At 41.5% G+C, this 144179-nt stretch overlaps 2 protein-coding genes across 4 annotated transcripts; both read left to right on the top strand.

Moving 5' to 3' along the window:
* Positions 1–26295: 26295 nt before the first annotated feature.
* On the top strand, positions 26296–73999 carry poc1a (POC1 centriolar protein A). 3 transcript variants are annotated; one of them, XM_067431939.1, is made up of 12 exons: positions 26296–26989; positions 27053–27103; positions 28070–28154; positions 31602–31773; positions 34190–34369; positions 35542–35649; positions 37237–37352; positions 39601–39734; positions 44323–44391; positions 44532–44624; positions 55922–56056; positions 73776–73999. In XM_067431939.1, exons 2-12 carry the CDS (start codon positions 27089–27091, stop codon positions 73881–73883), a joined length of 1215 nt encoding a protein of 404 aa, XP_067288040.1. In that variant the 5' UTR covers positions 26296–26989; positions 27053–27088; the 3' UTR covers positions 73884–73999. The 3 variants fall into 3 exon arrangements, with proteins under 3 accessions (XP_067288040.1, XP_067288041.1, XP_067288039.1); XM_067431938.1 differs by having other exon boundaries at positions 26304–26443; positions 26790–27103; XM_067431940.1 differs by having other exon boundaries at positions 26296–27103; positions 28074–28154.
* Positions 74000–78989: 4990 nt separating this feature from the next.
* On the top strand, positions 78990–99471 carry dusp7 (dual specificity phosphatase 7). Its single transcript, XM_067431244.1, has 3 exons — positions 78990–79523; positions 83431–83859; positions 97746–99471. Exons 1-3 carry the CDS (start codon positions 79127–79129, stop codon positions 98051–98053), a joined length of 1134 nt encoding a protein of 377 aa, XP_067287345.1. The 5' UTR covers positions 78990–79126; the 3' UTR covers positions 98054–99471.
* Positions 99472–144179: the final 44708 nt, after the last annotated feature.

Here is a 144179-nt window from a genome sequence, read left to right as displayed (position 1 = left end):
TCTTGAAGTCTGTTTCTGATTGTTTGGTCAGAGACAGTCACACCAGTGGCCTGATGGAGGTCATTTTGTAGGTCTGTTGAAGTTTGTTTCTGATTGTTTGGTCAGAGACAGTCACACCAGTGGCCCGCTGGAGGTCATTTTGTAGGGCTCTTGAAGTCTGTTTCTGATTGTTTGGTCAGAGACAGTCACACCAGTGGCCTGATGGAGGTCATTTTGTAGGGCTCTTGAAGTCTGTTTCTGATTGTTTGGTCAGAGACAGTCACACCAGTGGCCTGATGGAGGTCATTTTGTAGGTCTGTTGAAGTTTGTTTCTGATTGTTTGGTCAGAGACAGTCACACCAGTGGCCTGATGGAGGTCATTTTGTAGGTCTGTTGAAGTTTGTTTCTGATTGTTTGGTCAGAGACAGTTACACCAGTGGCCCACTGGAGGTCATTTTGTAGGTCTGTTGAAGTTTGTTTCTGATTGTTTGGTCAGAGACAGTCACACCAGTGGCCCACTGGAGGTCATTTTGTAGGGGCTCTTGAAGTCTGTTTCTGATTGTTTGGTCAGAGACAGTCACACCAGTGGCCTGATGGAGGTCATTTTGTAGGCCTCTTGAAGTTTGTTTCTGTTTGTTTGGTCAGTGACAGTCACACCAGTGGCCCACTGGAGGTCATTTTGTAGGGTTTTTGAAGTCTGTTTCTGATTGTTTGGTCAGAGACAGTCACACCAGTGGCCCACTGGAGGTCATTTTGTAGGGCTCTTGAAGTCTGTTTCTGATTGTTTGGTCAGAGACAGTCACACCAGTGGCCCACTGGAGGTCATTTTGTAGGGCTCTTGAAGTCTGTTTCTGATTGTTTGGTCAGAGACAGTCACACCAGTGGCCCGCTTGAGGTCATTTTGTAGGGCTCATGAAGTCTGTTTCTGATTGTTTGGTCAGAGACAGTCACACCAGTGGCCTGATGGAGGTCATTTTGTAGGTCTGTTGAAGTTTGTTTCTGATTGTTTGGTCAGAGACAGTCACACCAGTGGCCCACTGGAGGTCATTTTGTAGGGCTCTTGAAGTCTGTTTCTGATTGTTTGGTCAGAGACAGTCACACCAGTGGCCTGATGGAGGTCATTTTGTAGGTCTGTTGAAGTTTGTTTCTGATTGTTTGGTCAGAGACAGTCACACCAGTGGCCCGCTGGAGGTCATTTTGTAGGGCTCTTGAAGTCTGTTTCTGATTGTTTGGTCAGAGACAGTCACACCAGTGGCCTGATGGAGGTCATTTTGTAGGGCTCTTGAAGTCTGTTTCTGATTGTTTGGTCAGAGACAGTCACACCAGTGGCCTGATGGAGGTCATTTTGTAGGTCTGTTGAAGTTTGTTTCTGATTGTTTGGTCAGAGACAGTTACACCAGTGGCCCACTGGAGGTCATTTTGTAGGTCTGTTGAAGTTTGTTTCTGATTGTTTGGTCAGAGACAGTCACACCAGTGGCCCACTGGAGGTCATTTTGTAGGGGCTCTTGAAGTCTGTTTCTGATTGTTTGGTCAGAGACAGTCACACCAGTGGCCTGATGGAGGTCATTTTGTAGGCCTCTTGAAGTTTGTTTCTGTTTGTTTGGTCAGTGACAGTCACACCAGTGGCCCACTGGAGGTCATTTTGTAGGGTTTTTGAAGTCTGTTTCTGATTGTTTGGTCAGAGACAGTCACACCAGTGGCCCACTGGAGGTCATTTTGTAGGGCTCTTGAAGTCTGTTTCTGATTGTTTGGTCAGAGACAGTCACACCAGTGGCCCACTGGAGGTCATTTTGTAGGGCTCTTGAAGTCTGTTTCTGATTGTTTGGTCAGAGACAGTCACACCAGTGGCCGCTTGAGGTCATTTTGTAGGGCTCATGAAGTCTGTTTCTGATTGTTTGGTCAGAGACAGTCACACCAGTGGCCGGCTGGAGGTCATTTTGTAGGGCTCTTGAAGTCTGTTTCTGATTGTTTGGTCAGAGACAGTCACACCAGTGGCCCACTGGAGGTCATTTTGTAGAGCTCTTGAAGTCTGTTTCTGATTGTTTGGTCAGAGACAGTCACACCAGTGGCCCACTGGAGGTCATTTTGTAGGGGCTCTTGAAGTCTGTTTCTGATTGTTTGGTCAGAGACAGTCACACCAGTGGCCTGATGGAGGTCATTTTGTAGGCCTCTTGAAGTTTGTTTCTGTTTGTTTGGTCAGTGACAGTCACACCAGTGGCCTGATGGAGGTCATTTTGTAGGCCTCTTGAAGTCTGTTTCTGATTGTTTGGTCAGAGACAGTAACACCAGTGGCCCACTGGAGGTCATTTTGTAGGCCTCTTGAAGTTTGTTTCTGTTTGTTTGGTCAGTGACAGTCACACCAGTGGCCCACTGGAGGTCATTTTGTAGGGTTTTTGAAGTCTGTTTCTGATTGTTTGGTCAGAGACAGTAACACCAGTGGCCCACTGGAGGTCATTTTGTAGGGCTCTTGAAGTCTGTTTCTGATTGTTTGGTCAGAGACAGTCACACCAGTGGCCCACTGGAGGTCATTTTGTAGGGCTCTTGAAGTCTGTTTCTGATTGTTTGGTCAGAGACAGTCACACCAGTGGCCCACTGGAGGTCATTTTGTAGGGCTCTTGAAGTCTGTTTCTGATTGTTTGGTCAGAGACAGTCACACCAGTGGCCCACTGGAGGTCATTTTGTAGGTCTGTTGAAGTTTGTTTCTGATTGTTTGGTCAGAGACAGTCACACCAGTGGCCCGCTTGAGGTCATTTTGTAGGGCTCTTGAAGTCTGTTTCTGATTGTTTGGTCAGAGACAGTCACACCAGTGGCCCGCTTGAGGTCATTTTGTAGGGCTCTTGAAGTCTGTTTCTGATTGTTTGGTCAGAGACAGTCACACCAGTGGCCCACTGGAGGTCATTTTGTAGGTCTGTTGAAGTCTGTTTCTGATTGTTTGGTCAGAGACAGTCACACCAGTGGCCGGCTGGAGGTCATTTTGTAGGGGCTCTTGAAGTCTGTTTCTGATTGTTTGGTCAGAGACAGTCACACCAGTGGCCCACTGGAGGTCATTTTGTAGAGCTCTTGAAGTCTGTTTCTGATTGTTTGGTCAGAGACAGTCACACCAGTGGCCCACCGGAGGTCATTTTGTAGCAGGGCTGGACTGGGGCTAAAATTCGTCTCTGGCATACCCAGCACATCCGGCCCATGAGTTTCCCGTGAATGTTTTTGCTGGGGTTGGGGCCTTAAATTGGCGTATATAAATAAAACTAGGACAAATAATGATAGATATTATCGAATTTGCTGCAAATGCAGATAAACTTAATATTGCTTTTTTGGTCAGACAGAAATGCCCTTAGCAGTAAAGCACTGATGATTTTGAGCTAGAATGCAGTAAAGTACATTTACTGCTTTTAAATGCTGTCATCGTTTACTGACTCTCGTGTCATTTAAAACCTGTATGACTTCTGTGAAACACAAAATGAGATGTTTTGAAGAATGTTGGCAACCAAGCCATTTTGGTTAGGCTACCATTTGAATATTGTATGAAAAAAAAACACACTCAAATTATTTTATTTTATGCTACACAGAAATAAATTCATTTAGGTTTGGAGTGACATTAGGGTGAGTAAATGATCACATTTTGGGGTTGAACAATCATATTTTTCAAGAGTTAACACATCATTTAAGTAAGACACTGATATCTATCTTTCATGAGGCTATTACATTTCATTAAATCTATTAAAAAAAGTTATTAAAACTTTTAAAGAGGAAAAAAAAGCTTTGTCCTTTATTTATGGGATCTAGACTTAAAGCTGTTTTATAGACTAGTTTAACTATAGACCAGTTTCATTAAAATGTAAGATCATGTTAGTCACAGGGTAAAAAACAGACTGTACAAACCTTGCTCCTCATTATATGGCTGTATTGTTTCCAAAACTATATAAGAAAAAATAAATAAACTTATTTGTAAGTAAAAAAAATGTAAACACCTGTAGAAAATACGAAAACAGCCTCTATAAAAGTGATTTATATTCTGCAATATTAATTTATGTAATATAGCAACATTTTTAATAAATGTTTCTTCTAAAACACCATATTTCTTCGCTGTTAGTAGCTGCAGAGTAAGTTGTGGTTGTGCTAAAGTGAAACGTTTGTGTGTATCGCCGTTTTCCACTTTACCTCATCATGAATAGGCTACGTATGCTCGCGGCTGTTTTCAGCTGATTCACCACAGAACTGTAATGTTTCCATATCACACGATTATATAAAACTAAATAAGTCAAAGTGCCGTTCATAGAGCAGTATTTAAACGCAGCGTACGTTCGTCAGCGGCTGTGCTGTGCGGATATTCGCCTTTTGCAGTTCCATGCGCTCAAATAATAAATAAATAAATAGAAAAAAGCGCCTAATATGGAGGGGAGGTCTCTCTCGCTTCGGCTTGTCGATTCAGAAGACAAACCAATGGGCCGCTGATGTTGTCAGTGGTAAAAAAAAATTTTTTTTTATTTTTTTTATTTTTTATTTTTTTTATTTTAAACACTATACCGGCCCCAAAAGTGCGTCGGCCCACCGGGCAAATGCCCGGTATGCCAGATTACCAGTCCAGCCCTGTTTTGTAGGGTTTTTGAAGTCTGTTTCTGATTGTTTGGTCAGAGACAGTCACACCAGTGGCCCACTGGAGGTCATTTTGTAGAGCTCTTGAAGTCTGTTTCTGATTGTTTGGTCAGAGACAGTTACACCAGTGGCCCACTGGAGGTCATTTTGTAGGTCTGTTGAAGTTTGTTTCTGATTGTTTGGTCAGAGACAGTCACACCAGTGGCCGGCTGGAGGTCATTTTGTAGGGGCTCTTGAAGTCTGTTTCTGATTGTTTGGTCAGAGACAGTTACACCAGTGGCCCACTGGAGGTCATTTTGTAGAGCTCTTGAAGTCTGTTTCTGATTGTTTGGTCAGAGACAGTTACACCAGTGGCCCACTGGAGGTCATTTTGTAGGTCTGTTGAAGTTTGTTTCTGATTGTTTGGTCAGAGACAGTCACACCAGTGGCCGGCTGGAGGTCATTTTGTAGGGGCTCTTGAAGTCTGTTTCTGATTGTTTGGTCAGAGACAGTCACACCAGTGGCCCACTGGAGGTCATTTTGTAGAGCTCTTGAAGTCTGTTTCTGATTGTTTGGTCAGAGACAGTTACACCAGTGGCCCACTGGAGGTCATTTTGTAGGTCTGTTGAAGTTTGTTTCTGATTGTTTGGTCAGAGACAGTCACACCAGTGGCCGGCTGGAGGTCATTTTGTAGGGGCTCTTGAAGTCTGTTTCTGATTGTTTGGTCAGAGACAGTTACACCAGTGGCCCACTGGAGGTCATTTTGTAGGGGCTCTTGAAGTCTGTTTCTGATTGTTTGGTCAGAGACAGTTACACCAGTGGCCCACTGGAGGTCATTTTGTAGGTCTGTTGAAGTTTGTTTCTGATTGTTTGGTCAGAGACAGTTACGCCAGTGGCCCACTGGAGGTCATTTTGTAGGTCTGTTGAAGTTTGTTTCTGATTGTTTGGTCAGAGACAGTCACACCAGTGGCCCACTGGAGGTCATTTTGAGGGGCTCTTGAAGTCTGTTTCTGATTGTTTGGTCAGAGACAGTCACACCAGTGGCCTGCTGGAGGTCATTTTGTAGGGCTCATGAAGTCTGTTTCTGATTGTTTGGTCAGAGGCAGTCACACCAGTGGCCTGCTGGAGGTCATTTTGTAGGGCTCATGAAGTTTGTTTCTGATTGTTTGGTCAGAGACAGTCACACCAGTGGCCTGCTGGAGGTCATTTTGTAGGGCTCATGAAGTCTGTTTCTGATTGTTTGGTCAGAGACAGTCACACCAGTGGCCCGCTGGAGGTCATTTTGTAGGTCTGTTGAAGTTTGTTTCTGATTGTTTGGTCAGAGACAGTCACACCAGTGGCCTGCTGGAGGTCATTTTGTAGGGCTCATGAAGTCTGTTTCTGATTGTTTGGTCAGAGACAGTCACACCAGTGGCCTGCTGGAGGTCATTTTGTAGGGCTCATGAATTCTGTTTCTGATTGTTTGGTCAGAGACAGTTACACCAGTGGCCTGCTGGAGGTCATTTTGTAAGGCTCATGAAGTCTGTTTCTGATTGTTTGGTCAGAGACAGTTACACCAGTGGCCCACTGGAGGTCATTTTGTAGGTCTGTTGAAGTCTGTTTCTGATTGTTTGGTCAGAGACAGTTACACCAGTGGCCCACTGGAGGTCATTTTGTAGGTCTGTTGAAGTTTGTTTCTGATTGTTTGGTCAGTGACAGTCACACCAGTGGCCTGCTGGAGGTCATTTTGTAGGGCTCATGAAGTTTGTTTCTGATTGTTTGGTCAGAGACAGTCACACCAGTGGCCCACTGGAGGTCATTTTGTAGAGCTCTTGAAGTCTGTTTCTGATTGTTTGGTCAGAGACAGTTACACCAGTGGCCCACTGGAGGTCATTTTGTAGGTCTGTTGAAGTTTGTTTCTGATTGTTTGGTCAGAGACAGTCACACCAGTGGCCCGCTGGAGGTCATTTTGTAGGGCTCATGAAGTCTGTTTCTGATTGTTTGGTCAGAGACAGTCACACCAGTGGCCCACTGGAGGTCATTTTGTAGGTCTGTTGAAGTTTGTTTCTGATTGTTTGGTCAGTGACAGTCACACCAGTGGCCTGCTGGAGGTCATTTTGTAGGGCTCATGAAGTTTGTTTCTGATTGTTTGGTCAGAGACAGTCACACCAGTGGCCCACTGGAGGTCATTTTGTAGGGCTCTTGAAGTCTGTTTCTGATTGTTTGGTCAGAGACAGTCACACCAGTGGCCTGATGGAGGTCATTTTGTAGGGCTCATGAAGTCTGTTTCTGATTGTTTGGTCAGAGACAGTCACACCAGTGGCCTGCTGGAGGTCATTTTGTAGGGCTCATGAAGTCTGTTTCTGATTGTTTGGTCAGAGACAGTCACACCAGTGGCCCACTGGAGGTCATTTTGTAGGGCTCATGAAGTCTGTTTCTGATTGTTTGGTCAGAGACAGTTACACCAGTGGCCCACTGGAGGTCATTTTGTAGGTCTGTTGAAGTCTGTTTCTGATTGTTTGGTCAGAGACAGTTACACCAGTGGCCCGCTTGAGGTCATTTTGTAGGGCTCTTGGAGTCTGTTTCTGATTGTTTGGTCAGAGACAGTCACACCAGTGGCCTGCTGGAGGTCATTTTGTAGGGCTCATGAAGTCTGTTTCTGATTGTTTGGTCAGAGACAGTCACACCAGTGGCCCACTGGAGGTCATTTTGTAGAGCTCTTGAAGTCTGTTTCTGATTGTTTGGTCAGAGACAGTCACACCAGTGGCCCGCTGGAGGTCATTTTGTAGGGCTCTGGCAGAGCTCCTCCTGTTCCTTCTTGCACAAGGGGGCAGATTCCAGTCCTGCTGATGGGCTAAGGACCTTCTATGGCCCTCTCCAGCTTTCCCAGAGTAACTGTCTGTCTCCTGGAATCTCCTCCATGCTCTTGAGACTGTGCTGGGAGACACAGCAAACCTTCTGCAATGGCACATATTGATGTGCCATTCTGGAGGAGTTGGACTGCCTGTGCAACCTCTGTAGAGTCCAGGTATCGCCTCATGTTACCAGTAGTGACACTGACCCTAGCCAAATGCAAAACTGGTGAAAAACAGTCAGAAAAGATGAGCTGGGAACGAAATGTTGGCCTCCACCTGTAAAATCATTCCTGTTTTGGGGGTCGTCTCACTGTTGTCCAGCTAGTGAACCTGTTGTTAGTTTCATTGACACCAAAGCAGCTGAAACTGATTAACAACCCTCTGCTACTTAACTGACCAGATTAATATCCCAAGAGTTTAACTGACTTGATGCTATTCTCTGATTAAAATGTGTTCCTTTAATTGTTTTGAGCAGTGTATAGTGTCACTAAAGATTCTATTTTAAATAAATGCTGTTCCTATGAACTTTCTGTTCACCAAAGAAGAGGAACAATGGCAGTTTCTGGACTGATGTATGTAATGCTCCAGAGCTCGAGTGTGTTTCAGTGATGAGATTATTCTGGCTGTGGAGCCGCAGGTGTTCTGGACACACTCTCGCTCCTTCAGCAGAACTCAATGACAGGACACACTCGGCTTCATTCATCTGCAGCTGAAACCCCTCCACATCAGCCACACACACACGCACGCACGCACACACACACGCACACACACACAGTCCCTAAACCTACCCATCACAGGAAACATTCTGCATTTTTACTTTCTCATAAAAACTCCTCCTGTGTGATTTATAAGCCTTTTGTAAAGTGGGGCCATGGGTAATGTCCTCATATTTCACCCTCTCCTGTAATACCTGTGTCATACCCATGGCATTATACACATCTGTGTCCTCATATGTCACAAAAACATGCCCCCACACACACACACACACACACACACACACACACACACACACACACACACACACACACACACACACCTGAACGGTCATCCACATCAGTCACTCAGTGCTGTAATCTCACACACACACCTGAGCGGGGACACAATCAGGCTTTTCACACAGACTTCATATAAACTGGAATTCTGTGAAAGGAGCCGCAGATTATTAAAGCGTCAGGAATGTGCCCATGTGACTCAAAACCAGTTTGAAACTCTTATCGTTTGCATCTTTTGGAGGGTTTTTCAGTGGAACAAACGTCATTAGCCGGCTCAAACGTGTGGTCAGACACGAGTCCGGCTCGTAGGAGAGGATGATGAGGAGAAATGTCAAGCACATCAGTCGAGTTATTCTGAAATAATCACTTCATCTACAAATAAAGCAGAAGTACAGGCTGTGAGAACGAAAGTTACAGTAATGGAAACTGAGGAGCAGTGTTTTCCAGCTGAAAGAATGTGAGATCCGTGCCGGTTCTCGTGGAGTTACGAAAGCCTGGAGTGTTGCTGGGATTTAACTGATACGAGTTTAACCACATTTGCTTTAGTCGTGAGTCACTGATCTCAGACCAGCTCCAGGACAAACACTGAGAAACATACTTGCTCTTCTTACTCAGTATTTTTGTCTTGTTTCTAGTAAAATATTCTAAAAATTCTTACATTAAGAAACATTTACTAGACAAGCAAAAGTAATTGTCTTGTTTTGGGGGAAAATAACTCAAAATGAAGAGAGTTTTTGCTTAAAATAAGATAAATAATCTGCCAATGGGGTGAGAAAAATAATCTTGTTTTCTGTTTGAATTAAGATTATTTTTCTCACCCCATTGGCAGATTATTTATCTTATTTTAAGCAAAAACTCTCTTCATTTGGAGTTATTTTTACCAAAACAAGACGATTACTTTTGTTCATCTAGTAAATACTTCTTGTTTTAAGAATTTTTAGATGTTTGACGAGAAAAAAGACAGAAATACTGAGTAAGAAGAGCATTTTTTGCAGTGAACAGAGTAAAAATGACGAGATTCTGATCTCATCCATCAGTGCATTAACACACAACGAGTTTTCTGAAATGTTTAAATATAAAAAGGAGAAAGTCCTATGATGTACCTAAATATATGCTCATTTGCAGAACAGAGACCTGAACATCTGACAACACCAGATTCATAATTCCCTTTATTTTGTTTCACTTTGTTGACGTATTCGAGTTAAAGGTTTTCTGACGACTGAAACAAATGCATGTATAAATCACTGATATATTATCGACCCATGGATATTAATAAATGTGTAAGAGATTCACTGTCTTTAAAGACTAAAATCTGTAGATGCCAATAAAGTGCAAACAAAAAAAAGTGTGTTTTGGATGTTAGTAATGGGAACAAAATCTCACGGTCAAAACAGCGGCCTTGCCTGTGTCGGGTCCTGCTTCACGCACTTATTGTGTAGTTCCTCGCTTTTACTTTGTACTTATATTTCAATAATATCTGCATAAAATCACAGCTGTAGGAGCGCTGCAGAACATGCTCTTCTTATTTAGTTTTTTTTTTCTTGTTACCAATCCAAATATCTAAATATTCTTAAATCAAGATGCATTTACTAGATCAGTAAAATGACATAAGACATTTTTTCTTGTTTTGTTGAAAATAAAATCTAACTGAAGTGAGTTTTTGCTTAAAACAGGCAAAATGATCTGCCAATGGGGAGAGGCTTGTTTCCGTCCCGATCAGAAATAAGATTATTTTTCTCACCCCATTGGCAGATCATTTTGCCTGTTTTAAGCAAAAACTCATTTCGGTTTTCTTTTCAACAAAACAAGAAAAAATGTATTGCACTTATCTAGTAGCCTAAATGCATCTTGATTTAAGAATTTTTAGATATTTGGACTGGAAACAATAAAAAAATACTAAATAAGAAGAGCATGTTTTGCAGTGTGGGGAAACAGGACGTTTGGTCACCCTATAGTGTACCCCTACAGGTTTATTCGCAATGAAATAAATAAGTCTCAGCTTGACCTCATTTATGCTCAACACAGACACGGAAAGCTCTGGAGAACAAATCAGATCACAAACACAACACAGCTTTTCCTCAGAGCTTCACACCAACTCCACATTCAGCCAATCAGACCCGAGCAGGTCATCCGAGACTCTGAGTTCACACACACTGCTTCTGTCACGTACTCTCTTCACACACTACAGCCTGCACACTGCAAAAAATACTTTAATTACTCAGTATTTTTGTCTTGTTTCTAGTCAAAACATCTATATATTCTTACATTAAGAAACATTTACTAGACAAGTAAAGATTATTGTCTTGTTTTGGGAAAATAACTCAAAATGAAGAGAGTTTGTGCTTAAAATAAGATAAATAATCTGCCAATGGGGTGAGAAAAATAATCTTAATTCAAACAGAAAACAAGATTATTTATCTCACTCTCTTTTTTAAAACGAGTTATTTTTTTTCGAAAACAAGACAATAATTTTTGCTTGTCTAGTAATGTTTCTTAATGTAGGATTTTTTTGATATTTTAACTAGAAAGAAGACAGAAATACAAAGTAAGTAAAGCATTTGTTGCAGTGTACGGAGGGAAGAATGCTGGTGAAGGTGAAGTGGGATCGAGCTCTCAGATCTCCTCACTCAAAGACTTTGTCACGCGAACATAGGAAACCCTTTTCCTTTCTTTAAGCGGTGAACAAAAGAAGGCAGTGTTCAGAGCCTGAGCTCATTCTGCCACGCTTATATAACTGTGAAGTTTAAGAGCAACAGGTCCTGTTCTCATGAAGAGTGACTGTACCTCTTCACAATCAGAGACATTCAATAAAGCTTGACTGGTACATTTAATGAATTATTGGTAGGATTAATGTTTCATAATGTGATTAACCTTCAGCAGGAACTGGTTTATTTTGACTTTAGTGTTTGTTTTGCTACTGGAGAGCAACGTTCATGTAAATAAAACTATATTGTGCCATATATCGAGTTAAACACTTCTCAAATAACAGCTAATGTAGGCGGGGCTTGATTGTGGAGCTTGATAAAATCATAGTTACTCCACTTTTACTATGATAATACCATGGTTACTCCACTTTTACTATGATAATACCATGGTTACTACACTTTTACTATGATAAAACCATGGTTACTCCACTTTTACTATGATAATACCATGGTTACTCCACTTTTACTATGATAATACCATGGTTACTACACTTTTACTATGATAAAATCATGGTTACTCCACTTTTACTATGATAATACCATGGTTACTCCACTTTTACTATGATAATACCATGGTTACTCCACTTTTACTATGATAAAACCATGGTTACTACACTTTTACTATGATAAAATCATGGTTACTCCACTTTTACTATGATAGAACCATGGTTACTACACTTTTACTATGATAAAATCCTGGTTACTCCACTTTTACTATGATAGAACCATGGTTACTACACTTTTACTATGATAAAATCATGGTTACTACACTTTTACTATGATAAAACCATGGTTACTACACTTTTACTATCATAAAATCCTGGTTACTCCACTTTTACTATGATAAAACCATGGTTACTACAATTTTACTATGATAAATACATGGTTACTCCACTTTTACTATGATAGAACCATGGTTACTCCACTTTTACTATGATAATACCATGGTTACTACAATTTTACTATGATAAATACATGGTTACTCCACTTTTACTATGATAGAACCATGGTTACTCCACTTTTACTATGATAATACCATAGTTACTACACTTTTACTATGATAATACCATGGTTACTACACTTTTACTATGATAAAACCATGGTTACTCCACTTTTACTATGATAAAACCATGGTTACTACACTTTTACTATGATAAAATCATGGTTACTCCACTTTTACTATGATAGAACCATGGTTACTACACTTTTACTATGATAGAACCATGGTTACTCCACTTTTACTATGATAATACCATGGTTACTACACTTTTACTATGATAAAACCATGGTTACTCCACTTTTACTATGATAAAACCATGGTTACTACACTTTTACTATGATAAAATCATGGTTACTCCACTTTTACTATGATAGAACCATGGTTACTACACTTTTACTATGATAAAATCCTGGTTACTCCACTTTTACTATGATAGAACCATGGTTACTACACTTTTACTATGATAAAATCATGGTTACTACACTTTTACTATGATAAAATCATGGTTACTCCACTTTTACTATGATAGAACCATGGTTACTACACTTTTACTATGATAAAACCATGGTTAATACACTTTTACTATGATAAAACCATGGTTACTACACTTTTACTATCATAAAATCCTGGTTACTCCACTTTTACTATGATAAAACCATGGTTACTACAATTTTACTATGATAAATACATGGTTACTCCACTTTTACTATGATAGAACCATGGTTACTCCACTTTTACTATGATAATACCATGGTTACTACACTTTTACTATGATAAAACCATGGTTACTACACTTTTACTATGATAATACCATGGTTACTACACTTTTACTATGATAAAATCCTGGTTACTCCACTTTTACTATGATAGAACCATGGTTACTACACTTTTACTATGATAAAATCCTGGTTACTCCACTTTTACTATGATAGAACCATGGTTACTACACTTTTACTATGATTAAATCGTGGTTACTCCACTTTTACTATGATAAAATCCTGGTTACTACACTTTTACTATGATTAAATCGTGGTTACTCCACTTTTACTATGATAATACCATGGTTACTACACTTTTACTATGATAGAACCATGGTTACTACACTTTTACTATGATAAAATCCTGGTTACTCCACTTTTACTATGATTAAATCGTGGTTACTCCACTTTTACTATGATAATACCATGGTTACTACACTTTTACTATGATAGAACCATGGTTACTACACTTTTACTATGATAAAATCCTGGTTACTACACTTTTACTATGATTAAATCGTGGTTACTCCACTTTTACTATGATAATACCATGGTTACTACACTTTTACTATGATAGAACCATGGTTACTACACTTTTACTATGATAAAATCATGGTTACTCCACTTTTACTATGATAGAACCATGGTTACTACACTTTTACTATGATAAAATCCTGGTTACTCCACTTTTACTATGATAGAACCATGGTTACTACACTTTTACTATGATAAAATCATGGTTACTACACTTTTACTATGATAAAATCATGGTTACTCCACTTTTACTATGATAGAACCATGGTTACTACACTTTTACTATGATAAAACCATGGTTAATACACTTTTACTATGATAAAACCATGGTTACTACACTTTTACTATCATAAAATCCTGGTTACTCCACTTTTACTATGATAAAACCATGGTTACTACAATTTTACTATGATAAATACATGGTTACTCCACTTTTACTATGATAGAACCATGGTTACTCCACTTTTACTATGATAATACCATGGTTACTACACTTTTACTATGATAAAACCATGGTTACTACACTTTTACTATGATAATACCATGGTTACTACACTTTTACTATGATAAAATCCTGGTTACTCCACTTTTACTATGATAGAACCATGGTTACTACACTTTTACTATGATAAAATCCTGGTTACTCCACTTTTACTATGATAGAACCATGGTTACTACACTTTTACTATGATTAAATCGTGGTTACTCCACTTTTACTATGATAAAATCCTGGTTACTACACTTTTACTATGATTAAATCGTGGTTACTCCACTTTTACTATGATAATACCATGGTTACTCCACTTTTACTATGATAGAACCATGGTTACTACACTTTTACAATGATAAAATCGTAGTTACTCCACTTTTACTATGATTAAATCGTGGTTACTCCACTTTTACTATGATAATACCATGGTTACTACACTTTTACAATGATAAAATCCTGGTTACTACACTTTTACTATGATTAAATCGTGGTTACTCCACTTTTACTATGATAATACCATGGTTACTCCACTTTTACTATGATAGAACCATGGTTACTACACTTTTACAATGATAAAATCGTAGTTACTCCACTTTTACTATGATAATACCATGGTTACTACACTTTTACTATGATAAAATCCTGGTTACTACACTTTTACTATGATAAAATCATAGTTACTCCACTTTTACTATGATAATACCATGGTTACTCCACTTTTACTATGATAAAACCATGGTTACTACACTTTTACTATGATAAAATCATGGTTACTCCACTTTTACTATGATAGAACCATGGTTACTACACTTTTACTATGATAATACCATGGTTACTACACTTCTACTATGATAAAATACTGGTTACTCCACTTTTACTATGATAGAACCATGGTTACTCCACTTTTACTATGATAAAATCATGGTTACTACACTTTTACTATGATAAAATCATGGTTACTCCACTTTTACTATGATAGAACCATGGTTACTACATGTTTACTATGATAATACCATGGTTACTACACTTTTACTATGATAAAATACTGGTTACTCCACTTTTACTATGATAAAATCACTGTTACTACACTTTTACTATGATAAAATCGTGGTTACTACACTTTTACAATGATAAAATCCTGGTTACTACACTTTTACAATGATAAAATCGTGGTTACTCCACTTTTACTATGATAATACCATGGTTACTACACTTTTACTATGATAAAATCCTGGTTACTACACTTTTACTATGATAAAATCATAGTTACTCCACTTTTACTATGATAATACCATGGTTACTCCACTTTTACTATGATAAAACCATGGTTACTACACTTTTACTATGATAAAATCATGGTTACTCCACTTTTACTAAGATAGAACCATGGTTACTACACTTTTACTATGATAATACCATGGTTACTACACTTTTACTATGATAAAATACTGGTTACTCCACTTTTACTATGATAGAACCATGGTTACTACACTTTTACTATGATAAAATCATGGTTACTACACTTTTACTATGATAAAATCATGGTTACTCCACTTTTACTATGATAAAATCATGGTTACTACACTTTTACTATGATACAATCCTGGTTACTCCACTTTTACTATGATAGAACCATGGTTACTACACTTTTACTATGATAAAACCATGGTTACTACACTTTTACTATGATAAAACCATGGTTACTACACTTTTACTATGATAATACCATGGTTACTACACTTTTACTATGATAAAATCCTGGTTACTACACTTTTACTATGATAAAATCCTGGTTACTACACTTTTACTATGATAATACCATGGTTACTACACTTTTACAATGATAAAATCGTGGTTACTCCACTTTTACTATGATAATACCATGGTTGCTCCACTTTTACTATGATAAAATCGTGGTTACTCCACTTTTACTATGATAAAATCGTGGTTACTCCACTTTTACTATGATAAAATCGTGGTTACTCCACTTTTACTATGATAATACCATGGTTAGAGTGCTCCTCGCGCTGGGCTATGGCCGTACAGCTGCACTGCACTTTACATGGATACCTTTATTAATAAAGTTTTGCTTCATATTCTCGAGAAAAGGAGTTTTTCCCCATACGTAATACGAGGAACCTCTCTCGAAAGGGAACTATGGTTACTACACTTTTACTATGATAAAATCCTGGTTACTCCACTTTTACTATGATAAAATCCTGGTTACTCCACTTTTACTATGATAATACCATGGTTACTCCACTTTTACTATGATAATACCATGGTTACTCCACTTTTACTATGATAATACCATGGTTACTCCACTTTTACTATGATAATACCATGATTACTCCACTTTTACTATGATAATACCATGGTTACTCCACTTTTACTATGATAGAACCATGGTTACTACACTTTTACTATGATAATACCATGGTTATTACACTTTTACTATGATAATACCATGGTTACTACACTTTTACTATGATAATACCATGGTTACTCCACTTTTACTATGATAATACCATGGTTACTCCACTTTTACTATGATAATACCATGGTTACTCCACTTTTACTATGATAATACCATGATTACTCCACTTTTACTATGATAATACCATGGTTACTCCACTTTTACTATGATAGAACCATGGTTACTACACTTTTACTATGATAATACCATGGTTATTACACTTTTACTATGATAATACCATGGTTACTACACTTTTACTATGATAATACCATGGTTACTACACTTTTACTATGATAATACCATGGTTACTCCACTTTTACTATGATAATACCATGGTTATTACACTTTTACTATGATAATACCATGGTTACTACACTTTTACTATGATAATACCATGGTTACTACACTTTTACTATGATAATACCATAGTTACTCCACTTTTACTATGATAATACCATGGTTATTACACTTTTACTATGATAGAACCATGGTTACTACACTTTTACTATGATAATACCATGGTTACTACACTTTTACTATGATAATACCATGGTTACTCCACTTTTACTATGATAAAATCCTGGTTACTCCACTTTTACTATGATAGAACCATGGTTACTACACTTTTACTATGATAAAATCCTGGTTACTACACTTTTACTATGATAGAACCATGGTTACTCCACTTTTACTATGATAAAATCCTGGTTACTCCACTTTTACTATGATAGAACCATGGTTACTACACTTTTACTATGATAAAATCGTGGTTAATACACTTTTACTATGATAGAACCATGGTTACTACACTTTTACTATGATAAAATCCTGGTTACTCCACTTTTACTATGATAGAACCATGGTTACTACACTTTTACTATGATAAAATCGTGGTTACTCCACTTTTACTATGATAATACCATGGTTAGAGTGCTCCTCGCGCTGGGCTATGGCCGTACAGCTGCACTACACTTTACATGGATACCTTTATTAATAAAGTTTTGCTTCATATTCTCGAGAAAAGGAGTTTTTCCCCATACGTAATACGAGGAACCTCTCTCGAAAGGGAACTATGGTTACTACACTTTTACTATGATAAAATCCTGGTTACTCCACTTTTACTATGATAATACCATGGTTACTCCACTTTTACTATGATAATACCATGGTTACTACACTTTTACTATGATAATACCATGGTTACTCCACTTTTACTATGATAAAATCCTGGTTACTCCACTTTTACTATGATAAAACCATGGTTACTCCACTTTTACTATGATAGAATCATGGTTACTCCACTTTTACTATGATAGAACCATGGTTATTACACTTTTACTATGATAATACCATGGTTACTACACTTTTACTATGATAATACCATGGTTACTACACTTTTACTATGATAAAATCCTGGTTACTCCACTTTTACTGTGATAGAACCATGGTTACTACACTTTTACTATGATAATACCATGGTTACTACACTTTTACTATGATAGAACCATGGTTACTCCACTTTTACTATGATAATACCATGGTTACTCCACTTTTACTATGATAAAATCCTGGTTACTCCAATTTTACTATGATAGAACCATGGTTACTCCACTTTTACAATGATAATACCATGGTTACTACACTTTTACTATGATAGAACTATGGTTACTACACTTTTACTATGATAATACCATGGTTACTACACTTTTACTATGATAATACCATGGTTACTCCACTTTTACTATGATAATACCATGGTTACTCCACTTTTACTATGATAAAATCCTGGTTACTCCACTTTTACTATGATAATACCATGGTTACTACACTTTTACTATGATAAAATCCTGGTTACTCCACTTTTACTATGATAGAACCATGGTTACTCCACTTTTACTATGATAGAACCATGGTTACTCCACTTTTACTATGATAATACCATGGTTACTACACTTTTACTATGATAATACCATGGTTACTACACTTTTACTATGATAATACCATGGTTACTCCACTTTTACTATGATAAAATCCTGGTTACTCCACTTTTACTATGATAAAATCCTGGTTACTCCACTTTTACTATGATAAAATCCTGGTTACTACACTTTTACTATGATAATACCATGGTTACTCCACTTTTACTATGATAGAACCATGGTTACTCCACTTTTACTATGATAATACCATGGTTACTACACTTTTACTATGATAATACCATGGTTACTCCGCTTTTACTATGATAAAATCCTGGTTACTCCACTTTTACTATGATAAAATCGTGGTTACTCCACTTTTACTATGATAATACCATGGTTAGAGTGCTCCTCGCGCTGGGCTATGGCCGTACAGCTGCACTGCACTTTACATGGATACCTTTATTAATAAAGTTTTGCTTCATATTCTCGAGAAAAGGAGTTTTTCCCCATACATAATACGAGGAACCTCTCTCGAAAGGGAACTATGGTTACTACACTTTTACTATGATAAAATCCTGGTTACTCCACTTTTACTATGATAATACCATGGTTACTATACTTTTACTATGATAATACCATGGTTACTCCACTTTTACTATGATAATACCATGGTTACTCCACTTTTACTATGATAGAACTATGGTTACTCCACTTTTACTATGATAATACCATGATTACTCCACTTTTACTATGATAGAACCATGGTTACTCCACTTTTACTATGATAATACCATGGTTACTCCACTTTTACTATAATAATACCATGGTTACTCCACTTTTACTATGATAAAATCCTGGTTACTCCACTTTTACTATGATAAAATCCTGGTTACTCCACTTTTACTATGATAAAATCCTGGTTACTACACTTTTACTATGATAATACCATGGTTACTCCACTTTTACTATGATAGAACCATGGTTACTACACTTTTACTATGATCAAATCCTGGTTACTCCACTTTTACTATGATAATACCATGGTTACTACACTTTTACTATGATAAAATCCTGGTTACTACACTTTTACTATGATAGAACCATGGTTACTACACTTTTACTATGATAATACCATGGTTACTACACTTTTACTATGATAATACCATGGTTACTCCACTTTTACTATGATAAAATCCTGGTTACTCCACTTTTACTATGATAGAACCATGGTTACTCCACTTTTACTATGATAGAACCATGGTTACTCCACTTTTACTATGATAATACCATGGTTACTCCACTTTTACTATAATAATACCATGGTTACTCCACTTTTACTATGATAAAATCCTGGTTACTCCACTTTTACTATGATAAAATCCTGGTTACTCCACTTTTACTATGATAAAATCCTGGTTACTACACTTTTACTATGATAATACCATGGTTACTCCACTTTTACTATGATAGAACCATGGTTACTCCACTTTTACTATGATAATACCATGGTTACTACACTTTTACTATGATAATACCATGGTTACTCCACTTTTACTATGATAAAATCCTGGTTACTCCACTTTTACTATGATAAAATTGTGGTTACTCCACTTTTACTATGATAATACCATGGTTACTACACTTTTACTATGATAAAATCGTGGTTACTCCACTTTTACTATGATAATACCATGGTTAGAGTGCTCCTCGCGCTGGGCTATGGCCGTACAGCTGCACTACACTTTACATGGATACCTTTATTAATAAAGTTTTGCTTCATATTCTCGAGAAAAGGAGTTTTTCCCCATACGTAATACGAGGAACCTCTCTCGAAAGGGAACTATGGTTACTACACTTTTACTATGATAAAATCCTGGTTACTCCACTTTTACTATGATAATACCATGGTTACTCCACTTTTACTATGATAATACCATGGTTACTACACTTTTACTATGATAATACCATGGTTACTCCACTTTTACTATGATAAAATCCTGGTTACTCCACTTTTACTATGATAAAACCATGGTTACTCCACTTTTACTATGATAGAATCATGGTTACTCCACTTTTACTATGATAGAACCATGGTTATTACACTTTTACTATGATAATACCATGGTTACTACACTTTTACTATGATAATACCATGGTTACTACACTTTTACTATGATAAAATCCTGGTTACTCCACTTTTACTGTGATAGAACCATGGTTACTACACTTTTACTATGATAATACCATGGTTACTACACTTTTACTATGATAGAACCATGGTTACTCCACTTTTACTATGATAATACCATGGTTACTCCACTTTTACTATGATAAAATCCTGGTTACTCCAATTTTACTATGATAGAACCATGGTTACTCCACTTTTACAATGATAATACCATGGTTACTACACTTTTACTATGATAGAACTATGGTTACTACACTTTTACTATGATAATACCATGGTTACTACACTTTTACTATGATAATACCATGGTTACTCCACTTTTACTATGATAATACCATGGTTACTCCACTTTTACTATGATAAAATCCTGGTTACTCCACTTTTACTATGATAATACCATGGTTACTACACTTTTACTATGATAAAATCCTGGTTACTCCACTTTTACTATGATAGAACCATGGTTACTCCACTTTTACTATGATAGAACCATGGTTACTCCACTTTTACTATGATAATACCATGGTTACTACACTTTTACTATGATAATACCATGGTTACTACACTTTTACTATGATAATACCATGGTTACTCCACTTTTACTATGATAAAATCCTGGTTACTCCACTTTTACTATGATAAAATCCTGGTTACTCCACTTTTACTATGATAAAATCCTGGTTACTACACTTTTACTATGATAATACCATGGTTACTCCACTTTTACTATGATAGAACCATGGTTACTCCACTTTTACTATGATAATACCATGGTTACTACACTTTTACTATGATAATACCATGGTTACTCCGCTTTTACTATGATAAAATCCTGGTTACTCCACTTTTACTATGATAAAATCGTGGTTACTCCACTTTTACTATGATAATACCATGGTTAGAGTGCTCCTCGCGCTGGGCTATGGCCGTACAGCTGCACTGCACTTTACATGGATACCTTTATTAATAAAGTTTTGCTTCATATTCTCGAGAAAAGGAGTTTTTCCCCATACATAATACGAGGAACCTCTCTCGAAAGGGAACTATGGTTACTACACTTTTACTATGATAAAATCCTGGTTACTCCACTTTTACTATGATAATACCATGGTTACTATACTTTTACTATGATAATACCATGGTTACTCCACTTTTACTATGATAATACCATGGTTACTCCACTTTTACTATGATAGAACTATGGTTACTCCACTTTTACTATGATAATACCATGATTACTCCACTTTTACTATGATAGAACCATGGTTACTCCACTTTTACTATGATAATACCATGGTTACTCCACTTTTACTATAATAATACCATGGTTACTCCACTTTTACTATGATAAAATCCTGGTTACTCCACTTTTACTATGATAAAATCCTGGTTACTCCACTTTTACTATGATAAAATCCTGGTTACTACACTTTTACTATGATAATACCATGGTTACTCCACTTTTACTATGATAGAACCATGGTTACTACACTTTTACTATGATCAAATCCTGGTTACTCCACTTTTACTATGATAATACCATGGTTACTACACTTTTACTATGATAAAATCCTGGTTACTACACTTTTACTATGATAGAACCATGGTTACTACACTTTTACTATGATAATACCATGGTTACTACACTTTTACTATGATAATACCATGGTTACTCCACTTTTACTATGATAAAATCCTGGTTACTCCACTTTTACTATGATAGAACCATGGTTACTCCACTTTTACTATGATAGAACCATGGTTACTCCACTTTTACTATGATAATACCATGGTTACTCCACTTTTACTATAATAATACCATGGTTACTCCACTTTTACTATGATAAAATCCTGGTTACTCCACTTTTACTATGATAAAATCCTGGTTACTCCACTTTTACTATGATAAAATCCTGGTTACTACACTTTTACTATGATAATACCATGGTTACTCCACTTTTACTATGATAGAACCATGGTTACTCCACTTTTACTATGATAATACCATGGTTACTACACTTTTACTATGATAATACCATGGTTACTCCACTTTTACTATGATAAAATCCTGGTTACTCCACTTTTACTATGATAAAATTGTGGTTACTCCACTTTTACTATGATAATACCATGGTTACTACACTTTTACTATGATAAAGTCCTGGTTACTCCACTTTTACTATGATAAAATCGTGGTTACTCCACTTTTACTATGATAATACCATGGTTAGAGTGCTCCTCGCGCTGGGCTATGGCCGTACAGCTGCACTGCACTTTACATGGATACCTTTATTAATACAGTTTTGCTTCATATTCTCAAGAAAAGGAGTTTTTCCCCATACGTAATACGAGGAACCTCTCTCGAAAGGGAACTATGGTTACTACACTTTTACTATGATCAAATCCTGGTTACTCCACTTTTACTATGATAATACCATGGTTACTATACTTTTACTATGATAATACCATGGTTACTCCACTTTTACTATGATAGAACTATGGTTACTCCACTTTTACTATGATAAAATCCTGGTTACTACACTTTTACTATGATAGAACCATGGTTACTACACTTTTACTATGATAATACCATGGTTACTCCACTTTTACTATGATAATACCATGGTTACTCCACTTTTACTATGATAGAACCATGGTTACTCCACTTTTACTATGATAATACCATGGTTACTCCACTTTTACTATGATAGAACTATGGTTACTCCACTTTTACTATGATAAAATCCTGGTTACTACACTTTTACTATGATAGAACCATGGTTACTCCACTTTTACTATGATAATACCATGGTTACTCCACTTTTACTATGATAATACCATGGTTACTCCACTTTTACTATGATAGAACTATGGTTACTCCACTTTTACTATGATAAAATCCTGGTTACTACACTTTTACTATGATAGAACCATGGTTACTACACTTTTACTATGATAATACCATGGTTACTCCACTTTTACTATGATAGAACCATGGTTACTCCACTTTTACTATGATAATACCATGGTTACTCCACTTTTACTATGATAGAACTATGGTTACTCCACTTTTACTATGATAAAATCCTGGTTACTCCACTTTTACTATGATAGAACCATGGTTACTACACTTTTACTATGATAATACCATGGTTACTCCACTTTTACTATGATAAAATCCTGGTTACTCCACTTTTACTATGATAGAACTATGGTTACTCCACTTTTACTATGATAATACCATGGTTACTACACTTTTACTATGATAGAACCATGGTTACTACACTTTTACTATGATAATACCATGGTTACTACACTTTTACTATGATAAAATCCTGGTTACTACACTTTTACTATGATAGAACCATGGTTACTCCACTTTTACTATGATAATACCATGGTTAATTTTCGTAAGGGACGTGCACTCATAAATTACTGCAATATTCCATCATAATTCCACGAATGTAATGCTGTCTTTATCTGTGAGATTAGCAGTGATGTTTGTTTGGGAGTCACTGAGTGGAGCGCTGATGTTTGGCTCATTTACTCCGTCTGGACCAGAGGGACTGTGGGATATTTCGGCAGTCACGCAGGATAAGATGTGAAACAACAGAGCAGAGATAAGAGCTCATCTTTTACCCCAGAGAGAGAGAACTGCAAATGTGTTCCTCAGATGATCAAATGTCCTTCACTCGGAGATCTGGGGACTGAAAGGTCCTCTAGGGATCGTCCATACACTGCAAAAAATGTTTTACTTATTATTTTTGTCTTCTAGTCAAAATATCTAAAAATTCTTACATTAAGAAACATTTACTAGACAAGAAAAAGTAATTGTCTTGTTTTGGGGAAAAATAACTCAAAATGAAGAGAGTTTTTGCTTAAAATAAGATAAATAATCTGCCAATGGGGTGAGAAAAATAATCTAAATTCAAACAGAAAACAAGATTATTATTCTCACCCCATTGGCAGATTATTTATCTTATTTTAAGCAAAAACTCTCTTCATTTTGAGTTATTTTCCCCAAACAAGACAATTACTTTTGCTTGTCTAGTAAATGTTTCTTAATGTAAGAATTTTTAGATATTTAGAAACAAGACCTAAATCAAGCATTTTTCCCAGTGTAGCAGAAACTGTGATTATCTCCTGGATCGCATTCATTCTGTCCCAGGGAAGAAATGTTTGTCATGATAAGTGAGTCATGCTTTGACATTTATCACACTTCTGAGGCCACGGCAGCAGTCTCACCTTTCCCCTGATATTGATCAACTAAACAGCATTTAAAGCCAACCAGGTGAAGAGTTACACAGGTGTAATATTAACTTCCTCTGAGAGTCCAAGGCCAGCCTCTCTCTCTCTCTCTCTCTCTCTCTCTCTCTCTCTCTCTCTCTCTCTCTCTCTCTCTCTCTCTCTCTCTCTCTCTCTCTCTCTCTCTCTCTCTCTCTCTCTCTCTCTCTCGCTGGCATCAGGAACTTCCTGCTCATTAATGCAGGAACAATTGAACCGTCAGTCGTTTATTAACACTCATAAATAAACAGAAAAAACAGTTCGGGTAATCTCACATGGATTTCCTTCTTTGATAACGAAAAATTGTTCTACGAACAAGGAAACGCACAGCTCCAGTTCTAGAGGATCGTCAGGATTTCATTTCCTGTTTGTTTGACAAAATATAAGACTTGAGTCTAGAGTTTGGGAATGTGGAGGAGAAGCTGAGTGGATGAATCAGGAAAACATCGTCACTCATGATTAAAGTCACATGAAATCAAAACTGGATTTTCTTGTTTTGTTTATGGAATATTGAAGTGTATTATAAATGATTTATCATTATTGTGTTAATAGTCAGAATAACTTCATCTCTTCTCTGATGATGAGGGCGGGGCCACCTGTCACTCACAGGAGATCAGCCAATAGCAAACCACAGCCATCCAATCAGTTCCCCACAGACACACTCAAGCCCCGCCCACATCTGTTCTTGTTTGCGAGGCGATTCGCTCGATATACAACACTACAGACTTCCTCTCACGATGTACGTGACGGGCTAAGAATACAAAAACATTTGTTTAGTGATAAAGACGCTAACAGCCATGCTAAGCTAATATTATGAAATGAAAAGGCCCACACCGTGACGGTCAGGACAATAAATGGCCATTTTTAGAGTCTTATGTCATTTACTGAAGTTACACAAGACACAAACACAGCTCAACACATATATTGTGCTCATAACAAACATAAGTACAGAAACATAGAGCGTTTTATAGGTCAGCAGAACCGGCTCGGTGAGGTCAGAGGTCATGGCGTACAGGATGATGCCATGCAAAATGAAATGAAGATTAAAAACTAGAATAAAATAGACTAGTATAATAAAATAAATAATTTCATAAATGTATTTAAAATAAATTATTATTAAATTATTAATTTATTATTTAATTATAAATTATTGATAATTACGTTATTGAACTTGATATAATTAATTTTTATTTATTTATTTTGAAAAATACCAAAATACTGTACACTGAAACAAATGTTAACCTAAAAATGATAACATCTAAATCGGCTGGTTTTAGCCAAGTCAAAAATATTATGTACTATGGCTGAATCAACAAAAACACGTTGATTTACACCAACAAACGTCATTTAATGTGTTAAATAGAGTAAATGTGATGTAAATGTGTGAGTAAATGTGATGTCTGAGTGAGCGCGGATCTTCACCGCCCCCCAGTGGTGATGATCAGAACTCACTCTCTGTTCATTCATCATGACTTGCACTTCTGATTCTATGCCAGTGCGAGCGCGTCCCCGTTATGACGCGTGACGTTGCGTGCGCGTGCTTGAGTTATTATGAGCAGATATTAGACTATGGATGTACTGTTAATATATGAGCAGCAGGAGTCGCCTGAAGATGAATGAGGACAGACGAGAAAAAAACTAATGCTGGAATAGAATGGATTCAGAAAATATCAATTAGCTGTAGATTTAATTTAACAGATAGATTGAATTTGGTCAGTTATAGTTTGGCTCATTTGAACATTCAGTCATTTGAATTCTGGGATTTTTCCGAGTTTTGATCAGCATTTTTAGGAAAACCATTAATCGGAGTTTGAACAGTCTAGGAGGAATAACAATTAGAAATTTAGTCTCATACAAATAATAATAAAAAGGTTAAAATAATAAAAAGGTTAAGTAGGCTAGATCAGTACGTTTTTCAAGGTTATAATCACTCCAACTACAGACAGTAAACATTAATATTCCACTAAGTAACGCAGAGGGGGAAACCATTTTATAGCGACAAATGTTGAAAGTTTGTATAAATAATGCTGGGAAATAAAGATGCCGATATTCTTCCAGTCCGTTAGGTGGCGGTCATTCAGATTCAAGCCGGATGCCAACCGCCAATCACATCAGAGGAAGAAGAAGAAGATGAGTGGCGAATGCGCACGCGCCAACCGCGGCGGGTAAAATGAAAGCTGTTAGCAACCAACCGACAGTCCTTAGCAACCGCTGATCTTTGTGATAAACGGAGCGGTAAAGCTGCGGCGAGTGTTCAGAACGAGACCTGCGCTTTACACGTTAATCTGGAATAAATGCGATAAAGACCCGTCCTCTGACAGGAGTAAACGAACCGAAGGACGGGGGTTGTTTGAGAGATGAGCGCTGTGCTGGTGAGTGCTTATTACCACACGACATCTGGAGAGATGATTTATATCCAGAGCTGGACAGGAACTGAGCACATTTACCTGAGTACTGTACTTAAGTACACTTCCTGAGTATCTGTGCTGTAAATGTTATTTGTTTCATGAAACTTTGACTTTAACTTCACTCCATCTGAAAGACAAATATCGTCCTCTTTACTCCACTACATTTCTATCAAGGTCCTCGAAGTGGAAAGCCGTTTCTGTCGCAGCTCTGAAAGTCAGTGATGATTTTTTCCTTCTTTAAAAGGTTTTGTTGTTGTTGTTGCAGACAGTCTGTCAGTGTTCAGTAATCTCTCTTATAGGGTCAGGTAAAGTTTCCCAGCATTTTCTGAACTCTGATCAGTTCATAGCAGAATGGAGAGCGGTTCATCGGCACAGTGTGTGCGCCCATAGCCATACTTTGGAAATATGTTTTAGTTTTTTAAAAATTCAAGATTAGTTTAGTTGGCATACACTTGATGCATCTCTGATAAAATATGAAAAATGCAAACATCTGGGAGAAAGTGAAGAGTAAAGCTGTGAGAATATCAGATGTGTATCAGTGTATTGGATCCGTGCATTCGGCCTTAAAGTGACAGCAGCTTTGTAACTTTTCTACAAGTATTTAAATGAGTTTAAGTTAGTCGTCTGCTAGTGTGTCAGATGGAGCGTCACTGACTGGCTTAAACCATGATGGCATAATGTGCATTTATACAACTATAATACAATAATGCGGCGACATAAAGAAGGACATTTACTTTTGATACTTAAGTACTTTTGAAAACAAATACTTCTGTACTTTTACTGCAGTAAAAATCATTAGAACTCTCACTTGTAATGGAATAATATTTGACCAATAGTACTTTTACTCAAGTAATGAAGTTGTGTACTTTGTCCACGTTTGTTTATATTAGTGTGTGTGTGTGTGTGTGTGTGTGTGTGTGTGTGTTTCAGGAAGATCCGACGCTCGAGAGGCACTTTAAGGGTCACCGGGATGACGTCACGAGCCTGCACTTCAGCGCCAACACGAAGCAGATCGGTAAATCACTGATTTTAAGTGAATCTGTCTTGATTAATTTACACATTTGCGGTAATTTCCTGCTTTATAAACGTGAAAACTGTGAGTGAGTAAAATTATGCGCAATACCAGCACCAAAATTCAGACCCTGTTTCTTGCAGATTAAATATCAAGATTGTGGTATTAGATTGTGGTAACGTTACCGTAGCAAAGTTAAAGTTGTGGTATCGAGCCATCCCTAAATGTTGTACTTGTGGTCCTCTCGGGGATTGATAAGAGGTGTCCTGATTTTCTTCATTATAGCTGTAATATCTTTATTTACAATCCTATAATCAGCGATGGAAAGGTCACTTTTAAAATGTATTTCTCTACAGATATTACAAAACACATGTTTAAAAAAGTTATTTGTAGTGTATTTTGTTATATCACATTTTGTAAGTAAATTTTGTAAAAAAAAGAACACTAATAAGGAATGAAACACAGACACAGGATCTTGTTAGTTGCTGAGTTCCACATTCATCAACCCAAATATTAAATGCTAAACCTCTCTTATATTTTATAAAAGAACTGGAAAAATATATATTGATTTTTTTTTTTCAATTCAATTATCTGAGAAAAAAACCCATACAAACATTATCCGCTTGCTATTATTTTCCTTTATTATAATTTGCCAATGTGTTTAATTTATATTATTCTCCCGTTGTTTCTTGTTGTTGTTTGCTGTTGTGTTTTAAGCGGTGTTAGGGGGTAACATATTACAAGTAACTCGAGTTACGTAATCAGATTACTTTTCCAAGTAACTAGTAAAGTAAAACATTACTTTTCAAATTTACAACTAAATATCTGAGTTACTCTCCTGTCCCCATGTTGAGAGAAATCGAGAGTAAGTGCAGAGGCATTGAGTGTGTGTGTGTGTGTGTGTGTGTGTGTGTGTGTGTGTGTGTGTGTGTGTGTGTGTGTGTGTGTGTGTGTGTGTGTGTGTGTGTGTGTGTGTGTGTGTGTGTGTGTGTGTGTGTGTGTGAGAGAGAGAGAGAGAGAGAGAGAGAGAGAGAGTGTGAGTGAGTGTAAACATATTATTGTAGTGAGCGTTTGTGATAATTCATTATTCCTTAAAAATAATACGTCAGTCAAATGCAAAATCAGAATCCAATGCAAACCTCCAATAATTAAAAGTTAAGTAAAACAAATATCTACCTTGTAATCGACCAATGTTTTGCTGCTAACCTTGGATAAATCAGTGAAACCATTAGCAAAAATGACTTTAGATTTGTTGTTTTTATTAGATTAACTTTTTCCTCCTGTCCTATTCCTCCATTCTCCAGAAGGACAGCTGGCAGGTTTTTCTGCCCTCTACTGTACATGCGTGGGTTTGCATCTTAACCTGAGGCGTTTTACCTCACTTTTTTGTTATAAAAGTACAAAATAAAAAACAAGCCCGGCCCAGGTAAGGAAAGATAACGTAACGCATTACTTTTCTTAAAATTAAAATAAGTATGAGTAACGCAATATTGCAATGCATTACTTTTCACAGTAACTTTCCTCAACTATAAAAATCAATAAAAATTCTTTATTTTGAACAATCAAAATATTTATACAAAAATAAAACTTAATTTTTTGATCAATGTGTTACTAACGGTTTCCTCTTCGTACGTCAGCTCTTCAGCAACCGGTTTGGTAATGACTGCACGCTTGTGCTCTCGGCTCTTCCTCAGCCAGAAACTGCAAACGGGGAAAATATGTTTTTAAGGAAGAAAGGAAAAGATAGAAACAAGACCCTTTTTCTTGAACATACAGTATTTTCTCTGTATCTCCTGCAATGTTTTACTGGAATCATTTCTAAAAGATTTGGTTCTTCAATAAAAACATTTTCTCACTAATAAAGTAAAATAAGTGTCTTTCAAAATAATAAATACATTTTACATTGGTTTCCAGAGAGCATGTTTCAAATATCTGCAAACTTTATGCTATTTATATGCTTTAGTAAACTGATGAACATACGCACTGCACCTTTAAATCTCATCACACCGCGATTGTTTTTCTTTTTTAGCCAATCATTGTCAACTTTTTTCCTCTTGTAAGGTCAGACGAACACATTGTTGATATATTTTGTGTGTTTTATATATTTAATGTCATCTCTACTGTTTGCAATCAAGAAAAAAACACAAGCCGAAGCAGATCGGTACGAGAACGCGCTTCACACAGCTCTGTCTCTGGCACAATAATAACACACTATACAGAATAATACAGGAAAGCCAGTATAATATAGGACAGGTCATGTTTTATGGAATATTGTAGGGCTGCATGATAATGGTTAAACTGATAATCACGATTATTTTGCTCAAAAATGATCATCACGATTATTCTATCAAAAAGGGTAGTGTAGTGATGGCCATTTTACATGTTCTTTACCAACCTACACTTCACCCAGAAGGCCTGTAGGTGGCGCACCGACTTCATTTAACCAACGATGATAACTTCATTAGATGGTAAATCAACACAAAACACATGGTCATTAACACCTAATGTCGCTCCACACCCGTCAGACCTCCGCTCATCTTCACACACAGTTTAAGATATTTTATATTTAGTCCGAGAGCGTATGCAAGTGTATGCACACTATACTGTCCATGTCCAGAAAGGGAATAAAAACATCATCACAGTAGTCCATATGAGACATCAGTGGGTTAATTAGAGTCTCTTGAAGCATCAGAAATACATTTGGGTCCAAAAATAACACAAACTACGACTTTATTCAGCATTGGCTTCTCTTCCGCGTTTGTGTTCAATCCTCAAATAAAGATTCAAACGGTTATGAGTCAGTGAATCGATTCATGATTCGGATCGCCAATGTCTCGTGATTTCAGCCGTTTGACACGCGATCCGAGTCATGAATCGATTCACTGAATCATAACCGTTTGAATCTTTATTTGAGGATTGAACACAAACGCGGAAGTAGTTTTTGTTGTTTTTGGACTAAAATCTATAAGTGCAGCCGCACATTCAGTTCCGCAGATCATAGAGGCGAGAAGAAACCGCTCAACCCAGGGACGGTCGATTCAATATTATTATTCACAGCGCGAGGAAAGCTAAATAGAAGTAGGCTAATCTTCTGTTTTAGGCCACCAACGGCACCTTATAGCACTTTTAACCCTTTTCCTGACGCAGGACAAAATGCCAAATTTTTTGTGTGCCATTTTTAACTGTTCAAAACAGAGCCGGCGTGTCAGGAAAATAGTTTATCCTGTTGCGCCCTCTATAGGCCAGCGACTAGTCTACGTCAAGCTTAAAGCGTCATGACAGAGTATTACGGTCGACTAGTTGGTGCAACCCCTATTCCCCACAGACACAATCAAGCCCCGCCTACATTGGTTCTTGTTTGCGAGGCGACTCGCTGGATATACGCACAATAAAGGAGACCAGTGGGACTTCCCTCTCATGCCGACTGTACCTGTCCTCCTGTGTCTTCAGCCTCGGGCTCCATGGACGCGTGTGTGATGGTCTGGAACATGAAGCCTCAGATGAGAGCCTACAGGTTTGCGGGACATAAGGATGCTGTGACTTGTGTCCAGTTTTCGCCCTCCGGACATCTGCTGGCCTCGGCGTCCCGAGACAAGACGGTGCGGCTCTGGGTGCCCAGTGTGTGAGTCCTCGCTGTTCTGACACTATACACACCAAACTACAAACCCAATTCCCAAAAAAGTTGGGACACTGTACAAATTGTGAATAAAAACAAAATGCAATGATGTGGAAGTTTCAAATTTCAATATTTTATTCAGAATACAGCACATGACATATCAAATGTTTAAACTGAGAAAATGTATAATTTTAAGGGAAAAATAAGTTGATTTTAAATTTCATGACATCAACACATCTCAAAGAAGTTGTGCCGTGGCCATGTTTCCCGCTGTGTGCCATCCCCTCTTCTGTTTATATCAGTCTGCAAACGTCTGGGGACTGAGGAGACGAGCTGCTCAAGTTTAGGAATAGGAATGTTGTCCCATTCTTGTCTAACACAGGCTTCTAGCTGCTCAACTGTCTTAGGTCTTCTTTATCGCATCTTCCTCTTTATGATGCGCCAAATGTTTTCTAATGGTGAAAGATCTGGACTGCAGACTGGCCATTTCAGTGCCGGATCCTTCTTCTGCTCAGCCATGATGCTGTAACTGATGCAGTGTGTGCTCTGGCATTGTCATGTTGGAGAAGGCAAGGTCTTCCCTGAATGAGACGCCGTCTGGATGGAGCAGATGTTGCTCTAGAGCTTGGATAGACCTTTCAGCATTGATGGCCTTTCCAGATGTGTAAGCTGCCCATGCCACACACACTCATGAACCCCAGACCATCAGAGATCAGCTTCTGGACTGAGCGCTGAGAACAGCTTGGGTTGTTCTTGTCCTCTTTAGTCCGGATGGCGTCCCAGTTTTCCAAAAATAACTTCAAATGTTGATTGGTCTGACCCCAGAACAGTTTTCCACTTTACCACAGTCCATTTTAAATGAGCCTTGGCCCAGAGTGATGTGATGTGATGTGGAGGTGGCAGCAGAAGCCTTACGGAGCTTCAGTGAGTCCTGCTCTGATTCGGCTGAATGTTTGGCTTCCTGCTCTAGTTTCATGGCATTTCCACACGAGTCCCTGTAATGTTTCTGGATTACACGGATCATCATCATGAGCCCGCTCTCACACTGCAAAAAATGCTCTTCTTACTCAGTATTTTTGTCTTGTTTCTAGTCCAGACATCTAAAGATTCTTACATTAAGAAACATTTACTAGACAAGTAAAAATTATTGTCTTGTTTTGGAAAACAATAACTAAAAATTAAGCGAGTTTTTGCTTAAAATAAGATAAATAATCTTGTTTTCTGTTTAAGATTATTATTCTCACCCCATTGGCAGATTATTTATCTTATTTTAAGCAAAAACTCTCTTCATTTTGAGTTATTTTTCCCCAAAACAAGACAATTACTTTTGCTTGTCTAGTAAATACTTCTTGTTTTAAGAATTTTTAGACGTTTGGGCTAGAAACAAGACAGAAATACTGAGTGAGAAGAGCATTTTTCACAGTGTAAGCCTCCTGATCTGCAGTGACTAAAGCTCCCATGAGCCTCTTCTCTCCATCGCAGAGATGCTGGTGTGGGTGTTGGGACAGAAATAGCTGATATCATGTCGTGTGAGAGCCTGAGAGTCTCATCTTTACTCTGAGATCCGCCTCCATGAACACTGCCCATCTCCAAACTCTGGCTCTTATGCAAAAACACAACGAGGAACGGCTGCTAATGTCATTACACTGCAAAACATGCTCTTCTTACTCAGTATTTTTGTCTTGTTTCTAGTCAAAATATAAAAAGATTCTTACATTAAGAAACATTTACTAGACAAGTAAAAAATTGTCTTGTTTTGGGGAAAAATAATTGAAAATGAAGAGAGTTTTTGCTTAAAATAAGATAAATAATCTGCCAATAGGGTGAGAAAAATAATCTTAAGCAAAAACTCACTTCATTTTAATTTTATTTTTAAGAAAACAAGGAAAAATATCTTATGTCGTTTTACTTTATCTAGTAAATGCATCTTGATTTAAGAATTGTTAGATATTTAGACTGGAAACGTGTATAATATGTAGATTAGATTAGATTAGATTGTTTATTTTAGCCACACGACAATGCCGGTGGATTTTTTTTTCGGTACAGTATGTTTAAGCTCTACATCATCATACATTACAGACAAAAATAGACAATACACTTCACAACATGTAACAATACAAGATACAGTGGTTAAATGACCATGCATAGTGTATGAGAGGAAAAACTAAACTAAAGAGAGGAGTTCAGAGTCCTGATGGCTATGGGAAAAAGCTGTTTGTGAAGCGTTTGGTCATGGTAGATAGTGACCTGTAGCGCCTCCCTGAAGGAAGGAGCTGAAAAAGGTGGTTCGCTGGATGTGAGGTGTCAGAGATGATGTATGTGTGTGTTGTGATGTGTTGCTACAGGTATAAGCCTCTTGAAGGGTGTGTGTGTGTGTGCGTGTGTGTGTGTGTATATATATGTCTGTGTGTGTTGTTGTCAGGAAGGGCGAGTCCACGGTGTTCAGAGCTCATACAGGAACGGTGCGCAGCGTCAGCTTCTCCAGTGATGGACAGACTCTCGTCACCGCATCTGATGACAAAACCATCAAAGTCTGGACCGTCCATCGCCAGAAGTTCCTCTTCTCGCTCAGCCAGCACATCAACTGGGTGCGGAGCGCCAGGTGCGGACACACTCACGCTCTCACTGCTTTAGCTCATGCCAACCCTTACAGCCGTGCAAAATGGCTTCAAATCAACACACGGCAAAAAGTGCTCTTCTTCCTCAGTATTTCAGTCTTGTTTCTAGTCTAAACATCTAAACATTCTTAAAACAAGAAGTATTTACTAGACACTTTTTTGAGGAAAAATAACTCAAAATGAAGAGATCTTTAAACATCATTATTTTGCGCACTCCACTCACTGGCAGATAATATTCCTTATTTTAAGCAAAAACTCTTAATTTTGAGTTATTTATTTCCCAAAACAAGACAATATTTTTTACTTTTTAGGAAATGTTTCTTAATGAAGGAATTTTTAGATGTTTTGACTAAAATACTAAGTAAGAAAAGCATTTTTTGCAGTGTGCTGTTATTGTTAATTGGAAATGACTGGTCTGGCAGATGAAATGTAATTTAAAGTGACATCAGACATGCAGGAGTTATTGATGTGACCAGGGTTTGAAATAAACTTATGGCCCTATTCGGCTACCAAAGGTCAGGCACTGATGTCAGACGAGAAGGCCTGGCTCCAGTCTCTGCTCTACACTGCAAAAAATGCTCTTCTTACTTAGTAACCGTGTCTTGTTTCTGATGCATTTACTAGATCAGTAAATTACATAGTCTTCCTTGAGTTTTTGCTTAAAACAGGCAAAATGATCTGCCAATGGGGTGAGAAAAATAATCTTATTTCTGATTGAAATCTTGTTTCTTGTTTCCGTCCCGATCAGAAATAAGATTATTTTTCTCACCCCATTGGCAGATCATTTTGCCTGTTTTAAGAAAAAACTCACTTCATTTAGATATTTTTCTCCAGAAAACAAGAAGAAATATCTCATGTCGTTTTACTGATCTAGTAAATGCATCTTGATTTAAGAATATTTAGATGTTTGGACTGGAAACAAGACAAAAATACTAAATAAGAAGAGCATGTTTTGCAGTGTACGTAGTGTGTGTGTGTGTGTGTGTGTGTTAAAGTAAGCCAGATGCTTAGATTGTGCACAATACACTGTTAATATTTCACGCTGACCCACTAGTGGAGTCTGCACAGCTTTAGTAAGCGTAAGAAGTAACCCGTATAATTGGCCAGTGATGGGTTGGCCTGGATGTGATGTGTAAAGCTGTCTGAACTCCTGCAGGTTTTCTCCAGATGGGCGGCTCATCGTCTCTGCCAGCGATGATAAAACGGTGAAGCTGTGGGACAAGACCAGCCGAGAGTGTGTCCACTCGTTCTGCGAGCACGGCGGGTGAGAGACAGCGCCACACGCTGGACACACAGAGGGACGCGCGCTCAAGGCCCTTCACACCGGACGCGTATCCAAAAACCTAAGCCAATAAGCAAATATTTCACGCTCACTCTGCAAAAAGTTCCAGTTTGTTTCTAGTCCAAACATCTAATTCTTAAAACAAGAAGTATTTACTAGACAAGCAAAAGTAATTGTCTTGTTTTGGGAAAAATAACTCCAAATGAAGAGAGTTTTTGCTTAAAATAAGATAAATAATCTGCCAATGGGGTGAGAAAAATAATCTTAATTCAACAGAAAACAATATTATTTATCTTAAGTAAAACTCTCTTAATTTTGAGTTATTTTTCCCCAAAACAAGACCATAATTTTTACTTGTCTAGTAAATGTTTCTTAATGTAAGAATATTTAGATATTTTGACTAGAAACAAGACAAAAATACTGAGTAAGAAGAGCATTTGTTGCATTGTCAGGCCCTTTACAGCGGACACGTAACGGAAAGGCGAAGCGAATAAGCAAATATTTCGTGTCAAAACCATTCACATCAGCCGCGACACACATTTGTGACGTTTCAGAGCTCCAACGTTCAAAAACATTCGCGGCGACCGCTGAGCAAACACGGACACTTCCTCATGCAGAGGATGAAGAAGATAAATTCTGCTGCAGTATTGTCCTGTTTAACACTGAAGCTGCTTTAAAACTATCGGCATTGGAGAAGAGCGATATAAATAAAGCTGATTGATTGATTGAAGAGCTTTTCATTTTATTTAAAAGGCCGAACAGAAGGTTTTGGGTGCTCCAGTCTTAAAGAACAGAGTCTGAAGGGCTAATCTCCACAGGAGCTGAAGCTTTATCATGGCCGCTTCTGCTCTCACTTTCTAAAGTCTGTGGGACAGTTTGAGGAGCAGAGAGAGAAGCGTTAGCATCGCATCTGAGGAGACTCACACACACTTCAGGAACCAATCCATCCGCTTCCAGATGAGCACAATGCAAACATTTCAGTGCCACAGACCAACTGATGGACACACGTTCTATAATCGCGGACACAGGGTTTAGAAAAAAAAATCAACGATTGATAAAAGGTTGTTACTGCTGTCTGTAAACTCAGCTTCAGCTCGACCTACAGGTGTAATCTCCTGAGAAACGCCACACCTGGCGAAGGCTAATGTTGAGGGAATAGCTCCTGACATCAACTGGACATTTCCTCACCTTTGTTTCCTGGTGTGTGATTGGTTGAAGCCGTTTCTGTCGCCGCTAGAGTAAAAAAAACGTCATTGAAACGTAAAAAAATAAAAGTAGTTTTTTCGTCGCAGCACATTCACGTTCGGTGAGGAACTCTCTAACAGTAGCAACGCCAAGGTCATGGGTTCGATTCCCAGAGAAAGAAAAAACTGACAAAAATGAAAAATGTGTTCCATAAAAATGCAGTGTGAGCCGCTTTGGATAAATCTTCTGCCAAATGCATAAATGTAAATGCCTTTGTTTCCTTGTGTGTAATTGGTTGAAGCCTTTCTGTCGCCGATAGAGTAAAAAAACGACATCGAAACGGAAAAAAATAATGTAGTTTTCGCCATCTCTGCTTGTTTCCAGATATGTGAATTATGTGGAGTTCCACCCCAGCGGCACCTGTGTGGCGGCGGCCGGCACAGACAACACAGTGAAGGTCTGGGACATCCGCACACACAAGCTGCTGCAGCATTATCAGGGTGAGCAACACACTCACAACACACACTACAACACCGTTATATACTGACTTCCAAAGGGGAGTGTTTAAAGCGTTAGTTCAGCCAAAAGTGTAAATAGTGTGATTAATTCCTCCTGTGGTTGGCCAGCCGTCAGACCTCCGCTCATCTTCACACACAGATGAAGATATTAGTGTTGAAATCCGATGGCTCAGAAAGGCCTTCATTGACACCAATGTCATTTCCTCTCTCAAGACCCATAAAGGCACTAAAGACGTCGTTACAAAGCCCATCTCACTACAGCGGCTCTACAATCATTGATGAAGAGGCCAGAATAGAGTTAGTGCGCAAAAAACATGAATCAATTCACTGATTCAACGGCTCAAAGCTTTGTTTTGAAATCGTCCATCACTATACAAGTCGCTATTTAGTGTTTTTCCATCTCTTCATCAATGATTGTAGAGCTGCTGTAGTGAGATGGGCTTTGCAGCAGTCGTTCACGTGAAGGAATCAGTCAACAATGGCTAGCGGAGGAGCAGAAGAACTCTATAAGCCTCCCGCATCATTCACATCGCATGAGAGCATTTTGGCTTCCCCGTCAAATATAATAATGACAGAAGGAGGGCGGTGGACAGAACTGTAACGGTAACGTTACTGTGGCAGCATGAGAGCCGTATAAGTGCATTATATCGAGCATGGCTCTCTGAAGCGACACCTGCTGATGCCGTTTCACACACAGCCCTGTCTGTTTGTGGTGCGTATTTTTTCCGTACCATGTGACCAGATTCCAGTTTTCACACTGCACGCAGTGTCGGTCCGTCAGTGCGAAGTGCGGCGATCGTTTCTGCACCGAGTCTGGTTTGTTGTGCTGAACGCGCTGAATTAAAGGGACAGCGCTGTCTGCGTTAAAACAAACAGGTATTGGTGCGAAAATCTAGTAATTTCCCCACATATGCATATGATGTAAAGTGTAGGCCTACTCTGTTTCAAAGTCAACACATGGCTTTTTGCCTCGGGTAAAGCAGGAAAAGGGCTTTTAGCTTTAGGTAAACAAGTGAAATAATGAAGAGCTCTCTTTTCTGGAGGTGGAAAAAAAAGTTGTTTATGAACTGCAGGATTTCTTTTAAAAAGATTTTAAAAAATGAAAGAAAAAAACGAGTTGGCTGTTTTTGTCTATTGTAAGTTCTAATTTAAAATGTTTGTTATTTTACCATAGTCTAGCCGGTTTCTAAGGTAAGGCTAGGCCTGTATAAATATAAAGTAATGCATTGAATAATACATTGTTTAAATGTAGTGTGTGTAAACAGGATAGACCTACAAAGAGAATTGCAATGATGACAAGCCATGTTCAGTGCCAACTTTTGGATTTTAAATAAAAATAATGATTAGCCTACGTGTTAAACCGGCATGGGAGGTCTTCTCTCTCCCCGGAGAATTTTGACATCCCAATGTTGTTTTAATTAATTAATTTATTTTTTGAAAATAAAATCTAAATGAAGTGAGTTTTTGCTTAAAACAGGCAAAATGATCTGCCAATGGGGTGAGAGAAATAATCTTATTTCTGTTTGGGACGGAAACAAGAAACAAGATTTCAGTCAGAAATCAGATTATTTTTCTCACCCCATTGGCAGATCATTTTGCCTGTTTTAAGCAAAAACTCACTTCATTTAGATTTTATTTTCAACAAAACAAGAAAAAATATCTTATGTCGTTTCACTGATCTAGTAAATGCATCTTGATTTAAGAATTGTTTAATATTTGGACTGGAAACGAGACAGAATGAGTGAGAAGAGCACTTTCTGCAGTGTGATTGTGATGGGAATGTGCAGTGACCGCAGGAGTCTGCAGGGGGCGCCGAGTCTCCATTCATGAGGCCGTCTGTCCTCTGAGAGCGAAGAAACAAAGGAAATATTGTTTCCATCAGCAATTTATTTCACTGTACATTAAGAATTCTATTCATTATTATTATTATTTGTTTCTTAAAAATGTATTATCAAATTTTCTTCTGCTTATGAATATGAAAAAATCTTTAGATCTTTACTAGATCACCCAGACATGCTAATTAGACAAAGTTTAGTTAGGTTTGCCACAAAAATTATTAATAAATCACGATATTTGTGCAACAAAAGCAACATTTTACCCTGAAAATATGTAATTCTATACTGAGTTTGGTTGCATTGGGAATTTATTTACTTTTTATTCATCAAAATCAAGTTTTACAATTAATTGAGTTTTGTGTGTGTGTGTGTGTGTGTGTGTGTGTGTGTTTCAGTTCACAGTGCGGCAGTGAACGGCCTCTCCTTCCATCCGTCTGGAAACTACCTCATCACAGCCTCCAGTGACTCCACACTGAAGATCCTGGACCTGCTGGAGGGCCGGCTGCTCTACACGCTACACGGACATCAGGTAACGCACCGCTACACGCTACACGGACATCAGGTAACGCACCGCTACACGCTACACGGACATCAGGTAACGCACCGCTACACGCTACACGGACATCAGGTAACGCACCGCTACATGCTACACGGACATCAGGTAACGCACCGCTACATGCTACACGGACATCAGGTAACGCACCGCTACACGGACATCAGGTAACGCACCGCTACACGCTACACGGACATCAGGTAACGCACCGCTACACGCTACACGGACATCAGGTAACGCACCGCTACACGCTACACGGACATCAGGTAACGCACCGCTACATGCTACACGGACATCAGGTAACGCACCGCTACATGCTACACGGACATCAGGTAACGCACCGCTACACGGACATCAGGTAACGCACCGCTTCACGCTACACGGACATCAGGTAACGCACCGCTTCACGCTACACGGACATCAGGTAACGCACCGCTACACGCTACACGGACATCAGGTAACGCACCGCTACATGCTACACGGACATCAGGTAACGCACCGCTACACGCTACACGGACATCAGGTAACGCACCGCTACATGCTACACGGACATCAGGTAACGCACCGCTACACGCTACACGGACATCAGGTAACGCACCGCTACATGCTACACGGACATCAGGTAACGCACCGCTACATGCTACACGGACATCAGGTAACGCACCGCTACACGGACATCAGGTAACGCACCGCTACACGCTACACGGACATCAGGTAACGCACCGCTTCACGCTACACGGACATCAGGTAACGCACCGCTACACGCTACACGGACATCAGGTAACGCACCGCTACACGCTACACGGACATCAGGTAACGCACCGCTACACGCTACACGGACATCAGGTAACGCACCGCTACACGCTACACGGACATCAGGTAACGCACCGCTTCACGCTACACGGACATCAGGTAACGCACCGCCACACGCTACACGGACATCAGGTAACGCACCGCTACATGCTACACGGACATCAGGTAACGCACCGCTACACGCTACACGGACATCAGGTAACGCACCGCCACACGCTACACGGACATCAGGTAACGCACCGCTACACGGACATCAGGTAATGCACCGCTTCACGCTACACGGACATCAGGTAACGCACCGCTACACGCTACACGGACATCAGGTAACGCACCGCTACACGCTACACGGACATCAGGTAACGCACCGCTACACGCTACACGGACATCAGGTAACGCACCGCTACATGCTACACGGACATCAGGTAACGCACCGCTTCACGCTACACGGACATCAGGTAACGCACCGCTACACGCTACACGGACATCAGGTAACGCACCGCTACATGCTACACGGACATCAGGTAACGCACCGCTACACGCTACACGGACATCAGGTAACGCACCGCTACACGCTACACGGACATCAGGTAACGCACCGCTACACGGACATCAGGTAATGCACCGCTACATGCTACACGGACATCAGGTAACGCACCGCTACACGCTACACGGACATCAGGTAACGCACCGCTACACGCTACACGGACATCAGGTAACGCACCGCTACACGGACATCAGGTAATGCACCGCTTCACGCTACACGGACATCAGGTAACGCACCGCTACACGCCACACGGACATCAGGTAACGCACCGCTACACGCTACACGGACATCAGGTAACGCACCGCTTCACGCTACAAGGACATCAGGTAGCGCACCGCCACACGCTACACGGACATCAGGTAACGCACCGCCACACGCTACACGGACATCAGGTAACGCTACGCCACACGCTACACGGACATCAGGTAACGCACCGCTACACGCTACACGGACATCAGGTAGCGCACCGCCACACGCTACACGGACATCAGGTAACGCACCGCTACACGCTACACGGACATCAGGTAACGCACCGCTACACGCTACACGGACATCAGGTAACGCACCGCCACACGCTACACGGACATCAGGTAACGCTACGCCACACGCTACACGGACATCAGGTAACGCACCGCTACACGCTACACGGACATCAGGTAGCGCACCGCCACACGCTACACGGACATCAGGTAACGCACCGCTATACGCTACATGCTACATACTTGTGTTGCTTTAAAAATCTAATGTGAATACAGATTACAAAGCGTTCACCAAACCCATGTGTTCTGTGTTGATTAACTATCTAATGAAGTTATCATCGTTGGCTAAATGAAGTCGGTGCGCCACCTACAGGCCTTCTGGGTGAAGTGTAGGGTGGTGAAGAACATGCTAAATGGCCATCACTGCATTACCCTTTTTGATAGAATAATCGTGATGATCATTCTGAGCAGAATAATCGTTGCAAAAGGATCTGCTGTTGGCTGCACTGGTGTTGTTTTCCCTTCAGTGGAGCGCTGCCTAAATCAGTCGTGCCCTGAGAGTATAAAACCGCCCACCTATGGTGAGTCACGTATTACAGACCTGAAGCCTCCTGTTAGCGCTAGCGTACCGAACGCCTGCTAGCGTCCGTGGGATGACCTCTGACCTCTGACCGAGCCGTACATCACACTCATCGAAGCACATCATCTATTGTTCTCCGTTTACTCATTCACACGCATTCACAGGTTGATGACTATAGTGAGGATGTTTTTCTGAATCAAAGGGATAGTTCACCCAAAAATGAAAGTTCTGCCATCCTTTACTCTCCCTCATGTTCCAAACTGGAGGAGTTTCTTTCTTCAGCTGAACACAAAGGAAGATATTTTGAAGAATGTTTGGAAACAAGCAGAGAGAGCAACCATTGACTACCACAGTAGGGGAAAATACTATAGTAGTGAAGGGTTGCTGAACTTTAAGTCATCGTGATATACTCTCACCGGACTCTCACATTCAGATGGTAGAGTCAGAATTTGGCGTAACCAGAATGAGAACATGGATCCATCATGCCTTTTTACCACTGTGCAGGCTGGTGGTGGTGGTGTAATGGTGTGGGGGATGTTTTCTTGGCACACTTTAGGCCCCTTAGTGCCAATTGGGCATCGTTTAAATGCCACGGCCTACCTGAGCATTGTTTCTGACCATGTCCATCCCTTTATGACCACCATGTCCCCATCCTCTGATGGCTACTTCCAGCAGGATAATGCACCATGTCACAAAGCTCCAATCATTTCAAATTGGTTTTTTGAACATGCCAATGAGTTGACTGTACTAAAATGGCCGCCACAGTCCCCAGATCTCAACCCAATAGAGCATCTTTGGGATGTGGTGGAACGGGAGCTTCGTGCCCTGGATGTGCATCCCACAAATCTCCATCAACTGCAAGATGCTCTCCTATCAATATGGGCCGACATTTCTAAAGAATGCTTTCAGCAGTTTGATGATCAATGCCACGGAGAATTAAGGCAGTTCTGAAGGAGAAAGGGTCAAACACAGTATTAGTGTGTGTTCATAATAATCCTTTAGGGGAGTGGATATGGCTATATTACTATATCCGTATATTATATGTGGCTATAGATCTTAACGATAGAACAGCTTTGGGATGAATTAGAGCGGAGACTGAGAGCCAGGCCTTCTCGTCCAACATCAGTGCCTGACCTCACAAATGAGCTTCTAGAAGCATGGGCAAAAATCCCCATAAACACACTCCTAAACCTTGAGGAAAGCCTTCCCAGAAGAGCTGGAGCTGTTAGAGAGGGTGGGCCGACTCCAGATTAAACCCCACGGGTTAACAATGGGGAGCTCAGGTGTGTGTAGAGGCGGCACAACACTTTTGGCAGTATTTTGAATGTTTCCATCGCTGGTTTTTCTCTGCGTTTCTTTTAGACGGCGAATCTGAGTAATTGTTCTATAAACCAACAGGACAAGGCGTCGAGAAGAGTGATATTTAATTACTCTGTTAGGGTGATGATATTTATTTTAGTACATTTCACCAAAAACCACACTACTAAAGAATCGTGTAAAGCTCCGTAAACCTTGGCTTGATATTATTACTTGTGACAAACTGAGCTGCTCTGTGTATTCTGACAGCTTTCTATCAGAACCAGCATTAACTTCTGGAGCAGTTTGAGCTCCAGTAGCTCGTCTGTTTGATCGGACCCCACGGGCCAGCCTTCGCTCCCCACGGTCATCAATGAGCCTTGGCCGCCCATGACCCTGTGGCCGGTTCTCCACTGGTCCTTCCTTGGAGCACTTTTGATAGATACTGACCACTGCAGACCGGGAACAGCCCACAAGAGCTGCAGTTTTGGAGATGCTCTGACCCAGTCGTCTAGCCGTCACAATCTGGCCAAACTCGCTCAAATCCTTACGCTTGCCCATTTCTCCTGCTTCACACACATCAACTCTGAGGACTAAATGTTCACTTGCTGCCTAATATATCCCACCCACTAACAGAGATCATCAGTGTTGTTCACTTCACAGGTCATTGGCCTGTCTGGTGTGTGTTCTGATGTTTATTTCCCAAACACACGTGTGTATCTGTGCAGGTGTTGGTGTCCTGCTGTGCACCGTGATCTCTGCACAGGATGGTCATCTGAGAACAGCCTCACGTTGTTATGCCTGATGGCTGTGGTGTGTAATGAGTGTGTGTGTGTGTGTGTGTGTTTGCAGGGTCCGGCCACCTGTGTGAACTTCTCGAGGACCGGAGACCACTTCGCCTCCGCAGGCTCAGATCAACAGGTAATGATGGTCTCTCTCTCTCTCTCTCTCTCTCTCTCTCTCTCTCTCTCTCTCTCTCTCTCTCTCTCTCTCTCTCTCTCTCTTCTCTCTCTCTCTCTTCTCTCTCTCTCTCTCTCTCGCTCATCCTGTGACTGTTGCAGGTTATGGTGTGGAGGACTAACTTTGACCGAGTGGATTACAGTGCAGTGCTGGAGCAGAGGTGTGAGGCAGACTCCAGCGTACCGCTCGCACAGGTACACACACACACACACACCCTAAACCTACCCATCGCAGGAAACATTCTGCATTTTTACTTTCTCAGAAATCTCCTCCTGTATGATTTATAAGCCTTTTGAAAGGTGGGGACCGCTGGTGATCTCAGGTTTTACTATCCTTATGGGGACATTTGGTCCACACAATGTAATATAAACAAGGGCAAATACACACACACACACACACACACACACACACACACACACACACACACACACACACACACTCATACTCCAGTGGAGCCGATTGGCTAATCCGTCTGAATGGACTCATGTATGAATCACTTCCTCTCTGAATCAGATCACGTGACTCACGAACTCTGACGGCGATTTATATAAAGGTGTGGAGATGCATTTAGTAAACCACATAAGATATTTTCTTGTTTTGTTGAAAATTAAATCTGCCAATGGGGTGAGCAAAATAATCTTATTTCTGTTTGGGACCGAAACAAGATTTCAATCAGAAATAAGATTATTTTTCTCACCCCATTGGCAGATCATTTTGCCTGTTTTAAGCAAAAACTCTCTTCATTTAGATTTTATTTTCAACAAAACAAGAAAAAATATCTGATGTCGTTTCACTGATCTAGTAAATGCATCTTGATTTAAGAATTGTGAGATATTTAGACTGGAAACGAGACAAGATGAGTGAGTAAGAAGAGCATGTTCTGCAGTGTGTGATGCACTGATGATGGTTTAACAGACGCAAAATAATAATAACAATAGAAAACGAACAGCATTTCATGTGACGAGTCAATGACTGACTGCAGCCATAAAGCGTTATCATAACCCAGCCAAGCCCAATATGAGCATTAATGACGAGGACAACACACACACACACACACACACACACACACACACACCTGATGAACTGAAGACTTGGCCCAACATTAATACCATTTAACATTTCCAGGAAACAGGTAACGAACTTGTGAAGACACGTGTTCAATTTCCAGGATGCTCTAATTACATCTGACACATGTAATGAGTGTATCAGGGCCACTACGAGCCCTGGAGAAAGAGTGTGTGTGTGTGTGTGTGTGTGTGTGTGTGTGTGTTATAGCTCCACAGCTCTCTCTCCTCCGCTGCTGTAAACAGAGCCATTACCACATTACACACAACCATTCTCAACACACTTGCCTTCACAGAAGTCATGGGAAATAAAACACAGGGCTCTGCTGTTGTAAAAATGCAGTTTTATGAATTCAGTTGATAAGAATATTAACATTTTATTAAAGCATTAAAACCCAATCCAGAAAAAAATTAAATCAATTGGAATTCGGGAAAAATAAAACCAAATTTGGGAGGAGAACTGATTAAAAGCGGATTTTATAAGGCCATAAAAATAATAAATTGTAGTTAAATTGTATAAGTTTCATGATTTGAATGAATTAGAAATGCGTTTTTGGATACTGTAATTTAATTTAACCATTAAAACATAATTTAGACAAATGTTAATGGATTTAATAGAAACTGAGGAGAAAAATAAAAGAATTTGTAAAATAAATAAATAAACGTTTGTACTTTTAAAAATATTTGTTAAACTTTTAATTTTAAATTTATATATATTTAATAATTCATACTTTAGTATTTTTAAATCAGACTAATATATTAATAATAAATAATAATAAACGGGTTTAAACTGTAAAAAATAAATTAAATATAGCTGCAAGCAGCAATTGTCGGGGCCAAGCGAAAAGAAGACCCTAAGACATGCCAGCATAGCTAGCTGGGAGTGTAAGACCAACTGCAACAATGAGCCATTAAAGACTTAAGTTGATTTTAGGCAAAAAAGCAGTACAATTTTAAATAAAGTCAATAATAATGATTTAATGGTTTATCATTTTCGACCAATAGGTGGCACTGTTACGAAACTGATGTGGCGTAGTCAAACTGAGGTGGAAATGACATGCAAAGTTTGGTGTCAATATGTCAAAGCATTGCAGAGATACAGCCTCAAGAGTAATTTTTGCATCATAGCTCAACTCTGTTGCAGTGGTATATGACAACTCTTTTGTTTATCAACACGAAATCCATAATTATTTGTTCACATGGTCTGAAGACGATACGATTCAATTTTGGTGAAAATTGGACAAACGGTCTAGGACGAGTTTGAAAAAGTATGTTTTTAACCAATAACAAGATAGAGGGCAGAAAGGTTTGCCAAATATGGACAAAATTGGTATCCATATTCTCGGCAGGAGCCAATGAATGTGACCAGTCTCATTACAATAGGCTAATTTAATCAAAAGTTATTAGCATTTTGTACACCTTATTACAACTTTTGACCACAAGGTGGCGCTGCCCGAAAACTTTTTGAGTACCTTCAGGGCATGGAGCAGAAGACACATACTGAGTTTTGTAATGATAAGCTAATGCATTCGTTAAGTGTAACATTAGCATTTTATTCCCTAATACTGCATTGAAGTCAATGGGTATTTCATGTTTTGTTCTATTATAGCGCCACCAAGAGGCACAATCCCACCATTTTTTTAATTTTTCCTCAGTATGAGCCCATACATATACGTGTCGAGTTTGGTGAAAATATCTCATTTTGTTTTGGAGTTATAAACATTTACATGAAAAAACACGTAAAAAATGACTGACACCTGACTTTGATTGGATTTTACTACCCCTTACTATGAATATTTTGACATTTGGGCATTACCGTATTGCTATCGACCTATGTTTCCGAACTTCTGAGGCTGGTTTCGTCTCGATCGGACTAGCGGTTTTGAAGATATCAGCTAATGTTTTTTAAGCACTAAATTACAATGCTGCGCAAACCATACGCCGAAACCTGGCAAGTCTGGTATCGTTGGACTCGGCAAGGATTCAGGAGACAAAAAAAGTTACTCCCATCCAAATATGTCAACCACACCCAAAGATATAAGCTTTTGGGGAAAAAAATTATCCACTAGGTGGCGCTGTTTCGAAACTTCTCAGGCTACTTCAGGGCATGGTGTTGATGACCCATACCAAGTTTCGTAACAATCCGTTCATGCGTTCATAAAATACAGCATTTTAGCACATAATTCAAAATGGCCGACAGCCAAAAAGGCAGACCTAGTAAACTTGGATATCAGTTGACTCGACATGACTCCCCGTATCTAAGGAGATACATTTTATGATTTTTGGATAAATGGTTTAGAAGTTATAAGCCAAAATAGCCCTTTTTTGAATCTCCGGACCAGTAGGGTGCACTGCGCCGAAACACTGCATGTTGCCTCAGGTCATGCTTGTGATGACATGTGCCAAGTTTGGTTTGAATACGATAAAGCGTTGCAGAGATATGGCCTTTAGTTGTTTTTGCAACCTCTACGTAAAATTTGTTCGCACATTTATCGTAAACGATTTGAAGAATCAACATGAATTCCATAACTTTTTGTCACCATGGTCTGAAGATGATCTGGTTCAATGTTCGTGCAAATCAGATGAACCGTCTAGGACGAGTTCGAAAAAGTAGTTTTTTTGGAAAATTAAAAATGGCGGGTAATTTTTATGACGCAAAACGACGTCATAGGGTGCAATCGAATCGGCTTGAGCCAAGGAGTCAGAGAAAATTTGGATTTTGTTTCTAGCCCTTTTAGTTCAGGAGTTATTAGCATAAACATGAGTGCAACTTTGGACTGTTGGTGGCGCTAGAGGGATTGAGTTAGAGACTCAAAATTTGCTATATTGACAGTTGTGCCTGTCCTTTATATGTGTGCCAGATTTCATCATGTTCCCGCAAGCGGTTCTATGGGCTGCCATAGACTTGTGAGCGGAAGAAGAATAATAATAATAATAGGAACGCTAACGGTTTCAATAGGTGCCTCCGCACCTTCGGTGCTTGGCCCCTAATTAAAAGGGTTTCATAGCGCCCATAAAATATAAAATATATCAAAATATACAATGTAAAAATCTGAATTTAGGAAAAGTAAATACAATTTGTGTCAGAATTTTGACAAATTAAAATGGATATAAAAGAAACAGAGAAAAAAACGGATTTCTTTGAGCTTTAAAAATATTTTTTTGGCTAAATTTTTCATTGTTAACAAAAAAATGTATTAATTTATATGTTTTTAATAATTTATACTTTTGTATTTTTTTTCATCCGACTAATAGAGTAATTAAAGAAATATAGACAGATCAATTGATTATCAAAATAATCGTTATTTTTAGATCTACAAAATATGAAATCAAAATTAATCCAGAAATAAAATGAATGGACAAAAATGTCCATTACATTTACAATGTAACAATATAAACAAAGTTACAATATTTCTTGTAAATATCAACTTAAACATTAATTTAATCAAATTAAATTAAATTGGTGGTGTTATTTAATTTTGTAAAAGCCTTTTTTTTTTTTTTAATCTTGCATCTAAATGTGTGCATCATCTTTCATGTTCAATTCTTCCATTTGATTAATAAATTCAGTTATAATAGTAAAGACAGTATAGGGCTGTTACCAATCAAATTAAATAATTTAAACTGCAAAAAATACAGCGGCAATAAATAATGTTATAAGATTGATGATCTAAATAAAACATGCAATCATACTTATAAACATAACCACCAATAGGGGGCAGCAAGGGATCGTCTTCATGAGCGAGTCATTGAGTCGTTCATTCAAATGATTCCTTCAAAACACTGAATCATTCAGTAACAAAACACCGCGCCGAGTGTTGCTTTCCTCTGGAGCGATTGTCGTCGGTGAAATCATGAGTGAAAGGGAACAACAAAGGGTTGTTTGGATCTAAAACTTAAGTAACTTAATATTAATTAGGCTACTTTGAACTAGGCTACAGCATTCATGCGACACAATTCACGATTGCAAAGTCGACTTGTGTTATTAACAATATCATAAATCATAAATATCCACATCTACAGAAAGCTGAGTTTTCCCCCAGTATGTTTCTTCTGTGAGTTTATATCGCTGCTCAATGGTTTGGATTCCTCCACGAATGTCTCTCAGAGACGGGCAGCGCGAGCCTCAGCGCGACTAACGTACCAGAGGCAGAGATACGCTCATCAGTCGCTGTTTACATTGAATATAATAAAAACAACAACAAAAAAATCTGAATCATTCTCGCGTTTCTGGTTATTTTAATATTTCATTTGTCCCAGACACAGAATGTCAGCCCTGGGCCTACAGGCAGCGCTGTGTTCTCCTGACCAATGGGTTGTCTGTGTATTCAGAGGCAGTGAGCAACAGGTTTATAATAATAAATAACTACGTTAATGCGCGATACAATAATTGTCGGCGTTAATTAATGAATGCGTTAACACGATAATAACGCGTTAACTTGCCCAGCCCTAATATATATATATATATAAAATATATGAAAACATACAATGGAAAAATCTGAAATACAAAAATAAATAAAACCGAATTGCCAAAAACAGTTCAAAAAAAAGTTCTGGTTGCGCTTAAATTGTTAAATGGTATATTTATTGAGACGACACAGGTTTTGTGATGTTTAAAGTGGACCTGAGGTGTGTGTTAATGAAGCACAGCCTTGATTGATCACTCAGGTGTGTGTGTGTGTGTGTGTGTGTGTGTGTGTGTGTGTGTGTGTGTGTGTGTGTGTGTGTGTGTGTGTGTGTGTGTGTGTGAGGAACAGTCTTTAATATTTAACCTCGTGAAGGAGTAAAAATACTGGATCAATGTTGGTCTGGAAGCCATTATTTAAACATGAGAGTCTGCCCCGGTGAAGGTCAGTCCAGAATTAAACATCCCATAACATCCCTGCTCCGTGTCAGAGCAGGAGAAAAGGAGAAAAATAACAGGTCATTCCTTCTGAAGATAAATAAAGAGCTGAGCGTGAATCTTTAGTCCAGATGGTTCAGTAAATGCACATTTGAGTCATTAGTTCCCAGAAGCCTCGGCATCAACATCACGAGACGGATTTCATGAAAAGCTGATGTTTTGATCAGATATTGATCGGGTGTTTATCAGTTTCATGTGTTCAGGCACATCTGATCAATACTGCTGTATCCTTCACCTACACACTGCTCCTTTAACAGGGACCTATTATTCAAAACTCACTTTTATTTTCAGATGTGTGTAAACACCCAATGCTTTATTATAATCCCCATCAATCATTATCAACCTCTCATATTTCCCTCTACACTCTTCTTATTAATTATTTTATGAAGACCTCCGCTCATCTTCACACACAGATGAAGATATTAGTGTTGAAATCCGATGGCTCAGAAAGGCCTTCATTGACACCAATGTCATTTCCTCTCTCAAGACCCATAAAGGCACTAAAGACGTCGTTACAAAGCCCATCTCACTACAGCGGCTCTACAATCATTGATGAAGAGGCCAGAATAGAGTTAGTGCGCAAAAAACACTAAATAACGACATCACATACAGTCCCTGACAAAAGTCTTGTCGCTTATCTATTTTCTAGAAATACCTGATATTAACCTGACTTTTAATTAATTAATTGGTGTTAGAAATAGCTCATATGAAAAGCTAAAACCCTCCCAAATGATGTTTAATGCACTGAAATAAATAATGTTCACAGAAAATATTGAATATTTATCATTTAATCAAGACGGAAAGGTCAAATTTTGGCAAGACAAAAGTTTTGTCGCCTATACAGAAATGGAACAAATTTACTGCAAATACAAAAATATGTCAGCAAATTAAGTTGTGGTGCTGTGAGATCCAAATGTAATATCTTGTATGACTTCCATGAGCTTGAAGGACTGCATCCATGCGGTTTGGCAAGGATTCATACAATTGATTGATGAAGTCATCAGGAATAGCTAAGAAAGCAGTCTTGCATGCCTCCCAGAGTTCATCAATATTCTTTGGTTTCGTCTTCCATGCGTCCTCTTTCATCCTACCCCACATATGCTCAATGATGTTCATGTCTGGTGACTGGGCTGGCCAATCCTGGAGCATCTTGATCTTCTTCGCCTTGAGGAACTTTGATGTGGAGATGGAAGTATGCGATGGAGCACCGTCCTGCTGCAGAATTTGGCCTCTTTTATGGTTGGGAATATAAGAGGTAGCTAAGATTTCTTGGTATTTTAGACTATTGATGTTGCCTTCCACCCTGCAGATCTCTCGCACACCCCCATACTGGATGTAACCCCAGACCATGATTTTTCCGCCACCAAACTTCACTGTTTTCTGGGTGAATCTCGGATCCATTCGGGCTCCAGTAGGTCTCCTGCAATATTTGCGGCGACTGTGGTGTCAACAGAAGATTCATCTGAAAAATCCACCTTCTGCCACTTTTCCAGCGTCCATCCTTTTAGCAGGCTGTGGGCCTTGGCAAATGCCACACGGTTTTTCAATTGTCTTTTGTTTAGTGCTGGCTTCTGGGCACTGATTCGACCATGGAGGCCATTTCGAGACAGAATCCGACAAACTGTTCTGGTTGACACGGACTTCAGGTGACCAGGTCTCGTGGAGCTCTGCTGCAGTGGAAAATGGGCTGGCCTTGGATTTTCGAGCCAACAAACGGTCCTCTCGAGCAGTTGTCTTGCGGGGTCTGCCTGACCTGGGCTTGTCAAAAACGTCTCCAGTCTCTTCAAATCTTTTTTTTATCCTCTGTACTTGACGCTGAGACACATTGAAGGTGTCTGCCACATCAGCAGTGGATCTGGTCTTCAGCCTCTTGATAATCAAAACTTTACTCTCAGGGTGAATCTTCTGCGAATGTCCCTTGTCAGACTGCACGATAGTGAAGGCGCGCTAAAAACGGACGCGCACAAGAAAACTCACCCGGAGTTTTATATCATCAATGAATGACGCGTTGGGTGACAGTGAGCTGCGTTACACGCGGGACTGAAATGCTGGCTACAGAGAAATCTCTAGCTCTCGTTTTGGTCATAGTTTGTCTTGAAAAACGGAGATATTTGACGGTCGTCGTAGGAGAAGTCACACTGCAGGATTGTGTGCCAAATCTTCTGACACTGCCAGAATTTCGTCTGAGGTAAAATTTGATCGCAGCGCTCATTAATCGGCTGCCGGTGAACATGTCAAACTAACGACCAAAGATGTCAGATTTTAGCCGAGGATCAGAGAGCTACATTTGTCTCAGACGGCCAAATCATGGCCAAAATCGCACAGTGTGCACCCGGCTTTAGGCATGTTTGCAGAGGTCTAGTTGCAGTTGATGTGAAGGTCTAGCGTACTGGGGTTCTTTTTATACACACTTGAGACCTAATTGATCCATTATTAGTCACAGGTGAAGCTCATATGACAAGGTGACAACACTTATGTCTTTGCAAAAATGGACTCAATGGGCTTTACCAAGCTGTGAATATTAGAATACTTTTTGAAAGTTTAGTTTTTCACTGAAACATTATCACAAAAGCTGGTGGGATTAAAATGAGTCATTTCTTGTAAAAAAAATCTTGATTAGAAATATATTTCAGCGGCACTTTAGGTCAATTTATACACAAGCGACAAGACTTTTGTCAGGGACTGTATGCACAAGTGTTGCGCGTTGTTGTCACGGTGACATAAACACATTTCTGCATGCAGGAAGACGTATGTTAGGGTAATATTTTACATTTATTTTAATCACAAAAACTAACCATTGCATCCAGTTAAACAGGCCCATTGGCTACTTGCATAATAAGCAGTTTTAAATTGAAAAGGTTCAATGCCTTATCACGCTGACGTGACCGAGCCCGACCCGAACCCGAACGTCATTTCTAAATATCTGTCCTGGCTCGGGTCGGGTATCCATCCTCTAGTGTGTGTGTGTGTGTGTGTGTGTGTGTGTGAGAGAGTGCGTTTGTGTGTGTGAGAGTGTGCGCGCGCGCGCGTGTGTGTGTGTGTGTGTGTGAGAGTGCGTTTGTGTGTGTGAGAGTGCGCGTGCGCGTGTGTAAGTGTGTGTGTGCTGCATGTGCGTCTCTTGATGAATGACTATATAAGTGCATGAGAGTGTTATACGAGTGTGTGTGTGTGTGTGTGTGTGTGTGTGTGTGTGTGTGTGTGTGTGAGAGAGAGAGTGCACGTGTGTGTGTGTGTGTGTGTGTGTGTGTGTGTGTGTGTGTGTGTGTGAGTGCACGTGTGTGTGTGTGTGTGTGTGTGTGAGAGTGCGTTTGTGTGTGTTTGTGTGTGTGAGAGTGCGTTTGTGTATGTGAGAGTGTGTTTGTGTGTGTGTGTGAGTGTGTGTGTGTGAGAGTGCATGTGTGTGTGCGTGTGAGAGTGCGTGTGTGTGAGTGTGTGTGAGAGTGCATGTGTGTGTGAGAGTGCGTGTGTGTGTGTGTGTGTGTGCTGCATGTGCGTCTCTTGATGAATGACTGTATGGAGGATTGTGGCTATTGATGGATCCGTCAGGCCAGAGCAATTCAGAGTTTCATGAGGCCTCAGGAAATTTTCCACTGTTGGTTTTTCCAGTCCAGGTGATTCATGGTGGGGGTGTTAAAGGGTGCATGTGTGTGTGTGTGTGTGTGTGTGTGTGTGTGTGTGTGTGTGTTTGAGCAGCTGTTTTACTGCTGAGCTGTGAATAAGTCCACCTCTCAACAAGAGTTAATCTGCTCTTGTGAAGTGTGTTGGCTCAGCATAAGCTCTCTTCAGCTTTCATGAGTTTGTGCTCGTTTCGTCGGCTCTTCCTTCACATTCAGCTGCAGCTCCACAACTGGACATAATGTAGTGCAAATTAAGGGGCTCATGTTCACAATATATTTGTTTAGTACAATTAAATATTAAAAAACACGTATCTATGGCCTACTGTATGCATTCTGTAATCCGGTGTTTTCCTGCCATCACACACACATAGAGGAAAATTTGACGGTTTAATAAATGATCTGGGGGTACCTTCACACACACATTCTGGAGACACCAGAGATTTATATCACATCTTGTGAATGTGCCCCTTGAACATACAACTTTTGATTTGAGAACTGTAATGTTGAAATGAACATAGCATAACTAACTGAAAGCTGATTGCGTGTAAATCATAGATTGATCTTCCGTTTTATCGGCGTTCATATCACTTATTCATTTGAAGTTCATTTTGATCAATAACACAATGTTCACGCGTCCAGCTACACACGCAAGTCACGTCTGGTGTGAACACGCAGTAAGTGCAAATAATGCCGTCACGTTCCTAAATGCACACGCAGAGCTGAAGTTCACTGCGATACTTCCTGTGAACCGAGACACTAAACATGTTCAAACTCTGCAAAAAATGCTCTTCTTACTCAGTATTTCTGTCTTGTTTCCAGTCCAAACATCTAAACATTCTTACTTTAAGAAACATTTACTAGACAAGCAAAAGTTATTGTCTTGTTTAGGGAAAAAATAACTCAAAAATAAGATAAATAATCTGCCAATGGGGTGAGAAAAATAATCTTGTTTTCTGTTTGAATTAAGATTATTTTTCTCACCCCATTGGCAGATTATTTATCTTATTTTAAGCAAAAACTCTCTTCATTTTGAGTTATTTTTCCCCAAAACAAGACAATTACTTTTGCTTGTCTAGTAAATACTTCTTGTTTTAAGAATGTTTAGATGTTTGGACGAGAAAAAAGACAGAAATACTGAGTAAGAAGAGCATTTTTTGCAGTGCATGTGTCACTATCACGATCCAATGACGCTAAACATGGGATCATGTGTCATGCACATCAGACGTCACGTTTGCCAGGAATCACACAGGCAAATGTTGAGCTAGCTGGACCTAGAAGAGGCTTTCCAGTGGCACCTGTCTGCCAGATGTGCCTTTATTCTCTGAACCAGCCTTTCAAAGAGAAACTGAGTCTGATTAAAACATCACAGTGTCCATACGGTCCACTGGCCTGATGTGGTCATACTCAACTCGAGGCAGAATATGAGTCTGATGCTCATTGGGCGGTGATTATGGGGCGTGTTTAACCCAACCAGGAAAGCCCTCGATTGGACAGACCAACAACCAATCAGAGCAGCGGAGCGACGCATAACGTTAGTGGTCAAATGTCAACAGAGCTCAACTGCACTGTGTGGCCACGTCTGCAGTTTTCCCGCCGGTTTTCCATGTCCGCGGGTTGAAGCGACCTCAATTATGGGATATATACACCCAGGAATGCCAATTTGCCAAAATAACACACATTTTACAGCGAACATTAGTGAATGACAGCTGGTCTTTACATCCAGCACTTTAACTATTGCATGACAGTCATCAGGAACTCAAGTGACCGCATCAGTGTTTTAAGCTGGAATGGCAGAGGTGGGCGGAAGTAAACCGCTAACTTAGAAAGAACGCAGAAGAACCATAAAGGTGATGGATTATGTGAAGCAGATTCAGACGGACGTCACTAATGTTTCCTCTCTCCTGCAGGTGTTGGACGCGAGCTCACACACAGCCGTGGTCTCGCCAGGAGCCGACCCGCATCAGGCAGAACTGGACCGCGTTCCCGCTGCGCTGACCCAAACCTTACAGCACATCATCGCTCAGCTGGACGTGCTCACACAGGTATGCTGCTCTGCCATCAATCAAATGACCATACCACGCCTTTTATGCTGTTTTAACCCTTAAACGCATTGTGGCAAGTGTACAGTTTGGCGGAGGGGGGATTATGGGATGGGTTGTTTTTCAGGGGTTGTGCTTGGTGACCCCTAGTCATTATTCACTTCTTCATTCATTTTTTAAAGTTAGACATCAACCTTCCTAGTATTCCTCAATCAATCAATTTTAAACAATATAACATGGGAACAAACATTGAATTATAATTGAATGCCGGGTTTTTTTACGCTAATGACCCGAAGTGTGTTAGATTGTACGTATATATTTTTTTGCGCAATAATAAATGAATCTATAATGACGAAATGGGTGCAATTCACCAGTGATGAAGTGACGTTTCACTCATAGTCACTGCAGGCAGAAAACAAAACCATAATACAGGGTGTCCGCGGGGTTTTAAAAAGTATTAAAAAGTGATAAATCAAAATTGTCAAATTTAAGGCCATTAAAAGTGTTAAATGTGGTCTCAGAGGTATTTTTTTTTTTTCCAAATTAGGTATTATTTTTTCAGACTATCAGGTGTCCTATTCTGATTGAAATTCTGTCTGCGTTCGCGTTAGTTTGTTTAGATATGGGCTTTAGCATATCTGGGCACATTATCAAAGATCTTTCGTCTCCGTCTCGGCGTGTGTTTGATGCTGACGTCATATTCAGCGGTCGTTCGGCATCATCTCAGAGCACTGCGCGCTCAACAGAAGTGGCTGGCTTACGTTTTATTATAGACTTGCTTCAAGGCATATCTTCAACAACTATCCTCATAAGAGCAATCTTAAATGTTTTGTATAAAGAGTTGTGAGAGAATGAGGCGCGATCCATATAAACAGTGAGACCCGCGTGTCTGTCTGCTCTTAAAGGGACAGCAGCCAATAAAGCTTCCTATCAGTAAAGTTAAAGAACAAAGGGAACAGAGAAAATGAATCGCTGCGCTTGACTAAATAACTTTTGTAGCTTTAATAAGGATTAATTATTTAATTTATAGTTTATGCAGTGCAGACTGCATATAACTTTGATAACTTTATTAAATTTCTGTATATTTCCTAACTGTTCAGACAGGAAGGGCAGGAGTAAACATGACATTTATTATGGGTTTATGTTAGCATTGTTTTAAGTTTACTTAAATTAAAAACTGTTATATTTTTGAAGCCTAATAATAAATGTAAAATAAAATAAAAATTCAGTAGCTGTATTAATATCAGTAATACTGGCCTTCATTCATAAAAAGATGCCATTTAAACAAGTATTTAAAATATACTGTCTTTATGTTGTTTCTACATTAATTTGATTAACTGTGAAATTATTATATTAAAAAATATAATAAAAATGTACAAAAACATTTCTTTTTTATTGCGATTAATCACAGAAAGAATGTTTGATTAGTCTAGTTAAAGGTTTTAATCGATTGACAGCACTAGTATTTAGTATTTTGTTTAATTCAACAACTCACAGTTATAGAAATGTAATATTTGGCTCAGGTTTTGTTGTTGGAAAAAAACACTAAATAATTGAATTGCTGAATAACCAATTATTAATGTAAATCAGATGTGTGTGCAGTAATGCTTCTCCTCAACCAGCCGTTGTGAATGTTGAGATGTATTTTACTGTGTCTGAATGATAACTTATCACAGATTTCCTTCTGGTGTCGATTCTAAATATTCTTTTCTGTATGTTATATATGTCAAAATCTGTGTAAATAATAGAAAGGTCGCTGATTAACACTTGCAATTCAGTGTTGTGATGGTTTTAAAAAAAATTCTGAAGGTAGTAAAAAAGGTATTAAAAAGTAGTAAATTTAACTGAAGGATTGCTGTATATACCCTGCAATAATTATAATCTGCTAAAGTTGAAAAGCGAGAACTGAACACAATCAGATATTCCTGTCACTGTCTCTGATGATGGATGTGCTCCAGAAGCTGTCAGAGAGCGAAATATTGATTATGAAGACGTTAAAGTTGAGTTTGGAGAATATGCGTGAGATGGAGAATATGAGCAGAAGCTGAATGAGCTCTGATGAGGACAGATGATGATGGGATTAAACATCTGCTCAAACTCAACCCTTACAAGCTCCAAAAGGTCACGGAATATGCTTTATTTTATTCTTCTGTATCTGTCTTTTATAAATATGATAAACTAAAGACTCTTGTAAGATATGAAGGATCAACACTACTCTATAGATACTCAAGACTAACACGAGACTGGCAGAAACTGTGTGTGTGTGTGTGTGTGTTCCTTGTTTGGCAATACTTGTGAGGGCACAAATAATAATAATAATAATAATAATTCATTACATTTATATAGAGCTTTTCTAGACACCCAAAGCGCTTTACACTGAAGGGGGGAATCTCCTCAACCACCACCAATGAGCAGCACCACCTGATGATGCGACGGCAGCCATATTGCGCCAGAACGCTCACCACACACCAGCTGATTGGTGGAGAGGAGACCGAGTGATGAAGCCAATCAGGATAGGGGGATTATTAGGAGGCCATGATGGACAGAGGCCAATGGGCAGATTTGGCCAGGATGCCGGGGTTACACCCCTACTCTTTATCGAAGCACATCCTGGGATTTTTAACGACAGCAGAGAGTCGGGACCTCGGTTTAACGTCTCAGCCGGAGGACGGGTGACAAATGTCCTCACTTATATAGTAAAAAATGAAAACAACTCACTAGTTTGACATTGGACTGGTCCTCACTAGTTAAAAAGGCTTATAAATCGGCCAAAACAATATTTAATTTAAATCTGTTGTTCTGCAGATGTTTCTGGGTTCAGGGATAGGGGCTGGGTTAGGGGATGGGTCAATGGACGTCTATGTAATGTCCTCACTCAGATAGTGAAACAAACGTTAGTTTGAGGAGACTCCTTTAATGACAGGGGGAAAGGTGAGGAAATCCTGCCCCCGAGGTCTGTTGGCTGTCTGATCATTTTACATATCATTTGCTGTTTTCTGACTCATCCTGGGCTGGGAAAGGGAAGGCTAATGTTTCTGAGCGGCTCCGTCAGCGCTCTCGCCTGATCCTGAGTGATATGGAGAGGAGAAGGCTACATGCGGCAGCCATTAGCCAGGAGCAGCTGGTTTGCATTGCTGAAGAACACCACCTTCTGTCCTAATGCTGTTCCTCTGGCAGGAGCTAAAGGCTCGGGCCTCAAAGGGGCATTTCTTCATCTGGGAGCATTTATCCAGACTCCAGATCCACGCCGTGCTAACCTGTACATGCAGATATCTGTGTGTGCTTCGGCCTGCTGCTCCACTGAAGCTCATACAACCTCGATTCAGGAGCCAAAGAAGTTAGATCTGATCCAATACATCTGTTGTATAATGTGATGTGTGTGTGTGTGTGTGTGTGTGTGTGTGTGTGTGTGTGTGTGTGTGTGTGTGTGTGTATAGACACTACTATTCAAAGGTTTGAGGTCCGTAAGAGTCTCTTCTGCTCACCAATGCTGCATTTATTTAATGATAAGTACAGTAAAGCAGTGAAACTGTGAAACATTGCAATGTAAAACAGTTGTTTTCTGTGTGTATATACACCAATCAGGCATAATATTATGACCGTTGAGTAACACTGATGCTCTCTTCGTCACGGCTCCTGTTAGTGGGTGGGATATATTAGGCAGCAAGTGAACATTTTGTCCTCGTTGATGTGTTAGAGAAAACGGCACAGGTGTGGACCGCAGGGGGGAATGGATATGACATTCAATATCCAGAAAATGACATTTAATATCTCCCCAGCCATTATTTGATCATGATGTTAGACCTAAACACGCATATCTTGTGAGTGCACTGCCACTGATTACTGAAGCACTGAGCACAGACTAGACGAAAACACTGGATCCAGTTGCTGGAAGGACCAATAAATAATTCACATCTGAACCTGAAACGAGGAATGTGCTAAGAGACACACTTTCACACACTCTCAGCCCACTTCACTGCAGATTACAGGTGTTAGTATAGGCACATTTGGAGCAGTTTTAATAGTTTAATAGTGTATTACAGTGAGCCCAAACATCATTACTATCACTATCGCCACCAATTTCATGTCCACAACTTATTTTAGGGGCCGTCCCCAAACTGATCCCACAAAGTCGAGAGCGTGAAATTGTCCAAAATGTCTTGGTGAAGCATTAAGAGTTCCTTTCACTGGAACTAAGAGGCCAACCCCTGTAAAACAACCCACCCCATAATCCCCCCTCCACCAAACTTTACACATGGCACAATGCAGTCAGGCGAGTCCCGTTCTCCTGGCGACGGCCAAACCCAGACTCGTCCATGGGATTGTCAGACTGAAGCGTGATTGGTCGCTCAGAGAACACGTCTCACTGCTCTAGAGTCCAGTGGCGGCTGCTTTACTCCACTGCATCCCACGCTTTGCATTGCTCTTGGTGATGTAAGGCTTGGATGAGCTGCTCGGCCATGGAAACCCATTCCATGAAGCTCTCTCCGCTGTTCTTGAGCTCATCTGAAGGCCACAGAAGTCTGGAGGTCTGGAGCTGTTGACTCTGCAGAAAGTTGGAGACTTCTGCGCACTGTGACCCTCACTGACCCCGCTCTGGGATTGAACACTTCGTGGCTGAGTTGCTGTTGTCCCCAATGGCTTCCGCTTTGTTCTAATCCCACTAACAGTTGAGCGTGGAATATTTAGTAGTGAGGAAATGTCAGGAATGGACTTACAGTGGGGCAAAAGTATTTAGTCAGCCACTAATTTTGCAAGTTCTCCCACTTAATAAGATGAGAGGCGTCTGCAGACCGGGAGCTTGATTTATACACCTGTGGCCATGAAGGGATCGAACACCTGGACACAGGGATCTGGAGGGGCGGCACAATACTTTTGCCAATATGATGTATTATGTGGATTTTGCTGTTTTGCTCTGTATAGATGCTTCTATTTAAACAAACCGATTTTCTTTTACTGAATTCTGGAATGGCAAACTTCTAGAGAACCTTGTTTATTAATAATGGAAATGTGATTTTAGGCCTGTATTAAGAGTATTTAAAAAATGGAAAAATAACAAATAAATGTAAAGGTCAGCTCAGAACCAGACTGAAACTAAGACAAGGGTTGTAGAAGCCCGCTTACATCTGATGGTCTGTGAGGACAAATACAATGAGACACTTTTTTGTATGCTGAGTAAATTCAAAGCTCAATTGAGCAGCATTTGAACATGGCTTCTGTAACAGCAGGCATGTATTAAATCACGATTTTACCTGCGGTAGCTCCAGTGACCTTCAGCGCTGTGGTACTGCTAGCCTGCGCTCTCAGATGGGCCGATATGCTCTCGCTCGTATTGATCGGAAAAGCACACTTGCAGAGGAAGGAAATGCAAAACCCATTCCCTCTAGCATGAAATGCCAGCAGATGTTATCGAGCTCTCGGGGCCTCAGGGGGCGGCTCAGGAAGCCTGTTTACTGAGCATCAGCCCGTCTCGCCCACATTCAGAACCGCCTCATTCGCGGGTCATTCTGGGGTTGAGCTGACCCAGAGCCGCTCATCAAGCCGTCCTTGTAGGAGGAGTGCTTTACTCAAACACAGACCGAGAGAAGGCTCCGAACACAAACGCTGGGGAAGAAGGATCAGAAATAACTCTCCGGCCATAATTAGCATTCCAGGGATTTGCCTCATGCTGATTCAAACTGTATAAAAACAGGCCGAAGGCTGCAATATGCAGTCAGATCCTTCACTGCCGATGGCTTCCCAGAAGTGTAGCTGCATTTACAGCCGCTGAGACATTTAAAAATGCTTAAAGGGTTAGTTCACCCAAAAATGTAAATGGTGTGATTAATTCCTCCTGTGGTTGGCCAGCCGTCAGACCTCCGCTCATCTTCACACACAGATGAAGATATTAGTGTTGAAATCCGATGGCTCAGAAAGGCCTTCATTGACACGAGGATAGTTTAGATGACTAAATGACGACTAGGGATGGGCCAATTTCAAACAAAGCTTCGAACCGTTATGAATCAGTGAATCGATTCAGGATCGCGTGTCAAACTGCTGAATAAAGCCTAGTTCACACTGCCCGATTTTTGCCCCGATCTTGGGTCGCCGACAGGTTTTCCGAAATCGCCGACAAATGCCCGAGATCACAGGCAAATCGGTGCTCGTGCACGCGAGTGACAATCACGCAGTATGAATGATCAAAGACGCGATCAGAGAGAATCGCCGACGAGTCGCCGACGCCGGTGAGATATTTGGCAGCTAAATATCTGGACCTGTCGGCGATTGAAACTCCTGCTGTGTGAACTGCGTTCTGACTGAAAATTACACCGGCAGCCAATGAGAGAGTGAGATACAGGGCAGCAGGACGTTCAGGGAGGAGTTATAGAGCAGAATATCAGTATTTTAATAGATATATTTACAATTCTATCAAACAGAAACAAAGGCCAAACATTTGCACATCCAGCCGCAGCAGCAGCACATTACAAAATTGTTTATTTACCTCAAACTGTCTTTGCAGAACAAATCCTGGCTCCCTCTGTCTCTCCAACAATTTCTTCCGCCATAATCTTTTTTCTTTTTCTCCACAAATCAGCGCACATACAGTTTGAAGCAAACTTTGTGCAGTTTATCATTTTAAATAACAATTCCAAGTCTCGCGCGAGAACTCCGGTCTGACGCACGTGTGATCTCACGTTGTTTACTCGTCACATCGCACGTGTGTTTGGGAAACGTAGTTTGTGCACCGGAGAGAGAGAGAGTTGTCGGCGATTCTTCCTCTTGTTCAGTCATTCAGTGTAAACTCCTCTGTCGTCAAACCATCGTGCAGTGTGAACACAGCAGAGACTGAATGATACCCCAGATAGTCCTGCAGTGTGAATAGAGCAGTGACCCGACGAGTTTGAAAATCGTGCAGTCTGAACTAGGCTTAACGTGACTCTGGCGATCCGAATCACGAATCGATTCACTGACTCATAACGGTTCGAAGCTTTGTTCTGAAATCAGCCATCACTATATAAGTCGTTATTTTTAATTTATTTTAATTTATTTTTTGCGCACTAACTCTATTCTGGCCTCTTCATCAATGATTGTAGAGCCGCTGTAGTGAGATGGGCTTTGTAACGACGTCTTTAGTGCCTTTATGGGTCTTGAGAGAGGAAATGACATTGGTGTCAATGAAGGCCTTTCTGAGCCATCGGATTTCAACACTAATATCTTCATCTGTGTGTGAAGATGAGCGGAGGTGCTTCTGTTGCGTTATATCCAGGGCTAGATTTACCTCATATTGTGACATGGGCAAAATAAATGTTGGCCCGCCCCAAAGGTTATAAAGTTTGCTGAAGCTATTTGTGCGCGCTCAGTTTCTCATGTTCGTATGAAGTGCTTCACACAGACTTTTAAGACAGTTTTGGTGGTGACTCGACGACAAATGCTAGACTAAAGCCTTGGTTGGCGGTGTGATGAGACGTCATGCTCGGCTAGATTCGCCTCAAAGTCATGCAACCTCGGATGAAAATGCCAAAAAATGTCCTGCACACCATCAAGCCATCATCATGTACTACTGAGTTGTAAGTCACTTTGGATAAAAGCGTCTGCTAAATGCATAAATGTACATTTAAATCAAGCTCTCTCTGCGATGACGTCACTTTTGGCGAATGCACCTTCGCTCTTCTCTGCTCTTCAAAGGAAAACCAAACTGGATGGCCGTGATCTTCAGCCCTTAGACGGCACTGCACCGCACACAGGAATGCTCCTGTAATGGACATCACAACATGGGCTCAGGAATACTTCCAGAAAACATTGGTGAACACAATCCACCGCGCCATCCACCGTCGCCGGCTAAAACTCTATAGGTCAAAGAAGAAGCCATATCTAAACATGATCCAGAAGCGCAGGCGTTTCCTCTGGGCCAAGGCTCTTTTAAAATGGACTGTGGTGAAGTGGAAAACTGTTCTGGGGTCAGACCAATCAACATTTGAAGTTCTTTTTGGAAAACTGGGACACCATGTAATCCGGACTAAAGAGGACAAGGACAACCCAAGCTGTTCTCAGCGCTCAGTTCAGAAGCTGATCTCTGATGGTCTGGGGTTCATGAGTGTGTGTGGCATGGGCAGCTTACACATCTGGAAAGGCCATCAATGCTGAAAGGTCTATCCAAGTTCTAGAGCAACATCTGCTCCATCCAGACGGCGTCTCTTTCAGGGAAGACCTCGCATTCTCCAACATGACAATGCCAGACCACATACTGCATCAATTACAACATCATGGCTGCGTAGAAGAAGGATCCGGCACTGAAATGGCCAGCCTGCAGTCCAGATCTTTCACCATTAGAAAACATTTGGCGCATCATAAAGAGGAAGATGTGATAAAGAAGACCTAAGACAGTTGAGCAGCTAGAAGCCTGTATTAGACAAGAATGGACAACATTCCTATTCCTAAACTTGAGCAGCTCGTCTCCTCAGTCCCAGACGTTTGCAGACTGATATAAACAGAAGAGGGGATGACACACAGGGGGAAACATGACCACGGCACAACTTTACCGAGATGTGTTGATGCCATGAAATTTAAAACAAACGTATTTTTCCATTAAAATTATAAATTTTCTGAGTTTAAACTGTTGATGTCATTGATGTTGTATTCCGAATGAAATATTGACATTTGAATCTTCCACATCATTGCATTCTGTTTTTATTCACAATTTGTACAATCCCAACTTTTTGGGAATCGGGTTTGTACATGTTTTATTTTTGCACACCTATATTGGTGTGTCTTTATATATTCCTGAATGGAGTCTCTATGGTGGTGGTTTCTCCGAGAGCGTGGTTGCTTCTTTCTCATGCGTTTATTGGTCTTCATAAGAGTTCTCTTAAGGGTTGCTCTTCCATCTCTATCTCAAACACAGTGTGTGGGATGTGCTGATGGTCTGTTTGAGTAATGGCTTCTGTTCTCCAGAGCTCTTGATGTGGTTGACTGATTCACCTTTACTTCATTCTCTGCAGCTCCTTCACTGATCACTGGCCTCTCTGTAGTTTTGCTAACAAGTGCTCTTTTGTTTGTGCTGAGTGTTTACAAGGGTTGTCTGGTTGGTTTGATGTTGCTTCCACTTCCACATGATTAAACCAACAGTGCCCACTGCATTTCTTTTGTACCACTTTGATGGTAATTCTCATCACCGCTGTCTCTGCAGACGATGGAAGATCTCGGTGTCCTTCAGTTTGGTACTGTAATAAGCTGCCCCCTCTTCAGTAAGTCAGCATCAGATGTGTGTCCTGATAGAGAACAGATTGATGTTGTTGCTAAACGTAAATGTCTCGCAGTCTGCCAGAACACCGGCTGTCCTCAATATCAAGATCCAGTCTGTCTCAGGAAGCTCCAGAAACACACATTGTTCAGCTTCATGAAATCGTGTCCATGGTCGTAAATATGTAATGAGTGAGTACAGCGCTGAAGATGAGTGAACACGTTCTCCTGAGTGAATCATGCTTCACCATCTGCCAGTCTGACGGACAAATGCATCATGCCAATGTTTGGCAGAGAGTAATGATGGGCTGAGACTGTTCTTCACAGCATTCTAGACAAATCTGTGCTTTGCAAATGCGTGTTGACGGTTTGAGGAAGGCCATTTCCTGTTTCATTTCGACAGTAGTTCCAGGCGCAACAGGAAACTCGGACAGAAATGGTTTATCAATAGCCCCGTTTACACACACAGGCTTTACTGGTACAAACCCAATTCCAAAAAAGTTTGGGACACTGTTTGGGACACAAATTGTGAATAAAAAAGAATGCAGTAATTTACAAATGTAATAAACTTACATTTTATTCACAGTAGAATATAGATAACATATCAAATGTTGAAAGTAAGACATTTTAAAATGTCATGCCAAATATCGGCTCATTTTGTATTTCATGAGAGCTACACATTCCAGAGAAGTTGGGACAGGGAACAATAAGAGGCTGGACAAATTAAATGTGCACATAAGGAACAGCTGGAGGAGCAATCTGCAGATTATTAGGCCTATTGGCAACAGGATTGGGTATAAAAGAGCCGCTCAGAGTGGCAGTGTCTCTCAGAAGGCAAGATGGGCAGAGGATCACCAATTCCCCCAATGCTGTGGCGGACAATAGTGGAGCGATAGTGACGTCTCACAGCGGCCAATCACAGCGGTGGGCGTTTACACTGACGTCTCACAGCGGCCAATCACAGCAGTGGGCGTTTACACTGACGTCTCACAGCGGCCAATCACAGCAGTGGGCGTTTACACTGACGTCTCACAGCGGCCAATCACAGCAGTGGGCGTTTACACTGACGTCTCACAGCGGCCAATCACAGCAGTGGGCGTTTACACTGACGTCTCACAGCGGCCAATCACAGCAGTGGGCGTTTACACTGACGTCTCACAGCGGCCAATCACAGCAGTGGGCGTTTACACTGACGTCTCACAGCGGCCAATCACAGCAGTGGGCGTTTACACTGACGTCTCACAGCGGCCAATCACAGCAGTGGGCGTTTACACTGACGTCTCACAGCGGCCAATCACAGCAGTGGGTGTTTACACTGACGTCTCAGAGCGGCCAATCACAGCAGTGGGCGTTTACACTGACGTCTCACAGCGGCCAATCACAGCAGTGGGCGTTTACACTGACGTCTCACAATGACCAATCACAGCAGTGGGCGTTTACACTGAAGTCTCACAACGGCCAATCACAGCAGTGGGCGTTTACACTGACGTCTCACAGCGGCCAATCACAGCAGTGGGCGTTTACACTGACGTCTCACAGCGGCCAATCACAGCAGTGGGCGTTTACACTGACGTCTCACAGCGGCCAATCACAGCAGTGGGCGTTTACACTGACGTCTCAGAGCGGCCAATCACAGCAGTGGGCGTTTACACTGACGTCTCACAGCGGCCAATCACAGCAGTGGGCGTTTACACTGACGTCTCAGAGCGGCCAATCACAGCAGTGGGCGTTTACACTGACGTCTCACAACGGCCAATCACAGCAGTGGGCGTTCACACTGACGTCTCACAGCGGCCAATCACAGCAGTGGGCGTTTACACTGACGTCTCACAGCGGCCAATCACAGCAGTGGGCGTTTACACTGACGTCTCACAGCGGCCAAACACAGTAGTGGGCGTTTACACTGACGTCTCACAATGGCCAATCACAGCAGTGGGCGTTAACACTGACGTCTCACAACGGCCAATCACAGCAGTGCTCGGCTCATGCTTCGAGGACACGCCCCCTCTGCGGCTCATGCTTCGAGGACACGCCCCCTCTGCGGCTCATGCTTCGAGGACACGCCCCCTCCGCGGCTCATGCTTCGAGGACACGCCCCCTCCGCGGCTCATGCTTCGAGGACACGCCCCCTCTAATGCTTCGAGGACACGCCCCCTCCGCGGCTCATGCTTCGAGGACACGCCCCCTCTAATGCTTCGAGGACACGCCCCCTCCGCGGCTCATGCTTCGAGGACACGCCCCCTCCGCGGCTCATGCTTCGAGGACACGCCCCCTCCGCGTCTCATGCTTCGAGGACACGCCCCCTCTGCGGCTCATGCTTTGAGGACACGCCCACTCCGCGGCTCATGTTTCGAGGACACGCCCCCTTCACGGCTCATGCTTCGAGGACACGCCCCTCCGCGGCTCATGCTTCGAGGACACGCCCCCTCCGCGGCTCATGCTTCGAGGACACGCCTCCTCCGCGGCTCATGCTTCGAGGACACGCCCCCTCCGCGGCTCATGCTTCGAGGACACGCCCCCTCTGCGGCTCATGCTTCGAGGACACGCCCCCTCCGCGGCTCATGCTTCGGGGACACGCCCCCTCCGCGGCTCATGCTTCGGGGACACGCCCCCTCTGCACATGCTCAGTGTGTTCTTCACATGGCCCTGGCACAAGATATCCTGCTCCATTCCTCATCTCCAGCTCTCAGAGTCTGTCTGTGCTTCTGCCACACATAGAGGGTGTGTGTGTGTGTGTGTATGTGTGTGTGTGTGTTTGTGTTTGTGTTTGGTTCTGCCTCATGCCATGAACGAGCGGCTCGTATTCCGCTCGTATAATCAGCGGGTTTGTCTGCGAGGAGAACAGCACATCTGTTTGGGGCCGGCCAAAATAGATGCCATTCATGCATTCTTGTGACGACGGATTATGACTCCCTCCCACGCTCGGATCTGAATGTCTTTCCCTCCCTCACTCTTTCTCCGTCCTATATTTTGCTTCCATTTCTTTTCCATTCTGTCATAATCCTTAGTCTTGAGAAACATACGCTTATGAAACACGTTTTAGGCCCACTTTCCCTTTAAGACTTCAATGTAAATGCCCACTGTTATGATTGGCTCTCATCTTTGCATTATAAGATATGAGATGATAAATGTGATTCTCTGATTTTGCCTGTTTGGCATTGAGAGATTATAGTAGTATGGAAACATTCTATACATTTGGCACTCATTTATTGAGTCCAGCTGCAGAAGCGAGTGTGATCTCAGAATCGCCTCCACAGCCGCGCATCAATGCCTATGCTTGTCCTTTACACTCTTCCAATACTGGCGCCCAGTCAGGACGGATCTTACTGTTCACACACACACACACACACACACACACACACACACACGGGCCTGATCGTAGGATTGAGTTCTGCATACTTCAGTGTGAATTGTTTATGAAACATCAGAATATATGCAAAGGAACTCCACTTTCAGAACACTGACAGCGTTTCAATCGCATCCCTTTTCCAGCCGAGTAGAATGGCCTGTTCTCCGAGCGGATCGCCAGAGTACACAGCTTCATTACTTGAGGAACAGTACAGATACCACGTGCTAAATTTTAGTAAGTACTTAAAAAGTACTGCAGTCAGATATCTACTTTTAAAAAAAAATCAGGCCCCAATTGAACATTTTCTAGTGACGAAAAAATTCAGTTGGCCAAATAAAATTTCTGTGAATTGATGGAATTTAATTAGCAGAAATTACATTTGGCCAACTAAAAATGTAGATGTGATCAGTCACTAGAAAATGTTCAGTGGGAGACCTGAATTGTTTCACAGTGTAAAGGAGCTGAAGTACTTGAGGATCAAGAGAACATTTCTAAATATGTCGTTATTACTGCCACTTGTGTTCAGAAACGTCCTAGATGCAGTATTGAGAAATGTTAATGTTTATAGCTTGGAGATTATAAAAGGAATGAAAGTAAAATTCATTTATTTTCATCTTGTTACCATGTTGCTTTATTTAACATTTCTCACTTTTAATGGAGTTTTAATGGATGTTCTGCAGCCACATCTGACCCTGGCTGTGTTAAACACACACATTCTCCAGGTCGGCAGATTCCCGGATGGACCTGTTTCGTCTCTTATCTAAATCTAAATCTGACTTTGGTGAAAGCTGAAGCTGATTGGCTGTCCTAATCAGTGGCGCCTGCACAATCCAGTCAGGTTTGAGAGGGAAACAACTAATTTAGGGTTTCGAGAGTTTTCTTTTTTTGCTTATTATTTTTTTGAAGCAGTAACGGGTACTTCCGGTTATGGTTAGAAATATAACGGAGTAAACAGTTCGATATTTGCCTCTCATGTGCTTGAGTAAAGTCACGAATACTCCCCAAAAATGATACTCAAGTAAAGTACAGATCCCTCAAAAGTGTACTTAAGAGAACTGTGTTGGTGGAAATGGGGCTTCAGTGTGAAAATGACTACTAATGATAGTTTTGATGCAAAATAACAGTTCTATAAAGCTGCAGTCGGTACTGTTTCCATCTCTGTTTGAAACGTTTGTTGAATTATCATCAGCTCCTCAGCGTGGATGAATCTCAAGAGTTGAGTACGTGCGGCTGTCATTTACAGATTCTACATCTTGTGACCAAAATAGTGGGTTTGACTGGGATATTTCTGGATGACAATCCGCCATCAGAAAGATGTTTAATAATTCCAGCGGCTGTGAGGAAAGGCTGTAAATGCTCCGCCACCTGCAGCAGCCTCACATCTGATAGCCATGACGCAAACACACGCACATCATTACACGCTTATGTCATCTATTTACACGAATAATTGCGTTTGCTTTGAGTGTGCTCACAACCAGATCGCTCGGTTAATCTTTAAAGACCTGCTAAGAGCACGCTCACACTGCAGAAAATGCTCTTCTGATTTAATACTTTGTCTTGTTTCCAGTCTAAATATCTGAATATTCTTAAATCAAGATGCATTTACTAGATCAGTAAAACCACATGAGATATTTTTTCTTGTTTTGTTGAAAATAAAATCTAAATGAAGTGAGTTTTTGCTTAAAACAGGCAAAATGATCTGCCAATGGGGTGAGAAAAATAATCTGATTTCTTGTTCCCGTCCCAATCAGAAATAAGATTATTTAAGAAAACAAGAAAAAATATCTTATGTCGTTTTACTGATCTAGTAAATGCATCTTGATTTGAGAATATTTCGATATTTGGACTGGGGGTGTCCATGGTTAACCGATTAACCGTTAAAAATTGCGTAACCGAGTGAAACACTTTGCTCGGTTAAGTGGCGTCAATGACGTGCCTTGACTTTAGTTGTAATATATTTTTGCACCAATAGAGACCGCCAGAGCGCTCCCAGACATTTGTAATATCCACAAGAAGAAGTCTTGACCAGCTTTCTAATATGAAGCGGGCAAAGAAAAGCACAGCGTGGGAGCACTTTAAAATTGAGAGTGACGGGGGAAAATGCAAGTATTGCAATGCAGTGCTTAGATATTCTTCAAGCACAACCTCTGTGTTGTACATCTCAACAGCCAACACCCGGCATCATTAGAGAGGCGGCCGCGGGGCCTAATCATGCAGGCGCCCTCGCGGGGCCTCTCGCATTGCTCGTGAACTGGAGCGCATCTCATCCTAATTTAAGGAAACTCAGCGTAGGGCTCACAGACATGAAATATATCTTAAGGGTTACTTCAGCGATTAGCATATGGCTTTGTATCAGTAGAAACACTGGAGTATATTCAACTGATTGAGCTTTCCTCCTCATATCCCCCTGAGACGAGATTTATGCATTTTATTTCTGGAAAAATTCCTCCTATGATGCAAATTGACGATATTTGCATCATCGGAGGAATGTTTGGCCAAAGGCTAAAGACTGCAGCCAGCAGAGGGAGCCGTTTCCGCATGTTTTGAACCCGCTCATGAGGGATGGAGATCACACTCACAGCTCAGCTCAGCTACAGGCACTCATTTAAACGGAGCTATGGTGAGCAATGGAAGTCTTTTAACTTTTCAAATTAATTTCTATGAAAGTTGAGCTTGCAAAGGCATGAACTGAAGCGCGCCAGACTGAACTGGCGTTGTGAATGTGTGCCGCGAGTGTAGTGGCGATTACCTTAGCGCTCATCACGAGAGCTCATCAGCTCATTAATCTCACTCCTGCAGTCAGTGCTCAGTGCTGTGAGACTCACGCGGCGACTCACTCATTATCTGCCGATACCGAGTCCCGATCCGATACTTCTATAATACATTAAAAAAATAAAATAAAGAAGAGCAAAAAAACGAACCAGGATGTTCCTTATTTTTTATTTTATTCAACTTATTTTAACATTCAACAACTCTAACAAACAGAGCACTTCTGTGAGGTAGCTTGAACAATCAAGTAATAAATAACAAATTCTTCACTTTTGGATTTTAGTGCTACAGTAAATATAAAAAAGTCCGGGACCGGAGTTAAGCAGAGCAGGAAGTACAGCGGCGATATCAAAAGCACACCCATACTCTCACAGATGCAGAACAATTGATTATGTTGGTGTGAAATAAACAGTTATGGAAATTAAATTAAATAATCTGCTCCCAAAAATCCCGAAAAAGTCTGTTAGTGCCTCAGTGACTTCACTCCGAGAAGACGTCGATCTCAGCTGTCAATCATGACGTCACACCTCGTTTTTATAGCATCAGATAACTAACTAAAACTAAACTTATTTAAAAAACGAACACTTGAAATGAAATCATCGTGACGATAACTGCCTTCAGTGACATAAATTAACTTTGGGGAAAAAATATTTGAAGTGTAATTAACAATGCTTTTCAGGTTTTTAGAGGTCTAACATTAGTTTTTAGGTAGAGAAATTGAATAAAGTAAGCTAATCAAATGTAAAATAGCTGCATATTTAACTGTTTAAATTAAAGAATAATCCTTACAAAAGCGATTCAAACAAGAGCAGTGAGTGACTCCTTATCTTTAGTTGGTCCGTTTAAGCGCAAGACTTGAAAGAGAACTCAATATTTGCGCACGCTCTCATTCGCGTCTTCTCTACACACGGGTGATGACTGTAAGAATGACCGCTCATATTCAATGACAATACGGCAGCACTCGCATGAATTGAACAAAGTTTACACAGATAGACCGTTTTGCCCACGTTTTTCTTTTATTAGTGCTGTTGTAATGTACTGAGGAGCCAGCACGGGTATCCATCTACAGAAACATACATAACGCATTATTTTCAAGTTACAACCCATATTATTGATCATCAGATGTGAGATGAACCGCGGTGTAAGTGCGCACCTTTTACACGGCACCCCTGCTCACCTCACCCCAGAATATACATATACATCCGAGTCCTGATCGGGATGTAACGTCCGATTCCCATCGAGTCTGAAATCACGTGATCGGATCGGGACATCCCTAATTTCTACTGCATTGATGACCCAGTTTAAATACAGATTCATCTTCCCAGCGCTGAAGGAGCCCTTTAAGAAAGCATGAAAGAAAATGTCTTTTAACAATTTAAAATGAAAAGAAAGAGGCTACTCTCTGATTATGTAATCCATGATGTGCCTTTCTCTCTATAGGCGCGTTCACTACGGAGATGGCGGTCGTCAACGTAATAAACTAACAGTAATAACCCTGACGCACACTATGGCTAACCGAGTATTAACCGCTAAGGGCCTCGGTTAACGGTTAATGAAGAACTTGAAAACGTGCAGCCCTAGTTTGGACTGGAAACAAGAAAAAACAAAAACAAATAAATACTCAAAGGATGACAACATTTCAGACCAATAGCGTTCGAGTATGAGGTGTGGCGGAGCCTGTGATTGGTTGAATTCAGTGAAGGAATTCGCCCTTTAATGACTGAGATGCTTTGAGTCTGAACGCGAGATCCAGTTCATGAACAAACTGAATAAACAGAAACATCGTGAAGTTACCCTGATGAACCAGTTGATGAACGAGTCTGATAGCGAACAGCTGGAGCTCGGCTCGTTTGGCATCTCTGACACATCACAGACAGAAGTGTAGAGTTTACCGCTGTAATGAGAACGGTGTAATGTAAGAACAGCGAAGGGCTCACTGCAGAGGATAAGCTGTGTGATGGATGTTTGAACAGCTTTCTTCTTTTAAATAAAATGACTTCATTACATTTGAGTCATGTAAAAACTTTAAAACAAATAAAAAACCGTGACAGTATTGGTTAAATAGATCCTGTGTGTGTCACGTCAGCAAATATAGCATTCTAGAGATCTGTTGAATAAATGCCCAAGTTTACTGGCTGCACGTGCAACTGGATGTGAAATTAAATTGCACACTCTCAAATTTTGGTAGCAAAATGCAAGCATTTGGTGTCCGTCTGGAGCCCTGGCTGAAGATAATGACCCTTCACCCTCTGCAGGTACTGATGAGAACGAGCTGTGAAGAGGACACACAGCATTTCACATCGAATCTGTGTCAATCTGTCCTGAGGCTCGTGCTTGTGCTCTCTCATGTCCATCTCATGACACACACACCTGCTTGTTTTGTAGACGGTGGCCATTTTGGAGCAGCGACTGACGCTGACGGAGGACAAACTGAAGGAGTGTATGGAGCACCAGTCCATGGTCCGAGCATCTGCCTCAGATCCGCAGGGATGAGCGGGACTGACGGGACTTCAGCAGTGTGTGCGCTGCAAAACAGGCTCTTCTCACTCACTCATTCTGTCTCGTTTCCAGTCCAAAGATCTAACAATTCCTAAATCAAGATGCATTTACTAGATCAGTCAAACGACATGAGATATTTTTTCTTGTTTTCTTAAAATCTAAATGAAGTGAGTTTTTGCTTAAAACAGGCAAAATGATCTGCCAATGGGGTGAGAGAAATAATCTTAATTCTGATTGGGACGGAAAACAAGAAACAAGATTTCAATCAGCAAATCAGATTATTTTTCTCACCCCATTGGCAGATCATTTTGCCTGTTTAAGCAAAAACTCACTTCATTTAGATTTTACTTTTAAGAAAACAAGGAGAAATATCTCATGTGGTTTTACTGATCTAGTAAATGCATCTTGATTTAAGATTTGTGAGATATTTAGACTGGAAACGCGACAGAATGAGTGAGTGAGAAGAGCAGTGTGTGTTTATTTGAGTGTGGATGGAGGTTTGTGGCGTAGCGTCGCCTCTGCTGTAATCTGTCCTAAACACCACACACACTGAAACTCATCCTTACCGGAGGAATCGGAGGAATCCAAACACCAAACTTCTGTCTTTACTCACCATTGTCCTGAACTTTCATATTTCATTTTTTTGTCATTGTGTTTTTGCTACGGTCTCATCTGCCCGTGGAACAAAACACTTCTTTTTATTTTTGTCTATTAAATGCCATTCAATATTTATATAACATGTGGTGCTTTTTTCTCACGTTACTGTTGATTGTCAGTCTGAGTGTGTGTGTGGGCATGTTTTTGTGACATATGAGGATTGTGTGTATAATGCCATGGGTATGACACAGGTATTACAGGAGAGGGTGAAATATGAGGACATTAATGCTGTTATTAATGCCGTTATTAATGCTGTTATTAATGCAGTTATTAATGCTGTCATTAATGCTGTTATTAATGCAGTTATTAATGCAGTTATTAATACAGTTATTAATGCTGTTATTAATGCCGTTATTAATGCAGTTATTAATGCTGTTATTAATGCTGTTATTAATGCTGTTATTAATGCAGTTATTAATGCAGTTATTAATGCTGTTATTAATGCAGTTATTAATGCAGTTATTAATGCTGTTATTAATGCAGTTATTAATGCTGTTATTAATGCAGTTATTAATGCAGTTATTAATTCAGTTATTAATGCCGTTATTAATGCCGTTATTAATGCAGTTATTAATGCCGTTATTAATGCTGTTATTAATGCAGTTATTAATGCTGTTATTAATGCTGTTATTAATGCTGTTATTAATGCTGTTATTAATGCAGTTATTAATGCCGTTATTAATGCCGTTATTAATGCCGTTATTAATGCTGTTATTAATGCCGTTATTAATGCAGTTATTAATGCCGTTATTAATGCTGTTATTAATGCAGTTATTAATGCTGTTATTAATGCTGTTATTAATGCTGTTATTAATGCTGTTATTAATGCAGTTATTAATGCCGTTATTAATGCTGTTATTAATGCTGTTATTAATGCCGTTATTAATGCCGTTATTAATGCTGTTATTAATGCAGTTATTAATGCAGTTATTAATGCAGTTATTAATGCTGTTATTAATGCAGTTATTAATGCTGTTATTAATGCTGTTATTAATGCAGTTATTAATGCTGTTATTAATGCAGTTATTAATGCAGTTATTAATGCCGTTATTAATGCCGTTATTAATGCCGTTATTAATGCAGTTATTAATGCCGTTATTAATGCTGTTATTAATGCAGTTATTAATGCAGTTATTAATGCTGTTATTAATGCTGTTATTAATGCTGTTATTAAGGCTGTTATTAATGCAGTTATTAATGCTGTTATTAATGCAGTTATTAATACTGTTATTAATACTGTTATTAATGCAGTTATTAATGCAGTTATTAATGCTGTTATTAATGCTGTTATTAATGCAGTTATTAATGCTGTTATTAATGCTGTTATTAATGCTGTTATTAATGCTGTTATTAATGCAGTTATTAATGCTGTTATTAATGCTGTTATTAATGCAGTTATTAATGCTGTTATTAATGCTGTTATTAGTACTGTTATTAATGCTGTTATTAATGCTGTTATTAATGCAGTTATTAATGCTGTTATTAATGCTGTTATTAATGCAGTTATTAATGCTGTTATTAATGCTGTTATTAATGCAGTTATTAATGCAGTTATTAATGCTGTTATTAATGCAGTTATTAATGCAGTTATTAATGCTGTTATTAATGCAGTTATTAATGCTGTTATTAATGCAGTTATTAATGCAGTTATTAATGCTGTTATTAATGCAGTTATTAATGCTGTTATTAATGCAGTTATAAATGCAGTTATTAATGCTGTTATTAATGCTGTGGGTGAACTAACGTTTGGGTGAACTAACCCTTTAATTAGATAATGCCTCATCTCCATTTTTAAAGACAACCTGTAATGCACAACAGTTGTGTTGATGATGTGTTGCCTAATGATGGCCGAGGCGAGCTTCATTCATCTGTTATGAATTAACACGTGTTATATTTCTCAATCCTTCAGCTCATCTTTAAACCTTCAGAAGTACAGCCGTGGTTAGAATCACTTCTGAACCTTTCGTGGTTAGATGTATGAAAGGGAGTTGATGGTTAATGAGATTACCTTTTAACCGAGGTGGATTCATTCATAAACACACACACACACACACACACACACACACACACACACACACACACACACACACACAGAGAGAGCGAGAGAGAGAGAGAGAGATGCTGCTCTTAAAGGGCCAGCGCACCATGAGCATTCCCCCTGAAGTCCACATGAAGAGGACCATTACTTATTCTTATTGTGCACGAGTGGTCATTATTCCAGATATGTGAGGCCTTTCCTCTTCAGCTGGCCTGAGCCAGAAATGTAAATGGTGTGATTAATTCGTCCAGTGGTTGGCCAGCCGTCAGACCTCCGCTCATCTTCACACACAGATGAAGATATTAGTGTTGAAATCCGATGGCTCAGAAAGGCCTTCATTGACACCAATGTCATTTCCTCTCTCAAGACCCATAAAGGCACTAAAGACGTCGTTACAAAGCCCATCTCACTACAGCGGCTCTACAATCATTGATGAAGAGGCCAGAATAGAGTTAGTGCGGGAAAAACACTAAATAACGACTTATATAGTGATGGCCGATTTCAGAACAAAGTTAAAGCTCCTCTGTGTGATATTTCCCCCATCTAGCAGTGTAAAGGTTTATGACCATCCAGTGAATATTAGTTTCTGTTCCTCTCAATTCTGATTTCGTTTGAACTCCTACGGTGGCCGATTACCTGTCGAGAAGAAAGCAGGCAACGTCGGCATCCTTTTTAAAATCGTTGCTCCTCATGAGCTCTCTCCATCTAGGAAAGGCCTCTCCAATATTGACTTGTCTTGTTGATTTGCCTGTCGCGTTGCCATCTTAATTCTCTTTTTCGCTTCGTTGGCGACTCGGAAGCATATCCTCGAGAATAAGAGTGATCCTCCATCAGCAACATCTTTCAAAAAGGCTTTCAGGTGTTCATTTAACAGTCTCAAGCAACCCCCCTTCGACACGGTGCCATCGAGTGTTAAACCGCGAAAGGCGAAGCTTGAGTTTACGGGTATGTCCCTCTGTGGCTACTGTACTTTCAATATGGAGGACCAACATGGCGACCGGCAGTCAAACCCCTCACCCGTATGTGTTTTCAATGGCATATTATAAACTTACCAGAATACTTTATTACTCGAAAGAAGTAAATATACATTAATGAGCACATATATTTATGAGAGAACCAAGTGTTATTAGCTAAGAATAAACTAGAAAAGTTACACAGTGTAGCTTTAAAACGTTATGAATCAGTGAATCAATTCGAATCACGAATCGATTCACTGACTCATAACCGTTTGAAGCTTTGTTCTGAAATCGGCCATCACTATATAAGTCGTTATTTAGTGTTTTCCCGCACTAACTCTATTCTGGCCTCTTCATCAATGATTGTAGAGCCGCTGTAGTGAGATGGGCTTTGTAACGACGTCTTTAGTGCCTTTATGGGTCTTGAGAGAGGAAATGACATTGGTGTCAATGAAGGCCTTTCTGAGCCATCGGATTTCAACACTAATATCTTCATCTGTGTGTGAAGATGAACGGAGGTCCAACGAAATGAATGAACAGAATTTACATTTTTGGGTGAACTATCCCTTTAACTGCGTCATTAAAGGGTTACTTCAGCGATTAGCATATGGCTTTGTATCAGTAGAAACCCTGGAGAATATTCAAATTATTGTGCTTTCCCCCCTCATATCTCCCTGAGACGAGAGATTTATGCATTTTATTTCTGGAAAAATTCCTCCTATGATACAAAATGACGATTTTTGCATCATAGGAGGAATGTTTGCCCAAAGGCTAAAGACTACAGCCAGCAGAGGGAGCCATTTCTGCATGTTTTGAATCTGCGCATGGGGGGATGGAGATCACACTCAGCTTGCAGGGAGAGCTCAGCTTGCAGACAGGATCATTTAAACAGAGCTATGGTGAGCAATGTAAGTCTTTTAACTTCTCAAATTCATTTCTATGAAAGTTAAGCTTGCAAAGGCATGAACTGAAACGTGTGCCAGACTGAACTCCTGTGTGAATGTATGCCGCGAATGTAGTCGCGATTACCTCAGCTCTCATCACTCCTGCAGTCAGTGCTCAGTGCTGTGATACTCGCGCGGCGACTCACTCATTATATTGAACAGACACGTTCAGCTTTTAATTGTAGTGTCTTCTCTAACTCAGACACAGTAATGAAGTTGGTGGTGTTGGGAATGGCCTCACAGGGCAGCGAAGCATTCTGGGAATTGTAGTCTTTCATCCCCATGGGACAAAAACACATTTTCTGTCTTTTCTCAGTCTAGAAGACACCAAATTCAAAAATAATTTCACATTTCTACTGCATTGATGACCCAGTTTAACTACAGATTCATCTTCCCAGCGCTGAAGTACCCCTTTAATTTGCGAGGGAAAAATAAGAGGTGCTGCGTCTTTAAACCCCCAGACTCCTCCCCCTGTGGTGACGCGCCCGCTTTATCGCCGCCTGTCAAACGGCCGTCAGATGATGAGAAGCAGGCGAGCGGAGCGGTCGCGATCATGAGCCGCGTCTGACGGATCGCCCTGCCGCGTATGGACGCCCCGTCGCCCCGTTCTGTCGGACACCGCGGCCTCGCCCGTTCTCCCCCATGAAACACACTCTCTGGAGCGGCGTGATGATGATGATGATGCCGAGCAAAAGCGCGGAATGGCTGCAGGAGGAGCTGCAGTCCGGCGGCGCGGCGCTGTTGCTGCTCGACTGCCGCTCGCATGAGCTCTTCGAGTCCTCGCACATCGAGTCCGCCATCAACCTGGCCATCCCGGGGCTCATGCTGCGGAGGCTGAAGAAGGGCAACCTGCCCATCCGCTCCATCATCCCCAATAACGAGGACAAGGAGAAGTTCGCGCGGCGCTGTAAGACGGACACGGTGGTGCTTTATGATGAGGCGACCGCGGACTGGACGGACAGCGGCTCCGCGGGCTCCGTGCTCGGGCTGCTGCTGCACAAGCTCCGCGACGACGGCTGTAAAGCCTACTACCTGGAAGGCAAGAGACACGACTCTTTATGGATTTATAACACCACATTTAATCGTCATGTCGAGTGACTGGTCTAAAAGGCTCTCTGAATGTCCTAACGGAACTTTTACCGTGTGTGAAACGGATTAAACCGCTGCTTTACACGGGTATAATAAACCGCGGAAAAGTTCAGATCGAACTGTGAGGAAAACGGCTAATTTATCCCAAATCTCACAGCTCCTAAAACACGCCATTTCACGCTTTCCCCCCGGAGTGTGTGTTTTTTTTATTAATTTTTATGAAAAAGCGACACAAAGATGTTTTCAATTATTTCCCTAAAATGGCTCCGCCATGTTGTCGTTCTGAGGGAAAGCGAGCGATTCATGAATGAACGGCCGAGAGACGCAATCACGACGCTCTTCGGCTTTTCCTCGACAAATAAACACGTTTTATTCGACATTTCGTGCTAATATACGCACACGTCGAGCGTTTTGTCGTGTAAATGGAGTTTGTCTGTGTAATTCTCGATTTCGCCACCATTCACAAAATACACATCAAGTGTCAGACTTCTTCACCACGTGACCACAGTTTAACTCTCATTCTACACTGGAACAAATACTTTACTTACTTTTTGTCTTGTTTCTAGTTCATAGCAATTCTTAAAACATGAAGTATGTACTAGACAAGCAAAAGTAATGGTCTTGTTTTGGTAAATACCCCAAAATGAAGAGAGTTTTTGCTTAAAATAAGATAAATAATCTGCCAATGGGGTGAGAAAAATAATCTTGTTTTCTGTTTGAAATAAATTTGTTTTTCTAATCCCATTGGCAGATTATTAAGATTATTTTAAGCAAAAACTCTCTTCATTTTGAGTTATTTTCCCCCAAAACAAAACAATTTCTTTTGCTTGTCTAGTAAATACTTCTTGATTAAGAGTTTTTAGGTGTTTGGACTAGAAACAAGACAAAAATACTAAGAAAGAAGAGCATTTTTTTTGCAGTGTAAATAATAGCCTACTATCTTTTTGAGTTTCACTAGTACTTATTCCATCCTTTCCTTGGGACCTTTTTGCCTTTTGAGTTGTGTGATGCTCTGTGGGTCAGATGTTAAGTTCACCCATTAATATACTGAGTCTTCAGTGGAAAACACTCGATGTTGTTTTGAGAAACGCCTCAGATGTCCATAAAGTGGAAGTGAATGTTCAGCAAAACAGTTGGAATGTCAACATTCTTCCAAATATCGTCTTCTGCAAGAGTTCAGACAGGTTTGCGATGGCGTGAGGGCGAGATTTAACCATTCACACTTTACAGTTTTACTGATAGCGTTTCTTATCTCTCTACTAGATAGTGTCTGGTCATGTATAGGTAGTGACTAACACCAATTGTAATCCACTATTGTGTGTAATAAACAGATACCAATATTAATGACTATTTGGATTGCTAGGACTAAATGAGTCTAGTATTTTAGCTATTTATGTGTTTATTACATAAGGCCTTAATGCCCAAAATTGGGGGCGATAATCTTAAATTCAGTATCATAGCATTAAATCAGGGCCTTATGATTTCTGTGATAAGGAAAACATGAATTGCTGAATCCATTCATAAAAGTATTTGTTTAGAAGTTGTGACAGAAGTTTGGATGAATAAATCTAAAGTAGGTCAAAGTGGAAGTTGCTTAGACTGTTAATGGACACAGAAATCTTTCCCATTCTTTACAAAATACAAATATCATTTGTGTTCCGAATATATTTAATTTAACCATTAAAAGCATATTTAAGGAACAATATAATTAAAAACAGATTTCATAGGGCCTTAAATTTAATTACAGAAATAAAGTGCATGCGCTGCAAAAAAAATCCAAAGAAATAATCCAGTTATTTCTCTGGATTTTTCCAAGTTCAAATTCAAAACATCCTTAAATCAAGATGCATACTTGACTTTCAAAATTAAGAAAATAAGTCGTTTCCTGATAAATTAATAATGAAATTGCTTTTTATCTCCAATTTGAGCATTTTTTTTGGTCAAATTAAATAATGGCAGTGCTTTGACGTTTAGAGGACATTTGTTCCCTTCAGTTTATACCTCACATTTTCCTCCGTCTTAAATTCACCTTCATTAAACCCTGATATTGTAAATTTAGTGTACTAGTTTAATAACATTGTAAGGAATGTTAGAACACCTCTCCATAGACCCGTGGGCGTCGGAAGCAAGTAAAAAGTGGGTGTGTCCTCTCTCAAAATTTTTTTTTTACTGAAATAACGTTAGATGCCATTAAATACAAACATACCGCCGCTTACTAACCGATTGATTGGCTCAGACTAAACTACGTAAATCAGTGAGTTATTTACCGTGGCGATAGTGTAGCGGTAAGAGAAGCATGGCATCAAGTTTAGACGCTAATCGATCAGAGGTTCGAATCCGCCTTTTGCCAAACTCGCTCGACTCCCTTTCCCATCACACATCAGATCAGAAAGGCTTTTACTTTCAGTGAAAATGGAGAAAATATTAGAAAAGTGGAAATAAAGCGTCTAATGTGTTTAATAATAAAGTGTTTATCAGGGAGACGATAAAAGTGAGGGGGTCTAATGTCATTTGTTGTAAAAAGTGGGCGAGTCTCGTTCCACACACACACACACACACGATGGTTCCGACGCCCATGCATAGACCCATAATAATAAGGACATTGCAATTTATGTGCAAACATATGGTTATTAGTTAAAAAGCGTGTGATTCTTCGCTCTTGATGTCAGTGATCGACTGCAGTGTTTGTCTGGATCAAGCCTGCAGTCTCCATCTCAGAAGCTGAAGCCTCCGCGCCTCCATCGCCCCCGGTGGCCGGTCCCAGTATAGCCGCCCCTCTGTGTTCTCTAATGGACACTAAAGGGCAAACTAAACAATCAAATTACACTTCAAATATTTTTCCCCAAAGTTAGTTTATGTCACTGAAGGCAGTTATCATCACGATGATTTCATTTCAGGTGTTCGTTTTTAAAATAAGTTCAGTTTGAGTTAGTTATCTGATGCTTTAAAAACGGGGGAGTGACGTCATGATTGACAGCTGAGATTGACGTCTTCTCGGAGTGAAGTCTCTGAGGCACTAACGGAGCAGATTGGAGCTTTAGCTTTAATTTCTACATTTCCATAACTGTTTATTTCACACCAACATAATCAATTGTTCTGCATCTGCGAGAGTGTGGGCGGGCTTTTGATATCGCCGCTGTACTTTCTGCTCTGCTTCCTGCGCTCTACTGCGCAACTCCGGTCCCGAAATCGCTACTGCGCAGACTCGGTCCCAAGATGTCAGCGCCGTGCAGGCTGCCTAAAAGCTTCAAATATGGCAAACGGAAACGGATGATGTCGCGGTGTCCATATTTTTTTACGGTCTATGGTCTGGATCAAGCGGCTCCTCCCGCGATCTCTCCTGAAGTCGATACTGAAGTGTCTTAAACTGCAGTTCCTCGTCTGGCCACTAGAGGCTCCAGAAGGAGCAGAATCTCGTTGAGCTCATGTTAAAATGGCCAACTTTACAGCAGAAAAACACGTTTACAGTCTGAGACTAACGGTGGTTTTGGTCTCTACGGCTAATGTTGCCCTTCATGACGACTGTGAGGGGGGGAATGTGTTTATAACTCATTCGTTTACATTATATAAAGCCTTAAAGTTCTGCATAATTAAGGGCGTGGCCACTTTGAGTGACAGGTGGATTAGCCATTTATCTGCTGTCTATAGTCATTGCGTCACCTAAGCTCCGCCCACATCCCGCCGCGTTGACCATTTTCCGTTATATAGGCGATGACGAGTTGCCATGATGGCGACGGCTCGTCTCTACTTTACGCTTCAGAGCGGTTTATCCTATGGGTGACGTCACGGACACTACAGCCATGTTTGTTTGCAGTCTATGGTCTGGACTAATGAGTGTGTTCTCTGGCCTGTTTCAGGAGGATTTAACAAGTTTCAGACTGAATACCCGGAGCACTGCGAGACGAACCTGGATTGCTCCTGTCCGAGCAGCTCTCCGCCCTCTTCAGTTCTGGGTCTGGGAGGACTGCGGATCAGCTCGGATTGTTCTGATGGAGAGTCGGATCGGGAGCCGGGCAGTGCCACGGAGTCCGAAGGAAGCCCCTTACCCAGTAACCAACCAGCATTCCCAGTCCAGATTTTACCTTACCTTTACCTGGGCTGTGCCAAAGACTCCACTAACTTGGACGTTCTGGGCAAGTACAACATCAAGTACATCCTGAATGTGACTCCCAACCTGCCCAACATGTTCGAACACGACGGGGAATTCAAGTACAAACAAATCCCCATCTCTGATCACTGGAGCCAAAACCTATCTCAGTTTTTCCCTGAAGCCATTTCTTTCATAGGTGAGTTTCCCGCCTCTTGGACTCTCAGACACTTAAAGCGTTAGATCAGCCAGAAATGTGAATAGTGTGATTAATTCCTCCTGTGGTTGGCCAGCCGTCAGACCTCCGCTCATCTTCACCCACAGATGAAGATATTAGTGTTGAAATCCGATGGCTCAGAAAGGCCTTCATTGACACCAATGTCATTTCCTCTCTCAAGACCCATAAAGGCACTAAAGACGTCGTTACAAAGCCCATCTCACTACAGCGGCTCTACAATCATTGATGAAGAGGCCAGAATAGAGTTAGTGCGGGAAAAACACTAAATAACGACTTATATAGTGATGGCCGATTTCAGAACAAAGCTTCGAACCGTTATGAGTCAGTGAATCGACTCATGATTCGAACTGTTATGAGTCAGTGAATCGACTCATGATTTGAACTGTTATGAGTCAGTGAATCGATTCATGATTCGAACCGTTATGAGTCAGTGAATCGATTCATGATTCGAACCGTTATGAGTCAGTGAATCGATTCATGATTCGAACCGTTATGAGTCAGTGAATCGATTCATGATTCGAACCGTTATGAGTCAGTGAATCGATTCATGATTCGAACCGTTATGAGTCAGTGAATCGATTCATGATTCGGATCGCTAATGTCTCGTGATTTCAGCAGTTTGACTCGCTATCTGAATCATGAATCGATTCACTGACTCATAACGGTTCAACACTTTGTTCTGAAATCGCCCATCACTTTATAACCCTTTAACGCTCGTTTATTATTTTCATTGTGTGACCTCACACTAGCTCTGTTTCTTCAATTAATTCAAATCATTCATGAGATGTGTTGTGATTGAACCGCTTCTCCTAGAGATCAGAACACACTTTTATCATGTATCGGGTCTTTATGAGTTATATTTTGAGCTTCAGTCTGTGTTGCCGACCACAGAGCGCAGGGTAATGTGTTTGCACTGCAAAAAATGCAAGAGTCTTGTTTCTAGTCAAAATATCTACAAATTCTTACATTTAGAAACATTTACTAGACAAGCAAAAAGTGTTGTCTGGTTTTGGGAAAAATAACTCAAAATGAAGAGAGTTTTTGCTTAAAATAAGATAAATAATCTGCCAATGGGGTGAGAAAAATAATCTAAATTCAAACAGAAAACAAGATTATTTATCTTATTTTAAGCAAAAACTCTCTTCATTTTGAGTTATTTTCCCCCAAAACAAGACAATTACGTTTGCTTGTCTAGTAAATACTTCTTGATTTAAGAATTTTTTGATATTTAGACTAGAAACAAGACAGAAATACTGAGTAAGTAAAGCATTTTTTGCAGTGCATGTGGGACATGTGAAGGTAAAAGTCTTTCTATGTCCTTTAGGTTAACGCATTCACATGACCACACACACTGCGTATTAAACATAAGTGGGGTATTCAGGGCTCCAGAACCAAATCGTGGCATTTTGTGACTTTCGTTTCCTGCTGGAGCGACTCAGTGTTGTTAGAGGCCCAACTGATAAGAGCCGCCATTCCTGTTACATAAGAGAAACCTCAAGCGAAAGCGAAAGTGAACCACACTACTCGTTTGAGCGAGCCGATCTCAATCACATGACACCGTTACTACAAGAGTTCGAGATCCAGTGAGAGAGAGTTTGAGTTTAACACAGAATTAATAACATCAAGATCTGAAGCGTTCCGCGCAGAATTCTCTGTTATAAACCACAGATAATCCGATCAAACCGAGCTGACGTGGAGCCCAGGGGTCTGTTCTTCATATGTGGATAACTCAGCTGGAATTGATTATTGGCGATTTGGCTTGAGCTCAGATTTTTAGGTTCTTCGACGCTCATCCTGGACTTGTTGTCATAGCAACAGGTCCATAAATCAAACCTGCTCGGGAGCGGCTCATCATGTAAACCGGGTTAGATTAATCTTGAGGTGATGTATCTTAAAATCTGTCCCAGCCACTGAAACTTTATTACTAGAGTTTATTACTGAACCAGGGCAATAATCACTTAAAATAATAATATACTTTATTTGAAGATTAAATAATATTGTGTAAGGTGCGTATAATACTATAAACACAGTCACTTGTAGAGATTTATTTGTGATGGAATTTTTGTCTTTATAATTTTATGTGAGTCTTGCACACATGTAAGGTTAATCTGAGCTGTGCATTAATGTGAGTGATGACGGATATTATGGGATGGCTGGATGCAGCGCAGGAGATGCAGATAACTTGATCTAGAAACTTTAATTGTAACTGTCAGGTAACAAGTCTGCTTCAAATTGATTTAAAAATGTAATGAATTGCTAATTACAGCATTGAAAATAAAAGGGTGTGCAAATACTATAAAAACGTGAATGTACATAATTGGGAATTATGTTAAATAACATTTCTAATTTATCTATTATAACTTTTATGTTGGTTTGGTCGGTTGGCTCTTTCCTTATAAAGGTCCAGAAATCGTGTTTTTTCTTTTTTTTAAATTGTCCATTTTTTTTGCCAGGTGGCTTTTTTTATTTTATGATATCATTACGTTGTCTTGCTCCAGCCAATCGCTGCACTGCTGCACAATCCACATTTGTGTACAATCCACAAATTCGTTTGAAGAACTAAACAAGCCAGAGATCAAATATCAGGATTAGAAGATCTGGCATCTGTCAAATCATCTCGGATGTATTAGGTGAGGCTCTGCATGATTTACCGTAGAGACTCCTCATGATTTACCGTAGAGGCTCCTCATGATTTACCGTAGAGGCTCCTCATGATTTACCGTAGAGGCTCCTCATGATTTACCGTAGAGGCTCCTCATGATTTACCGTAGAGGCTCCTCATGATTTACCGTAGAAACTCCTCATGATTTACCGTAGAGGCTCCTCATGATTTACCGTAGAGACTCCTCATGATTTACCGTAGAGGCTCCTCATGATTTACCGTAGAGGCTCCTCATGATTTACCGTAGAGACTCCTCATGATTTACCGTAGAAACTCCTCATGATTTACCGTAGAGGCTCCTCATGATTTACCGTAGAGGCTCCTCATGATTTACCGTAGAGGCTCCTCATGATTTACCGTAGAGGCTCCTCATGATTTACCGTAGAGGCTCCTCATGATTTACCGTAGAGGCTCCTCATGATTTACCGTAGAGGCTCCTCATGATTTACCGTAGAGGCTCCTCATGATTTACCGTAGAGACTCCTCATGATTTACCGTAGAGGCTCCTCATGATTTACCGTAGAGACTCCTCATGATTTACCGTAGAGACTCCTCATGATTTACCGTAGAGACTCCTCATGATTTACCGTAGAGACTCCTCATGATTTACCGTAGAGACTCCTCATGATTTACCGTAGAGACTCCTCATGATTTACCGTAGAGACTCCTCATGATTTACCGTAGAGACTCCTCATGATTTACCGTAGAGACTCCTCATGATTTACCGTAGAGACTCCTCATGATTTACCGTAGAGGCTCCTCATGATTTACCGTAGAGGCTCCTCATGATTTACCGTAGAGGCTCCTCATGATTTACCGTAGAGACTCCTCATGATTTACCGTAGAGACTCCTCATGATTTACCGTAGAGACTCCTCATGATTTACCGTAGAGACTCCTCATGATTTACCGTAGAAACTCCTCATGATTTACCGTAGAAACTCCTCATGATTTACCGTAGAGACTCCTCATGATTTACCGTAGAGACTCCTCATGATTTACCGTAGAGACTCCTCATGATTTACCGTAGAGGCTCCTCATGATTTACCGTAGAGGCTCCTCATGATTTACCGTAGAGGCTCCTCATGATTTACCGTAGAGACTCCTCATGATTTACCGTAGAGACTCCTCATGATTTACCGTAGAGACTCCTCATGATTTACCGTAGAGACTCCTCATGATTTACCGTAGAGACTCCTCATGATTCACCGTAGAGACTCCTCATGATTCACCGTAGAGACTCCTCATGATTTACCGTAGAAACTCCTCATGATTTACCGTAGAAACTCCTCATGATTTACCGTAGAGACTCCTCATGATTTAACGTAGAGACTCCTCATGATTTACCGTAGAGACTCCTCATGATTTACCGTAGAGACTCCTCATGATTTACCGTAGAAACTCCTCATGATTTACCGTAGAGACTCCTCATGATTTACCGTAGAGACTCCTCATGATTTACCGTAGAGACTCCTCATGATTTACCGTAGAGACTCCTCATGATTTACCGTAGAAACTCCTCATGATTTACCGTAGAGACTCCTCATGATTTACCGTAGAGACTCCTCATGATTTACCGTAGAGGCTCCTCATGATTTACCGTAGAGACTCCTCATGATTTACCGTAGAGACTCCTCATGATTTACCGTAGAGACTCCTCATGATTTACCGTAGAGACTCCTCATGATTTACCGTAGAGACTCCTCATGATTTACCGTAGTGTTGGGGGTTAACAGCTTATGACCCAGGACCAGTAGTGAAGAAATGAAGACAGAGTCAGGATTGCAATTAATTAAAAGAAAAATTTACTTAAGAATAGTTTGCAGTTTCAAAAGCAGAAGCCAGCTTCAAGTCTCACAAGGAGTTCGTAGGCCGCGCTCCCTCTCTCACCGTCTCGTTGCCTCGCCCTATCGTACATACAATTGTCCCAACAGTTATACCGTTTTCAAGGTCTTATCCACGTCATTACTGCAATGTGGATGGTTCTGATTGGCTCAGAGACAATGCACAGTCATGGTAAATTTCCACTCGAGTCAGTTAATCTGATGCATGTTTCCACTGACGTGTCACTTGTTGATGCTCTCACCCAGAATTAGGCCTGTGGTGACCTTCCAGATCTGGAGCAGGCGCCAGCTTGCCCAGAACAACAAGTCCACCCATCTCTTAGGGTGCCCATTGAACACCATTCTGATCTGTAACATAGAATATTGCGCACATACACAGATACACAGTCTCTCCAAGGTTGGAGCTGATTAAGCTCCAGTTCTAACCAGTTCTTACCAAAACATACTGATAACATGTGCTTTCATTTAGTGAGAGGGACACACAATAGTACAGGCAATATTTATCTTGAGTCTTTAGTGTTTCAGTAAAAGGAAATATAAAAGGAATAAAACATAATAAATTAAATGAAAGACAAATCCATATTTTATATCTGGAAGCCGGGCTAAGTGAGCAAACGCTGTTACTCCACTCCTGACATGTTAGGGGTGTGTGATACCTCAAATCCAAACACACGACCTTGTTGCCAGTTTAGTGACACATCCCACATCTCTAGGCCAGACCCTCAGTCACTCCTCAGAGACCAAATACACACTTTAGAAAACAAGAAACTAAAACAAAATCATAACTGGATAGAATCATTATAATAATACAGGATAAATATTGATTAAAGTTTTGATTATGAAGTTAATTAGGATATAAATATATACAGGTATATTGAAGCGGCAGTGGATTTCAAAATCCCCCCTTCACTAGAGACTCCTCATGATTCACCGTAGAGGCTCCTCATGATTTACCGTAGAGGCTCCTCATGATTTACCGTAGAGACTCCTCATGATTTACCGTAGAGGCTCCTCATGATTTACCGTAGAGACTCCTCATGATTTACCGTAGAGACTCCTCATGATTTACCGTAGAGGCTCCTCATGATTTACCGTAGAGACTCCTCATGATTTACCGTAGAGGCTCCTCATGATTTACCGTAGAGACTCCTCATGATTTACCGTAGAGACTCCTCATGATTTACCGTAGAGACTCCTCATGATTTACCGTAGAAGCTCCTCATGATTTACCGTAGAAGCTCCTCATGATTTACCGTAGAGACTCCTCATGATTTACCGTAGAGACTCCTCATGATTTACCGTAGAGACTCCTCATGATTTACCGTAGAGACTCCTCATGATTTACCGTAGAGACTCCTCATGATTTACCGTAGAGACTCCTCATGATTTACCGTAGAGACTCCTCATGATTTACCGTAGAGACTCCTCATGATTTACCGTAGAGACTCCTCATGATTTACCTTAGAGACTCCTCATGATTCACCGTAGAGGCTCCTCATGATTCACCGTAGAGGCTCCTCATGATTCACCGTAGAGACTCCTCATGATTCACCGTAGAGACTCCTCATGATTTACCGTAGAGGCTCCTCATGATTTACCGTAGAGACTCCTCATGATTTACCGTAGAGACTCCTCATGATTTACCGTAGAGACTCCTCATGATTTACCGTAGAGACTCCTCATGATTTACCGTAGAGACTCCTCATGATTTACCGTAGAGACTCCTCATGATTTACCGTAGAGACTCCTCATGATTTACCGTAGAGACTCCTCATGATTTACCGTAGAGACTCCTCATGATTTACCGTAGAGGCTCCTCATGATTTACCGTAGAGGCTCCTCATGATTTACCGTAGAGGCTCCTCATGATTTACCGTGGAGACTCCTCATGATTTACCGTAGAGACTCCTCATGATTCACCGTAGAGACTCCTCATGATTCACCGTAGAGACTCCTCATGATTCACCGTAGAGACTCCTCATGATTTACCGTAGAGGCTCCTCATGATTTACCGTAGAGGCTCCTCATGATTTACCGTAGAGGCTCCTCATGATTTACCGTAGAGGCTCCTCATGATTTACCGTAGAGACTCCTCATGATTTACCGTAGAGACTCCTCATGATTTAACGTAGAAACTCCTCATGATTTACCGTAGAGACTCCTCATTATTTACCGTAGAGACTCCTCATGATTTACCGTAGAGACTCCTCATGATTTACCGTAGAGACTCCTCATGATTTACCGTAGAGACTCCTCATGATTTACCGTAGAGGCTCCTCATGATTTACCGTAGAGGCTCCTCATGATTTACCGTAGAGACTCCTCATGATTTACCGTAGAGACTCCTCATGATTCACCGTAGAGACTCCTCATGATTTACCGTAGAGACTCCTCATGATTCACCGTAGAGGCTCCTCATGATTTACCGTAGAGACTCCTCATGATTTACCGTAGAGGCTCATGATTTACCGTAGAGACTCCTCATGATTTACCGTAGAGACTCCTCATGATTTACCGTAGAGGCTCCTCATGATTTACCGTAGAGACTCCTCATGATTTACCGTAGAGACTCCTCATGATTTACCGTAGAAACTCCTCATGATTTACCGTAGAAACTCCTCATGATTTACCGTAGAAACTCCTCATGATTTACCGTAGAGACTCCTCATGATTTACCGTAGAGACTCCTCATGATTTAACGTAGAAACTCCTCATGATTTACCGTAGAGACTCCTCATTATTTACCGTAGAGACTCCTCATGATTTACCGTAGAGACTCCTCATGATTTACCGTAGAGACTCCTCATGATTTACCGTAGAGACTCCTCATGATTTACCGTAGAGGCTCCTCATGATTTACCGTAGAGGCTCCTCATGATTTACCGTAGAGACTCCTCATGATTTACCGTAGAGACTCCTCATGATTCACCGTAGAGACTCCTCATGATTTACCGTAGAGACTCCTCATGATTCACCGTAGAGGCTCCTCATGATTTACCGTAGAGACTCCTCATGATTTACCGTAGAGGCTCATGATTTACCGTAGAGACTCCTCATGATTTACCGTAGAGACTCCTCATGATTTACCGTAGAGGCTCCTCATGATTTACCGTAGAGACTCCTCATGATTTACCGTAGAGACTCCTCATGATTTACCGTAGAAACTCCTCATGATTTACCGTAGAAACTCCTCATGATTTACCGTAGAAACTCCTCATGATTTACCGTAGAGACTCCTCATGATTTACCGTAGAGACTCCTCATGATTTACCGTAGAAACTCCTCATGATTTACCGTAGAGACTCCTCATGATTTACCGTAGAGACTCCTCATGATTTACCGTAGAGGCTCCTCATGATTTACCGTAGAGGCTCCTCATGATTTACCGTAGAGACTCCTCATGATTTACCGTAGAGACTCCTCATGATTTACCGTAGAGGCTCCTCATGATTTACCGTAGAGACTCCTCATGATTTACCGTAGAGACTCCTCATGATTTACCGTAGAAACTCCTCATGATTTACTGTAGAGACTCCTCATGATTTACCGTAGAGACTCCTCATGATTTACCGTAGAAACTCCTCATGATTTACTGTAGAGACTCCTCATGATTTACCGTAGAGACTCCTCATGATTTACCGTAAAGACTCCTCATGATTTACCGTAGAGGCTCCTCATGATTTACCGTAGAGACTCCTCATGATTTACCGTAGAGACTCCTCATGATTTATACGGCATATACGTCACTTCCACCAACACACACACGTCCTTACATTCGGATGTGCAAGTCCAACTATCGTTTGTTTGGGCTTGCACAGCACTGAAAAAATCAAAGAAAAAGCACAAATAAAGCAAATGTTTTGTTGGAGCAAAGCAATAAGAGGAAACGGAAAAGTGATCAGATTGAAGGCGAGGATCAACATTGGGCCAGCGTTTGCTCGTTGCCGTGAGCTGAAGGAGGCGTGCCCGACCGATGCTGTTATGTTTGCTATGGTTATTATCTAGCACTCAAACACTGAACTGAAGTATCATATAGATTCTGTAAAACGGCATTTGGCGTTGAAAAAAATAAAACCCAAGAAATTATATTCATATGACATGCTGAATTATATGCCACTGTACCTGGGATGAAGACATTTCACACGTGACGCAAGCAGAACACCTGCATGTGAACTCCTCCTGCAGTGTTCAGGGGAACTGTTAGTGCTGCGCGGATCCCGCGTTTATGAAATTATTTGGCCCGCCTCGCACCCGCAACCATTAATAGACATACGGGGTCCGCGGGTTATGAGACGACCCGCTCATCAGGGCTATCAGGGCTGTCATGTCAACAAATGCCCCGCGCGATGGCATCCCTGTTGTAGGATGACAAAGCTTACGACAATAGTAGAGGACAATATTTTTTCCCAACTGTAGGGGACCCCGAGAGCAAAAGTTACCCAGTGCTGCTTTAAGATAAGCTGTTAATAGATGAAGATTAGGGGAAAAGCTGCTCACTGAATTAAAGCCACAGTGCTTTAGGATCAAAACTGACATGATTATATGAAAAAGGTTACGCCAATGTGTTGGACAGCGTAAGCAGTAGACAGCCAGTAAGGAAACAACTTCTACATAATATAACTCCTTTAAGGCTGTTAAAATTAAATTAAATTAAACTATATATCATATGCTGAAGTACATTTCTGGAGTGTTAACAAATAAAAGAAAAAACAACAAGAACTGTAAACCGTGATACGAACCGGACCATGGGTTTGTGAACCGTGCCAGCCCTAATAATTGCACTTATTAAAACAACGTTATGAATAAAGCAACGGATAAATTATGCTCTATCCACTGCTCTCTATTGTTAGTGTGGAGCTCTGTGTTTCTCCACCAGAAGAGCTTTTGTGATGTGAAATAAGCTCCACATTAGCAGAGTAAGTGATCGATTCAGAAGTAATCAATGTCACCACACACACACACACACACACACACACACACACACACACACACAGCCCCTAAACGTACCATCACACACACACACACACACACTGCCCCTAAACCTACTCATCACACACACACACACACACACACACACACACACACACACACACTGCCCCTAAACGTACCCATCACACACACACACACACTGCCCCTAAACGTACCCATCACACACACACACACACACACACACTGCCCCTAAACCTACTCATCACACACACACACACACACCCCGTTAGAGAGCGAGTGTTTGCGTCTCGTGTTCGTTTCTCTTGTGTTTTCAGCTGAAGTCACACGTGATGTCTGTGGCTTGACACTTACTAAAGTCGTTTCCTAAAAGCATCTCGACTGAGGTTATATCTGCGTTACGAAGGCTCAGCCTCCATCACTGCTGAAAATGCTGCCTATTTTAAGTGTGTGTGTGTGTGTGTGTGTGTGTGTGTGTGTGTGTGTGTGTGTGTGTGTGTGTGTGTGTGTGTGTGTGTGTGTGTGTGTGTGTGTGTGTGTGTGTGTGTGTTAAGGCTTGTTCACACCAAGAACAGGAACCATAGAGTTGACTGTAACTATATCAGCGGACTGCAGTTTCGTCGCCTGCCGCTTTAAATGCTCGATCTTGATTCTGATTGGCTGTCAGTGTTATTGAGTCTGAGAAACATCACGGGTTTTGAAGTCGTTTCCATTCACACGCCTCTGACTGGACCTGTTGCTCTGGTTTCTGCTCGTTCTCAGCGGTCGTGAAGTTCTGATGCGGATCTGATGCGGTTCTGATGCGGATCTGATTAGGGCTGTCAACGAATATTCGAAATTGTTTCCTAAATGAAAACTAATTTGCCAAAAATTAACATTTATTAACAGTTCATCTGTTTGTTTTTTTTTAAATAGCAACAATGTACAATATACATATAGAGCCATCAAACAGCCATAGGTTTGAAAACTGCTCATTTCCTCGAGAGAACAGTGCTGTGGCTAAATGATTTATAGTAAAGAAAGGTCAAATCTCTACTCTTACTACTATGCTGATGCTATGAATAATCAAATCGACAGCATTACTAGTAGGAGTAATTTAATACTTGTAGTAATTAGGGATGTCAAGATAACAAAATTCCAAAATACCATAATTTAAAAATATATGTATAATTACATTCAAGATGTTCATAATTTATGATAATAATAAGTATAATTAAATAATATATGGTAGTAAATATGACACACTTAATTCACCTTTGTTGTTAGATGCAGTTTTATACAGTGTTGATCATAAATCCAGCACTTTATTGTTCGCGTGTTTCTTCATGCCTGTTCAGGGACTGCGGTCCCTTTAAATGTTCTGACCGCGTGTTGACCACGGTGTGCTGATGTGGGACTGGTCAGCACCATTTCGTCATAAAATAAATGACGTGTGCGTGTGTGCTCAACGTGAGAAGTTGTCTCTTGTAATTTACTGCAGTTTCCACAACATAAACATTAACCTTTATGGCTGTATGCTGTTTAAAAGTAGACCATGTTTATAAAAGATCAGGTCAAAGCAACAATCTAGGCATAATTATTATTATTAATAGAGACGTAGCTAAATCTGTTATACTTCAGTAGCCTAATATATTTCTAATTTCTTCCCGTCAAACCGGAATACAGCGGAATATATACTATATGGATATTAAACTACAAACTATATATTGCTGATCTCCTGCATGCTCTGCATCTCTAGACACAGAACATGCAGGAGTTCAGCAATATTAATTTTGTAGTTTTATATTCATATACTCTAGTATATATTCGGCTACAGTCTGGAGCCCTGCGCTTAGATAAACACAACGTCTCGCGGCCGGAAATATCGTGATAAATCGGCATATCGTTGTTGTTGTTTTTTTGTCCCACCCCAACTGCTTCCACTGGTTTGATGATTCACCGTTTCATCTCAAGGAAAAGTTCCATGTTTAACGTTAGCGTTACCTCAGCACAGCTCGCTCGGAGCGCTCAATATGCTGTAAAACTTCAGTTAATATTAATAATACAGTTTCAGTCTCTGAATGAAGCCTGCTATATTTCGGACAAGAGTCGCGACCTTAAATTGCTTGCCCAAAACTCTCGATCAGCTCAGAGTTTGTTCATTAAAACCATTATATGAGAGAGCGTGAAGGAATACTCTAACGTCATTTTTGAATAATTTGGACAGCCCTGGTTCTGATGCGGTTCTGATCCGGTTGTGATGCGGTTCTGATCCGGTTCTGATGCGGTTGTGATGTGGTTCTGATCCGGTTCTGATCCGGTTGTGATGCGGTTCTGATCCGGTTCTGATGCGGTTGTGATGTGGTTCTGATCCGGTTCTGATGCGGTTGTGATGCGGTTGTGATGTGGTTCTGATCCGGTTCTGATCCGGTTCTGATGCGGTTGTGATGTGGTTCTGATCCGGTTCTGATGCGGTTGTGATGCGGTTCTGATCCGGTTCTGATGCGGTTGTGATCCGGTTCTGATGCGGTTGTGATGTGGTTCTGATCCGGTTCTGATGTGGTTAGATGATGATTTAATGTGAATGTGATTATGCTAGGTTGGTAGCTATCACTATATCCTGTAGTGCGGATGACGCTGCTCAGTTTGAACGCTTTGGCTTTTGCTGCGTAAACACTTCTCATGAGCTGTTGAACATCAGGAAGTCTCGCTGAAAGAACTTCCTGTTTAGATCCAGCAGCAGAAGCTGAAGAGGGCCGTGGCGTGCTGTAGCCTGTGGTTCTGCAGGAAGTGACCTCATTGGGCTCGTGAGAGAGTGTGTGTGTGATGGTTAGGTTGTGTGTGTGTGATGGTTAGGTTTAGGGTGAGTGAGTGTTCCTGATCGGTGGGAAAAAATCAAAATCAAAATTGATCTTATTTACTTTGTTAGCACATATTACAGGTCTTAGGCTGAACAATTAACCCGTGCAAGTTAATACACAGAAAAAAATAGTTTCTCATTAATCTTTAATCAAAATCTGAAAAGTCACTTCCGTTCTGGAAACGGCGTTCCTTCTCAGATGACGTCAGTTTGACGGCTTAGGTTTAAAATGCGTAACCACTTCTGAACGCAAACACTGGCCTCTATTCAGTTGGAAATACATCACAGACCTGAAGGAAACTCACTCGCCACTTCCGGTTCAGTGGGACTGTAAGGCCGTAAACATGTGTTCGATTGGAGCAGAACGTGTTAAAGTCAATATCAGGGCCGTATGGTTTCTGTGATGCATTAAATGTGGGCGGAGTCACAGAATCCACTCAGAAAAACAGAACTGACTGTATAATGCAGAAAGACACGGGATTGGCCAACACTTGTCTGAATAAATCAACAGCAGGTCCGCCTCTTAAAGGGCCAGTTCTCCATAAATGAGAGTCCTGGGATCATTTCCTCCCTAATGTCGCTCAAACCCGTCAGACTTTCCTTCCTCATATAAAGCCATGGAGTCTCTTCAGAACATCTGGAATAATCCGCTCGATCCGTACGGATCCGTTTCTCTTTATGAGCTTCTGAAGCCTCAGTGGAAGTTGCTTAGCCTGTCAATGGAGGACAGAAATCTGTCCATTTCATTACAAATATCTTCATCTGTGTTCAGAAGATGAGCGCGAGTCCGGCACATTTAATCTGACCGTTAAAGCAGAGGCCAGAAACATGAACACAATAAACTATACATCAGATTTCATAAGGCTGTGCATTAAATCACATGCGCTGCAGAAATGAGGATCTTCCTCAGGATTTCTGTTCTCCAGCTCAAACTCAGAACATCCTTAAATCGAGATTCATTAACGACAGCAAAGGGAAGAAATCAAGTCTTGTGTTCTGAGGAACTGAACAAATGAAGAGAGTTTGAGCTTAAAACAAGAGCAAATATCAGCATCGGGTCTGAACGTCACATCTGAGTTAAGATGAGGATTATTGCTCTCGGTTTAAGCAGAAAAGCACAAGATTTCTCATCTCATCTCTCTTCTCCAGTAAATGTGTCTTGATGAAAACATCGCATTAGTGAGATCATAAGGTTCAGTAAACGTTATGTCCATATTCTAGAGTTTAGGAGACGAGCTCTGAACAGATGTTATAATTATGCTTGTTTTTGTGTATGAAATTAATTAAAAAGTGATTGAGATCTGTTGGAAATAATAAGGATTTTCAAACTGAAGTGTTGCTAATACTCATTGTGTGCTTAGACATTAAGAAAACATTTTGATGTGTTGTGTATTCCTTACATTTAGGGGCTGTGTGTGTGTGTGTGTGTGTGTGTGTGTGTGTGTGTGTGTGTGTGTGTGTGTGTGTGTGTGTGTGTGTGTGTGTGTGTGTGTGTGTGTGTGAGTCGAGCCGTCTGGCATCCATGTCTGATCTGTGTGTGTTGTTGTGTTCCTCAGATGAAGCGCGCTCCCAGAAGTGTGGTATCCTGGTGCACTGCCTGGCGGGCATCAGCCGCTCCGTCACCGTCACCGTGGCGTACCTGATGCAGAAGCTCAACCTGTCGCTCAACGACGCCTACGACTTCGTCAAGCGCAAGAAGTCCAACATCTCGCCCAACTTCAACTTCATGGGCCAACTTCTGGACTTCGAGCGGACTCTGGGGCTCAGCAGCCCGTGTGATAACCGCACGCCCAACGACCAGCTGTTCTTCACCACACCCACCAACCACAACATGTTCCAGCTCGACCCGCTCCAGTCCACATGAGCCGCCGCAGGGCTTACCTTCAGCCCAATCATCAGGGTCTCTCCGGCGGAGGGATGGAGCGAGGGATGGAGGAGCGGAGGGATGAAGCACAAAGCCCTCGCAGGCTCTCTCCCGCTGGATTCCGGTGCAGCTTTTCTTGCCTTTACGGAACAGACTGTTCTTTTTTGGTCACGGTTTGATACACCAGAAGAAACTGCAGAACTGGAGGCGCTGTGAGAGGAGATGGAGGAGAACGCTGAGGTCTCTGCACTGCTGAAAACGCTCCTCTCACCCAGTCATTTGGTCTGGTTTCCAGTCTAACCATTCTTAAAGGGATCGTTTCTCTCATCATTTACTCGCCCTCATGTTGCTCCAAACCTGGAGGAGTTTCTTTTTTATTCTGCTGACTGCTAAAAATGCTCTTCTTACTCAGTATTTTTGTCTTGTTTCGAGTCCAAACATCTAAAAATTCTTAAAACAAGAAGTATTTACTAGACAAGTAAAAGTAATTGTCTGGTTTTGGTAAAAATAACTCAAAATGAAGAGAGTTTTTGCTTAAAATAAGATAAATAATCTGCCAATGGGGTGAGAAAAATAATCTTAATTCAAACAGAAAACAAGATTATTTTCCTTATATTAAGCAAAAACTCTCTTCATTTTGAGTTATTTTTGAGTAAGAAACCCTTTGTGTGTGTTTGTAATAGAGCAGAGAGAGCAACCCTTCACTAGTACAGTATTTCCCCCTACTGTGGTAGTCAATGGTTGCTCTCTCTGCTCTATTACAAACATTCTTCAAAATATCTTCCGTTGTGTTCAGCTGAAGAAAGAAACTCCTCCAGTGTGGAACAACACGAGGGAGAGTAAAGGATGATTTTTGGGTGAACTATCCCTTTAACTCAAGATGTATTTACTAGTAAAACAACATGAGATATTTTTTCTTGTTTTGTTGAAAATAAAATCAAAAAAAGTGAGTTTTTCTTAAAACAGGCAAAATGATCTGCCAATGGGGTGAGGAGAAATAATCCTATTTCTGTTTGGGACGGAAACAAGAAACAAGATTATTTTCCAGATAGTTTTAAGCAAAACTCACTTCATCTTGACTTTCTTTTTTTAACAAAACCAGAAGAAATCTCTCATGTGGTTTCGCTGATCTAGTAAAGGCATCCTGATTTAAGAATGGTTCGGTGTTTGTGCTAGAGGTGGGTGTTTTCCGCAGTGTGTGAGCCTCGTGGTGCGACACAAACACACACATTGTGAGCGCTCGTCCTCCGTCTGTGTGCGGTGACCTCATGCGTTCTGCACAGTGCTGAAGCCTTTCAGCTCTTGGCACTTAAAGCGGTACAGAAAGAGACGTTCTAGCCAGTCCTAGGCTGCGACGAGCCGCACTTAAAGCTCATTGTTCATCTTTAACCGCGAGCGAAAGAAAGAAAGAAAGAAAGAAAGAAAGAAAGATGGGCGTTTGTGTCCGAGCTCGCTCACCTTCTGGCCTTGCTCTTCTCTTTACGATATATATTGTATTATCTTCTCTCTTCTCTCGATGTGTTGGGCATGCGATCCTCTCGAGGGTGTTTGTCACTGAATGTGGAGGCTGTTTTTTTAATGCTCTTGCTGTCCTTCGGGACATCATCAGTGTGTAGCGAAGGCGCTCCTCATCGGGAGCGAGACTGGACCGGGCTGGAGTTAACAGGGTTGCTTTAAGCTGGCCTTATATAACCTTTTTAATTCTTTCCTACTCTGACTGTTCAATACTCTTTGTATCTCGTTGTATTGTTCATTTTTAAAGAAACCGATATGTAGTAATAATAGACGACTAATGGTCTATAACGGGTCAGGAGAGGTTCTGTTTGATACTCTGCAATATACTCACCAACCCTTTGCAGTATTTTCTAGAAAACGGCCGGAGGTTTTTGACTCTTTTGATACTCGAGATCCACAGATATATATATCCTGAGGTGTCCGACCTGACCACACACACACACACACGTTTGTTTTTGTGACATATGGGGACTCTCCATAGGCGTAATGGTTTTTATACTGTACAAACCGTATTTACTATCCCCTTACACTGCCCCTAAACCTACCCATCACACACACACACACACACACACACACACACACACACACACACACACACACACACACACACACACACACACTGCCCCTAAACCTACCCATCACACACACACACACACACACACACACACACTGGCCCTAAACCTACCCATCACACACACACACACACACACACACACACATACACACACACACACACACACTCACACACACACTCACACTGCCCCTAAACCTACCCATCACAGGAAACTGTCATACCATGTGATTTATAAGCCTTTTGTAAAGTGGGGCCATGGGTAATGTCCTCATATTTCACCCTCTCCTGTAATACCTGTGTCATACCCATGGCATTATACACATTTGTGTCCTCATATGTCACAAAAACACACACACACACACACACACACACACACACACTGGCTTATACACTGCAGAACATGCTCTTCTTACTCAGACATTCTGTCTTGTTTCCAGTCTAAATATCTTAATATTCTTAAATCAAGATGCATTTACTAGATCAGTAAAACGACATGAGATATTTTTTCTTGTTTTGTTGAAAATAAAATCTAAATGAAGTGAGTTTTTGCTTAAAACAGGCAAAATGATCTGCCAATGGGGTGAGAAAAATAATCTTATTTCTGATTGAAATCTTGTTTCTTGTTTCCGTCCCGATCAGAAATGAGATTATTTTCTCTCACCCCATTGGCAGATCATTTGCCTGTTTAAACTTCATTTTGATATTTTTCCCTAGAAAACAAACACAGATATCTTCTGTCGTTTTACTGATCTAGTAACTGCTTCTTGATTTAAGAATATTTAGATATGTGGACTGGAAACACGAGTAATATAGTAAATAAGAAGCACATGTTTTGCGGTGTGTTTCATCCGGTTCTTTTCTTCCCATACTGTAATGTGCTCTTTACTGACTCCTGTGGCCTTTCCATGTATCTCAATATCTATAGTATTAATGCAGATATGCAACGGTCGTCCTATTAATATATCACGGCGGACGGCAGTCTCAATAACACTCGCTCGGGTCGCCTCGGACTGAACCTCTTTATTTACAGCCTGATTTGGAGCGGCTTCTTTTGGAGGAGTGTGTGTGTCCGAATGGCTCTGTATATTGCCGGACCGCAGGAGCGAGGCTTTCTGTGGACTTTTCTTGTAGCTTCATAACGGTCCTGCGATTTAATGGACGAGAACGACACCCAGGAACTAGATGAGCGAATAAGGAAATGTATATCTTACCTCACCGAGGAATTTTTCAGGGATTTTTATTTGACAATGCGTCGGCATCGTGTTACAGCTTCAAATGTCAAAGAGCTGTTTTATATGTGCTGTATACATTTTTTTTAAAAGATACAATCTATATATGTGTATAATACTGGGCTTGGTAACCGGGCAGTTAAATTTTTTCTGGTTTATGAAGGATATAAAATTGTCCGTATGTATTGTATAGTATATGAAAACCAATACAAGACTTGTTTGTACTGCAAATAAATATTGAATTATTTTTTTGGTTACCCAGGCTGGTTTAGCGTGTTCATTCCTTCCCTCATGTGCTAGAACAAGAGGACTAGAGAGATGTGTTCCCATCTCCAGATCACTGCAAAACATGCTCTTCTTATTTAGCATTTCTTTCTCATTTAAATCAAGATGCATTTACCAGATCAGTCAAACGACAGAAGATGTTTTCTCTTGTTTTCTGGGGAAAAATATCTAAATGAAGTGAAGACAGGCCAAATGATCTGCCAATGGGGTGAGGAAAATAATCTGATTTCTGATTGGAAACAAGGAACCAGATTATACGGAGGAAACGTCACCTATAGGAGGAAAAAAACAATCCGTGCACACAGGTTTGTAAAAACGACTCGCGTAGGCCTATTCAACCAGACCACCTGTTATAATTGTTGTTGTTATTAATTATTATTGGCCTATTGTTGCATTTAGAAGAAAAGAGGTACAAAGAATTGAAAAGTCAGTCATAATGCACAATGCTATGCAGATTTATTAGGCAGTAATAATAAAGTGCGTAGATTATAACCATTAAACAAGATTTTGACACATAATTCTCATTAAATTGTGGTATTCCAGAGAATCACTGCAGTTAATATCATTTGATGAATAATACACAATATAACGATACGATTCATTAGCACCTGGAGTTTGCTGTTCTTCTAAAACGAATCTGTAAGTAGGCTGCAGTTTTTACACACCTGTGCGCACGGATTGGGAATTGGCGGGAACGGTTTATAAACTAAGGGAACGGATTGCAAAACCGTCGGCACAGAATCAGAAATCAGATTATTTCTCTCACCCCATTGGCAGATCATTTTACCTGTTTAAGCAAAAACTCTTCATTTAGATTTGATTTTCAAAACGAGGAAAAATATCTCATGCACTGCAAGAAATGCGTTTCCTACTTTAGTATTTTTGTCTTGTTTCTTGTCTAAATATAAAAAAAATCTTACATTATGAAACATTTACTAGACAAGTGAAATTTTTTGTCTTGTTTTGGGAAAAAATAACTCACAATGAAGAGAGTTTTTGCTTAAAATAAGATAAATAATCTGCCAATGGGGTGAGAAAAATAATCTTGTTTCTGTTTGATTAAGATTATTTTTCTCACCCCATTGGCAGATTATTTATCTTATTTTAAGCAAAAACTCTCTTCATTTTGAGTTATTTTTTACCAAAAACGATACAATTATTTTTGCTTGTCTTGTAAATACTATTAGATATTGGTCTGAAACGAGCTTTATTGTTCCGTCTTGATCGTGACTCTTGGGAAACGTCTCTGCAACTCGAGTCCTACATGAGCTGAGACCCCCCCTCTGGGTTTCCTGTTGCCTTGTGGTTAATTTCAGATGCAGATGGTTTCTGAAGCATGTGATCACACCACATCCGATTGCTGAAGCGATCACCTTCCTCTTCAGAACCAGTCATGCTGATTTATATAGAGCTTCATGCCGCACAGATCGCTCCAAAGGGGCTTTACATGGCAAACTGGAAAACCACAACAGTGCTGCCAAATTCTTCCATCAGGAATCTGTCATTTCATTTAATTACAACCACAATATAAAGAAGCGCCGCAGACTACAACATAATCTTCATTTGTTTAGTGACCTCATTTGATAGCATCAAGAACATCTCGGTTACGTACGGTAACCCTCGTTCCCTGAAGGAGGGAACGGAGACGTACGAATTGGGATCACTTCTGGGAGACCCTATCTGCTTCGAGATATAGAAAACGGGCCAATGAACATTGGCGTGCGTGCTTTGCATACCGCACCCCGCCCCGCTGCGCAGGTATAAAGCAGAAGCGATCGCCATCCACTGTTGTTTTTCACTGAGGAGCCGATGCAGCGAGGGTACAGCAACTGTGGCGACGGGATGTACGTCTCCGTTCCCTCCTTCAGGGAACGAGGGTTACCATACGTAACCGAGACGTTCCCTTCAGTCGGTCACTTCGACGTACGTTGGAAGGACAGACGAATTGGGATCCCTATGGAAAACGCCACAGTTACTACCACTTCCAGCACCCTGCCAGAGTCCCTCAGACCCCGTCTGAATGGGCGGGGAAATTCCTCCAGGAAGGGTCACACTGCTGTTCCACAAGACCCATTCAGCAGACTATTGGATAACGCTGGGAAAGCGTGCCCCGGGGCCGCTGCGGAAGCCACATTATCCCAGAGGGAGGTACCATGTGGAGAGGACACATATGGACTGGCCGTGGGCAATACAACATACGGAAGTCCCAGGGGTGGCCCCTGCCCTCTTAGGAGAGATAGACACGGGCTCGCCGTACTGTGGAGAATACACATATTGGGCCGCTGTGGGGGTCACTACATATGGAGCCCAGCCTAACACAAGTTCCACCAATCCATACCAATGCTCCGCCACGTCTGACTGCCGCGGGTTGCGGAGGACTCGACAGGGTTCGCCACACTGGGGAACTCGACTGGAGCATATAAGCGCACGTATCCGTTCCATGGGGAAGGGAGTGGCGCAGCAAGCCGACACTAGAACGGGCACTCCGGTGCTACCGACTATGGGAAGTGAGTACACGGGAAGATACCGGCTCTACACGTAGGCTATAGAATCTAGCGAACGTGTTGGGTGTCGCCCGGCCTGCAGCTCTACAAATATCTGTCAGCGAGGCGCCAAGAGCCAGCGCCCAGGACGAGGCTACACCCCTGGGGGAGTGGGCTCTAATCTCTAGCGGCTAGGGCACGTCTTGGGATTCATACGCCAAGACAATGGCATCCACTATCCAGTGGGCCATCCTTTGCTTGGAGACAGCCTTTCCCTTCTGCGGTCCAAGGAAGGACCAGTGGAGAACCGGCCACAGGGTCATGGGCGGCCAAGGCTCATTGATGCACGTGGGGATTGTCTTTCAGTTTGACTTCAGGAGTGTTACTGATCCTAACGCAGTCAACATACTATAAGAGGACTAGATGACAATGATTAACACACTATTAATATCGTCTCCAGCTCAATGCACTTGTGTTGGCAGGTGTTAATTGGCCAGATTTAGAGCGATGTCCTGAAGATCAGCTGACTAACACTGACCTCCATCCGCACACACACACACACACACACACACTGCTAAAAATGCTTTTCTTACTTAGTATTTTTGTCTTTTATCTGGTTAAAATATCAAAAACAACAAAATCTCACATTAAGAATCATTTACTAGACAACCAAAAGTCTTATTTTGGGGAAAAATAATAAAAAATTAAGAGAGTTTTTGCTTAAAATAAGATAAATAATCTTAATTCAAACAGAAAACATTATTTTTCTCACTCCATTGGCAGATTATTTATCTTATTTTGAGCAAAAGCTCTCTTCATTTTGAGTTATTTTTCCCCAAAACGAGAATAATTTTTACTTGTTTAGTAAATGTTTCTTAAAGGGATACTGCACCGCTTTTTCATATTAAACTATGTTATTCCCTTAAAGCTGCTGTCCGTAACTTTTTTTGTGTTCAAGATTTACAAAAATTATATAATATGAATGTACAACTTGAATCCATTTTCCAAACCGTGTTTTTGTCTTACCGTGAGTCATTATGGTACACTTATAATACAACCCCAAATCAGAAAAAGTTGGGACAGTTTGGAAAACGCAAATAAAAAAAGAAAGTAGTGATTTCTAAATTTACTTTGACTTGTATTTCATTGCAGACAATATGAACACAAAATAATTCATGTTTTGTCTGGTCAACTTCATGTCATTTGTAAATATGCATCCTTTCCCGTCATTCAGACCTGCAACACATTTCAAAAAAAGTTGGGACAGGAGCAATTTAGGGCTAGTAATGAGGTCAAAGGGTTAAATAATGATGTGATTTGAAACAGGTGATGTCAACAGGTGATTGAAATTATGATTTGGTACAAAAGCAGCATCCAAGAAAGATCTAATCCTTTAGGAGCAAAGATGGGCCGAGGATCGCCAGTTTGCCAACAAATACGTGAGAAAATTATTGAAATGTTTAAAAACAATGTTCCTCAAAGAAATATAGGAAGAGATTTGGATATTTCACATTCAACAGTGCATAACATAATAACAAGATTCAAGGAATCTGGAGGAATTTCAGTGCGTAAAGGACAAGGCCGCAAGCCTAAGCTGACCAACCGTGATCTCCGATCCCTCAGGCGGCACTGCATCAAGAATCGTCATTCATCTAGAAGCGATATCACCACATGGGCTCAGGACTACTTTGGCAAACCTTTGTCAAGTACCACAATAGATAGTTACATCCACAAATGCCAGTTAAAACTACTGTGCCAAAAGGAAGCCTTATGTTAACAGTGTCCAGACGCGCCGTCGACTTCTCTGGGCTCGGAGGCATCTGGGATGGACCATCACACAGTGGAAATGTGTACTGTGGTCAGATGAATCAGTATTGCAGGTATTTTTTGGGAGGAATGGACGCCGTGTGCTCCGGACCAAAGAAGAAAAGGATCATCCAGACTGTTACCAGCAACAAGTCCAAAAGCCAGGGTCTGTCATGGTATGGGGTTGTGTCAGTGCCCTTGGCAAAGGTAACTTGCACTTCTGTGAAGGCACCATTAATGCTGAAAAGTACATAGAGATTTTGGAGCATAATATGCTGCTTTCAAGAAGATATCTTTTCCTGGGACGTCCATGCATATTTCAACAAGACAATGCAAAACCACATTCTGCACACATTACAAAGTCCTGGCTGCGGAGGAAGAGGGTACGGGTACTTGACTGGCCTGCCTGCAGTCCCGACCAGTCTCCAATAGAGAATGTGCGACAACGAAGACCCCGTACTGTTGCCCACCTTAAGACTTGTTTGCAGGAAGAATGGGACAAAATTACACCTGAAACACTTCATCACTTGGTGTCTTCACTTTTTTAGAAAAGCGCTACGTTTTATTTTGTCATCATACTTGATCAACTATTGGTGTAACTGTATTTAGATAGGGAACACGTGGAGGAGTTTGGTGGCTTCTAACTTGATTTCTGTTTGGTCCCATAGTGAATGAACTGGGCTTAGTGGGCTAAGCTAAACGCTATCAGATCGTCACCGCGCGTCAGAGAGATTAAGAGCACACACTGAGATGAGAGAGGTGTGTGTCAACTCATCTAAGTTAAGGGAATAACAGTTTAATATGAGAAAGCGGTGGAGTATTTTTAGATATTTTGACTAGAAACAAGACAAAAATACTAATTAAGAAAAGCATTTTTTGCAGTGCACATCCGATTCAAATCAGATTTATTTCCACATATGAGTGAGGCCTGAATCTGATCTGAGGATCTCGGATTTATGCGTTATTTTCCTGTTTACATGTAACACGTCATATCCGATCTGAGCCACATGAGAGGAACAATCGGGATTGGGTCGCTGGAGCCAGGCAGTGTAAACGAGGCCTACTGCTCATGTCATCTGTGTGCTACAGTGAATTGTATGTAAGTTTAGCAGAAGTGTTTTCCGAGCCTGTTTTCCGGATGAGCCTGTGTTTCCTGGATGTGAAGAAGGTCACCGGAGCGCTGAATGAAGCAGAAATCCTCTTCCTGTTAGCTCTTGAAAACACTTGACGTTACACAACATGTGTGGGCGGCTGGAAGAAGAAGCTGCTCTTTTCTCCACAGGCTTCATTCATCCTCTTTTCATCCTCTTTTCATCCTCTTTTCATCCTGCTCATCCGCTTGCTTTTTGTCACATTATTCCTGTGGATAGAAATCTCATAAGACACGAATTAACAATTCGGTGCTCGTTCTCAAAGCATATTTTGTCTTCCTAGAGATTTCTGATTGAATGATGCTGTTTTTCCAGATGATCAATCGAATCAAACTCTCTCACTGCAGAAAATGCTCTTCTTATTTAGTATTTTTGTCTCGTTTCCAGTCTAAATATCTAACAATTCTTAAATCAAGATTTATTTAATAGATCAGTAAAATTACATGAGATATTTTTTCTGGGGTGAGAGAAATAATCTGATTTCTGATCGGGACGGAAACAAGAAACAAGATTTCAAACAGAAATAAGATTATTTTTCTCACCCCATTGGCAGATCATTTTGCCTGTTTAAGCACAAACTCTCTTCATTCTGATATTTTTCCCCAGAAAAAATATCTTTTGTAATTTTACTGATCTAGTAAATGCATCTTGATATGAATTGTTAGATATTTAGACTGGAAACAAGACAAGATGAGTGAGTAAGAAGAGCATTTGCAGTGTGGATGTGTAATCCGGGTCCTCTGGTGTTTGAGCACACTGCTAACTCTACCGTTCGTCTTGAGTTTGTGCTTATGCAACATGATGTGACCTGTCAGAGTCACCAGCATAACAAGCCTAATGTGAAAGGAAGAGCCTTTGCTATGAAGCTGTCTCTTATACCAATGAGGAAAGCCAGCCCTCCCTGGTTACATAAAGCCGGCGTGGCTCCGCAACGCCCTGCAGGAACAATACAAGGTGAGGCTGTTCTCAGATGACCATCCTGTGCAGAGATCACGGTGCACAGCAGGACACCAACACCTGCACAGATACACACGTGTGTTTGGGAAATAAACATCAGAACACACACCAGACAGGCCAATGACCTGTGAAGTGAATAACACAGATGATCTCTGTTAGTGGGTGGGATATATTAGGCAGCAAGTGAACATTTTGCGGACCGATCCGCGTATGATATAAAAATACCGCGAGAGCGATTCAAAAGCATCAGGAGTCGTTTGCGCTCGCTGTAGTTTGATGTCATACGCGATCGGTCTGCACAGTACCGGTGCATCTCGAGCCTTTCCTCAATGGCTCAGGGCTCTATGATCCTACATCCGCATCAAAACGCTGCAAATCCAACGCATTCGTGCCGCTCTCCATGATTTGTGTAGACGGAGATTACAATCCAGCAGCTGTTAGCTTCATTAGCTGCCATTTAAAAAAAGCGGTCAGAAGTGTGTGTTGGTCTCGTTGATCACGGTAGCCCCGCCTCCAGCCGCTGACGCAAGCGGTTCTTCAAGCCCAGCGATGGTTTGGTGCTACCGAAGAACCACTCCTCCTGCTCGGAGCCGGTGCTGTGGAAACACAAAGAACCGATCTGAAACGGCTCTGGCTCCGAACTAGCCCCAGCACTGCCTTGGTGGAGAAGGGGTGTGTGTAGCATCAGATCACACTCAGCACTGCATAAAAATGTCAAAAAATTCTTACATTAAGAATCATTTACTAGACAGGTCCAAATTATTGTCTTGTTTTGGGGAAAATAACTCAAAATGAAGAGAGTTTTTGCTTAAAATAAGATAAATAATCTGCCAATGGGGTGAGAGAAATAATCTTGTTTTCTGTTTGAATTAAGATTATATTTCTCACCCCATTGGCAGATTATTATCATCCAGTAAATGCTTCTTAATGTAAGAATGTTTAGATATTTTGACTAGAAACAAGACAAACATACTGAGTAAGAAGAGCGTTTAGTGCCGTGAGCTCTGTGATTAAATCCGCCACCGACTGGAGAACCGTAACGAGTCCTCTCAGATGGAGATGTTCTGCTTGAGTTCAGGCGCTGAGATAATAAGATGACCAGTAAGAGGAACAGCTTCTCAATCATCCATTGCTTTAAATGTTTGGCCAACGAGAAGGATCTCCAGCTCAGGAGAGAAATATCTGCAGATAGCTTTGGCTTTTCTTCCTCTGCTGTGTTTCAGCTGCTCTGCTGATAAGGGCTGGGTCCGGGTAAACTTTAACAGGGGATTGCAAAAGATTATATGTGCAGACGTGTGTGTGTGCGTGTATGTGAAATCAGTTAACACACACACACACACACACTGCCCTTAACCTACCCATAACACACATACTGCCCCTAAACCTACACATTACACACACACACACACGCACACGCACACACGCACACACACACACACACACACACACACTGCCCCTTAACCTACCCATAACACACACACTGCCCCTAAACCTACACATTACACACACACACACACACACACACACACACACACACACACACACACACACACACACACACACACACACACACACACACACACACACACACACTAATAACCCTTTTCTCTGTGTCTGACACTGTTGATGTTGGTCAGCTCCTGCGTCATCATCATACACATGCGTCACATGATCAGCATCGGCCAATGGCAAGCCGGCGTTCTGCTGGAGAACTCTGGAGAGCCATAGAAATGTATACGTAGATACCTCATTAGTAGGGATGGGTACCGAAAACCGGTATTAAACGGGCCCCGGGGGTGAATTTTGAAAGACCGTTGTATTGATAAGCTCGGACGTTATCGGTTCTGCTGTCGGTACTTTTGAAAATACACGAGAGAGAGAGAGAGAGAGAGAGAGAGAGAGAGAGAGAGAGAGAGAGAGAGCGAGAGAGAGAGAGAGAGAGAGAGAGAGAGAGACGCAAACGATAGCCGGGGACAGAACCGAACGTTCAAACATAGCCTGGTTACACTTTAGATCTGTGATAGTCTGATTTCATTTTAGATTTTGGCTTCCAAAGATTATAATAATAATATTTATGTCTAGCGCAGTAGCCTATGCCGTCATTTCTCCATAAAACTCAAACGTAATGACAGAATCAGCACGATCAGAGATTGTTGTAAAATACAGTCTAGCCACTGTTGGTAAATTGTGGGACGCATTTTATAATAAAAAGAGCGATTAAAAACACAAAAAGTGTGCAAGAGAGATTGTTCCCAAGTCGGTGCGCTCTGAAACAGCCGCAACGAGACGAGCAGATTACACTTTCAGTTTCACACTCGTGTCCAAACGATCAAATGTACACAAACATCTGTGTCAAAATGACTGGCTTGGAGAGTCTCTTAAACACTACACAGTTTGTGTCTAAAATGGACGTTGTTGTTATGGATATAGTCGGGAGAAAGTGTAGTGCATCTGCTATTATCAGTCGCCTCTAGATCTGCACATCTGTCTTAAAGAGGCAGCGGTGTAAATAAACATGAGGACGGATTACTGCGAATTAAACAACCAAATGCAGAGAGAAAATCCCTCACAGCTCTTGAATGAGTAACTTCAGCTTTAATAAGCATTAATTTATCCTAACTATGATAAACGATGCAGTGTTATTTTACATTTGATTACTAGAATTCTTCCTGAAATGAAAGCACTGTGTATTTTTGTTAATTGTGCGTGTGTGTGTGTGTGTGTGTGTGTGTGTATATATATCTCAAAAAGTACCGATAAGAATACCGTTAAAGTACCGGACCGATAAGCAGTATCGGTAAGAGTAGTAATACCGTTAAAACCTTAACGATACCCATCCCTACTCATTAGCAACTGTTTCTATGGGCCGCTATACATTAGCCGTCCGCCATTTTAGAACGGTCAAAGCCGGTCGCGAACGCGCTTTATGACCATTTAAATGTCACACTCCACGCGCAAACTATGGTTGGCAGGTCAGGAGCAGAGCATCTGGAGAGCGGGAGCCGTCCGCTGGGCATCTGGCAGCACTCCTCTCGCTGATCACTCGCACCTGAAACGGGTTTTACAAATACAGACTATAATATCGTTCATTCTGTCACATTTCTCTGAGTTCTCCTCCGAGATGTGCTTTAATGTTACATTTATCATGTGAACAACTTATACAGCATATTATATGCCTGTGTTTGGGAATGGGTCATTGCAGCAGATATATGCTGCCCGTCATAAATCAAAGTTAAGATGCGCTTAGTTTAAGCATTTAAACCGGCCTTGGAAGTTTGGGCAAATGTTCTCTCAGGCAGTGAAGTGTTTTCGTGTATTGTATTATTTATTCCACAGCGCTGGATGATTGTGAAACACTGGAACACTGCACTGCATGATGTTATGGTGAAATCGGTGATCTTTCATGTTAATCAGGTCAGGTTGATGAAGAACCGTGGCTTTAATTCAGCGCGAGACTCGCGGACAGAAGAGCAGCAGAAATATGATCGGTTCCTCTTCTTTAAATACTCTTACATTTAGTTTGATTTAAACACTTTCAAAGGCTCAATGTTTGTTTCCACATTTTCCAGTTCTTGAATACTGGGAATTTAAATTCAAGAACCATGAAGCCCGTTACTAACAAATGTTACGTGTTTTTGTGTAGATCCAAACATTATAATTGCTAAACTAACAGTCGTCTCACCTGAGAAAGGTTTCTTCGGGAAGTTAAACCGCGCCGGTTTACAGAGTTTCACTAGCCTAGAAATCTAGACGCACCCTAGCGGCAGCAAATCTAATCTGCCCGCGAGTGTCGTCTAGCAACTCTCAATACCCTTCTGAGCTGTATTCCTCACAATCTGGACGGGCCAATCACATCGTGTGTAGAGTCGGTGGGCGGGGCCACAATGACGACGACCGAGTTGCGTTTGCGCTTCTAGTAAACACAGAAGCTGGCGAATGGCGGTCTGTCGAATCAGCTTTGACCGCGACTCTGGAAGACTTGAGTTCAGCTTTCCTCTGAGAAAAGAACAAAGAACGGCACTGAAGTCATTCTGAAGAAGGGAAGGTGTGTTCGAGTTTAGCCGACCGGATACGGCGAATGTTTAATCTGTCAGCTCCGCTTCACCTTCATTGCTCTGGTTGGTTGTAGCGCTATCCTATCGCGTGCAGAGGGAGTTTGACAGACAGCCGTTTATCCGCCGCTCAGATTGAGCCGCCAATGGAGAGTTTCAGACCAAACATCTGGATGTGGCTCCGGCTTGTCAGGCTAGAGTTTCACAGCAGCTGTGCAGGCTTTTTTTGGCTTTTTTTCTTCTTTTTTATTTTTTAAGCGAGTGATGATTGACAGCATCTGAAGTGCTGACGTGTGTTGACCGTTCTAAAATGGCGGCTCGTCAACGGGCCTGGAGCTTTCGAATGAGGCATCTACGTATAAATATCTATGTGAAGAGCTGCGCTGTATTTACTGCATTAGCGACGATGGACTCTTATTTTGATATTCCGTGTTGTTTCCTTTAGTTCCTGTTTCCCTGCTCTGTTTAGTTTCATTTCCTGGGTTATGGATTATGCCCTCGTTTTTTTCTGAGATAATTCGCTCTTGTCTTTCATTGTTCGCCTTATATTTATACTCTGATATGATCAGTTCCTGATCGGTTCTCATTTGCGTTTATGCATTTGGCAGACGCTTTTATTCAAAGCATCTATAATACATTTCACAAATGTACATTTTGACAAGTCATTGTTCCCAACCTGCCTGGCATTGCTGAGTTCCACGAGTGTGTTTGTGTCCGGATGTCTTTAATCGGATCGAGCGTTTGATTTGGCCTTTTCTGTTCATTCTGCTCTCACTATGGAAAAACCACCACAGCTGATTTAATGAACAGCTTTACTTTAGAGAATCTCAACAGCACAGACCTTTCAGATTCAGGAAATGAACATCTGCATAAAACATAACCTCTCTTATAGCACAGATGCACAAAATCATAAGAAGTCAGGGCATGCATATTTATCTATAGGGACTCCAGAGTTGGTATCTTGACATTGTAAAGAATCTCGCTGATCATACAGTCATTGACTAGAGCATTTGCAGTGTAGTAGGAAACTAAACTATAGCAGTCAGCTGAGTGATCAGCCAGATTCTTCATGATATCTTCTTACGGGTTCTCCAGAAGAAAGAAAGTGTTCTGATCCTTCTGCTCTCAGACAGACTCTGAACATGAAGCGCTTTACAGACGGTCAGCTCGTGTTTGCCTATAACTACACATCCACCATTGATCAGTGAAGAGTGTGGAGGAGATGATGAACGATCAGATCGGCTTTTATTAGGCTGGAGATCTTGGCTGTGTTCCTAATGGAAGGCCCCGTGCTGACGGAGATGGAGACTCAAGAAGTTACGGCACATGCTCTCAGTGCCAAATGCTGAACAGTTAGTCGATGCGTTCATGAGCTCAAGGCTAGATTTCTGTAATGCTCTACTGGGTGGTTGCCCTGCTCGCTTAATAAACAAACTCCAGCTAGTCCATGATAGATAGATAGATAGATAGATAGATAGATAGATAGATAGATAGATAGATAGATAGATAGATAGATAGATAGATAGATAGATAGATAGATAGATAGATAGATAGATTATTGTAATGCTCTACTGGGTGGTTGCCCTGCTCGCTTAATAAACAAACTCCAGCTGGTCCAAAGCGCAGCAGCTCGAGTTCTTACTAGAACCAGGAAGTATGATCATATTAGTCCAGTTCTGTCAACACTGCACTGGCTCCCTATTAAACATCGCAGACATTTTAAAATCTTGCTTATTACTCAAAGCACTAAATGGTTTAGCTCCAGTACTTAAGCGAGCTCTTAACACATTATACTCCATCACGTCTATTGCGGTCTCTAAACTCTGGCCAGTTGATCATACCTAGAATATCTAAATCAACTGCAGGCGGTCGATCATTTTCCTATTTAGCTCCTAAACTGTGGAATAGTCTTCCTAGCATTGTTCGGGAAGCAGACACACTCTGTCAGTTTAAATCTAGAATAAAAACACATCTCTTTACTATGGCATACACACAGAACATTATTAACTCTCATTATTCAGATCAATTGACTGATTGTTCGGCTGCATTAACTAGGTCAGCCGGAACCGGGAACACTTCCCATAACACCTGATGTACTCGTTACATCATCAGAAGAGCGGCATCTACGCTAATGTTAGTCTCTCTGTTTATCCCGAGGTTTACTGCAGTCGCATGCCGATCTAATATGATTTCTGAGCTGTTGTCTTAGGGTGTTTTAGTGTAGGTTCATGTTTCATGTTTTTAGGTTTTCATGTTCTGTCATGCACTTCCTGGTTTTGTCATGTGTTTCCTGGTCATGTGACTCTGTGCCCTCAGGCTTGTTCGACTTCACCTAGCGATGCGCAGACCGATCGGCGGCTGACTTAAAGCAGTGCATGCCGGTTAGAAATTTTGTCCGACTTGAGACAGCGCCGACAGCACGTGACTGTTACGTATGTCAACAAAGTACCGCGAGAGCGATTCGAGAGCAGGCGGCTGATGTAGCCGCTGCAGATTCTCAAGGGTGGCTGCAGGAGGCTGCTCGAGCTCTGATGACGACACAGCTGATCCACGATTGGCCGATTCGCCGTATGACAGCGACCACGTGTGTTTCGTGTTTATTCTGAAAACTTATGTCACGCTAATGCTCACAAATCATTTATTTATAGCAGTAAAACCTCTTTTCATGTAGTCGCGATGTTATATTGTCATGTTTATCAAACTAAAACTGATAAAAACCGTTGACACCACTTCATTGATAGTGTAGGTTTATATGTTGAACCTTTAATCTTGTCCAAACAGACGCTTTATTAAGCAGTATATAAAGTATTGGATGAAAATATCATTTGAAACATCTGTGTATTTGAGAAATATTGCATTTATTTAACTTCAGCTGTGATAAAGTTTGCAAACACAGCTCAAGGGTCACCACGGGAAGCAGAAAGTGTCCGACTTCACGTCTCCGTTTGCAGCTCCTCCCCGCCTGCACTCGGCTACTCTCGCCGATCGCATGCATCCAGCCGCAGCCGATGTCGAACACACCTCTCATGTGTTCCCTGGTCATGTGACTCTGTGCCCTCATGTGTTCCCGTGTCTTGTTGTCATTGGTTAATGGGTTGATCATTGGTCACAGGTGTCCCTGTCTCGTCATCAGCCCTTGTGTATTTAAGCTCTCATGTTTGCCGTAGTCTTGGTCAGGTATTGAGTGTGTATTCTACTGTTGGTGAGTGTTTGGTTTGCCAAGTCTTTGTTTCATGTTTATGATTTTAAGTTATGTAAAGTTTGATTTAGTTAAATAAACTCCTCTTGGGTTCATCAACCTCGCCTCTTCACCTATGTTAGACCTGTAAGGTGGCCAGGATAACAGTTCACAGGAATTGAATCTGGTCAACTGAAAAATGTAGAAGTGCTCAGTCACTAGAACATTATCAACTGGAGATGTGAATTGTTTTACGGTGTAGAGTAAGAGCATTAAAGCGGAGCAGAGACGTATCAAACACTCTGAACTTCAGGTGTGAAGAAGCACATCATGTATAATAAAGTATATTTCTGTGATTGATGTGTCCATGAGGGACAGAAGTACTGCCTTAAATGTGAACAAAAGAAAATGTTTTTGATTGGCTGCAACTTTTGGAACAAACAAGTGCCTTAAAATGCCCCCAGATGTCCACGCTGGCATTCCTCAGTAACGTCACGCACACGGCACAGAAATCTGCTAGAAAGAGAAACCAAACCATAGCAAATCTTTATGGCCTTTGCATATTCTTGTCTTTGTTGTGAAGACACATGAGAGAGATCTAACACACACTCAGCAGAGACAGGGCTCCAGTTTGCTCTCATTATCCCCTTTTAACCTCACAAACGGCGGAGGGAGAGAGAGATAGAGAGAGAGAGAGAGGGAATGATCTCATGTCTGAATCTCAGAGGATGGATTAATGGGCATTAGAGTGATTACAATTATCTGGCACTCCAGCGGGAGATTTACTGCAGATGGATGGATGGATGGATGGGTGTATTGGTGGATGGATGGATGGATGGATGGATGGGTGTATTGGTGGATGGATGGATGGATGGATGGGTGTATTGGTGGATGGATGGATGGATGGATGGATGGATGGGTGTATTGGTGGATGGATGGATGGATGGATGGATGGGTGTATTGGTGGGTGGGTGGATGGATGGATGGGTGTATTGGTGGATGGATGGGTGTATTGGTGGATGGATGGATGGGTGTATTGGTGGATGGATGGATGGATGGATGGGTGTATTGGTGGGTGGGTGGATGGATGGATGGATGGGTGTATTGGTGGGTGGATGGATGGATGGGTGTATTGGTGGATGGATGGGTGGATGGATGGGTGTATTGGTGGGTGGGTGGATGGATGGATGGATGGATGGGTGTATTGGTGGATGGATGGGTGGATGGATGGGTGTATTGGTGGGTGGGTGGATGGATGGATGGATGGATGGGTGTATTGGTGGATGGATGGGTGTATTGGTGGGTGGGTGGATGGATGGATGGATGGGTGTATTGGTGGGTGGATGGATGGATGGGTGTATTGGTGGGTGGATGGATGGATGGATGGATGGGTGTATTGGTGGATGGATGGGTGGATGGATGGGTGTATTGGTGGGTGGGTGGATGGATGGATGGGTGTATTGGTGGATGGATGGGTGGATGGATGGGTGTATTGGTGGGTGGGTGGATGGATGGATGGATGGATGGGTGTATTGGTGGATGGATGGGTGTATTGGTGGGTGGGTGGATGGATGGATGGATGGGTGTATTGGTGGGTGGGTGGATGGATGGATGGGTGTATTGGTGGGTGGATGGATGGATGGGTGTATTGGTGGGTGGATGGATGGATGGATGGATGGGTGTATTGGTGGATGGATGGGTGGATGGATGGGTGTATTGGTGGGTGGGTGGATGGATGGATGGATGGATGATTTTTTGCATGCTATATTCCAGCTGTTCTTCAGGGGTGTAGACTGATATCTGCTGGAGTTAATTACCGTCCTGACAAAAGACAAGTTTGTGTGTGAGTGATGCAGGTAGTGTGTGTGTGTGTGTGTGTGTGTGTGTGTGTGTGTGTGTGTGTTTGTTTGTGTGTGTGTGTGATGCAGGTAGAGTGTGTGTGTGTGTGTGTGTGTGTGTGTGTGTGAAAGTGTGTGTGAGATTATGTGTGTGATGCAGGAAGAGTGTGTTTGTGTGTGTGAAAGTGTGTGTGAGATTATGTGTGTGATGCAGGTAGAGTGTGTTTGTGTGTGTGTGTGTGTGTGTGTGTGTGAGATTATGTGTGTGATGCAGGTAGAGTGTATGTGTGTGTGTGTGTGTGTGTGTGTGTGTGTGTGTGTGTGTGAGAGAGAGAGAAAGAGAGTGTATGTGTGTGTGTGTGTGTGTGTTTGTGTGTGTGTGTGGATGGAAGGAAGCGCAGGTTTTGCTGAGTTTGCCACAAATAGAGGAACGGCGACGCTTCTCCTTCCTTCCCCGTCCCTGACGGAGACTCGTGTGTTTTTGCTCCGTCACACACACACACACTCCAGTCTGAACACTGGCAATAAAACGCAGGTGAACCAAACTGTTCTTCTCTCTCCCAGAGATTTTTCTTGATCTCCTCAGACACACTGTGAATGTGGTAGCCTAGCGAACACTGACTGTGTGTGTGTGTGTGTGTGTGTGTGTGTGTGTGTGTGTGTGCGTGAGTTTGTGTGTGTGTGTGCGTGAGTTTGTGTGTGAGAGAGAGTTTGTTTGTGTGTGTGTGTGTGTGTGTGTGTGTGTGTGTGTGTGTGTGTGTGAGAGAGAGTTTGTGTGTGTGTGTGTGACAGCAGATGGTGGCCTCTTACAAAGGAGAAGAGTTTCACATGAATATTTCAGCGTGAATCTGAGTGCGTGATGAGTGTGTGTGCGGGAGAAGCAGATGTGATTTGCTGACCCTCAGTAATCTCGAGCCGGATGGGATCGGATAGAAACAGAAACGCCAGGATTCAGGCCTGAAACGCAGCTTTGCCTCCTGTAGACCACACACACACACACACACACACACACACACACACACACACACACACACACACACACACACACACACACACACACACACACACACACACACACACACACACACACACACGTTTCTGTAATGGCTTCTCTGCGCTCACTGGTGTGTGAGGCTGGGCTGCGAGTCTTTATGAATGGGGCTGATTCTGCAGCGGACGGATTACGAGGCTCATCTCGAGCCATGAGCCGGATTAGCATTAGCATTAGCATTAGCTCTTCCTCCGCATCTGGCAGGAGTGTGAGGAACGACAGGACGGTTTGTGGAGTTCCTCAGCCTCTGGAACACGAGCTGAATATGGCACACTCATGCTTATATAACATCATGAAGAAGCAGATGCTGGTGTATCTGATATGATCATCAGTGTGTGTGTGTGTGTATGTGTGTGTGAATGTCTAAGACTGAAGATTACTTTCGGATTACTTCTAGATTACTTCTGACCCAACTCATTCATCACAGAGCTATGAATAGGATTATTACAAAACACACAAAACCACATGAAGTGCGTTAAAGATGACATCAGGCTTCCCTAATGTTCGGCTAATGGCAAAAAACGCTTAGTATTTTGTCATATTTCCAGTCCAAATATCTAAACATTCTTACATTAAGAAACTAACCCTAACCCTTTCCAGAACTTGTCGTGGCCGCCACCTTCTGGCGGCCCCTGGCCCCATCCTGGAGGATGTTGTGGCCAGTGGGTAGCATACTTGTGAATAATTTTTGCCCTCTGCTCTGTGTCTTCTGCTCCACCTTTGAGGGGCGTGTGTTGCCAGCCAGCTTGGGCAGTCCGGACTGGGCAGTGGACTCTGATCAGGAGGCCTCAGCAGGCCTCCTTGCGGATGAGTCGCTACATCGGGACCCATGTGTGCCTGGGAGGAATCTCCCCAACGATGTCGGCTTCAACAGATCCTCGTCGACAAGTAGGCACCTCATGGCCTCCCTGGGGATGAGTCCCCAGGTGGTAATTGGATGTCTAGTTCTTCGTCAGCCAAGCGGACACCCACTGTCAGCCGACTCGGAGCGGCCAGCATTCGTTTAACCTGCCAGTGAGCATTCCCCTCCCTAGGCCTCCCAGAGGACCTGCTAGGGTGCAGCAGGCCTCATCTGGCTTCCCCTGAGGGGGTGCTCCAGGGGCTCAGCCACTGGGTGACAGGAAGTAGGCCTCTCCAGGCCTCCCTGAGGGCGAGCCCCCTATTCCCAGTTCCTATGACAGTAGGCATGGTTGCTTAGCCAGGGACAGCTAGCCTGGTCTGCTATGAGGTGGCAGGCCTCACCAGGTCTCCCTGAGGCCATTCCCCGGCCCCAGTGCCGGATACGAGTAGCACTGGGCAATGACCACTAACACTGGGCAATAGGCCTCTCCAGGCCACCCAAAGACTCGCTACTGTGGGGGAAACAGGCCTTCTTGGGGGCGAGCTCCGGGACCGCAGTCACTTCTGACGGTCTGCACATCCAGCTAGCAGGTAGCAGGCCTCTCCAGGCCTTCCTGCGGGTGAGCCCCTGAGCTTGGACGCTCGGTTAGCCGGTATAATGTGCTGTCAGGAGTTAGGCCCCCCTGAGAAGGGATTCCCGGATCCGGTCTTGATGACAAGCTAGCCGCAAGCAGGGCTTGCTGCCAGGTGGTAGGCCTCGCCTGGCCTCCCTGAGGGCGAGCTCCACTGTTTGGACCCTCGTGCAGCTAGTATGGGTGGCTTCTGGTGTTGATGGCCTCATGGGCCTCCCAGAGGGGACCAGTTAAGCCACTTCCCTCCGGTCTTAAACAGCTAGCCTAACAGTTCCAGGTAGAGGCTCCTTCAGGCCTCCCTGTGAGATCAGCCCGTAGGCCCTTCTCAGGCCTCCTGAGCACCCCTGTAATGGTATGTACTCGGTAGATCCGAGAAACGAGCAGCTGACTCCTCTCGCTAGCAAGGGTCGGAAAGCAATACGCTGAGCGCTGTTCTCCAGGATAGCCCGTGTCTGAGGTCCGGCCTGAGGCGGATCGCGTCTTTGATCATTCATACTGCGTGATTGTCACTCGCGTGCACGAGCACCGATTTGCCTGTGATCTCGGGCATTTGTCGGCGATTTCACAAAACCTGTCAACGACTCAAAATCGGGGCAAAAATCGGGCAGTGTGAACTAGGCTTAAGGTGCCCCCAAGGCTTATAGCTCGGGCTATGACTGTAGGGAATGCTGTCACTGACTCATGATCATGGGATAATATCATACGGCCAATCATGATCATGGGATAATATCATACGGCCAATCATGATCATGGGATAATATCATACGGCCAATCATGATCATGGGATAATATCATACGGCCAATCATGATCATGGGATAATATCATACGGCCAATCATGATCATGGGATAATATCATACGGCCAATCATGATCATGGGATAATATCATACGGCCAATCATGATCATGGGATAATATCATATGGCGAAAAATATTGATCTTTTGTTTTTGTTTTAAGCACAAACACTTCATTTTGACAATTTTCAGAAAATGTAAATCTAAGTGATTTTTCTTCTCGAGTAATTACATCTTGATGTTTACACTGCAAAACATGCTCTTCTTACTCAGTATTTTTGTCTTGTTTCCAGTCTAAATATCTAACAATTCTTAAATCAAGATGCATTCACTAGATCAGTAAAACGACATGAGATATTTTTTCTTGTTTTCTTAAAAATAAAATCTAAATGAAGAGAGTTTTTGCTTAAACAGGCAAAATGATCTGCCAATGGGGTGAGGAGAATAATCTGATTTCTGACTGAAATCTTGTTTCCGTCCCAATCAGAAATAAGATTATTTTTGTATGTTTTAAGCAAAAACTCACTTAATTTTGATATTTTTTCCCAGAAAACGAAGAAATATGTTAAGTCATTTGTAAATGCATCTTGATTTAAGAATATTTAGATATTTGAACTGGAAACAAGACAAAATCACTAAATAAGAAGGGCATTTTTTTTGCACTGTGTTTGTCTCTTACTGTGTGTTGTTTATTTTCGCTTTATGAATGTGTGTGTGTGTGGGTGTGTGTGTGGTTCATTCAGGTTTACGGTGCAGAACTGATGAATAATGTATGAATAATTGATCAGGCTCATAAAGTGAAGGGGATGTTCTGAGCCCTGATTGCTCCGTGGACTGTGTGTTCTCTTCTGTTTGTTCAGACACACGCTCACTCAAAACATGAAATAAACTCAGCTGTCTCACGCTTTAGAACACACACACCCAGACCACAATGAAGATTATGAAACGGAAAACATCAGTGACTGAACCAGCTTCTGTTTCTGCTGGAAAAACTGCATTAAAAATCTGCAATACACAATTAAAGATGTTAAATATGTCTGTTTTCTGGTAGAGATGTGGCCCGGGTTACCGGTTGCTGACCCGTCTGGTCACGGCTTGACCAAGCCGGCTTTGGTGCTGTGCCATCCATCCAGAGCTGAAGTTTGGCTGAAATATGCAGTTCTAAAGGGCTCGATGTGCCTTTGCTGGAGTTGAGGTGTCACTGCCATAAAACACATCTTCATTTCAATGCTTTCTTTTGAGTCTTGCATGTTTTTCCCTGTGAAGACTCTTGTTTGTCATGTCAGATCACAGGAGCGCCGCTTCTATTAATACCACACGCGTGAGGAAGCCTTCAGAGAACACGTGAACATCACAACTCTTCCTATTCTTCCAGAATATAATGCTCAAACTACTTTTAGGATGCACGTTTTTGTGTGTGTATTCTGAACTGGATGAGTCGATTGATCCCACACGGCAAAGACATCATCCACTTCCTCAGTGTTTCTGACCTGTGTTCCAGCACTAACGTTCTTAACTCAGGATACATTTACTGGAGAAGAGAAATGACTGAAAATATTAAGGCCTAGCCCACTGATCTGAGGTCAGGCTCTGAAACCACTTCTGCTGGTTTAACGACGGGACAAACGGTCGGTGCTCCGGCTCATGGTCCAGAAGGATTGAGCCTCGTCTCTTAATGAGCCATGGGTGTGTTTAACGAGCAATAAACCAATCAGAGCCTCATCTCCCTTTAAAAGCCAGTTGTGCTCAGGTTGGAATGGGGTTGTCTTAAGCAAACATTTAACCCAACCGCTGGGTTAAAACAACCCAACCACAAGGTTAAAACAACCCATTCATTGTATATATATATATATATATATATATATATATCCACTCACCTAAAGGATTATTAGGAGCACTAATGCTGTGTTTGACCCTTTCTCCTCCAGAACTGCCTTAATTCTCCGTGGCATTGATCAACAAGCTGCTGAAAGCATTCTTTAGAAATGTCGGCCCATATTGATAGGAGGGCATCTTGCAGTTGATGGAGATTTGTGGGATGCACATCCAGGGCACGAAGCTCCCGTTCCACCACATCCCAAAGATGCTCTATTGGGTTGAGATCTGGGGACTGTGGCGGCCATTTTAGTTCAGTCAACTCATCGTCATGTTCAAGAAACCAATCTGAAATGATTGGAGCTTTGTGACATGGTGCATTATCCTGCTGGAAGTAGCCATCAGAGGATGGGGACATGGTGGTCATAAAGAGATGGACATGGTCAGAAACAAAGCTCAGGTAGGCCGTGGCATTTAAACGATGCTTTGCTGCATACCTCGGTTGTAACGAGTGGTTATTTCAGTCAAAGTTGCTCTTCTATCAGCTTGAATCAGTCGGCCCATTCTCCTCTGACCTCGAGCATCAACAAGGCATTTTCTCCCACAGGACTGCTGCACACTGGATGCTCTTCCCTTTTCACACCATTCTCTGTAAACCCTAGAAATGGTTGTGTGTGTAAATCCCAGTAACTGAGCAGATTGTGAAATACTCAGACCGGCCCGTCTGGCACCAACAACCATGCCACGCTCAAAACGGCTTAAATCACCTTTCTTTCCCATTCTGACATTCAGTTTGGAGTTCAGGAGATTGTCTTGACCAGGACCACAGCCCTAAATGCTCTGAAGAACTGCCATCTGATTTGCTGATTAGATAATGAGTATTAATGAGAACATGAAAAGGTGTTCCTAATAATCCTTTAGTTTTCAGCTTCATTTGGTCAATTTAATCTTGTTTAAGTGCCTTAAGAACAGAAATATAACTATTGCGAAAGAAAATTTGATTATTGAAGGTGTTTTTCTATCTTCACAATCTGGAACAGATGGTGCAACTTACCCACTGACTCAGATCAACTTACCCCTGACCTGGGGTAAACTGAGCTACGGGAACACTTTTTTATAAGAAGCCGTACTTTACGAACCCTTTGTCAGAGATGTATTCTGCTCATTTAAAATAATAGAAAAACACAACTTACTTTAGACGCTTTCTTTGCACTTCTGCCTTATGTTCTCTTATCTTGAGGACCACGTAAGTAAAACATGGCTCATCTTACCCCACTGTCCCCTATTATGCACAGACTTGATCTTGGTTTCATAGATGTTTCTAGAGGATTGGGAGGTAAACTGTGCTGAATCCTATTTTAGGCAGTCTGTGTGAGTGGTGTGTGTATCAGACGCTGAAGTGCTGCTGCTGAAACACACAGATCCGTCACAGCTCCACAGACATATGTTCTCTCATACACACCTCTCATGTTAACACACTTACCTCCATAATTACATTAGACCGGATCATCTGAATCTGCTTATGAAGACTAGACTGCCATCAAACACAGAGGAACACAATGGAAGTAGATGACGTTCAGCTACTGATAAATCACCTCTACACTGCAAACAAATGCTCTTCTTACTTAATTATGTTTTCTTGTTTCCAGTCTAAATATCTAACAAATCTTAAATCAAGATGCATTTACTAGATCAGTAAAATGACATGAGGTATTGTCCTTTGTTTTGTTAAAAGTAAAATCTAAATGAAGTGAGTTTTTGCTTAAAACAGGCAAAATGATCTGCCAATGGGGTGAGAAAAATAATCTTATTTCTGATTGAAATCTTGTTTCTTGTTTCCGTCCCGATCAGAAAGAAGATAATTTTTTTAGTGGGGTTGTTTTTCAGGGGTTGGCCCCTTAGTTCCAGTGAAAGGAACTCTTAATGCTTCACCAAGACATTTTGGACAATTTCACGCTCCTGACTTTGTGGGATCAGTTTGTGGACGGCCCCTTCCTGTCCCAGCATGACTGCGCTCCAGTGCACAAAGCGTCGCTCCATAAAGACATGGATGAGGAGTTTGGTGTGGAGGAACTGGACTGGCCTGCACAGAGTCCTGAGCTCAACCCGATAGAACAGCTTTGGGATGAATTAGAGCGGAGACTGAGAGCCAGGCCTTCTCGTCCAACATCAGTGCCTGACCTCACAAATGAGCTTCTAGAAGAATGGGCAAAAATCCCCATAAACACACTCCTAAACCTTGAGGAAAGCCTTCCCAGAAGAGCTGGAGCTGTTAGAGAGGGTGGGCCGACTCCAGATTAAACCCCACGGGTTAACAATGGGGAGCTCATGTAAAGGCACAGCACTTCTGGGGATATAGTGTTTTTTTGTTAGCTGGGACACTGTGTAAATGTCAGTGATCTGAACAAAGCGTGAGTAACATTGATGATCACTGCCAATAATGCAATGTGATTATTTCTGTGTGTGTGTGTGTGTGTGTGTGTGAGCCAGATGATGAGATGACACAGCTGCTCAGAGACATGAGTCACGCAGACAGACACTGTCTGACACAGATTCATTTTCCCTCTGCTTCAGTGATAGATGTGGAACTGTGTCATTGTTCTGTCAGGTACAGTAGATTAACCCAAAGATTAAACACACACACACACACACGCACACACACACGCACACGCACACGCACGCACACACACGCACGCACACACACACACACACGCACACGCACACGCACACGCACACGCACGCACACACACACACACACACACACATACACACGCACGCACGCACGCACACACACACACACACACCTTTCGTCTGTGGAAGAAAAAACACATTTTTAATAACATGTAATCATAATGAAAAGGCACTGAAGTATGACTATTACATAAGTCTTCTAAAGTACAGCAAATATAATCTGTTTTTCATTGAAAAACTTGCCATTTATCTTGGCTCTCCAGCCATCATAATCATAATCACCATTTTAATCGATTTGAATTATTTTTTCAACAATGCACATAAAACCCAGAGAAAGAATGAATCCAAGAATATCCCGTCAGCTTTGACTCCAGCAGTATTTCTATAGTCCCCTTTAGACCTGATGTTGACTGTATATAAAGCTGTCGCTCACTCTCTCTAGAGTATTAGGCCCCGATCACACCGAACGCGTTTTTCAGGGCACACTGCACTGCCTTTTTTTGTTGGCGTTTTTTCATTCAGAAAAGTGCAGTGTGGTGGAGGATTGAACACAAACGCGGAAGAGAAGCCAATGCTGAATAAAGTCGTAGTTTTTGTTATTTTTGGACCCAAATGTATTTTGGATGCTTCAAGAGACTCTAATTAACCCACTGATGTCTCATATGGACTACTGTGATGATGTTTTTATTCCCTTTCTGGACATGGACAGTATAGTGTGCATACACTTGCATACGCTCTCGAACTAAATATAAAATATCTTAAACTGTGTGTGAAGATGAGCGGAGGTCTTACGGGTGTGGAGCGACATTAGGGAGAGGAGTTAATGACAGACATTTCACTTTTGGCTGAACTAACCCTTTAACTGAACAAGAAGCAGGTGTAACTCAATCAGAAACCATGAATGAGAACTGGTGACAGGGACAACAAAAGCAAACAGAAGGAGACATGAGATGGCCGTGGCTACGTTAGCTCTCAGCGGTGTGGAGAACGCCACAGCATTGTGCAGATGCAGCGCTCGGGTGGAAACATTGCAAAGGCGGATTCATTGATGCATTCAAAGCGTTTTGCATTGCATTCATATTTCATCACTTCATGCAAGCCTGAGAATCAAACCTTGACCTAATGCACGCTCTCCTGAGCGCGTGAACCGAGATCACGTGTGTGTTTCTCAGAGAAGAAGCCTTACAGTCAGTCCCTACGGCTGCCGGAAGATAATCTAAAAACCCAAATATGTGTGCGGTGAGTTTCCTCCTGAGAGCAGGAGTCGGATGTCTTAGAAAGCAGCTACCTCACTGCAAAACAGGCTCTTCTTACTCAGTCATGTTGTCTCGTTTCCAGTCTAAATATCTAACAAATGAAATCAAGAATTGAGAAAAATTATTTTTAAAATTATTATTTTTAAAATGTAATTATTTAAAATTATTATAATCTTATTTCTGATTGAAATCTTGTTTTTTGTTTCCGTCCCAAACAGAAATCAGATTATTTCTCTCGCCCCATTGGCAGATCATTTTGCCTGTTTTAAGCAAAAACTCTCTTCATTTAGATTCTTTTCCCCAGAAAACAAGAACAAATATATTATGTCATTTTAATGATCTAGTACATCTATAAGAATATTTAGATATTTGGACTGGAAATAAGAAAATAATACTAAATAAGAAGAGCATGTTCTGCAGTGTTATATCTTTACTTCATCTACTCAATGTGAGTTTGGCCATTTTAAAGGATCCTTTACTGTTATAGTGTCTTTAGTAACACTTTACAATGGTGACACTGAATTTATTCAAATGAAAACGTAAATTGAACTGGAAATGTAAATGTAAAAGATTTTAATAATTAAGCAGGTCTTCAAATCGTGTGACTTTAACAGTCGTGCTGTTGTTATCTGGCTCTCCTAGAGCAGGTGATGTTGATTATTCCTCATATTCTCCAGTGTTGCGGCTCCTCTCATCCCAGTCTGTCAGTAACTCTGCTTAGTTCCTGAAGCCCCTCCTCCTGAAAGTACACTGTGCTCTGATTGGTCGGCTGGAGTGGTGTGCTGTGATTGGTGTTTGGGAAATGCCCCACCCCTAACCATAACCGGCAGTCTAAACACACGACTAACTAACTCAGCAAGGCCCCGCCCCTTTATTCTGCGCATTAATTATCATAATGAGGAATATTGTGAGGTGTTGGTTAACTCCAGATGGCGGCGTTTGAGGAGTTCAGGAACACTGACACTGATAGAGAAGAGCTGGAGCGCCACACACTGGAGACCGATGGACAAAAGCACAACAGCTCAGATAGGCTTCATCTTCAGAGCGCCTATATTACCCTAAACTGTACAAAAAATCAGGTCTCCAACTGAACATTTTCTAGTGACTGATCACACCTGCCTTTTTCAGTCGGCCAAATTGAATTTCTGAGAATTAAATTGCATTAATGTGATGTGATCAGTCACTATTTTTTTTACAGTGTGAAGTTGTAGTATTGTGAAAGTCCCCTGGCTGTGATATTGTCTGAAGCGTGTGTGTTGTGAGCCGCCGGACGTGTTTAATTATGGAGCGCCATGAACCCTGAGCCGAAACATGAGGCCAGACTTCCTTTCCTTTCCACCACGAAGAGCCCTGATGACGAAATCTGGAGGATCGTAAGATTAGGCAACCTGAGCTCACAGAAATCTGTGAAACGAACACGGACCCTTAACTCAAAATCCGTGATAGTTTCACCAAATCACCAAAAATTCTGGATGGAAGTGATGCCAATGTATGTCAATGCCGGCACACTGCAAAAAATGCTATTCTTAGTATTCTTGTCTTGTTTCCAGTCCAAATATCTAAAAATTCTTACATTAAGAAACATTTACTAGACAAGCAAAAATTGTCGTCTTGTTGTGGGAAAAAATAACTCAACATTTTTACTTAAAATAAGCAAAATAATCTGCCAATGGGGTAAGAAAAATAATTGTATGTTCTGTTTGAATTAAGATTATTTTTCTCACCCCATTGGCAGATCATTTTGCCTGTTTTAAGCAAAAACTCTCTTCATTTAGATTTTATTTTCAACAAAACAAGGAAAAATATCTCCTGTCGTTTCACTGATCTAGTAAATGCATCTTGAATTAAGAATTGTTAGATATTTAGACTGGAAACAAGACAAATGCTTGAGTAAGAAGAGCCTGTTTTGCAGTGTGTGTGGTGAAGGCGCTGAGAGCGTGGGATCCGAGCTCTCGCTGATGTCATCCACAGGAAGTCTCGTCTGGGTCACATGTGTCGGATTCCTCCGGATCGGCCAATTAGAGCCGGCGGATCAGATTTCAGCTCAGAGTCTGAGATGGCTGTGAAACCCAGAGGCGAGCCATGAGCCATCGCTCAACGCTTCCTGGAGTCCCGGAATACTTCAGACTGGAGAAAATTACTCGCATGAAGGACCGTTTGCCAAAAGTGCCACATTTGCAGCTGTTTCAAAAATATACAATTAGATATCTTCAAGCTACAATGGATCGCACTGCAAAACATGCTCTTCTCACTCACTCATTCTGTCTCGTTTCCAGTCTAAATATCTAACATTCTTAAATCAAGATGCATTTACTAGATCAGTAAAACGACATGAGATATTTTCTTGTTTTCTTAAAAACAATATCTAAATGAAGTGAGTTTTTGCTTAAACAGGCAAAATGATCTGCCAATGGGGTGAGAAAAATAATCTTATTCTGATTGAAATCTTGTTTCTTGTTTCCGTCCCAATCAGAAATAAGATTATTTCTCTCACCCCATTGGCAGATCATTTTGCCTGTTTAAAGTAAAATCTTTACTGATCTAGTAAATGCATCTTGATTTAAGAATCGTTAGATATATGGACTGGAAACGAGACACAATGACTGAGTAAGAAGAGCCGGTTTTGCAGTGCATTATGATCATTCTGTCATACGCTCAGCCAGGTCAGATGAATTAGAGTCTTACGGGTTTAGAATGAGGTGAGTAAACGATGGCAGCATCATCAAGGGATTCTGCAATCTGGCAACTTATATATTTTTCTGTTCCCAAATCAATAGCGCAGCTCAGAGTCGGTGGCAGCAGTGGATCAGAAACATGCACACCACAGGCTTTATCTATAGATGTAGATTAAATAAGCAGAGATACAGCCGCTTGTTAGCCGGTCTGGTGATGGCGTGCGTGCGATTAAAGAACAGGAAGCGGCCATTCGACGCGCTATTAAAGTTAATAAGGGCAGGCGTCGGGTTACTCTGGGCTCTCCCAGGGCATTAATAAACCACAGCTCTGCACTCGAGCCTTTAACCTGCAGAACAACACCTGCTCCAACACTGCTGCATTAGAGCGGCTCGCTTCAGTAAGAGATAACCTTTTACGCTTCCAAACGCCACTAAAGAAAATAATACAAAGAGTAATTGAAACTTTTTATCTCAAAATTCTGACTTTTTTTCTCTCACAATTGTTATAAAGTCCAAATTGCTCTTTTTATCTTATTTAATTTAGTGGCGAAAACGTGCTTCCCTAGTGGAATCAATCTCTGATTGGCCATTGGTTTCAAGAGATCATCAGACATGTCTCTGATTGGCCATTGGTTTCGAGAGATCATCAGACCTGTCTCTGATTGGCCATTGAGTTAAATAGATCAACAGACATGTCTCTGATTGGCCATTGGGTTCAAGAGATCAACAGACATGTCTGTGATTGGCCATTGAGTTAAATAGATCAACAGACATGTCTGTGATTGGCCATTGAGTTAAATAGATCAACAGACATGTCTGTGATTGGCCATTGAGTTAAATAGATCAACAGACATGTCTCTGATTGGCCATTGAGTTAAATAGATCAACAGACATGTCTCTGATTGGCCATTGAGTTAAATAGATCAACAGACATGTCTGTGATTGGCCATTGAGTTAAATAGATCATCAGACATGTCTCTGATTGGCCATTGAGTTAAATAGATCATCAGACATGTCTCTGATTGGCCATTGAGTTAAACAGATCAACAGGCATGTCTCTGATTGGCCATTGGGTTCAAGAGATCAACAGACATGTCTCTGATTGGCCATTGAGTTCAAGAGATCAACAGACATGTCTCTGATTGGCCATTGAGTTCAAGAGATCAACAGACATGTCTGTGATTGGCCATTGAGTTCAAGAGATCAACAGACATGTCTGTGATTGGCCATTGAGTTCAAGAGATCAACAGACATGTCTGTGATTGGCCATTGAGTTCAAGAGATCAACAGACATGTCTGTGATTGGCCATTGAGTTCAAGAGATCAACAGACATGTCTGTGATTGGCCATTGAGTTCAAGGGATCAACAGACATGTCTGTGATTGGCCATTGAGTTCAAGGGATCAACAGACATGTCTGTGATTGGCCATTGAGTTCAAGAGATTAACAGACATGTCTGTGATTGGCCATTGAGTTCAAGAGATCAACAGACATGTCTGTGATTGGCCATTGAGTTCAAGGGATCAACAGACATGTCTGTGATTGGCCATTGAGTTCAAGAGATTAACAGACATGTCTGTGATTGGCCATTGAGTTCAAGAGATCAACAGACATGTCTGTGATTGGCCATTGAGTTCAAAAGATCAACAGACATGTCTGTGATTGGCCATTGAGTTCAAAAGATCAAGAGACATGTCTGTGATTGGCCATTGAGTTCAAGAGATCAACAGACATGTCTGTGATTGGCCATTGAGTTCAAGAGATCAACAGACATGTCTGTGATTGGCCATTGAGTTCAAGAGATCAACAGACATGTCTGTGATTGGCCATTGAGTTCAAGGGATCAACAGACATGTCTGTGATTGGCCATTGAGTTCAAGAGATCAACAGACATGTCTGTGATTGGCCATTGAGTTCAAGAGATCAACAGACATGTCTGTGATTGGCCATTGAGTTCAAGAGATCAACAGACATGTCTGTGATTGGCCATTGAGTTAAATAGATCATCAGACATGTCTCTGATTGGCCATTGAGTTCAAGAGATCAACAGACATGTCTCTGATTGGCCATTGAGTTCAAGAGATCAACAGACATGTCTCTGATTGGCCATTGAGTTCAAGAGATCAACAGACATGTCTCTGATTGGCCATTGAGTTCAAAAGATCAACAGACATGTCTGTGATTGGCCATTGAGTTCAAGAGATCAACAGACATGTCTGTGATTGGCCATTGAGTTCAAGGGATCAACAGACATGTCTGTGATTGGCCATTGAGTTCAAAAGATCAACAGACATGTCTGTGATTGGCCATTGAGTTAAATAGATCAACAGACATGTCTCTGATTGGCCATTGGGTTCAAGAGATCAACAGACATGTCTGTGATTGGCCATTGAGTTAAATAGATCAACAGACATGTCTGTGATTGGCCATTGAGTTAAATAGATCAACAGACATGTCTGTGATTGGCCATTGAGTTAAATAGATCAACAGACATGTCTCTGATTGGCCATTGAGTTAAATAGATCAACAGACATGTCTCTGATTGGCCATTGAGTTAAATAGATCAACAGACATGTCTGTGATTGGCCATTGAGTTAAATAGATCATCAGACATGTCTCTGATTGGCCATTGAGTTAAATAGATCATCAGACATGTCTCTGATTGGCCATTGAGTTAAACAGATCAACAGGCATGTCTCTGATTGGCCATTGGGTTCAAGAGATCAACAGACATGTCTCTGATTGGCCATTGAGTTCAAGAGATCAACAGACATGTCTCTGATTGGCCATTGAGTTCAAGAGATCAACAGACATGTCTGTGATTGGCCATTGAGTTCAAGAGATCAACAGACATGTCTGTGATTGGCCATTGAGTTCAAGAGATCAACAGACATGTCTGTGATTGGCCATTGAGTTCAAGAGATCAACAGACATGTCTGTGATTGGCCATTGAGTTCAAGAGATCAACAGACATGTCTGTGATTGGCCATTGAGTTCAAGGGATCAACAGACATGTCTGTGATTGGCCATTGAGTTCAAGGGATCAACAGACATGTCTGTGATTGGCCATTGAGTTCAAGAGATTAACAGACATGTCTGTGATTGGCCATTGAGTTCAAGAGATCAACAGACATGTCTGTGATTGGCCATTGAGTTCAAGGGATCAACAGACATGTCTGTGATTGGCCATTGAGTTCAAGAGATTAACAGACATGTCTGTGATTGGCCATTGAGTTCAAGAGATCAACAGACATGTCTGTGATTGGCCATTGAGTTCAAAAGATCAACAGACATGTCTGTGATTGGCCATTGAGTTCAAAAGATCAAGAGACATGTCTGTGATTGGCCATTGAGTTCAAGAGATCAACAGACATGTCTGTGATTGGCCATTGAGTTCAAGAGATCAACAGACATGTCTGTGATTGGCCATTGAGTTCAAGAGATCAACAGACATGTCTGTGATTGGCCATTGAGTTCAAGGGATCAACAGACATGTCTGTGATTGGCCATTGAGTTCAAGAGATCAACAGACATGTCTGTGATTGGCCATTGAGTTCAAGAGATCAACAGACATGTCTGTGATTGGCCATTGAGTTCAAGAGATCAACAGACATGTCTGTGATTGGCCATTGAGTTAAATAGATCATCAGACATGTCTCTGATTGGCCATTGAGTTCAAGAGATCAACAGACATGTCTCTGATTGGCCATTGAGTTCAAGAGATCAACAGACATGTCTCTGATTGGCCATTGAGTTCAAGAGATCAACAGACATGTCTCTGATTGGCCATTGAGTTCAAAAGATCAACAGACATGTCTGTGATTGGCCATTGAGTTCAAGAGATCAACAGACATGTCTGTGATTGGCCATTGAGTTCAAGGGATCAACAGACATGTCTGTGATTGGCCATTGAGTTCAAAAGATCAACAGACATGTCTGTGATTGGCCATTGAGTTCAAGAGATCAACAGACATGTCTGTGATTGGCCATTGGGTTCAAGAGATCAACAGACATGTCTGTGATTGGCCATTGACTTCAAAAGATCAACAGACATGTCTGTGATTGGCCATTGGGTTCAAAAGATCAACAGACATGTCTCTGATTGGCCGTTGGGTTCAAGAGATCAACAGACATGTCTCTGATTGGCCATTGGGTTCAAGAGATCAACAGACATGTCTGGGATTTGCTACGTTACTCACCGAAGCGAAAACATGTTGGAAACTGAATAATTTGACGAGCGCAAATAAACATACGCAATGGATCTTTTGCCAACTCTTTTTGGCTAATAATACGCTATTATTATGAAGAAAACAGATCCTAGCCCAGCAGTTGTAGGCAGCTTTTCCCTCTGAATTCAGTAGCAGAAGCTCCCCGCGCTCACTCACTGTAGTCGTCTCTGAGGCTGGAAGAGTTTGGTTGGTGTTGTTCATGTGGAGGAGATGCTGTTTTCTCCTGAGATCGATACGGTCAAACCCACGCCATTGCTATTGTTCGTATCACTGCGTGTCCAGAGCTGAGATTCAGATATGATAATTTCTTTTCTGACCAATCATAGCAAAGCAACTCTCAGATAGGCGGGGCTTAGAGAGACCGAATCCTTGATGGAAACGATTCAGAAACTGAAAAACGAGCTGATGCGTCAGTGGAGATCAGGCGAACATTAAAGTCTGTTTGACCTCGGATGCATGAATGAGAACCTGTTGCCTAAAATAGCATAATATTAAGAACATGGTAATAAATGTGGTCATATAGCCACCTATTGTTAGCCTGGTTTTACCAGACTCTCGTACATTTCATTTGTACATAGAGTCTGGCCACTCTCCATTGACAAGGGTTTATTTCCGCGAAGGCGGGCACCCTGTTGAGGTTTAAAACTATTGGATCTGCCCTGAGCCACTCTGGATCTGCCGTAACCAATCGCTAACGTTTGGTCGTGACGTATGTCATGCGCCCTTCGGCTGTTTCACTCATGGAAATCCTACAAAATAAAAGTGCACATGTGCATGCCACCTCAGTAATAAAACTATAGGATAAAACCTAAAACTCGTGCATTCGGATTGTGATTTATTCACGCCACGGTGGAGAGAACGCAGCGCTCACGTGGTCGTAACATCACTGTATGCTGTAAATAAAATATCATATGCTTGGTATGATAATAAATGCTGCAATAAATAACGGACCGATTCAAATGTTGAAGTGCTTTTATTTTAATTTGTTTGAGCGGTGATGAAATATATTGCTCTTCTAAATACTTGCCAGCATTATAATGAAATACAAGTCTAGAAATTCATCCTAATAACAGCAAAGCAACCGTATGGTGTTCTGCAGTGGTCAAAAATGATTACAAACAGTGATTTTTGAAGTGATATATTGTTGGAAACTCAGAGATGTGGATTCGGACAACTATTAGATCAACAAGACCTTGCGTTTGTCAAAAGCAGTCGGTAACTCGGCCGGGGATTTTTGACCGGGTGGTGAGAGACGGACGGCAATATAATAACTGACCAGTCCCTGTAAATTAAATGATGGCAATACCTTCCGACCCCACGGGGAACAGTTACCGTCCGAATAGCTTCAGCAACTCCTTCATCACTAACGGAGCGATCTGGAAAATCAAACTTTTCCCGAATTTACCCTGTTGGAGGGCCACAACATCATGGCCAACAACAAACCCCAGCAAAGACTGTTATTGCTCCGGCTTTAACTTCAGGAAATTCAGCAGCGGTGCCACAATGCAATGAATGGTTTAGTTTGCATCTTTCTCTGCCGCCATTACTGAACTACATCTCGAACTGGCGCTCGACATCAACGTCATCCTTCTCAGCACTCCCTCTGTTCACTGATTGGACCGGTAAAAATTTGTTCGGAGAAAACCTAAGACTACACAGCAGTCCCAGACGTAGTACTGAAGGAAAATGAAAATTGAGTGGAAGTACGTAGGAGGGCAGAGCCAGGCTAACCTATCAATTACTCAATACAGGTTTGCAACATCACAATAGCTTCTGTGTCACTTTTATGTTTTAAAGACAGGCAATCATAACGGTAGCCGAGGGCCCTCCAATGTTCAAACCTTAAAAGAAGTGAATCAAAAATTAAATCAAATCATTGACCTAAATCACACCAAAGAATAAATGCTGGAAATAGAAAGGACCCACTGTTGCTTCAGTCACTTAAACGTTAAGAAAAGCACAGATTAACATGGTTACATTTCCATTTGCAGATATCCGACTGCGTAACCACATTTAGATCGGCCTCAAGCGTTTATTTCCCGCGGCATGATAATATCACTTCCTAAGTAATAAAGCGTACGTGAATCTAATATAGACTCTGTTTGAGCGTGACTGGGAAGGAGCTTTGCCCTTGGACGTGTGTTTGTGTTTCTGAAGTCACATCTGCTGTAATGTTATTCTGCCATCCATCAATGATTTAAAAGCTCTCTGGTTTCTAACACTTACTGTCAGAATGCCAGCTATCACGTCCAATTACAGCAGCAAAACACTGATGTAATCCTGCCTCGCATCGACCCGGCAGCGCACGAAGTCCATCTCGCTGCTTTTATAAGGCTGATGTGAAATGAAAGTTGCCTTTAAAACAATATTGCACATAACCAGAGCGTAATAAACATAATACTAATGAGACAATGCAGGCAAAATCAATAGGTTCCAGTTACTCTCAGAGCCTGAGTGGTGTTTTCTGGAGAAAGCGAGGAAGACTCGGGGGGATGAGGTTTCATGTGTCCTCTACAGGATCACCTGCCTCCTCACGGCCAATCACTGAGCTAGTTCATACTGAGCCTGTTACATTTATGAAACAATATTGATCTAGTTTTATTCTCCCAAAATAAAAAGATGTAAGCTATAAATAAAAATATGTTTTGTTTTTCAGCTTTTCTAATTCACAATTTCACACATAATTCAATGTATTACCTGTCATTTCCTTTCTTTGATATCTTTGATATTGTTTGAGTTAAAATTATTTTGGTACTGCTTAAAGCATTTTGGATTACTTGGGATGAGCTTGGCATTGAACGCAACGTCTCGTTCCCTTTTCAGAGAACATGATTTACACAAGTAACCCGAGACGCTCTCTTTAATAGGTTCACTCAACGCTGCGTAGCAATCACGCAATGGGAACGATATACCACACTCGCCAACAAAAGAACTCTCCTTCAGTGTTGGCTTAACTCATTACAAGTGACTTGAGTTACTTAATCTTACCTAATGCATTACTTTTTAAATTAACAACAAAATATCTAGGTTACTTTTTCAAATAAGTAACACAAGTTACTTTGTTTTCCCATTTATTGACTGACAGCTGAGATTGACTGCTGAGATGAATCGTAAGTGTGGAGTCGGTGTGTGTGAACATGATGGTTATTGTAGTTCTAGCATGCCTTTACTAATCTCATTTGCACAAAAAAGAATGATTCAGTATTCCTCAAAATGAATAAAATCTATGAAATGCAAAATTAGAATACTATACAAACCTCCAATAATTAAATATGTTAAATAAATCAAATATTTGTATGCATTTAGACTCACTTTATTGACCGATGTCTTGCTGCTGACATTTAGTGATTCAGTTAAAACATTTGCAAAAAAGTATTTTTAGTTTTTATTGGGGAAGTAAGTGTTACCTAAGACTTATTATCTACTTTTGGTGTGAAAGGGTCTTTACATTTGCTCAAAAATATTTTTTTTTGCTATATATATATATATATAAAAAAAAACAGCCCAGCCCAGGTGAAAAAAAGTAACGCAAAAGTAATGTAACACATTACTTTTCTTAAAAAGTAACTAAGTAATGCAATGCGTTACTTTTTAAAGGAGTAACACAATATTGTAATGCATTACTTTTCAAAGTAACTTTTACCCAACACTGCTCTCCTTAATACTTTTTACCAGTTCATACGGAAAGAACCCGGGAACCAGGGGCCGCATCTAAATCCAGGATATAAAACCTGATAAAAGTGTGTGGAGAGGACGAACCTGCCAACACACAAATATCTTCCAAAGGAACTCCCCTAAAAAGAGCCTGGGAAGATGCAATCCTCCTAGTAGAGTGAACTTTAATGGCCAGAAAAAAATGTGTCTCTCGTCTAGTGAGAAATTCTGTGCTTGGAGACGGCAACGCCTCTGCAGCTGGCCCCAAAGAAGACAAACAACTGAGAAGACTTGCGCCACTGGTTCATATATGCCTTTAAAGCCCGAACAGGGCAAAGCAAATTAAGCTTCTCCTCCTCATTAGAGGAAAAAGGAGAGGGACAGAAAGAGTGAAGCATGACCACTTGAGAGCGGAATAATTTGGAAAAAACTTTGGAGACATAACCAGGTCTGAGTTGCAGAAACACGGTCACAAGACCCAGGTCTAACTCTCAAGGTAAGCAACCAGTCCCACATAAACTCTCAAGGTAACTAACCAGTCCCACATAAACTCTCAAGGTAACTAACTAGTCCCGCATAAACTCTCAAGGTAACTAACTAGTCCCGCATAAACTCTCAAGGTAACCAACCAGTCCCACATAAACTCTCAAGGTAACTAACTAGTCCCGCATAAACTCTCAAGGTAACCAACCAGTCCTGCATAAACTCTCAAGGTAACCAACCAGTCCCGCATAAACTCTCAAGGTAACCAACCAGTCCCACGAAAACTCTCAAGGTAACCAACCAGTCCCACGAAAACTCTCAAGGTATCCAACCAGTCCCGCATAAACTCTCAAGGTAACCAACCAGTCCCACGAAAACTCTCAAGGTATCCAACCAGTCCCACGAAAACTCTCCAGGTAACCAACCAGTCCCACGTAAACTCTCAAGGTAACCAACCAGTCCCGCATAAACTCTCAAGGTATCCAACCAGTCCCACGAAAACTCTCCAGGTAACCCACCAGTCCCGCATAAACTCTCAAGGTATCCAACCAGTCCCACGAAAACTCTCCAGGTAACCAACCAGTCCCGCATAAACTCTCAAGGTATTCAACCAGTCCCACGAAAAACTCTCCAGGTAACCAACCAGTCTCACATAAACTCTCAAGGTATCCAACCAGTCCCACGAAAACTCTCCAGGTAACCAACCAGTCCCGCGTAAACTCTCAAGGTATCCAACCAGTCTCACATAAACTCTCAAGGTAACCAACCAGTCCCGTATAAACTCTCAAGGTATCCAACCAGTCCCACGAAAACTCTCCAGGTAACCGACCAGTCTCACATAAACTCTCAAGGTATCCAACCAGTCCCACGAAAACTCTCCAGGTAACCAACCAGTCCCGCGTAAACTCTCAAGGTAACTAACCAGTCCCGCATAAACTCTCCAGGTAACCAACCAGTCCCGCGTAAACTCTCAAGGTAACCAACCAGTCCCACATAAACTCTCAAGGTAACCAACCAGTCCCGAATAAACTCTCAAGGTAATCAACCAGTCCCACGAAAACTCTCAAGGTAAGCAACCCGTCCCACATAAACTCTCAAGGTAATCAACCAGTCCCACGAAAACTCTCAAGGTAAGCAACCCGTCCCACATAAACTCTCAAGGTAAGCAACCCGTCCCACATAAACTCTCAAGGTAACCAACCAGTCCCGCATAAACTCTCAAGGTAACCAACCAGTCCCGCATAAACTCTCAAGGTAACCAACCAGTCCCGCATAAACTCTCAAGGTAACCAACCAGTCCCGCATAAACTCTCAAGGTAACCAACCAGTCCCACGAAAACTCTCCAGGTAACCGACCAGTCTCACATAAACTCTCAAGGTATCCAACCAGTCCCACGAAAACTCTCCAGGTAACCGACCAGTCTCACATAAACTCTCAAGGTATCCAACCAGTCCCACGAAAACTCTCCAGGTAACCAACCAGTCCCACGTAAACTCTCAAGGTAACCAACCAGTCCCACGTAAACTCTCCAGGTAAGCAACCAGTCCCACATAAACTCTCAAGGTAACCAACCAGTCCCACATAAACTCTCAAGGTAACCAACCAGTCCCGCATAAACTCTCAAGGTAACCAACCAGTCCCGCATAAACTCTCAAGGTAACCAACCAGTCTCACATAAACTCTCAAGGTAACCAACCAGTCCCGCATAAACTCTCAAGGTAACCAACCAGTCCCACATAAACTCTCAAGGTAACCAACCAGTCCCGCATAAACTCTCAAGGTAACCAACCAGTCTCGCATAAACTCTCAAGGTATCCAACCAGTCCCACGAAAACTCTCCAGGTATCCAACCAGTCCCACGAAAACTCTCCAGGTAACCAACCAGTCCCGCGTAAACTCTCAAGGTAACCAACCAGTCCCGCATAAACTCTCCAGGTAACCAACCAGTCCCGCGTAAACTCTCAAGGTAACCAACCAGTCCCACGTAAACTCTCAAGGTAACCAACCAGTCCCACGTAAACTCTCAAGGTAACCAACCAGTCCCGCGTAAACTCTCAAGGTAACCAACCAGTCCCACGTAAACTCTCAAGGTAACCAACCAGTCCCATGTAAACTCTCAAGGTAACCAACCAGTCCCGCGTAAACTCTCCAGGTTACCAACCAGTCCCACGTAAACTCTCCAGGTAACCAACCAGTCTCACATAAACTCTCAAGGTAACCAACACGTTCCGCATAAACTCTCCAGGTAACCAACCAGTCCCACGTAAACTCTCAAGGTAACCAACCAGTCTCACATAAACTCTCAGGGTATCCAACCAGTCCCACGAAAACTCTCCAGGTAACCAACCAGTCCCGCGTAAACTCTCAAGGTAACCAACCAGTCCCACGTAAACTCTCAAAGTAACCCACCAGTCCCACTTAAACTCTCAAGGTATCCAACCAGTCTCACATAAACTCTCAAGGTATCCAACCAGTCCCACGAAAACTCTCCAGGTAACCCACCATTCCCACTTAAACTCTCAAGGTATCCAACCAGTCCCACGTAAACTCTCAAGGTAACCAACCAGTCCCACGTAAACTCTCAAAGTAACCCACCAGTCCCACTTAAACTCTCAAGGTAACCAACCAGTCTTACATAAACTCTCAAGGTAACCAACCAGTCTCACATAAACTCTCAAGGTATCCAACCAGTCCCACGAAAACTCTCCAGGTATCCAACCAGTCCCGCGTAAACTCTCAAGGTAACCAACCAGTCCCACGTAAACTCTCCAGGTAACCAACCAGTCCCACGTAAACTCTCAAGGTAACCAACCAGTCCCACGTAAACTCTCCAGGTAACCCACCAGTCCCGCGTAAACTCTCAAGGTAACCAACCAGTCTCACATAAACTCTCCAGGTAACCAACCAGTCCCATGTAAACTCTCAAGGTAACCAACCCGTCCCACATAAACTCTCAAGGTAACCAACCCATCCCACATAAACTCTCAAGGTAACCAACCAGTCCCACATAAACTCTCAAGGTAACCAACCAGTCCCACATAAACTCTCAAGGTAACCAACCAGTCCCACGTAAACTCTCAAGGTAACCAACCAGTCTCACATAAACTCTCAGGGTATCCAACCAGTCCCACGAAAACTCTCCAGGTAACCAACCAGTCCCGCGTAAACTCTCAAGGTAACCAACCAGTCCCACGTAAACTCTCAAAGTAACCCACCAGTCCCACTTAAACTCTCAAGGTATCCAACCAGTCTCACATAAACTCTCAAGGTATCCAACCAGTCCCACGAAAACTCTCCAGGTAACCCACCATTCCCACTTAAACTCTCAAGGTATCCAACCAGTCCCACGTAAACTCTCAAGGTAACCAACCAGTCCCACGTAAACTCTCAAAGTAACCCACCAGTCCCACTTAAACTCTCAAGGTAACCAACCAGTCTTACATAAACTCTCAAGGTAACCAACCAGTCTCACATAAACTCTCAAGGTATCCAACCAGTCCCACGAAAACTCTCCAGGTATCCAACCAGTCCCGCGTAAACTCTCAAGGTAACCAACCAGTCCCACGTAAACTCTCCAGGTAACCAACCAGTCCCACGTAAACTCTCAAGGTAACCAACCAGTCCCACGTAAACTCTCCAGGTAACCCACCAGTCCCGCGTAAACTCTCAAGGTATCCAACCAGTCCTGCGTAAACTCTCAAGGTAACCAACCAGTCCCACGTAAACTCTCCAGGTAACCAACCAGTCCCGCGTAAACTCTCAAGGTAACCAACCAGTCCCGCGTAAACTCTCAAGGTAACCAACCAGTCCCACGTAAACTCTCAAGGTAACCAACCAGTCCCACGTAAACTCTCAAGGCAACCAACCAGTCCCACATAAACCCTCAAGGTAACCAACCAGTCCCATGTAAACTCTCAAGGTAACCAACCCGTCCCACATAAACTCTCAAGGTAACCAACCCATCCCACATAAACTCTCAAGGTAACCAACCAGTCCCACATAAACTCTCAAGGTAACCAACCAGTCCCACATAAACTCTCAAGGTAACCAACCAGTCCCACGTAAACTCTCAAGGTAACCAACCCGTCCCACATAAACTCTCAAGGTAACCAACCAGTCCCACATAAACTCTCAAGGTAACCAACCAGTCCCACGTAAACTCTCAAGGTAACCAACCAGTCCCACGTAAACTCTCAAGGTAACCAACCAGTCCCACATAAACTCTCAAGGTAACCAACCAGTCCCACATAAACTCTCAAGGTAACCAACCCGTCCCACATAAACTCTCAAGGTAACCAACCAGTCCCACATAAACTCTCAAGGTAACCAACCAGTCCCACATAAACTCTCAAGGTAACCAACCAGTCCTGCAGAACTAATGCGATTGTTGAAGTCAGCGGCGCCTAATTAGTCAAACAAGCGGAGAAAAGTCTTCCAAGTTCTTAAAAATCTCGAAGAGAGGATCGCTGTAAATGGCAGCTTTCTTCCAATGGGGTGCGAGGTGGATTGGCTGCTTTTTGGCGTACCCCATCTCAACGCAGTGTCGAGTGAACCTATGAAAGAGAACCTTTATACATAATGCTTTATTAAAGTATTTTTGAAGTGTATATTATAATGCACTGTATGGTCTCATGAATACCTGTAAGGAGAGTTATAAAAGATTATAATTCTCTATTCATTATTACACCTTTAGAGCATTAAAACGCACGACAAACAACCCGTTTCAGATGTCTCAAGGAATCGGCATATATTATAATGCATTTTAACTTTGGTTACAATTATTTATGAAAATATATAATGCATTATAACTGTAATGTGTTGCTGTGTATCGAGCTAACGAAGATGAAGAATACCGTAGATATGTTGCCTTTTTTTAATTGTATTTTACAGAGTTGTTTAGAAGTTCTGGTTCTATTATTGTTGTTGTCTCTTATTTCTTTTCTAATAACATGTGGCAATGAGAACTAGCCTTTGGGCTAATTTTGATACATTTACATTCATGAATATTGATTGAAATAAAAATACTGAGACTTTATTACAAACACACAAGGGAAAGACAGGAGAAAGAGTGACACAGCTAATAATGTCGGACAGGGAACTGAAAGAACACAGGACTTATACACACTGAGAGAAATCAATATTAATAATAATACAAAAAAGCTGAGCAGAATGAATAACTGATGAGCAAACACAAGGGAACAACTGAAAATACACAAATGATCTGCCAATGGGGTGAGGAAAATAATCTTATTTCTAATTGAAATCTTGTTTCTTGTTTCCGTCCCGATCAGAAATAAGATTATTTCTCTCACCCCATTGGCAGATCATTTGGCCTGATTTAAGCAAAAACTCTCTTCATTTAGATTTTACTTTCAACTAAAAAAGAAGAAATATCTCATGTCGTTTTACTGATCTCGTAAATGCATCTTGATTTAAGAATGGGTAAATATTTGGACTGGAAACAAGACACAAACACTAAATAAGAAGAGCATGTTTTGCAGTGCTCATAAAGGATTTAATGGTGTGTTTAATGGCAGTGTAGTTTCAACAGAAGCTGAAGCAAGAAGGACTTTTTCAGATGTTTCAGACTCTGGCGGTTCTGCCGAAGCACAGATGAGTCAGTGTGTGTCATGATACCTCACACACTTCTCTAAATCAGACATATTTCTCAGTCATCACATGATTACCAGACACTACCTCTGGTTATTTAGAGGTCAAAGGGCAGCTCGAACCTTGCCGTTTGTCTGAGAATCTGACCTGACCGCTCATCCTCTCTCAGCTGAAGAAAACTCTTCAGTATTTCCTCAGATCCACAAATGCTCTGCATGGTCTCCGGTTATCAAGGGCTGTAAAATACCTTCAGATACTCAAGCTGAGTTTTGACTGTTTATATGCCACTCCATCTGATGTTAATACACAGCTTCAAAACACACATTTTCCAGCTTTCATTACCATAAGGAACAGTAGGAGTGAACAGCAATTATCAAAAGCATCTGGAGTCCGTTCCCGATGAGTCCTCTGGGTTTAGCTCTTCTTATTTAGTATTTTTTTCTTGTTTCCAGTCCAAATATCTAAATATTCTTAAAGCAAGATGCATTTACTAGGTTCGTATTTTAGATATTTGGACTAGAAACAAGACAAAATTACTAAGTAAGAAGAGCATATTTGCTAATTATTTGTAATTTTATTATTATAAATAAACGTATTATATAAAGTGTTGTCTATATAAGCATGTTGTTCTCTCCTGGCTTGTAATGAGCTTTATTGGTTTAACACATCCACACTCTTTCATGACCTTTTTAATATTCATTGTGTAACAAAGTTCAAGTCTTTATAATTTGTCGTAGTGACTGGTCCTGAATTAGGCTAGTCTCTTGTTTGCGTCTTAAGCCCCTTTCCCACTGCGATTCCGGCAAACACATGGATAATGCGACCCGACCCGGCATATGAGCGCTTTCACACACACCCGTAACGGTCCCGGGTCTAGTCGACACGTGACATCCTGATGTGACGTATAACGGCGAGCGATCTCCGCTTCAGCGCGGATAGTAAGGAGCTCCGTGGTCTCGACTTGTGTCCAGTTTGCGCTCATTTCTGCGTGTTTAATTTTAGTTTCTTTTGTATACGAACACTCTCTGCGTTTAAAACACCGACGAGCTCTTCTGGCACTGCAGGGTTGTGTTATTGAAGAAACAAGCTCTAGGAGTCGCACGATAACTACGCACACGCTGCGGCATTAGTTTCAGCTTTTGTTCACACAGCGCTCGACCCGGGTCGAATACCGCAATATTACTAGAGCCCCGACCCGGGTTCAGTTCGGTAATCAATCCCGGGACGTGGTGCTTTCACACAGAAGGCGACCCGGCAATGCTCCGGGAATATTGCGGGTCCGACGTGCGGTGTGAAAGGGGCTTTAGAGAGCAGTAGCTGAAGGGTTA

This window comes from Pseudorasbora parva, chromosome 22 (genome assembly GCF_024679245.1).
Source record: "Pseudorasbora parva isolate DD20220531a chromosome 22, ASM2467924v1, whole genome shotgun sequence".
In the NCBI taxonomy this organism is placed as follows: domain Eukaryota; kingdom Metazoa; phylum Chordata; class Actinopteri; order Cypriniformes; family Gobionidae; genus Pseudorasbora; species Pseudorasbora parva.
Note: the sequence above shows the minus strand (reverse complement) of the source record. Positions and strands in the feature narration are given on the sequence as shown.

Bases quoted from the DNA above. Each gene is read 5' to 3' on its own strand.
- poc1a (XM_067431939.1), top strand. The intron at 31,774-34,189 runs GTGAGTCCTCGC...TGTTGTTGTCAG, and splicing joins CGGCTCTGGGTGCCCAGTGT to GAAGGGCGAGTCCACGGTGT. The intron at 34,370-35,541 runs GTGCGGACACAC...GAACTCCTGCAG, and splicing joins AACTGGGTGCGGAGCGCCAG to GTTTTCTCCAGATGGGCGGC.
- dusp7 (XM_067431244.1), top strand. From the start codon at position 79,127: ATGAAACACACTCTCTGGAGCGGCGTGATGATGATGATGATGCCGAGC. The intron at 79,524-83,430 runs GCAAGAGACACG...GGCCTGTTTCAG, and splicing joins TAAAGCCTACTACCTGGAAG to GAGGATTTAACAAGTTTCAG. The intron at 83,860-97,745 runs GTGAGTTTCCCG...TGTGTTCCTCAG, and splicing joins TGAAGCCATTTCTTTCATAG to ATGAAGCGCGCTCCCAGAAG.